The sequence below is a fragment of the Neolamprologus multifasciatus genome, chromosome 15 (assembly GCF_963576455.1).
Source record: "Neolamprologus multifasciatus chromosome 15, fNeoMul1.2, whole genome shotgun sequence".
NCBI lineage: Eukaryota > Metazoa > Chordata > Actinopteri > Cichliformes > Cichlidae > Neolamprologus > Neolamprologus multifasciatus.
The window spans coordinates 23971424-24094221 of NC_140453.1; the positions used below are offsets into that span (position 1 = coordinate 23971424).

Genomic DNA, 122798 nt, shown 5'->3' on the forward strand with positions numbered 1-122798 from the left:
CTCAGCCAGCTCCTGATCTGATAATGTGTAGCTTGCTCATCAGCTCAGAAAAGACCACAACGCAACCTCACACAGTGGTTGCGTGCTTTGCCCCACAGTGGCAAAGACTTGCACTTTCATATTCAATTCAGCTTCTCCGTCATGTAGTTTTCAGCTGTTTCATACAGGGTTCAGCATATTAGTTGTTTTCATAGGTGTGCGCTATATCTGAACCAAGACGACAGTCTTTCAAACAGGTCAAGTGCCTCTATACATGTAATTAGTTAAAATATTTACCTATTTTACTTCATATGTCATTGTACTGAATTTGAGCAACCCTAAGCTTAATGCAGATTACTTTCAACAATTATCCACCTCACATCATAACTGACTGAGGTGCCTCTTCATATTAATATTATTTCATCATTAACACCAGTTTACAGGTTGTTATCCTTTCTATTATTAGTATGAATACATTAAAGATAAGTTCTAATGTAATTTTGCCGTTCGTTTATTTTTCATTATTCAGTCGGGTCTGTTTCCAACCCTTTTTAAACTACTTTAAACTACTTTGATCTCCAGTTTTCACTTGATGAGGGATTATTATGTTCTTCCTGATATGGGTGAGTGTATAACGGGTGGTGCTGCAGATGCAGCTGCAGGAATGGGTGGTGGATTAATAAAAGGATTGCGAGGACTGCACAGTGTCTCGTCTGGTTTTATTAGACTGGCAGTTTAGTTCTGTTTTTCTGACTTCTTTCTCTTGTTTGTTTTTTTTCTTTTTGTTTTTGTCTCGCCTAACTGCTTCTTTTAAAGAGCTTCCTTCAGATGTGTTAATGCTGAGGGGCTGCATTTCCCTTCCCAAGTGGGACATTTCGTTTTCTTAGGATTTCTCCATGTATAAACACTAATTTGTCCGGCGCCTGGACATTTTTTCTCTAGCCACTGCTCGTCAGCAGTGAGTTTGGTGGGCTGATTACCCATTATCACACAACTGCAGAGCCGTCTCTGGCACGAGACGCGGGGGTGGTTGCTGACACGCCCTTCTACTTCGTGCTACTCACGAAGCGGTGTCAGTTTTATGGGATGAAACCCAACCTTTCCCCTTTGTCACCAGTACTTGAGCTCCTAACAGTAAATAAAAAGACAGTAACAATGGAAGTAGTTCAGCAACTTATTGTGCTGTAAAAAATCACTTACTTCTGACACACAGAAAACACAAACATTTACACACAGTCGCGCAGATCCTTATGGGGGATCACTCCTAAACCCTTACGGCGGGTGAGACCTTTAGCGTGTTTTACTTTACAATCCTTTCGGCGGATTAGTCCTATGAACCCTTACAGTGGGTCAACCTTATTACACGTATTTTTAGAAATCCGTACAGTGGATTAGACTGTCTAACCCTTTCGGCGGGTGAAACCTATTTTCGTTTTACGCGAGTGTGATTGAGTGGATTCTTTACCTTTCCAAGATCTCTCCGTCTATGTTTGAGGTCTTTCACTAGATCCCAGCACCGTGGACCGCTTAACCGGCCTGAACCCGAATTTTTTACATCCCAGGACTTTACTAGAGGAGGCTGTCGACAGTCTGTGGTGCGGGCTCCCCACGGCGACAGGATACAGGTAGATCTCTGGTTTGGAGTCACAACAATCGAGTTGCTTTTTCCAAATCCGGCTCGGAAAACCAAGAAATGTTAGGAGAAAAACCTCAGGAAAGCAAAGAATCACGGGCCCAGAGTTAATTCATGTACATGGACGATTCCTGTGCACGATCTGTCAACTACAGAGTCAGTGCAGGAATGCGCGCCGAGCATCTGCTCAAACTTTATTATATACTATCTTACTCACGTAACACTCATGGGTAGAGTACAGGATGCAGCCTTGCAAGACAAGGAGGAACAAGTTGATTAACGATCCTGTAGTGGGTTAAAACAATACATGTGGGTGTTGTCTAAACTCGAGCAACTTCTTCATGTGGTCACTTTGTTCCAGTTAAAGAAATGCTGACACGCTATGTACAGGCATTTCTGTGAAATTCAAATAAGCTAAACATAAACAATTATAAAGGTAAAATCTTTTAACACACACACACACACAGATATATAGAATAGGAAATCAGGAAGGGAGCAAACACTTTTCACACCATTGTATTTGGAAACTATAGGACTGAGGGATGGCTGTGACCAAATCAGCAGCTGTCCAAGTCTCCATGTGACTCTTGTTGTTATAGTAACAGCTGTGAAAGCTTTACCGATCGGGACTCTGTCAGGGTTCATGGTTCATCATGACAGGGTTCATCATGTCATGACATGACAGGGTTCATCATGTCAAACACGCTGATGCGTGTTTGACATGATGCGCCCGACACTCCAGGAGCCGTTGACCAGCAGCGCGATGTCGGCTTACGCTGTTGTATTACACTGAGCACATGCAAGAAGACAGTGGTGTTGGAAGGAGTCGAGGTTAGCGAGACACCTGATGCACGAGAGATACCTGGCATGAGGGCCTGTTTGGTCTTGTTTGGACTGTTTATGGCTGAGAAAAGTGAGAAAAAGTGAAAGGAAATGCATCAGGAGGAGAGATGAGTGAGGAGTAGGAGTACATCACAACAACTCGCCCACTCACAGGAAGTGTGAGAGTTGTGGTTCAGTAAGAAAGGATCTTTGTGTAGGAACCTCCACTTGTTTCCTGATTGGTGGGGAGTCAGTCACTGTATCTGCTTCCCACTAAAAAAGGAACATCTGCCAGGATCACCGCGTCATCAGGAGTCTGATGGGAAGCATAACATGAGTGTAAGTGTAAACAGAGCTCTTTGACACACTACAGTAAAGGGAAATATCTACTTTCGCATGACTAAAGACCCCTTTATCCAGCATCCAGCAAGATATCCCATATGGAAAAGAAATAGTAAAAACTTATAAAAGACTTGCATAAGATGTGGCCTACTTCATATAGTGAATCATATAGGGCTTATATGATTAACTCATGAAAGTGGCCACTTTCTCATTACTTTCATATATTGTTTTAGTAAGTATCCAAAACATACAAGTTTCATTTATATCATTTTTCAAGTGATCTTATATCTGTTTTCACTCTTGTATGCTTTTCATACAGGTTTCACACAAGACAGATACAAACTTTACAAGATTTATATATATGTTTTCCATATGGGATGCATTTATAGTGATACCAGTAAAGCTCAGTGCTGGCATGGCTGCTTCCAAATGGGGAATTATGTGACACATGAGTTAATCAGTTGGTCAATTTCTAGACGTTAGTGTCGACACTTCAGAACATTTTACTATGTTCTGCATGACACTCCAAATGACTCCAAATAAGAAGACAGAGGTGAGGGAACTCGAGCCATGCATTCCTAAATAATGTCTCCTAATCTAAGGAGCTTGGAGAGAAAGAGGCTGGACTTTATGTGAAAGCGTTTCTCCTCTCATCCCAGGGCCTTTTCAGTTCTGTCTTCTAATCATAATCATTTGCTCAAATTTTCTTCTTTTTCAAGATTAAAATGTCATTTATTTACACAGTATACACAGAATATTTTCCCACAATATTTCTTATTTTCCGCTGACCATAACTGAGGTAAGTGAGGCCTGCAGTTCTTTGGATTTTGTTCTTTGGATGTCGTCCCAGTTCAGCCTCCTTTCAAGTGGGAAGAGTCTCCACATGATCTGCTACTTAACGGGGCGAGAGGTGCTGCTCCTAGCTCTGCCTGCCCCAGGTCTTATGACATCCAGAGGTGGATGGACAAAAGAGTAGAAGTGGGAAGTTCTTGAAATTATAATGTTTTGAATTGGTTTGATGATTTGAAGGTAACATTTGTTTCATATTTTACTGCAATAACATTTTATTATACTCAAATTAAACTGTTATATTTCAAGACCATGGACAGCGAACGTGGTTTTCACTGTGATCTCGATAGTTGCTCCAACATGACTGTTTTTAAAGGTGGAACTACACAGTTTCAGCTACACTTTGACAATACATAATATGTCACGGAGATCGTGCATTGCACTTGTCAGATTAGGCTCATCACACTGAAATGAATTGACTGTGCTTTTTAAACACACCTGAAAAACTAACCACACCTCAACGCTATTGTGCGGATTGTGCTCACACACTAATTTAGTTGGAAACAGCAGCTCAGTTTTGTGGACTCACACATTTTACCTTTATCCACCAACAGTCAGCCATTCTACACACAAAGAGTCACAAACTGGTTTGTTGATCATGAGAGCCATGTTGTTTTTATTGATCCTCGGGTCAACATAGAGAGAGTACATGAAGTAACTGTAATGTAGTCACATTTATAAACAATTTGAGTCTAACTGAGCGCTCGCACCATGCAAACTCCACAAAGGAAGTAACCAGGAGCTGGAATCAGGAATCTTTTTGCTGTGAGACAGAAGTGTTAACCATGGTGGTGAAGCAGTTAGCACTGATCATGATGATCCTAAAAACACTGACACATATAAAGATATGAACACGCACACCGACACAGATGGAGTATTTTCAAGTGGCTGACTGGTTTTGGGGGAGTGGAAACGACTGAAGAAGAGGAGTTAAACTTTCTTCTGAATGATGCCCCCACAGCTCAAATGACACCTATCCATCTCCTGAAAGGAAGAGTTCAAAGATGAAGATAGAACTAGTTTGTCATGTACATGGTAACCTGAACACCAAACATAGTGTCCATGCACTAAATAAAATGATGAATTATTTTTGTTCTTTAATTTTGTACTAAGTTTTCTGTATAACCAACAGTACAGACTGTAGAAGAGGAAACACTCACGGGTGGTCTCGGTGCCCCTGAGAGGCTCACTGCTCCGCTCGCCAACCACAGCATAAACATTGATGATGTACTCAGTCAGAGGGTTTAGATTTTCCAGCACTACAGTGGTCACCGATCCTACGACTAAAAGCTGAAACGATAAAGCATTGGTTCTTATTCTGTTGACCAGTGAACGAGTTAATCACAGGTGGATTTGATCAAAGCCAAAGAATACTTCAAACCAACAGTTGGACTCACTTTTGGGATTTTGTGAGTGTCACAGTTCTGTGTCTTCAACACGGTTTTCAGTTCTGCATTAATTTTCTGTTTCTTATTGTGTGGCATTGGCCACTTTCTGGGCCAGGTTCTGTTCATAAGTTTCTGAAATGTAAAACTCTAGACTAAATGAGTCTTATGCAGCATTTTTATACACTGTTTATGCTCTGACGGGTGTATATTTTTATATTTGGGTTGTCACAAATAAATGAAATGAGAGTTTTGCCATCAGTATGAAGTACATGTATTCTGATGGTGGGAGCTAAAAGCCTCTGGTCTCTGGTTACAAAATAACATAAGGGGGAGAGCTCATCTCACCTCCTTGGGGAGTCCTCCGGCTGCTATCGAGTAAGTGACGCGAAACCTATCCACGGTGCCGTCAGGTGGAGTCCAGGTGGTGCGGAAGGAGCTCTGTTTCACCTCTGAGGTCACCAGGTTGGTTGGTGCCCCCAGTGGCTCATCGTCTGAATAAGAGACAGAGCACAGAGAATGGAATCCATCATGTTGACATCAAACAATGCAACATATCACATATCCTTTTATCATTCAGCTAAGCTAAGAGGATAATCTTCTGTTTTCAGTGCAGAACTGATTTGTGAATAACAAAAACAAAGTAATCTCTATTTCCCATGTGTGATGTGTCGTCAGTTTCATTGCTGAAACAGGGTAAATGCCGCTGTGCCAATAAGTGATTAACCCTTTAAAGCCTGAACCATGAAATAATTGTAAGAATTTTCCATTTCTTTTGAAAATACAGTTTTTTAAAGCCTCTGATGAATCGGACTGGACAGCCGGAGAAAAGCAGCCAATGAATGAAGAAAAACTTGGAAAGTCCTGAAGAACACATGGAAAACTATTGCTAAAACCACTTTAACAAATTATAAGAGTCAGGTTCCCTGGAAGAAAATCTAAAGGTATAAGAGTTGGCCCAAGACTTGCACAGTAACTGTATTAGTCTAATAGTCAGTATTAATTAGTAGATTTATCAGTGCTTTGCTCCACCGTCTTGTCTGAATATGGAAACCTCTGACTCAAAAACCAACACAGCGATAATCATTAAGCTAAAGTTGAGGGTTTCAAATTCACACGCCAGGGGGTGACGTGACAATGTTCATCTAGTGACCCGAGTGGCGGGCGGAAGTGACGGTCAAGGTAAGCGACTCATGTTGTAACTGACGTCAGACGCCGGAGATTTTGGCGGAAAATTAAAGCAAATGGTAGTTTAGATTTGAACAAATTTCTTTAAGCTTCAGTATTACCAAATACACTTATCAATTGTCTCATAACTAACAATATTTGTCTAAATAATCTCCAACACCCTGGAGAACAACGGGGAGAGTTTAGAGGCTCTCCAAGATTATATTGATCAGTGCTTTCAGGATCTCGTGATGAAGAAGGCCCAGAGTGCAGCTTCCCCGGCCAAATCTGAGACGCCGTCATCGAAAAGACAACGCCCGGCAGATTCCCCCGGCACAACATCGCCAGCTGGCAAAGATATTGCCGACATACTGGAGTCAATCGACAAGCGATTGTCCAGTTTCGACGCAAGGCTGTCCCTGGTGGAGATTCTTCACCGGGAATTTAAATGCTTGCGAGAATCCCTGGAGTTCAGCCAGCAGCAAGTGGAAACGCTCGCTGCTGAAAATGCCACGCTAAGGGAGTCGGTGAAATCTCTCACAGAAAATGTTACCCAGCTCAATAGAGAAAATAAAAAAATAAAAGAAACGGTTATTGATCTACAAGCTCGTAGCATGCGAGATAATCTAGTATTTTCTGGTATTCCAGAAGCCGCTGGAGAGGACGCGGAGACCACGGTAAAAAGCTTCATCAAAACCCACCTGAAGCTGCCGGAGGACACGGTGAAGAACATCGTCTTCGATAGGGTGCATCGCCTCGGCCCCATTCGGGCTACGGCCGGGAGACCACGTCCTATCGTGGCCAAATTCGGCCACTTCAAACAAAAGCAACATGTGAAAAGCCGCGGCAGGGAATTAAAAGGAACGGACTTCAGCGTGAACGATCAGTTCCCCAAAGAGATCCTGGAACGACGCAGGGTCCTCTTCCCAATTCGACGCGGCTTCATCCAGAAAGGCTCCCGCGCTGTCATCGCTGTGGACCGGCTGTACGTGGACGGACAGCTCCACCGCGACCCCAACATCACTCCGTGGCTGTATTAACTTCAGACCAGATAAGAATCCGCTACACCCTTTCCCTATCCACTCACACTAACTTGCATTAACATCTGTTTAACTTACCGGTATCAAATCGCATCTTAAGTGTGATTTCATAGCAGTATTAACACCGTCACTCTCCGTCAGTGATTTAACTGGAATGTTTACGTTTTCTTTTCTCTCTTCTCGTTTTTTTTCTCTCTTTTCCCCCTCTTGTTTTTATGCTGCTCACCCTCGTCCTTGGTTTCTTTCTTTATTTCTTTCACTGCTTCGATCACCTGCTTCCACACTCATCCACAAACAACATCATTTATTTCGACACTTACTCACTGCACGATCACGCACAGTCATGCGCTCAACGGCAGCACATTTACATCAGTCAGACAGCGCACACAGGATACACACACTTAAGCCAAGCATACTCATATTAGTAAATATGCAAACACATAGTCAGACTCAGGGAGCATCTCGCCACACATTTTTTCTCTCTCTCCCTCTCCTTATTTATGAACAAGTGATGTATTCTCTCCACCTGTCTAAGCGACACACACAGAGTACACCCCAAGTTATGTACAGACATCTATGGGTGCACTAAGATTCGTTACATGGAATGTAAATGGAGCTGGCTCCAGAGAAAAGAGGTTAAAAATATTTAACCAACTCAAAAAACTACAGGCAGATGTTGTCCTTTTACAAGAGACCCACAGACCTCTTAGAGGTTCGAATGAACTTAAAACACCTGAGTTTCCTAATGTGTTCTCAGCTTGTTATAATTCTAGACAAAGGGGAGTAGCAATTTTAATCCATAAAAAAATTAATTTCACAGTACTCGATACAGTTATAGATCCAGAGGGCAGATTCTTAATCATTAAACTATCTATACTTGATAAAAAGCTATGTATTGTAAGTGTATATGGTCCAAATGTTGATGATCCCTCATTCTTTCACGGTTTTTTCAGTGCACTCTCTGAACACTTAGATGGCACACTTGTGCTTGGAGGCGACCTCAACCTTGGACTGAATGAAGAAATGGATAGGCTCAATACAGCAGGAACTCAGCGTAATTGGCAGTCCACAAATATAATCAAACAGTGTATGAGCGACTTTGGTCTTTGCGATGCATGGCGCTCCCTTCACCCCACCAGTAAGGAATATACTTTTTTTTCACATGTTTATCACTCCTACTCTCGTCTAGATTATTTTTTGGTCAGCAGCTCACTGCTGAGTGACGTTTCAGACACTGAGATTCACCCTATAGCTGTCAGCGATCATGCTCCTGTATCTTTAACACTAATGCACAAGAATAATACTATGCCAAGTAAAAACTGGAGATTTAATACATCACTGCTTAAAGATGAAGACTTTATTAAATATTTTAAAAAAGAGTGGACTTCATATTTAGACTTTAATGACACTCCCGGAACATCAGCTTCTGTTTTATGGGAAGCAGGGAAAGCTGTGATGAGAGGTAAAATAATTTCTTTCTCATCACATAAAAAGAAAAAAGAAAACAAAAATATTCAGGAATTAGAAAAAAACATCAAATCACTAGAAGAAGCCTACGCGTCCCACCAAGATCAGGAAACATTGAACAAAATACGCAAAACAAAACTAGAATTAAATGAGATAATTGATAGAAAAACAAAATTCTTAGTACAAAGACTACGCTTACAAAATTATGAACATAGTAATAAATCCGGTCAATTTCTAGCAAACCAGCTAAAAATAAAGAAAGAAAAAACAACTATATGTGCTGTTCAAGATTCATCTGGGAACACAATATATGAACCGAAACAAATAAACAACATTTTCAGGGATTTCTATAAAACGTTGTATTCACCACAAATAAACCCATCTAAAAAGGAAATTGATCAATTTTTAGACAACATAACTCTCCCAAAATTATTAGACTCTCAAGCAATGGCACTGGATTCGCCACTGACATCAGGTGAACTCCAGGAAGCCCTGATAAGTATGTCCAATAATAAGGCTCCAGGTCCAGACGGCTTTCCTGCAGAATTCTACAAAGAATTCTGGACGATTCTAGCACCAGTTTTTTACAGAACGTTGTTAGAAATCAAAGAAAAGGGCAGACTTCCATCAAATATGAATTCTGCAAACATTAATCTCCTGCTAAAACCAGGCAAAGACCCTGTATATCCCTCAAGCTATCGTCCAATATCCCTTATTAATGTAGACCTCAAAATAATCTGCAAAGCTCTCTCGAAGAGACTAGAGAAAATAACCCCCCTCTTAATTCATCCTGACCAAACTGGTTTCATAAAAGGTAGGCACTCATCAACAAATACACGTAGATTACTTAATTTGATAGACTACTCATACAGTAAAAACCTTGAAACTACAATATTTTCCTTAGATGCAGAAAAAGCATTTGACAGAGTTAACTGGAAATTTCTATTTGCAACTTTACACAAATTTGGTTTTGGATCTTCTTTCATCAACTGGTTAAAAATATTATATAATTCCCCAACAGCTTGTGTCAGAACAAATGACCAGACATCCTCCAGCTTATGTCTCCTGAGGGGCACCAGGCAGGGATGTCCACTCTCCCCTTCACTGTTTGCAATTTTTATCGAACCACTAGCAGCAGCAATTAGACAGAATTCAGCAATTAAGGGCATAAAATGCAAGAACGTGGAACATAAAATCAGCCTTTATGCTGATGATGTGTTACTCTTTCTCCAAAATTCACAAACCAATATCTCTGGGGTGATTGAATTGATAAACTCTTTTGCAAGAATATCAGATTACTCAATTAACTGGTCAAAATCTACAGTCCTTCCTATTAATTGCTGCTTCCATAATTCCTCTTCTACTCCACTGCAATCGGGAAATATAAAATATTTAGGTATTAATATTTCTCCCAAGCTTGCAGATCTAACTAAATTAAACCATACACCACTTTTAAAGAAAGTAGAAGGTGATCTGGCTAGATGGAAATGTCTACCCATATCACTCATGGGAAGGGTTGCTGCTATAAAAATGATGGTATTACCAAAAATAAATTATTTATTCTCAATGATCCCAGCTAAACCGCCGCAAGATTGGTTCAGATCTCTAGATTCATATATGTCCAAATTCCTTTGGAAAAATAAGCCCCCACGTATAAGCTTAAAAACACTACAAAAGACCAAGGATAAAGGAGGATTAGAACTACCTAACTTTCAGCACTACTTCTTAGCCAACAGGCTTCAGTTTATCTCAGGATGGCTAAAACATAACCTTTTAGATGAACCTTGGCTAGATGTAGAACAAGCACTTTGCAATAATCTAGAGATTTCAGATCTACCATTTATCAGCTCAAACATCCAACGACATGAATGCTTCAAAAGCATCAACATCAGCTCTTCTCTGACAGCATGGTGGGAGTTTCTGAAGTTGACAGAGTCTTCATTAATCCCATGCAAACGTACACCTATCTGGAACAACCCTGACATATTACAAAACAATAATATGATAAACTTTTCAGATTGGAATGGTAAAGGAATCAAATATGTAGAACATATACTAGAAGGAACAGAATTTATTTCATTTGACAGACTAGTTACACAATATGGGATCAACAAGAAAAGATTTTTAGAATATCAACAAATTAAATCCATAATAAAAAAGAAATTTAAACCAGGTCAAGTTGAACTACAAACACCACCAAATTACTATCCAAAATATACAGAATGCTTTCTAAAACAGATGAATCAATATCACTTCCTATTGCAAAATGGGAAGCGGATTTATCAGTTAACTTAGACCAAAACTTCTGGTCTCAGATTTGCTTAAAAACCTTTCATCTAATCAGAAATCCCAGTCTTCAATTAATTCAATACAAAATACTACATAGAGTGCACTATACAGGTCATCGGATGTTCAAGATGGGCTTTGCATCTACCAACAACTGCTCACACTGCCAAACCAATTCACCGGACAATTATATCCATGCTCTTTGGTTCTGTCCACCAGTTCAGAAGTTTTGGCGCGAGATATGTGAAGACTTATCAAAGTGTCTGAAATGTAACATTCCAACTTCCCCCTTAGTGTGTTTGTTGGGCAGCTTAGATAATGTCACTTCAGAAAAGAATGTAGCCCATATGGTTTTCACTGCCCTATGCATAGCCAAGAAAACAGTCCTCATGAACTGGAAAAATAAAAACAATCTTAATTCTAACCAATATAGAAATTATCTATTAGATTACATTAGTCTTGATACAGCCTCTGCCACCACATCAGATCAATCGCTCTGGGCTCCTCTGATCAGCTCCATCACCTAGTGGGGGTGGGGGGTCATATTTTGGTCTCGCCTTCACTGTTGTGATTGGTGTGGGGGTAGGGTCGGGCTTAGGGCGTCGGGGGGTTCCCCGGGAGCATCTTCCTTGGGGGTTCAACCTGGGGTAGCGGTCATGGCCAATTAGGGGCTCTGTTGGCTCTTAGGTGACGGTTTCCTCGTGGCTACGTGCAGCAGGGCTAGGGGAGGGTCTGTGCTGACGGACGGGGGTTACTGACCTGGTAGCCTGGCTGCCCCTGGGAGGGTCCGGGACGGGCGTGAGGTTCTGGGGGCGCTCCAGCTCTGGCCTGGGGCCCTGGCCAGGCCTCGGGGGCCTGGGTCCTGGTTGGTGTGTTGCCAGGGTTGTGGGCCGGTGGGTATATGGGGGCCCACCACTGGCGCAGGGTGCCGCCGGTGCGCCGAGCCACCTGGGGGGCTCTTCAACTGGTGGGGGGGGGGGGGTTGTCACATCTTGCAGGAGCTTTCCTCTCTCAGGAACTCTCTCTGCAAGAGGGGGAGATACAGGAGAGGTGGAGGAAGATCTCAGCCTGGGCGTCTATTGTCTTATGTAGTCTGGAAGATGAGTGGATGATGGGGTGGGTGCAGTTTTCTCTGTGGTGGGGTTGGGTGGGCTGCCCCGGGCTCTGTGGGGCCGGGCGGCGCCGCTGCACTGGGCCCCGGTTCGGATGGGCCTGGGCCCCCCTTTCCTGGCGGGTCGCGGAGTATGGGGGTGCCTACTGGGGTCAGCGGGGGAGCTGGCCCCAGGGAGGGGTCACTTGCCCCTCCCTTCCTTCCCTCCCCATCTCCAGCTGCCTCCCTCTTCCCGCTCCACCACAACCACCCACACATGCAGGGCCTTGGAGTAGGGGTGTGTCACCAGGGTGCAGAGGAGGTAACCCCCCCCTCTGTCCCCTTCTGGCTGCCTCTGCCTCAATTTTATCCCGCAACTTAGACATTCACATTACTCACACTCTCATTACACATACATATAGGATCTTGGGGGTGGGCACGCTACACGGAATCCCAATTACCATCAGGGTGTACACCTCACCCCTGGCGTCGTTGCCCACCTCTCAATTTTAAATACACGTAGACATTGAGGGCTAGCAGGAGGGACTATGCGCTTACCTGCTGCTCTCTGGCAGGTAGCTCCATGCCCTCCTGGGTTTTAAATGCACCTTAGAACACACATACATCAACACTACAATGAGCGGGTGGAGGGAGGTTAGGAGTCTTCTCTCACCCTCGTTCTCTGCGGTCTGCTGGAGCAGGGGGGCTAGGAGGAGGAGTTGGCCGTCCGACTGGGGTCCGGAATGTGGGGCCTCCCTGCTGCTGCGGAGTCGGGGCGGTCTGCTTCTCCCCACCGCAGGGAAAAGGGTAACACAACCTGGGTCTGGGTGCAGTTCCCCCCTCCAGGGGCAAGGGTACCTAGACCCGGTTCGTAGAGTACGCTTGGGGAGTGTGATTGTGTGTACAGCGTCTCTTTATGTCTGTCTCCACATTGGTTGAGTGTGGAGTAAGTGCATATGAGAGCATGAGGGTGGGAATGGATGTTTGTATCTGTGTGTGCCTGTATGTCTGTGTCCATATGTCAGGTTGGGTATCAGACGCCACCTCTCTGAGGACAGCTCAGGCCCTCCAAGGTTTGGAGGCCTATCTCCCCCCACCACTTCCCCTGCCGGGGGCGGACTCCCTCAGACATCGGTGCGTTGGTGGTTCTTTGTGTCCGGGGGTGGGCGTCCGGGTACACACCGGCTCACTCCTTGGCGGCGGCTTATCGGGGCCTGGAGCCTGGGGCTCGCTTGGGCCACTTCGGAGGTGGGGTGCCCCCGGCCTCTCGGCCTGGGGCTCGGTCACTCAGGCACAGCTGGCTGCCGGCGGAGCTCACGGGCACGTCACTGCAACCCCCCCTGGCTTCTGCTCCGTGGCTGCTGGGTGACCCCTCATCTGGGACTCTCCTCAGCTCTTTCTGGGACAGTGGCACGGCTGCCCCTCTGTTGGTCTTCCTTGGTCTCTTGTGTTCTGGGGGCCTCTGGATGTCTGGAGTTTTGATCTCCTCCATACCTGCTTCATGCCCTGGAGGACGGGGCAGTGGCCCCCCACACCCTCTAGCAGATCATTACATGAGGGAACCTTTTAAGAAAACAAGCGCGTCCATGCTCACAGGTGTACACACGGGTGATCACACACACAAACTACACCCTTTTTGGCTCCTACCTCAATGCACACTGTGCTGTCGATCTTACGTGCTGCACAATAATGTTTAATATTTAGTATTTACTGTCATATTCCCATATATCATTGTGATGTTGTTTATTGTATTACTCTCGTTGTCTTCTGCTTGTTTTCTTTTTTCTTTCTCAACAGGTGATCCAGGTGATCGATATATGTATTTTTTTTTTTCTGCTTATTCTGTTGGTTTTTGTTTTTTGCCCTTCTCCCCCGTCCCTCTTTTCAACTGTTTTTCTTTCCCTTTCTTTCTCCCTTTTCTTTCCCCCAGTCAAGTCTGTCCCGTATTCAGCAAGTGAAAATAAAATAAAGAAGAAAAGGTGAATCAAATGGACCATTACGGCAAAGCTGGGATGGTCAATTTGGTAAAGAAAATCCGTTGGGCATCTTTCTTCGCCTTTAGACAATAATTCTGATGGCAAAAGAGCCAAACGGGACAGGCAAAAAAAAAAAAAAAAAAAAAAAAAAAAGACAGTGTTCATCTATCATAGATATATTTTTTACTAAATGTACACTTATTAAATCACTTCAAAATTTCAGGAGATTAAGTTATTCAAGCTATATCAAAGGTTTTCTACACAACATTAATAAACAATGCAGTTTGGGTACTCTTTTAAGAATCAGCTTGATCAGTTTCATAGTATATGTACACCTACAAGGAATTGGGCTCCAACTAATTTCCGACCTTTTGAAATCTTGACCAGTGCAAGATTTCATAAAAGTTATTGAGATGCTGGTCTTATAATTATCCAGTGTCTCCAACCTGAGCCCTTTAAGCTGTTGTACAAGTTGATTGTGAGGTCATTAACGATGTCCGGCAGGAACTTGAAGTCAGTGACGGAGTATACGTGACTCTCATCTGGATCAGAGGCAATGGACTTCAGCTCATTCTCATCAATATGAGCTATACCTACCAGAAAAATGCACGATCAGATTGAGAATTACACATTTAAACCGAGACTAAGAACAAAAATAATATCAGTGACTTCCATATGAATCAGTCAAGCTTCACTCCTGTTAGTGAAGAACAGGAAACTGACGCTAAAATTGGTCAGTGCAAGACTGGAAACTCCTGAGATCTCTCTTTCTACTGCAACATTTAAATGCTGAGATCAGAATTTGCATAAACAACATAAAAGTGTGGACCCATTTTGCCTTGTAAGAACACTTAAGGGTAATGGTGGGGGTATAAATGGTAGTGGGGCCCTTAGTACCACCTGAACCATCATTTAAATATCAAAGCATGAGTATTGTTGCTGGTCTTTTTCTTTTTTTAAAACAAAATCACAGTCTGTAGCTCATTGCTGCTTTCCTTGCATTTTTTCCCTATGTAAACAACCAAGCTCACTAACCAACAGCATAGAGCTCAATGCCACTGTCTCTGAGTTTCTGTGAGACTCGGATGACTTCATCCTGGGACCTTCCATCAGTGATCAGGATGCCAATTTTGCGGGAGTCTCCACGCATCCCCACATTAGGTTTGAAGTTGTTTTCAAGCATGTAGTTTAGAGCCAAGCCTACAACACAGCAGCAAAGATGTTTTACTAAGACTTCAGCTGGAAACATTGCGATGGGGGGAGCCTAGCAATGCTGTTACAAAGTCACCTGTCATGGTGTTTCCTCCTTTATATGGCAGGTTGGCAATGGCATGTAACAGGGATGCTTTGGTGGGGTGGGCGTTGAGGTGCCATTCAGTCCTTGGATCACCACTGTAGTGAGTCAGACCTGCAGAAAACACATTCAATAATGTAGAGCACCAAAGATAAACAAACTCTGATCCTCAGCTTTTTCACAAAATAGACAAAATGATAACAACTACAAATAAAGTGGGACAAACGAAGCAATCCATTCTGCTTTTCCTTATTTTCTGCCATCTATACACTGTTCCACCGGTGGATGTTCAATGTAAACAAAGATTTGAATAATGAGATTAGTGTACATACAAGTAATCCTTGTAAAGCCAGGCTTCAGACTACTCGAAATGTTTGGTACATGTTCAGCATAACGTAAAAGAAACCAGATATCCAGTCATCTCAGGCTAGAAGCCCCACCCACCTGCTGTTTAAATCATCTGCCTGTAATGAACAGCCAATCAGAGCAAAGCTGACTTAAAGTAGTGATTCTGAAACTTCTTCTCGTTTGCCCCACTTTTTAAATGAATCAAATCAACCTTTACCGATCTGGACACTTTCTGGGCCAATGTCAAACACACTGACCACACGAGCAATGAAGTTGCGGATGGTTTTGAAGTTTACGCGTCCAACACTCCAGGATCCATCAACCAGCAGTACGATGTCGGCTTTCGCTGTGGTGTTACACTGAGCATCTCCAGAGAGAGGTGGTGCTGTTGGGAGGAGGGGAAGTTAGTGAGACACCTGGTACACAACAAATACCCACCTCAGCTATTGAGTCCTATTTTAACTGTTTGTATGTGAGAGAAAAGTGAGAAAGAGTGAGATGAAATACATAAGGAGGAAAGAAGACAAAGGCACAGAAAAGACTGTCGATTCTTTTCTCTTCAGATAACCGGCCCTGTGGTCTCAGTAGTAAGTAGCCTCTCCCACACTGTGATTTATGGCGCCACCTGCTCCCACAATTATTTACATGTTCCTGATCCAGGAAAAGGCTGCTCAGCTGTTCAAAAGAACTTAGGAGACGTTTTAGCTCTTTTAAGGGACTGCAGTACTAAACACAGTAGTCTAAAGAGCAGCCTCCTATCTGGTTTTCCTAATCAGTTTTCCTCGACGTCAATGGAAATCCAAATGAGATCAAGAAAAGGTGCAAAGCAGATCATATAAAAAAAAAAAACACTGTTGAAAAATACAAGTTTAGTACAATATTTGAATTTTTAAATAGATAATAATAAAGTGAAGTAAAATTAATTTCACATTGAGGTGAGTTGGTCATTCTATCAGCTCTTATTTTCTCTCTCTACAATAGCGTTTGGGAATTCTCATTCCCGGCCATTTTCATTCTTTTGGTCACTACCCAAACATCATGACCATAGGTTAGGATAAGAATGTAAATCAGGTGGTAAATCAAAAACTTCACTTTTCTTCACTTCTCACTTCACCACAAACAGTGTTGGGGAGTAACGGAATACATGTACCGCCGTTACGTATTTAAAATACAAAATATGAGTAACTATTCCGTTACAGTTACTGTTTAAAAAGGTGGTATTTAGAATACAGTTACTTTGTTGAAATAAATGGATTACACGGCGGTACTTCCCTGTTTCATATTGTGGCGGGTCAGGACTGTTTGGGTTTTGTTTGACAGCTAGCTTCTGTAGTTGCAGGCGGCAGCGTTGCGGTTGCCATGGTTACAGGGTGACGTTCTCGCTCTGCGTGTTTCCTGGGTGAGAGAGGCCTTTTTGTTGTTGTGCTAAGCTAGTAGGCAGAATGCTACCGGTATAGCTCTAAAGAATGTAGCATCATGGGCGGTGTAGTCCGTGCTGCAGGGAGAATGGACTGCCATACCCGTTATGTGTCTGTGAGCGCGAGGTGGGAGAAAAAGGAGAGTCAAAAAGTACTAGTTGTCATCGAGCAAAAACGGGAGCTGGAAGCATGTAAATATAATAACAACCACTGCAGCCAAGAAGAGTGCCTGACGAGCCCAGTTGTAAGTAAGCTATTAAAACTCGACTGTATGCTTTGTTCGTGTTTTCCGTTCCGTTGGAGCAGCCTTTCAACGCCTCTCTCTGTCTCTGGCAAGAAGAGTTGACCCAGACAACAAAGTAAAGCTATTTTTCAGCTACGAGCCCAACACGGAACCGTATTAGTCAGCGGTCCCTTTACTACGGTTCGGAGCCGCGGACCTTCAGTAATAGTAATAAATCACACAGCAATAGTACATTCACGTAGTTGTAAAATGCATGATAATATGTTAAGTAATCCAAAGTATTCAGAATACGTTACTCTCATTGAGTAACGTAACGGAATACGTTACAGAATACATTTTAGGGCATGTATTCTGTATTCTGTAATGGAATACATTTTAAAAGTAACCTTCCCAACACTGACCACAAAAGATCAGAACAGTGTCCACACCACACCAACCCACGTGTAAATCTTTCACTCCACTTTGTCTTCCCTTGTGAGCAAGATAGAGATACTTGAAGTCTTCCACTCCACCCTTCTCCAGCTTAGAACATGGCCCCAGATTTGGGGTGCTATTTCTCATTCCAATGCACAATGACTGAAAATAGCACAACTAAAGAACAATGGGTTGTGAGGCCAGTTTTTTGATCATTAATATTCAAATTGTCATGACCATTGATAAACAGCCACTGATCAAAGACCATTGATCAATAACCAATGATCAGTGGCCATGAGTACCATTTACAGAGAGTTGGGGAATAGCTGTGATCACAGCATTGTAAGATGGTGAAAGGTGTACCCTATATGGCTATTTCTAACTCTAAATAATAGTACGAGCCATGAAAGTAAAGTCATAATTGCAATGTTGAACAATTAAAGGGCAATAGCCTTTATTAAATCACTAAAAAATGTGCCACTCTACACTTCCTAAAAGAGTTATACAACAGATATAATAATATGTATAAAGTCTTTTCAGCTTTGTAAAATGTTGAACAATGTATCTAAAGCTAACTGTGATGCTGGTCTAATGCTCCAGTTACTCATTACCAACCTGAGGCCTTTATGCTGTTGCACAAGTTGATTGTGACGTTGTCAACGATGTCCAGTAGAAACTGGAAGTTGCTAACTAGGTACGTGTGACTCTCGTCCGGATCAGAGGCAATGGACTTCAGCTCGTACTCATCATAATTTCCTATACCTGAGGGACAAATGATCAGGTTGAGAATTTCACTTCAAAATAGAGATTTCAAAACAAAAATAGCATATCAGTGTCTGCTAAATGAATCAATAAACCATCATTAAATAGGTACGCTTAATCAAAATAAAAATCTGAATTTAACAGGGAGCCAGTAAAGAGAAGCCAATATAGGAGAAAGATGCTCTCTCTTTCTAGCCCATTAGATATATATATATAATTCAAACTACTGCAGCACAGTACTTGTAATGCTTACAGCATCCTCTAATCACTATAATACATTATTATGGTCAACAGTATCAAACACTGCACTGAGGTCTAGCAGGACAAGCACAGACATCTGTGATGAGCTCTGAAACCTGACTGAAACTCTGGAATAAACCATTCCTCTGCAGGTGGTAATTTAGCTGTTTTAAAACTACCCTTAGCTTAGACAGCTGGGTGCTGAGAAATCTAGGATTGAGGGAGAGATTGAAGTTGCCCCGGCTTTCCTATCACATCTGAGAGGGTAAAAAGTCTTATCATCCAGCCTTTTATGTTTAAAATGATGCACGATATAACAGAGCTTTTCCATATTTTCTAACATCTTTATTCTTGATCAAAGATATGATCAAAACATACGTTTGATTAACATGTTGAACGGGAAATGTAGTTTCAGTAGTGAAAATTACATTAATGTCTGGATTTTGTGTGCATAGACATGATCCAGTTTTCACCTTGGAGAATCAGTGTCTGCATGTGGCTGCAGGAATGCGAGGAAGGTCTTCTGCTGGAATTTTCAACGGTACTTTTGCTACTAATTTTCTTAGGTACCATCTTATGAACTGTTCATCTCACAGAAGACAAAGGGAAGAACACGGTATCTCTTCTTCACTTAACATTTATACCTGTTTACCCTTTTCCCCCATTCTCTTACTTGACGTCACATCTTCTCAGATGACATCTGACATGTTGACAGGTTTTTGATATGGGCGACATGGGCGGTTGCCCAGGGCGGCATCGTGGTGGGGGCAGCATTACGAGCATCGGAAAAAAAAATTACTCCTGCCCCAACATCAAGTCACCGCATTTTGGGAATGGCATAGGCACTGATCGGTTTTCTATCGCCCATTTGCTGGGCGTAAGGGCGCCATCCGTTTGCGAGGTGCGCCTGCTGCTTGTTGGAGGAGAGGTCGGTGCGGCAGGGGATTCTCTGGCTGGCTGGAGCGGTATCTAATAACCAACTCGCAAAATAAAACAAAATAAAAACAAACCAACAAACACAAAAACCCCAGATATAATGATAAAGACTTATAATTTGCACTGATGTTTTTTCAAAATTCTATACGTGAAAAGTGAGCACGAGATCCCTCGATGTGCCTGCTTGCTGCTGTGCTGAAGTCAAAGTAAACTTTATTTATATCAGGAGTCAGCACAGAGACTACAAGCCCATTATCATCAATGGAGCTCCAGTGGAGAGGGTGCAGTCCTTCAAGTATCTCGGTGTCCACATCTCCTCAGACCTGACATGGTCTGCCCACATTCATGTCCAGACCAAAAAGGCTAGTCAGCGCCTGTGCCACCTATGACAACTGAGGAAGTTCAGGGTCTCTCCAGAGATCCTCAGGATTTTCTATACAGGCGCTGTGGAGAGCATCCTCACACAGAACACCACATCCTGGTTTGGGAACAGCTGTGTTAAGGACCAAAAAGCTCCTCAAAGAACACTGCTGCAGGATTGCTCTCCCCCACTTCAGGACATCTACACCAGGACTAGAGGAGCGCATATACTGAAGGACCTGTCCCATCCTGGCAACAAACTGTTCCAACTTCTGCAATCCGGTAGAAGGTTCCACATCATCCGGGCAAGGACAGAGAGACACACACATGCCCTCTCACATCATCCAAGGTTGTTTTATTGTCAGGGTTAGAATTAGGTTATGGTTAGGTTTGGGCTAAGGGTTAGGCACAAACATTCATTTTTGATAGTTAAGTTTAGGGTAAGTGGCAAGGGAAAGCATTATGTCAATTAGATGTCCTCATTAGGATATGAAAAAAAGTGTGCATGCGTGTGTGTGTGTGTGTGTGTGTGCGTGTGTGTGTGTTTTTATGTGTAGGTGTGTGTAGGTGTGTGTGCGTGCATCATGCGTGCGTGCATGCATCATGCATGCGTGCATCATGCGTGCGTGCGTGTTTGCTGGGCAAGAAACATTATACAATCATGTTAGAGTGGCACCCAACTACCCAGCACATTATGCCAGGCCCACAATCTGTGCAGGTGGTGGAGGCGTTGCCTTGTATGGTGGCTGAGCTAGCTACCACGAACCTAAGAGTAAGTGCATTTTGTTTCAAGTGGTACAAGTTGCAGCTCATCACTGCTAAGCTATTGTTACTTTTGTTTTCCCATTTAAACAATCAAGATCACTCACCAATAGCATAGAGCTTGATGCCTCTGTCTCTCAGGTTCTTTGACTTAAAGTAAACTTCATCTTGGGACTTTCCGTCAGTGATCAGGACACCAATTTTGCGGGACTCTTCTCGCATGCCCACACTGGGATTGAAGTTGTTGTTACAGATGTATCTTAGAGCCCAGCCTACAAAATAGCAACAAAGAAGTTTTACAAAGAGTTCAGCCAGAACAAGTACATGTCACAATGCAGGAACAGACTCAAGCGTTGGACCAAGAAAAAAGTTGAACAGTTTATTTACAAAAGTCACACCAAGTGATATATACAAAATGTGCAGGGGAAAAGAGGTCCAGACATCCTAGGGCCGGGAAGGGCAACAACAATCCTCTTCAGTCACACACACGAGAACGTTCTCTTCAGTCACACACGCCACTCGATACACTCGTCATAACTCCAACATACATACGTCAGAACTCCAATGGAAAACAGGCAGGGACACATCCAGGGAAATCTATGCACAAAAAGAGAATGAAGTCACAAACCAGGAAAATATATGAGGAACGAGATTAGTATGAGAGAGCCGGGCAACACTGACATGAATCATGCAACGATCTAGCGATGGGAAACACCAACCTGCCATCTTAAATAGTCGCCAGAGAGCCAAGGTAGTGAGCAGCAGGTCCTTGCTACATACATTGGTGCGCAACAGCACAGACTACGTAGCTCGCCAGGCATGATGGCACCTGGGGAGATGGTGGTGGTCCAAGGGTACCTCGAAGGGAGACAATCCGGTGGCTAAGTAGATTAAGCGTACTCAATCCAGGGAAGACAGTCACTCCATACGGACTGGTTGGTTGATGCCACATAACGGAGGGCTGATTCCTGTTCCTGGCTCATGCGTTCGGTTTGCCCATTGCTCTGCAGGTGGAAACCAGAGGATCAACTAACCCTAGAGGTCTTAGCAGAACAGAACACCTTCCAGACTCTTGAAGTGAACTACGGCCCTTGGTCGGAGATGATATCCTCTGGTATCCCATGGAGGTGGAAAACATGGGTAGTCAGGAGTGGGGCTGTTTCCAGGACCGTAGGAAGCTTGGGTAGCGTGAGAAAATGGGCAGCTTTAGAAAAATGATCAACAATGGTGAGGATGACTATATTACCTGCCAAGGGTGGAAGGCCGATGACAAAGAGGCAGACCCAATCTCCCAGGTGATGGCTCCCACTGTGCAGGATGGAGGTAGGATGGGTGAAGCTTCACAGGATTCTTCAGATGAAGCAAACTGCCAGGAAAGATGAGATGACTGAGATGTTTTGCAGTTTGTAGATAGGCCAGGTTCTTGAGATCTATCCAAACAATGAATGGTGCCCCCACTCCTCCAGGGCAAGCTTGATCGCCAGTAGCTCATGGTCTCCCACATCATAGTTTCGCTCTGCAGGTGATAACTGACGAGAAAGAAAAGCACATGGACGGAGCTTACTGGGAGAGGACAGCCCCAATTCCAGTGTCAGAGGCGCAGGTCTGTTTGAAGCCCAAGCAAACCACTGTTTGAGCTGGTTGAAAGCTGCCTGAGCAAACTGGTCCCACTGAAAGAAGCTCTTGGGAGACGTTGGACAGGTTAAAGATATGGCTTTTTTGCTGAAATCACAGATAAATCTATGGTAGAAAGTGAAAGAAAAAACAAGGAACCATTGTAATTGCTTTCGATTTCGTGTTCTGGCCAATCCAACACATCCTGTACCTTAACAGGGTCTGGTTTCAGGTTCCCCTGCTGGATGATGTAGGCCAAGAAACTGACCGCGTCAATGTGGAATTCCCATTCTTCACCTCTGACAAAAAGTCGGTTCTCCGGGAGACACTGGAGTACCTGCCTTACATGATTCTTGTGTTCTTCAAGCGATCTGGAAAAGATGAGGATATCATCTTGTGGTGGAGGTGTGGTCCCTGGCTCAGCTGCAGGGAAGGAGTGGTGCAGTGAGCTCAAAGGGGCGGTACTGGGAGGCAGGTGAGCCACAGGTGGTGGCGATTGACTGATGATGGTATTTCTTTCCGTTTCTCTATATAGTGAAGGCAGAGTCGAGTGGAGAGAGGAGAGAGCTGGACTGGAACAGACTGTTTTTATTGAGTGCCCAACTGTCAATAAAAAACAATAATAGTGAGCACAATCACCGTGTGGGTCATGTACATCTACAAGTGATGCCAAAACCCAGGAGTGGGGTGTCTGACCCACACAATGAACCACACGCCCAGTCTGTACAGTTGTTGACACAGTTGTTGGCACCAATGCTGGCGGAGATGGCAATGATGTGCCGAGACCGGGCGGTGGCCCAGCGGGAACACCTGATTAAACTGCAGGAACACTCAGACTGGCAGACCAGGTCCTGGAGTCGCTGGCGCCACCGAAACTATCTCCTCTGTCAGTAACAATGCACTGGATGGGGGACGGTGATGATGCCCAGGTCTTTTTGGAGGCATGGCAGAGGCGTGCCAGTGGTCACAGCAGAGTGGGCCCAGCAGCCGATTCCACTACTGTAGGGGGAGGCTCAAACAGCAGCCCTCAGCCTACCGCCAACCTTCTTAAGCCTCATTTACTGGCGGGCGCGATCTTTTGGCTTAGCGGGGCAAACAGCGATAATGTGGCCCTTACAGCCGCAATACAAGCACTCACCAGACGTAAGCCGCCGGTGCTGTTCAGCTAGAGTTATGTGGTGAGTTGATTGCAGGTGCGTTGGCCAAAGGCCAGAACCCCTGATGAGTTCTGCCTTGGCAGATGAGAGATAAAGCAGAGGAAAACAAAAACAAACAATGGAGTGTTTGATCCTTGAGTGACGCCGAGAAGGCACGGGGTCCACGTCAGTACAGTCATATGAGCAGATTACAAAGACTTGTTTTTTGTTTGTTTGTTTCTCTCTTGGTGTCAGCTTACTGTGATGGGGGTTTATAGTCCCAGGAGCTGTTTTGTTTTTAGCATGCAATTTACTCCTGGTAGGATGTCCCTACAAACAGATCCCAAGTAAGGGATCAAATTGAGGGGATTTAGAAAGCCTCTATAAACAGGAACTCCAGAGACCACATTACACTAATTGGGACAGGGTTCCATGGCCCTACTTGGAGGCAATACTGTGGATTGATTGGCAGCCAGCGGCAGAAGCTCTAGCGGTCTAACCCCCAATTGCCAGTGGCTACAAGGACATGGAACATCACCACTCTAGTGGTGATAGAGCCTAAGCTTGTGCATGAGGATGAAAGATCCTGTCTAGATATAGTCAGACTCACCTCAACACTCCACTTCTGGAACCAGCTTCCTTGTAGAGGTGGTGGAAAGGAGTTGTATCCCTTGCCATTTCGTGTCACTACACTTTTTTTTCTTAGGGAAAAAGAGATTCAACTCTGCAGCTGCATGTCTTGTACACTCAGGTAAAGACAGGAGCAGAGCTGTGAACTGATCACTTTTGATGGTGAGTTATAAAAATCATCATGCCCAGACATATAGTGTGGGTGCACTGCAAGTGTCTAGCAGAAGCCCCTGTACTGGAGATCTTCAACTTCCACCTATCCCAAGGAGGCTGGATACACTGAGTCAGAGATCACTCCATGAATCCACAGACAGCTGCCAAGTATAGCCCATTGTTATAGGCCTTTTGGAGACTATAGTGAGAGCTTCTTTTGCATTGCCAATAATAAGTCATACACCTGCGGGCTGGACTCCATCAGGATTACATTTGTCACAATTCTGTTCACATTTTTTATGGAAAGAATTTCTAGGCACAGCCAAGGAGACAAGGGTGTTGGGTTTGGTGGTCTCTCCTTTTGCAGACGTTGTGGTTCTATTGACTTCATCAAACAATGACATCCAGTTGTCACCAAGATGTCTTGCAGCCAAGTTTGAATCAGCTGGACGAGAATTGGCCAGTCAAAGTCTTAGACTCAGGTTCTCAGTCATAAAAAGTTGGAGTGCCCAATCAGGCTGTAACTGAGTAGCTGTCCCACATGTAGATGTTCAAGTATCTTGGGGGTATTGTTTGTAAGTCAGTGAAGGATGGTTGGTCTAGCATCTGTCATGCATATCCTATATCGGTAATTGTATTACTATTGCTATACACTATTGTGGTAAGTGTCCTAGTTGGACATTGACTAGCTGGACACGTCTAACTAGGACGAGGCCCCAGGGAACACTCAGGACGGTCTGGCATTGGCATTCAGTCAGTTTAAACGCAGGAAGGACAGGTCTGTTGTGCTATTTAAAAAAATACCTGTCATGGTGCTTCCTCCTTTATAAGGCAGGTTGGCGATGGCCTCCAGTAGGGATGCTTTGGAGGGGTGGGCATTCAGGTGCCATTCAGTCCTTGGGTCATCGCTGTACTGAACCAGACCTACAGAAAATACATCCAACAATGTAGCTAAACACCAAGGATACCCCATCCCTCACTCTCAGCTTCTTCACAAAATATACAAAGTGATGAGAATTAAAATAATCAAAAATGTGATAAGTAAAGGAAATATTGGAGCTGAAATTAGATTAGTGCTAATAAATTAGTTGGATATAATGAATATTTGTTTTTAATTTTGTATTGCTGTGCTGTCATTTATTATCTTACTAATAAAAACCAACTCAGTAATTTTAAATACTTGGATGGATGTATTTGCTGGATAATATCCTAAAAATCAACCTTTTAAGCCCAAGTGTTGATGTGGAAGTCTCAAAAGTCCTGATATCAGATTGGTACTCAGTATCAGCAAAGTACCACATCTGTATCAATTGGAACTGGAAAAGTTGCATCAGTGCACTTTGATCTTCTGTTTTTAAACGAGTCATATAAATAAACTGACATGGCTTATTCTTTAATAAATGATCAGAAGAAGTTTAAAGGGAGGAGGAGCTACAACAGCTTTTTTTTCAGAGGGGGCAGAACAAAGGCTCTGTATATGATAACATGATGCAGTATACAATAGTAGCAGCAGTGAAAGCTTTACCGATCTGGACTCTGTCAGGGCCAATGTCAAACACATTGGCGAGCGATGAAGCTGCGGATAGTTTTGAAGTTCATACGCCCAATGCTCCAGGAGCCGTCAAGCAGCAGCACGATGTCGGCCTTCGCTGTGGTCTTACACTGAGTGTCTGCACAGGCACAGTGGTGTGTGTGACATCTGGTACACAACAGATACTCACGACAAATGTCTGTTAAGTCTTATTGTGTGAGGGAAAATTGAGAAAGACAGACAGGAAATACATCAGGAGGAGAGAGGAGTACATCACAAAAACTCACTATCAGAAAGCAGATTTACATTACATAACACAAATGATCCACACTCCTAACCCACTGTGTAACTGGCGTCACTTTTTTAAAATTTTCATTTCATTTGTCTCAGAGTAGGATGTGATGCATAATAACGAACCTGATGTCTCACAGTGGTTAAAAAAAATCCTCACAATTATTCCAAATCCATTCTGAATGACTGTTGATCAGTCCTAAACCCCCTCAGTTTTGTTTATAGAGCAGCATTTCAGAGTAATTTTTCTGCAGCATGTTAAATATGCCTTACAGCAGCTCTGCCTGACCACATGGACCTGTCAAAAACACTGAATTAAATCCTGCTGTGGATCCAAGATCTTGGAGTTGGGAAATCAGTCACTGTATCTGCTTCCAATTACAACAGGAACTTCTGCTAAGGATCAGCATGTCCTTTGAGTCTGATGGAAAGCATTGCATGAGACTTTTTCATAGGAAAGATTCACATTGTAAATCTTAATAAACATGAAGCCACATTTAACTACACATTTAAGCTGCATTACTGCTCTCGGTAGGCTATATTTAGTGGTTTAAACGTCTTTAAAAAAATAAAAAGCTCCTCCCAGGAAATTCAAACTAGATTTAAGTTCTGATGGATTATCTGATCATCATAGGTGAGAGTTAAAACTTGAAGTTAAAGCAAAACACTTCACAGGCACACGTTTGCTTCAGTTATTATTTAAATGTAGACTAAAAGTGCAGTTACACACAGCAGGCAGAGGACAGACAGAGGTGAGAGGAGGTGGAGGAAGTCAGATGTGTTGGATCAAAGAGGAAGAGGAGGGGGAGGAGGAGCCACTTTACCTTGCTCCTGGGCCTGAGAGGAGGACAGCAGCAGTGCCAGGAGGGCCACAACTGTTGCCAGAGAGAGCCTGCTCTTCATCTTCAGCTCTACTGGTCTCAGCAGCGCATGAAGGAAGCTGCAAGAGGAACCAAGGAGGCGGTAAGGCTTCCTCGGGGCTTCACAAAACTGTTAATCCTCCCAGAACGTGAACCTCAGAGCTCATTAATGCACCTTTATTTTCATTTAAATCTACATTATGCTTAAAACAACAAAACAACGCAGCTTTGAAGAGAAAAATATGTCACATGAATATTACACGAGCAGATATAAGATCACATGACAACCTTTATTGTGTATAAAAGACTAAAGTTCAACAAATTCTACAAAATATTTAAGAAAATAATCTTTTTTTCTGTCTCTACAATATATTCTTTTTCTCTCATTTCTGTGGCTCAGATTATTTCCTCTCAGAGTAAAGACATGCATTTAATATTTCTGCATGATGAGAAATATTCACTCATGAGGACAAAGTCATCCCACTGTCTTGCGTAATGGAGGATCAAGCCGTGGCACTGTACGCAATTACGCACAGCAATGTTGAGATATAATCCATATAAAAAACGACAACAACAACAAAAAGTAATATTGCAGAATTTAAAAAGCACGCAGATTTTAAATAGGTGATAAATGAAAGCATGTGAATCGATCCCCCTTAAATTGCACCCAAACAGAAACCTTTAGGCGCTGACCTTCAGAGGAGACGGACACAAATGTCGTTTTCTTAAAGAAAAAGTCTTCGCTGTAGACTCCGGCCAGAGAAAAGTGGGAGTGAGGTGGTATGTCGCAGACTGCAGTCTTCTTCCAAGTGTGAAGAGTCTTCACACAATCTGCTACTTAACAGGGGGTGGGCTGCTCCCAGCTCTGCCGGCCCCGCCACAGTGAGCTCTTACGACATCCAGCCATGATGCTTCATTTATGGCACCGCTATTGTGTCCATTTGTGTAGCTGTTTGTCTACAGAAATGAGCTTTAAGCCAGTGCCAACCTGTTTCCGTGCAGTCTCCAAAGTTCTAACCGCAGTTTATTGGACATGGATAGCGCGGCCGAATGCTGATTGGTTCACAAGTGGGCAGGAACAGAGAAAGGACTGATGGTGGAGGAAAATTTGTCAAAAAAACCCCAAAACAATACAATGAGATATCCCAGATATCATATTTAACGTACACACGCTTGACCTATATTTATATATTTTTCCACCTGCATTTAGCAAGCTGCACCTGTCCTGTTAGTAAATTACCCAAAACTCATGTCTTAGTTTGTGATTAGGCGCTAAATTTCACTGCTCTTGTTAGATTATTTCTGTCATATTGAAATGAACTGACTGGGTTTCTGCTTAAAGAATAGCAATAGGGATTGTCCTCACACACGGTTTTACCCCATCTAGTAAATCTGGCCTTGAGTGGGAAAATGTGAAACATTTTTGTTGGCCTCCTACATTTCACTCATGTGGTGGCTGTAGCTCAGGACGTAGAGTGGGATTGGAGGTTGGCAGTTTGATCCCTGGCTGCTCCAGTCTGCATGCCAAATATACCTGGACAACATACTAACCCCAAGTTGCTCTCTGATGCATCCATTGGAGTATGACTGTGTGTGAATGTTAGATAGAAAGCACTTGAAAGCACAGAAGAAGGTGTTTGTATGAATGGGCGAATGAGGCTCTGAGTGCCCCGGGAGAGTAGCACAGCGCTATGTCCATTTACCATTTATTTACCTTTATACACCAACAGTCAGCCATTCTACACACAAAGAGCCACAAACTGGTTTGTTGATCATGAGAGCCATGTTGTATTTATTGATCCTCAGGTCAACAGAGAGAGAGTACAAGAATTGTAATGTGGTCACATTTATAAATGTGTTTTGAAATGCCACAACATGAAACACGTAGTCCAACACAGATGGAGTATTTTTAAGTGGCTGACTGGTTTGGGGGAACTGGGACCATACGGCTGAAGCAGAGGAGTTAAACTTCCTTCTGAATGACGCCTCGACCAGCTCAAATGGCACCTATCCATCTCCTGAAAGGAAGAGTTCAAAGATGAAGATTAAAATGTACTTTTTTGTGCGCGCTAATCTGAACACCAAACATAGTGTCCATGCACTAAATAAAATGATGCATTATTTGTTGTTCTTTAATTTTGTATTAAGTTTTCTGTATAACCAATATTACAGACTGTAACATGTCCATACACCCAGCAGCAGAGAAGCAGAAGAGGAAACATTCACGGGTGGTCTCGGTGCCCCTGAGAGGCTCACTGCTCTGCTTGCCAAACACAGCGTAAACACTGATGACGTACTCAGTCAGAGGGTTTCGATTTTCTAGCAATACAGTGCTCACCGATCCATTGACTTGCAGCTGAAACAATAAAGGATTAGTTCTTATTCTATGACCAGTGAACGAGTTAATGACCAAAACCAAAGAATACTTCAAACCAACAGCTGGACTCACCTTTGGGATGTCGAGAGGACTACAGCTCTCACCTTTTAATCATTAGATGATTATAGTTAGCTGAGCCTAAATCTGTTGTCCTGCATTCATGAGCTGGTGACAGTGTGCTTATTTGTGGACAGAGAAGTGCACGTGCTATGGACGAGCAGTCTGCCCTCTTAAACATTCAGGTCATTTTACACGTTTGGTTGGAGTCTTGCAACATGTTAATGCGCTGATGATGACATTTGCGTCACTTGGATAATGGATTATGTCACTGTTAAACATTGTCTTAGGCTGATTGATCCTTTCTAGCTACTGGACTTGGCTACAGAAGGATGAGCCAGTAGCAGTGTGAGTCTCTTCCACACTCCCACTTTCTGTACAGCACTTAAAGGTGTGAAGCTGGCACACTATTTGTTTTCATCCTCCCTCTACCGTGTAAGGTCCACAGTTACTGCTAAGTCCATCCCAGCCTCTTTTATTGTTTTTTATTCATTAATATTGATTTGATGACATCATTAGGCCAACAAACAGTGCCACCATCTATTTTTAATTGTCCTTGTCCAGCGATTGTTAATTAATTATTAAGAAATATTCCTGACACAGAGATCAAGTCAGTCAGGACCAAACAGAAACATCACACTTTGTACTTTTTTTCACCCCAGACAGGAGGCTGTCACAAAGAGTTGAAGTTTGAAGTCATTTGTTTCACTGCTTAATTCTGTAGCACCATCACAGCTGTTGAGACATTTAAACATTATTTTTAGTAGAACTCGATTAACGAGTTAAGTTTAACAATTCTCCTGGTGCAGCGTTAGAACAACCTACCAAAATAACTGATTTTGCACACGGGTTAGCGCATGGGTTGACGCTGTATATCCTCTGGGGTACATTTTCATATTTTGATTGTTAAAAATAAATTAAATAACAGCTTTATCATCAATATGAATTAAATTTATTGTGACAGTTGAAATCAGGAATGTCCGTTCTCTTGTTTCAAACTAACATGAAGGGGAGAGTTTAATCTCACCTTCTCAATGCGTTCCCCAGCTGTCATCATGTAAGTGACATGGTATTTCTCCACGGTGCCATTGGGTGGAGTCCAGGTGGCACAAAAGGAGCTCTGTGTCACCTCTGAGGTCACCAGATTGGTGGGCGCCTCAATAGTATGACCTAAAAAGGAACAAAAGCACAGCATGTTCAGTAGTTTCCTTTTTTAAACCCACTACCACTCTGCCGCCATAAACCTGCCCTTGCTATTCTCACTCTTCTGACAGCGAGACTCCTGACCATCTGCTTCACTTAAAAACTGGGTTGTGGTTACACTTCCATGTGACCTTCACCACCAGTGATGACTAAAATGTCTAAAAATGACAGAGGAGTATTTAAATATTGATTTGTATAAAAAGCTTTGAGCAGCTATTTACTTGTGAAAAATTGCAGTTTTAAACTTTAAAATCTTACATTTAAATCACACTGCTGTGAACTTTCTGCTTCATTTGTTTTAAATCCTGGATGAATATGTGTTTGCCAAGCATCGGCCTCTGCGTGTGAGGTGCCAAAAACTGCATTTCTACTAGTGTCCACTTGAGGCAGAGTCAAAAAGTGAGTCAGTTCCTATAGACTTCCATGATAAAATGTCCAACTTTACAGCAGAAATAAAGACAGACTGATATAAATATATATTAAAAAAAAAAAAAAAAAGATCAATCGACTTGGGATACGTCGATAACAACTGTTTGGATAAGTCACCCATTTGGACTTTGTTAAGGCTTAAAGTTAAGGATGTGGCCATTATGGCTAACGGGATGGTGCAGACACAAGCAGTCGTAGTTACTAGCTGTCTCCACTTGGCTTCACCTATGCCAATTCAAATCACTAAAGTAGACCTCTAGAACAGCTTTGTGCTGTTTGGTGCTTCTTGAAGCATTTTAATGAAATTATCTGCTGTGCGGTTAATTACAATAACAGACTGTCCCAGAAGTCTGTACTTCAGTTTTGTTGAGTTTGTTGTTCATAGCAAAACATAGTTTATGTTTAGGTCCATGGATGCACCTCGATAACCTTAAATAAATAAGATGACCTGATTATTCACATGTTTTATCTGTTAGTTAGCGCTCATTAGCAGGTATCTCTGCTTATGTTGTGAGCATGTACAGTTTATGGTTGCATCTTATTTGCATTAGCTGATAACTTCTCTCTCTTATCCAAATGTGGTCACTTCTAACTTCCATGACAAGCATGTAGGTAAAGTTGCCAAACCAATGACTGACATCTCTGAGACAACAATATTAATAAATCACTATTTGATTTAAGAAAATGTAAAATGTCTCAGATGTCTTGTCCAGATCAGATGCAGACTAGATTCTCTGAGCAGCCTTTTGAAACACTAGCCCATCTTTAAGATTGTTCTGACAATGCTGAAATTGCACCTTCCCTACCTGGGCCCTTAACACTGTTACACAGGTTGGATGAGTTCGTCAATGATGTCCACCAGGAACTGGAAGTCGTTGACGTTGTACATGTGAATGTCATCTGGGTCAGAGGCGATGGACCTGAGCTCATTCTCATCAGCGTTTTTTACACCTGTGAGAAAAATAAACCATGAGTTTGATGAAGGAAGATGACTAAAGTGGCTGCTGGTTGATTATTTTCAGCCCATTCTAGTAAAGTCAGGCACTTTTCCTGATTGCTGCATGCAGGTAGCACTCATCGAAAAGTTCAAATGTGTTTTCACTTACTTTTCTTGAAACCAGTGAAGCTCACTCACTGATAGCGTAGAGCTCGATGTCGCTGTCTCTCAGGTTCTGTGAAGCTAAGATGACTTCATCATGAGACTTTCCATCAGTGATCAGGATGCCGATTTTGTGGGAGTCTGGACGCAACCCCACGTTGGGTTTGAAGCTGTTCTTGAGGATATAGTTTAGAGCCATTCCTGTACCACAGTGAGGAAGAAGTTTCAGTTATGTGTGCAGATCCCAAAGCACTGCATGCTGCTTTTCTGTTGTTTAGCCCTTCTGAAACAAGCCTGACCCATCTGAGGGAAACAACAAGGAATGCTTCTCTGACACATTGCTCCACAAATGAGAGGAATAAATATGGCCCACGTCAATGTATTTTTACCTAAACTGAAAGCTTTAAATCTCCAAAAGTTGAATCTGTTCATCTGGACGTAGCGTTTTGTGGGAGAAACGTTTTGTCACTCATCCAAGTGACTTCTTCAGTCTCAGCTGACTGCAGGTTTCCACAATCTTATAAACAGTACATTTGCATAATGACTGAAACCAGCCCACTGAAGGAACAATGGGCTCAAACCAGCGTTCTTCCCTGTCCAGGATGTGTGCATCCTCATCCTTGAAAGAGTGTCCACTAGCCTGTAGGTGTAAATAGACTGCAGAGTCCTGGCCTGATGAGGTAGCTCTTCTGTGTTGTGCCATCCGCTTCGCCAGAGGTTGTTTGGTTTCCCCGATGTATAAATCCTGGCAATCCTCCTGGCACTTAACAGCGTACACCAGGGGCGATTCTAGGATCAGAGCTTTGGGGGTGCTGAGCACCCAGAGAGCTGCCCAGCCAGACAAGATAAACCTGTCTCTGTCAGTCCCTGCATCCTTAAATGTTGTCCCGAGTTCTCTCTGACTGTCACTTTGGTGCATTTAAACCCCTGTTCCTCCCTGTCCTCATCGTCTGTTGTCTTCGTCTCCGTTATCAGTCATCATAATTTTACCATCTCTGTGCAAGTCTGCAAATTTCTTTATTAAATCACAAGATTCTTAAATTCATCAAGTCTGTCTGTGCCTGGGTCACAAAACATGACATCACTGTTTTGTACATTTTAACACAATTTAATCCCCACACTGGTGAAAGAAAAGCAAAACACTTTTGTCTGTAACAAAACCATCAAATCTGATAAAGGTTATTTAAATGCTGCAAAAGAAGAATGGATTGGAATAGAAAAAAATCCTAACCTTAATTACTGGGGGAGAATAATGAATGATGCTCATAGTGAGTAAAAAGTAAACTGAGTGCATTTTTTGGACAGATATTCACTTTTAATGTGTATGTATAATATAATACAGATACATAAAAAAAACTCTCCCAAAACAGAATAAATTATTACAAAATATTAATAAAAACTATAAAAATGGAGGCAACTTTGCCTGTGGTAGAATGTATACAATGTATGAAAAAATCTTTATTGCAGATACTAATTTTACTAATTTAATAATAATAATTTTGTGTTGTAAGATTTATGACTTTCATGCTTTCATAGTGGTACTTAGGAGAGCTTGACATTTTTTATCAGGTGGTACACACTGTAAAAAGTTTGAGAAACACTGATAAGTGTATGTGTGCTTTTAGAAAACATTTAAAGCTGCAGTACAGAATTTTTGAAACAAGCTTAAAACTTTTTTAGAATATAAACAGAGCATCTGCTTCTCTTTACAGCTCCTCACTCCACCAGGGCACCGTTTGGCACTTTCTGATAGTGTGCAAATGTGATGTACGTACTGCGGCAGTCATACAGACAACTGGACGGTCCAAAAGTTGGCCTACCTATTACTGGCTGAGGTTTTAGTAGAGTTGTGGCTGAACCACATAAAAATATATCATTAATTTTAATCCATTATAATGTTATGTTGGAATGTTGTTAAAGAGGGTCAAAAATGTTTCAAACCAGTTTGTTTTGCAGATTCTGTATAGCAGCTTTAATATAGGGAGAACACAACTTCCAGATTATGTGAGTAAAATTAGTTTTTTTTTTCTTTGTCAGTTTAACAGTTTATGTTGTGCGTGTCACTGTTCCCAGTCTGTTTTTCTTACCTGGTTCTTCCTGATCTTGTACTTTCTCCTCACATTCCCCTCTTTCCTCTCTCCCTCTTCGGACTGACAATCATACACAAATAGATTGTATTAAATTAGATGAAATATTACATTAATATGAAAAAAATTCTAATAAGATCACTAATAAAAAAGTCCACTCTCAGTCTACTTTCAACCATAAGGCAAATAACCAAACCACATGAACATCTAATAAAATATATAAATATTGAAACACTGATCCAACATTATTCTTGATTGATGGATCATTTGATTTTACACTTTTACCTGAATGTGGCTCCTTTTTTTGAAAAAACTTCCTTATATCCATTATGAACCTGGCTGTCTCTCTGTACACACACACACGAGGAGATATAAGGTTAGTGGGCATTCAGTCAGTTAGCTAGTTAGTATCCATTTCAAACAGGACAGTGGTAACAACAGCAGGCTGCGGACAATTGAAAGTTTTAGATTTTAAATAGGCTGTATACATTTCAATGGGAGCAACAGGACGGTCAAATGTCGCTGAATTTTACTACAGAACAGGACGGATTGTAGGGTAGCAAACATCGTTGGAAAACACGTTTTCAACAGTGAGGGTTACCGGGTGTAATGTTTTTCAGCTAAAAAGAAACATGGTGTGACTACTACCTTAATATATAAAGAGTAACTGAAGGTTAAATGCAGCTAACATGTCCTGTTTTAAGCCAGACACTTACACCTCCGCTCTGCTGCGTCTCAGCCACCATCGCTCTGGCAGCAAGAGCGCTAGAGTCAGAGTAGGGGAGAGCTGGAACAAACCATTTTGGGATGGGGGGATTATCTATACTTTTGTTGTTAAAATGTTACGTCTCATACAAGTACAGTACAGTATGCTTTTTATATTTTTAGTAGTGTGTCACCCGAACAGAAAATATTGTCAAAAAAAAGTAAGAAATCTTTGGGGGTGGTCCAATGAAGGGAAGCCAGTAAAGGAGAAATCTGCTCTCTCTTTCTAGTCCCTGTCAGGACTCTTGCTGCAGCATTTTAGATCAACTGAAGACTTTTCAGGGAGTTTTTAGGACATCCTGATAATAATGAATTACAGTAGTCCAGCCTGGAAGTAATAAATGAATGAACTAGTTTTTCAGCACCACTCTGAGACAGGATATTTCTCATTTTAGAGATATTATACAAATGGAAGAAAGCAGTCTTACATATTTGTTTAATATCTTAATTGGAGGACATGTCCTGGTCAAAAATGACTCCAAGGTTCCTCACAGTGTTACTGGAGGCCAAGGTAATGCTATCCATTGTAAGTATCTGGTTAGATACCATATTTCTAATATTTTCAGGGCCGAGTACAATAACCTCAGTTTTATCTGAGGCAGAAAAGTAGAGGTCATCCAGGTCTTTATGTCTTTAAGACATTCATGTAATTTAACCAATTTAACTAACTGGTGTGTGTTATCTGGCTTCATGGATAGATAGAGTTGGGTCTCATCTGCATAGCAGTGAAAATGTTTGCTATGCCTTCTGATGATACTAAGGTCCTAGCACTGAACCCTGTGGAACTCCATCATTAACCTTCAGTTAATTAACCTCAGTGTCTGAAGAGGACTCTCCATTGACATGAACAAATTGGAGTCTATTACATATATAATTTAAACCACTGCAGCGCAGTACCTGTAATACCTACAGCATGCTCTAATTGCTCAGGATATTATAGTTGACAGCATCGAACGCTGCACTGAAGTCTAGCAGGACAAGCACAGAGATGAGTCCACTTCACTAAAGCTGTTTCTGTGCTTTGATGGGCTCCTGACTGAAACTCTTCAAATGAGACATACATTAGTATTTCCACCATGTTACTCGTTGAACTTCTACAAGTAACTGCGGTTTATGGGAAAGCTTCAGCCCTGGTTACCCACCAAACTATTCCCATTCACTTGTCCCTGTCTGGCAATCATGAATTCTTTGGGTTTGAATGTCCTTGTGCTGCTCTGACTCTTGGACATTCATGGCTGAAAGCCATAACATTGAGTAGGTTTACATCAAGGTCTGACAGAGGTGTTTAGAAAAGAATAAAATCTTTCACCTCACTGATTGTATGGATAAATAATCTGGGGCCTGGCCATTTAGTGCTCTGTATGTTAAAACAAGAATTTTGAAGCAAATTCTAAACTCTATTGGGAGCCAATGTAAAGAATATAAGATGGAAGTAATGTGAACACGCTTGGTAGAGCGAGTTAGTAGTCTGCCTGCTGCGTTTTGTATCGCCTGGAAGCGAGAGAGAGATGATTTATCCAAGCTAGTAAACAGGGAATTACAGTAATCTAAGCGTGATGACACAAATGCATGAATCAGTTTTTCCAGTTCAGCTGAAGAGACCATATGTCACAGTTTAGAGATTTTTCTTAAATGATAGAAACAGGAATGAGACAAAGATTTTACATGAGAGTCAAGGCCCAGAGAAGAGTCAAATATTACTCCAAGATTTCGAATATTTGACTTGACAGATGGACAGAAAGAGGCAAGAACCTGACTAATGTAGCTCAGGAGGAGCTATGATCATGGTCTCGGTCTTGTTAGTATTTAGAACGAGGTAGTTGCTTGAAAGCCAATCAGAAACCTCGGTTAAGCACTGGACTAGGGTGGACAGCCTATCCAGCTGATGAGGACATATGGAGCTGAATGTCATCAGCATAAAAATGATAAGACAGGTCGCTAAAAGACTGAATGATTCCAGCTAAAGGAAGCATATAAAAAGAAAATAATAATGGACCTAAAACTGAATCCTGTGGGACCCCTCAGGTCAGGGCAGCATTGACAGAGGTGAACCTGTCAGTCCTAACAGAAAATGTCCTGTCTGATAAATAGGAAGAAAACCAGTCTAGGGCAGAGTCAGATACACCAGCCAAAACCTTGAGCCTGTTAAGTAGGATTTTGTGGTCGATGGTGTCAAAGGCAGCGCTAAGATCAAGCAAAATGATCACAGAACAATTCCCTGCATCAGATGCCATTAACAGATCATTATAGACTTTTAAGAGAGCAGTCTCTGTAGAGTGCTGCTTCTGAAACCCAGACTGAAAAGGGTCAAGAATGTGTAATTTACATAATAGAGACCTGAACTGATTTTCAACAATTTTTATGGTATAATGGTGTTATACATCCATCTTCCTTTCCTCTTGGTGCTACTTTTTTCCTTGTGGCAAAAATGAATAATACACTACGGCATTTTATAGATTACTGTGGAAATATACCTAACACAACTCAGTTCCAAATTTTGAAACTACAACATTTTTCCAAACTGGATCTCCATAAGGTCTATCACCCACTCCACATAAGTTAAGTGGATGATTTTCTTAACAATTTCATCTTTTTCACCAATTACATTCTTAATATTTCCTATAAGTCGGAGGGAATCAGTCAACAGGTGAGGTTAGTCTTGCAAAGGCTCTTGGAGAACAGGCTGTATATGAGTCATTTGTGAGTATGTTGACCAAACATGTATTTAGTAATGAAAAAGTGCTCATTTCCCATTTTTATGGTGTGTCAAAGAACTGTTTACACTTAGACTTTTTTCCTATGAAAAAGATTCGTGTTGTGATTCTCATCAGACTCAGATGACACGCTGAACCTGGCAGAAGTTCCTGTACTTGCAGGAATCACACACAGGGACAGACTTCCTCGCTAACTAACCTGCAGCTCTCACACAGCAGGCTTTGATTCAGTTTTTTTGACAGGTCCAGAGCTACTTTAAGGCATCTTTAACACACTGCAGAAACATTATTTTCACTCTCTGTGAAATTTAAATGTTTTTAAATGTTGTTTTTTTAACAGAGCCGGAAAAACCTAACACTAAAATGTGGCCCTCATAAATATAGTACAGGAATACACATTCATTACCTCTGCCAACAAAAATTGCTTGTTCATTGGCAGGATTTATGGAGAAGTGGTAGCGGTGACCAAGAATGGTTTTAGAATATTTAGGATTTTTTTTCCTTCATATGAAAAACACAAAAAACTCTATTTAATAAAAGTGAGACATGTTAAGACAATGTGTCAAGCATGATTATAAATTTACTGTCCAATGTACCCTCTAGTGCACGCTTTACAAAATAGCAAACAAAGGCTAGAGGCTGAAGGCTTTCTATAATGTTTATTAACCGTGAGAAGCCAAAATTGCGACAGAGTGAGATTTAATTACTTGTGTAGGTATTAAGTTTAAAACTCTATAAAACTGAGACTAACGATGGGAAATCCTCACACTGGAGGAAAAAGGTTTAGTTTGCAGAGCCTCATGTTGCTTTACTAATAGTTTAAAGTTTAATTCCATTACTTTAGCAGCTTTTTACAGTTTATAACCATCAGAAAACTAAAAAAAAAGAGGCACAAGCAGGTTCTTGGTCATGAGAGGCATTTCTTTATTGATCCTCAGGTCACCAGAGACTACGAGAAATAAATAGTGATCCAATGAACACCAAAATAGAATCGCACCACGACATGAAACTCGGTCCGGCACAGACGGAGCATTTTCATCTTCTTACACAATATAGAACAGCTGGCCGGTTTTTGGAAAGTGGAAGTAAACAGCTGAAGCAGAGAAGTTATTTCTTCTGAGGGAAGGATGCCTTCACCAGCTCAAACAGCACATATCCAACACCTGGAAGGAAGAGCAAAAAGACGAAGATTAAAATGGATTTCAAAGTGCTTCACTAAGGATACAGTGTCCCATTATTTTCCAATGGATCTATATCCTCATATGTACTACTTCATGTTCTGTGGAAAGAACACCATTTGTTAATAGCAGTAGGAGTTCCCATTACTTAATCCCAGCAAGATTGTTTCTATTTGTTTATCTGAAAGGTATCAAATATCAACTACCATGGTACAAAACTTGTGTACCACCTGAGTTTAACTTATCAGGCTGGATTTTTCAATTTAAATAAAAAATACAGCAGCTCATGAGGTTCATAAAATAGCTCAGAGTTTAAAGCAGTTACAAAGATAGGTGTACTTACCCAGGACGGTGAGTGCCATTGTTGTCCTGTAGAGCAGGGCGTCGCCACTGCCTCCCTTTAAATGAACCGGCATACCGTTATCCTCCTGCAACAGAAGATGGAGGGGAACAATCGGGTTTGTAAGCCCTGCTTTAACCAGAACTCATCCAGACACCGACAAAAATTAAACACAGTGAAGAGCAGCAGCTGTTTGCATGAAAGCCTGCTGATGAGGTTCCTACTAAAATGGTGATTCGTTGTGATTGTTACAAAGTGAGCATCAAAAACAAAAGAACAACTTTTCAACATCTCTAAATATAAATAAATAACATTTTTACAATAAGGGTGTTTTATTCTATAAAAGTGATATCTGCTTCTATTCCGACATGGCACAAAGACTTTTGTTTTACACATTTTGGGGATTTGACTGATCTTTTTCCCCACTTCTAAATCAGCATACCAAAGTGACGTAACCTAACCATAATGTTCATGTCCATCAGGAAACTGGGCAAGTTAGAAATCTCAGCAAAAAATAAAATAAAATTTCTGGCACAACTTCACCTGCTTCCAAGGTGCATGGAGAGTAGGGATGGGTACCGGTATCCGGTGCCATGATGGCACCGGTTCTGACATAAACGGTAGTAACCAGACCGAAAAGCAGCGCACATTTCGGTGCTTTATTTCGGTGCTTTTTTTTCCTGAGATGTGATACACTTTGAATTCTAGCCAATCATTTTACGTTTCCGGGGATAGTAGGCGGGTCCAGGTACGTACGTTCTTTTAGAGCAGAGCTACAGATTAAAAATGCCCAAGGCGAAGCGGTCAAAAGTCTTGCTGTACTTCACAGCAAAAGATGCAAACTCAGCAGCCTGCAACAAGTGCTTTAAGGTGATACTGTGGAAAGGAGGTAACACCTGAAATCCGATGAAACACCTGGCGACGCATAGCGTTTTTTTTAAAAGCCGAAAAATGCGCCGTATTTGATAGCTTGCTGCGAGACCTCACACCGAGCGCATCTACTGCAGGTGTGGTGCCTGTTATCGGACGAAGAGTTAGCAACATCCCCCAAAAAGCTGAAGAGTAGAGTCCTGGCCCCTAGCCCTGCCAGTGTAGCAGAAATGATGAGGATGATGATGGCAGCAGCAGCCGTTCTTCTCTGCGTGAGTAGCTTAATGTTGTTCGTGTATAATTTACGTTGAGTAGGCTAACCACGTTATTACATTAATGTATGTAAGGTGAACTAGCAAACACCATCATAGCTACATGCGGCTGTCTTCTTGTTTGATGGCAGATACTCCCTTCACCCTGGCCAAAAAGGCAAAAATGACCAAATAAAAAGTGGGAAACAGTTAAACATGAGAGGTTTTTGGATAAAGTTTTTGTTTTTTCCATTGTTAAAGCACTGCTTCCAGCCAAGAGTGATACCATATATGCCCTATAGCTGCAGAAAAGGCTAACATTGTTATCTTTTTACTAAAAAAACAGCTGAACATGAGAGGTTTTTGGACCAATTTTGTGTTCTCCATTCTTTAAGCACCGGTTCGAGCACCGTTTAAGCACCGGCACCGTTTCAAAAGTACCGGTTTGGCACCGGTATCAGATAAAACCTAAACGATACCCATCCCTAATGGAGAGGATAAAAGAATTCACAAAGCAGGAACTCCAGCAACACTTGAGGAAGAAGAACAACTTTAATAATAGACCAACATGTTTCAAATTGTAGCCTTCATCAGGGTCAGGGATGACACTTCCTCAAGTGTTGTTGGAGTTCCTGCTTTGTAAGTTAGAAATCTGCATTTCATGTAAAAATGTTTTAGAAAAGAAACAAACAATTTTTGTTATAAAATAACCAAAAATAACAGAAGAATACTTTTTCCAAGAAAATATGAATTTATCAAGAAAAAGGTGGAATAAAGCCCTCGCTTTTTTAACCTTGTGTCAATAAATAAATCCACAAAGCAAAAATAATCGTTTTTAAAAAAGTTATGAAGCCAACAAAATTACCTCTGACACTTAAAAAAATAAAAATAAAATCTGTTACTCAGATCAAAGTTAACATTTAAAATAGATCCACTTTCTTTACAGTAAATCTTTAAGATATGTTAAAAAATATTAAATATATCTACTATCCAAAAAGTGCTGCGATAAAAATATATTCTTAAGACACAGGAGGACGTTTTAGGATATTCATTTTTATCACTGGTCTGAGTTACAGATTGAAAACGGACCTTTTGAAAGTTCAGGTCTAATTTTGTCCTCTTGTATTAAAGTATGCAATTATGTTTGCAGCTGTTTAATCATACAACACATAAGTAGCAGACTGGAGCAGCCAACAGCAGTGCAGGAGAACAAACCAGCTGGAAAACTAGTTTGTTTAGTCTGCAGCACACACTGGAAGCTGTTCAAATCATCTACATGTTCTTCATTTTCACACCGATGATCTGCTTCAGCACCAGCTCGTCCTTTTCCTGAAAGCTAAAAGAAACTACTGAAGCCCAGCTAGTGCTTCTGTTAGCGGCTGATTTACTGCAGGTTAAACATGCAGAATTAGTACTCCACTCAGTTCGGAGACTTATCTGTGGAGCTAAACTGACTGAGGCGTCCTCATTAGAAGACCCGCTGCTAAAGAAAAGAAAAAAAAAAAAAGCACCATTCACCACCACCAGGAACACATAAATAATAATCCATCTTTATGTAAACAGACTGGACACCAAAATCGAACTCTTTCAAAATTAAACACAAAGAAAACCAAGAAACTCGGATGGACGCTCATCTCCACACTGCTCAGAGACTACAAATACTGTTTTAATGTCTGATCTCTGCAATTTAAAAAAATAAAAATTTAAGAAAATTTCAAGAATCGTCTATGTTTTTTGCAATTACACAAATCTTAAACAAACATTTTATTCACTGAGGATTTCTGAAGCTCAAATTGAAGTATTTACTGAGTTTAAGGACGCCATCCAAAAGTGAAAGCAAAACCAACCAACTAAAAACAGTTCTGACATAAACATTTCCAGCAACTGCATTTTTCCCCGTTCTTGTCATCTACTTCTTCAGGGTTTCCTCCACTGTCCCATTTTATAGCTAAAGAATAAATAAGCTGAAAGAAAACCTTTTAGTTTATAGTAAAACTGCTTGTTCTTTCTTTAAAACATTGCTGCAGGCTGACTGGGCATGCAGAATTTACTCTACGACAATGTTTGAAGTTAAACTTACTCCTTATTTATGGCATTTATATTTATGATATTTATATAAAACAAATCTAATAAAAATTAGCAAACCAAGTAATTAAAGGCATTGCCTTCATATTAAATACTTTTTAATTCAAGCCAAATTAAGACCTTTTAAGAACATCTTAAGGATTTGTAAGCACTGAGAGGTGTCACAGGTTTTTAAAGTGGTATGTTTAGCTCATTTTTTGTTAAAGAAAAAAAAGCTATAGAATCTCATCTTAAGAGGTCTCAACTTGATTCAATTGCAGCGCCAGATTTTGGCCAGCAGAGGTCACCATTCAAGCTTACATTTAACACTGGATCAAGTCATTGCTATTTTTTTAAGAGCCCATTTAAACTTAAATTCAGACCATGACTGAAAACTTAGATATTGAAGGTTTTTGTTTTATTTATTTATTCTTCACTGTACTTCTGGCTCTAAAGCAAATCTGATATACAGAATTTACAAAATTGGTTAAAAAGAAACAGTTATACTGTTATAATGTTTTCATGGTCTGAATGTAAAGTTAAAACAAAAATAAAAGATCCAGATAATTGACTGCAGCTCTAAGGGGACCTTAGCTTCCCCAAGCTTTAAAAATGATTGATCCCAGATCACGTTAGGAGCCCCTGAAGGTTGACGTTCAGATAACTGAGTACACACCAAAACAGGAGTCCATGAGAACATCTTTCCTTTAAAATAAACACCTACTGAAGGGAGATAACAGAACTTTGGGTTTTTGTTGTTTTAAGTCAATGACACAAGTTAGGTAGGTGAATGTTGAGGGGCTTTGGTGTCCTCTGACTCCTTCCTTTGGTTGCTAAATTTAAAATGAACAGAGCAGATCTGTTGTCAGCAAGATGACTCCATGAAGGTCAGCAATCACTGTCTAAAGGCCATAAACACAACATAAAGATATGTGCATTTTGATTTCAGCTCCAAGGCCACCTCACACTGAAGGTGGATTGAGAAAATGTTTCTTAACACATTCACTTCTTAAAATGTTCATTAGGAATCATACATTGCTTTTGATAATTACATATAATTGACTCATTTTACAGAAAATATACTTAACTGTGATAAATATCTACAAATATGAACAGATGTGACACTGTAGTGCCCTTGGATAGCGACCCAAAAAATTAAATTAAAAACTTAAAGGACCTCCAACGTATATTATTCAGTGTGGATCCCTTGAACTAATAACAGAATGAACACATTAACACTTCTATCATCATTCATTCATATATCAGCTTATTACATAGAGACAGACAGACACACACACACACAGGAATTAACTCTTTGACATATTAGGATGTTTTCAATGCTCCTCGATCCTTTAAAATTTCCCAGCGCACTCCCAATACCAAGATATGAGGTTTGGATCACAGGTAAGAGCCTCAGATCAAATAATAATTAATATTATAGGTATACAGGAAGTAGGAAACGGTCGGATTCTTAATTTAAGGCCGACAACAGAGACACAAAGGAGGCCTTCGATGATGACACAGGGTTTTGTGGAACAGTTGGAAGTGCAGCGATCTGTCTGTGTGACCTTTACCTGGAACACCTTCTGTTTCTGGGGGACTTTGTTCTCAACCTGCCGCCGGACGGAGCTGGAGATGCTCCGCCGCGCTACCTGCTGAAGCGCCTGGAAAACAGCAGCACAAGGACACGGAGAAACACTCATTTAATGAAAATATAAGAACCCAGTCTTGAATACACCCAAAACAAACACCGAGACGCCGGACAACACCGCTAAATACAACTCCTCTGCAAAGCTAATGCTAACTCTTCCCGGTGATGACCCCTGCTAACCGTTCTAAGCTAAACGTAGCCGATTGTTTTTACCCCGGTGGCTCATCCATCGCATTTATCCAGTTCACTCGTTAAAAAACAACACCCAAGAGAAACTTCTACATAGAAAATAAACTTACATAAAATTGTCTGTACATGCTCATCGTCCGTCTACAGTCCGCTTTCTGTCACAAGGGCACAGGAAACCTTAACTTCCGTTTCCACTGAATTCTTCTTCGCTATCATTAACTGTGCTCATGCTGCGCGCTGCTGCCCCCTACATGAGCGTCAGATACCTACAGTCAAGAATGAGAGCAGATTTAATCAAACGAAATTATAGAATTTATAATGAACTGGTTCATATATTAATAAATATATGATGCATATTATATAATATATATATATATATATATATTAATATATATGTTAATATATTTTTATTTATATATATATATATATATATATATATATATATATATATATATATATATATATATATATTAGTAAATACATATATCCAATCCATTAACAATAAATTATGTCAAATATGAAACTTCATATTTGCTTTCTGTTAAAGTGTAAATGGCATTTTTATGTAACTTGTTTCATTACACATAAACTCAATGAGCTAAACATAAGAAATAAAAACAGAAAACTAAAAGATTAAAAAGAAATTATATACACACACAGTACAGTAAAAGTCCCCACGTGAGGTTGTCAAGACCACCAAATTCCTTCTTGTTCACTTGATGGAGAACCTCTTCTGGGCCCTCAACACCAGCTCCATAACTAAGAAAGCCCAACAGCGTCTCTAGTTTCTGCAGAAGCTGAGAAAAGCCCATCATCCATTCTCACCACCTCCTACAGTGGGACTAAAGAGAGCATCCTAAGCAGCTACATTACTGTCTGGTACAGTAACTGCACCATATCAGATTGCAATACCCTACAAAGGATAGTGAGAACAGCTGAGAAGATCATCGGAGCCTCTCTTCTCTCCATCACAGACACCTATCGCACCCGCTGCATCTTCAAAGCCACTGGCATTGTGGAGGACCCCACGCAGCCCTCACACACACACTTCTGTCAAGAGGTACCAGAGCATTGAGGCCCTCACTGCCTCACTGCCTTCCAATGTTTAAAGACGCCGCTGCTGCTGAACAAGCTGAAGCCAGTTTGAAGATGATCCATTCAAAATTTGTTGGTAATAAAAATATATTTTTACACATTTTTTTAACATTGAGTTTGACCTAGACCAGATTTTCACCAAACTAGAAACAGCTTGAGCCATTATCAGTGTTTACCATCACACAAAATCTGAAAATGAGATCTTGAAAACTGTGGATGCTAGAGTGCTAAGATACTGATTACACACTCCCTCCCTTTTGGATTGGAGAATAAAATGCAGTAAAAGTGTTTTATGACATAAAACTTATGAGAAAAATAAAAATATTTCCACACATCATTTCAAGCTGATGAATTAAAATGACTCATCTTTTTTTTTTAAATCACAAATTTATTCTTTTAAAGCAAAAAACAACAAAACACAGGTGAAGTATCAAAAACACAAAAGTCAAATCCAACCAGACACAAATGCAGGTAATAAATTCATTTCTATGTTAAAATAAAAAGCATAATATATCTCGGCACATCTGAACATGCAGCATCTATTTAACGAGCAGGTGGAAGCAGATGCAGCTCCTCGTAGTTTAAAAATGGCTGTAAAACGACATAAATTCACTCGTAGCACAGAAAACATTTAATCACATGTAGTGCTGAGTCATGCTGCGCTGTTGTTACTGCATGTAAACCACAGTGGATGAAACTACGCATCAGTGCACATTTCTCTGGATACTCACTCAAATTTAAACCTGTTTCAGACTGCAACCCTGAGGTCTCACGTGCAAATACTGGCTTTACTCTAGCAAGCAAACATCTCATAAAACTGTTCATGTAAATACAAAAAATAAACACTCTTTTTTTTAGCTGCAGTACTCTGTGTGTTCCCTTGAAATTGCTACAACACAGTTAAAGCGCAGTTAAAGATTTAGGACAACGACAAAAAGGAGGCAAAAAGACAAGCCACCCGTTCAATGCCGTACCAGAACCAACCAGGGGCAGAAAGAGACCGCGAGAGGGAGTCAAGTTAGACTAAAGTTAAAAAAATAGGCAGAAAAAATAATAATCACTAAACCAGAATATAGATTCAGTAATAACTTTAATACGGTTTAATACGAGGGCTTTTTTTTCACATTAATTTACGAGTTTGTCTCATAAAACCATCATTTTTTCCCTCACATTCGCTTTTTTTTCTCCCTGTAAATGTTTATGTTCATTTCCCACGTGTTCTCTCATAAATTTGGCTATTTATGTTTCTCACATTTCAACTTTTTTTCCCTCATAAAACTGATGTTATTTTCTCAAACTATCCAATTCTTACATTTTTTTTCTTGTAAACAAGTTTTTTTCATGTTAATTTGCTATTCTTTATCAAATCTGCCCGCTATTTTTTTTTAGTTTTTTTCCTTATATTAATTCTGTCATATTTGCACATTTTGTTTCTCATGAACTTGCCAAATTTCTTTTTTACATTTTCACATTTTGACAGTCTCATATGTTTTTACTATTAATTTTGCCACTTTTTCTGGTAAATTTACAACTGTAGCCACATTTTCTGCCTTCCGTTGACCTAACACACCATCATACACCCGAGCAGTGCGGTGATAACAACATCTCAGCAGCATGCAGCTCACACACTTATACTCCCGCTCACTTCCACTTCACCATCAGAGATCCTAAAGTGACGTAAAAAACTTTCCAGACTCATCCCTGTTAATTTTTTTTTTTTTTTTAAATATTTGAAGAGCCTGGCTGGGCTTTAGGTTGTTCTGCGTGCTGACTTGAATCTCTGACACAATCGTTTTTGTTAGACTTGTATAGTTAGGAGAGGAATGAGCACATTTCCAGCTGATTTCTTTAAGATTGGCATTTTAGTGTGACTTTAGAACATGAATTCTGCACTACAGCTGAAGATGAATCTACCATTGTCACCCGTTTCCTCAGATTCACCATCGCATCACATTTATGGCGGTGGAGGCGAGCTGGAGCGCAGCCGGCACCTCAGTTTGAGATGTTAGCGCTGTTGTTGCGGTTCCCGTATTTGTGGTGGATGACCAGTAGCACAACGCCCAGGAAGAAGCAGACGGAGCCCACGGTGATGTAGGCGATGCCCAAGAATGGGTTCTTGCCTCCCATCCAGGAGATGGTGCTCAGGATCATCCGCTTCCTGCCCTCAAAGCTGCGAACAGGGTAATCTGGTTTTATCAGGTTAAAGGTACGACAACCACTTATTTTTCTTTTAAACCTTCATTTAAATTTTATAAGAATCTGTTTTTTTCATGCAGTTTTGCTGTCACGACTTTCACGTTAAGGATACTGTAGTTCACCACTAAGGTGTAGTTTCCTCGGGGCAGCGTGGGGGCCATATTGTTCTTCTTTTGGATGATGCGGTAGAGTTTGCGGAAGGTGGGAAGAGCGGCAGTTCTCATCCACACGATGAAGTCCTCATTGATGAAGCCGTTGTTCTCCGGATCAGTGTCCAGCTCGTACACGGGCCGGTGCCAGTTCACCGGCTTCATTGTTCCTGAAGTGGAAGTAAAAAAAAAAACTAAAAAAAAACCCAGAATAGACGTTGGATGATTATCTTAAAAATGGTCAGAGTTTCTGATATTGTAGTATTACCAGTATTTACTAGTAATATTAGTAATAGAGGATTACTATTAAACAATCAATCAAATATATTAAATAATAAAAATCTATCTAATCTAACCACACAATAAAATATAAAAAGTGTGTTGTTAAATTATAAAAATACAAATATTAAAAACTAATTAATACAATCTAAAAAAAAAAAAGTTACTTAATAAAAAAAATGTCAAAAATAAAGGTAAATAAATGCAGAATTTATTTCTGTCAGTCATCAATATTTACTTCTAATCTTATTATGGTGCATGTTACTGCATATTCATTTATTTATTGAGCCACTTTTAGGTTTATGCTTTATTTCAGCTGTTTTATTTCCTGTGTTTATAACGCGGAAACAGTGCAGCTCTGTGCACAGGAGAACAAATCCTTTTTTAAGACTTGTCTGCAATAAGAAAAACAGACAGCCTCTCCCTCAGAGAGAGAGAGTGCAGCAGACGTCACTGACTGGCGATACCTTGAAAAACAGCCGTGAGGTTTGAGTTGGTGCCTACAGGGTTCCTGAACTTCACATGTTTGTCCGTCCACCAGGCAATTCCTGTGGACGTCAGCGGGATTGGGACACTTGTGCCGTTGGGGTCATTGTAAAACAGCTTCAAAGTGTCTGCAAAGAAACCAAAGACAGCCGATAAGAGAAAAGTGAGTCCTTCAAAGACACCTTCCCACAAACTGATCTGTGATGGCTGCTCTACGAGGCCACCATAATCATTTACTAATAGTAATTTTTTTTTATGTTTTCTTCATTCTCTCTTTGTTGTTAATCTGCAAGAAAAAAAATGGTCTCACCGTTAAACATGCTGTTGGCGATGGCCCCACACGGAGCAATTGGCTTATTATCAATGGAAGCATATGGTTCACACTCCTTGCTGGGCTTCTGTGAAAGACAGAGAAGGAATAGGTGACGAGAGAGAAGTGGCAGCACGTAGCGCAGCTTTTAGAGCTGTAAGCAAGGATATAACCCAGCAACAACCAAGTAGAACTTCCTCTAATGTTCACCGAGGCTGGCTCCAAATGTGACCCAGTCCCCACAGACTCCTATGTTAAAAAGTTCAGTTTTAAAGCAAAAATGAGCATGTTTACAGTCAAGATTTAAAAAGAATAATAAAAATAATGCATTTTGGCCTTTCTGGACACTTCATAAAAGTTTTACAGGATGACACCCCTGTAAAATTGGGGGCGTAGCTGCTTTGACTGATAGATGTGCTCACACAGGCAGCTTGAACAATGTGTTTGTGCTGCAGTCTGAAGCGTGTTTAATATTATCATCTGACAAATGTTATGTCATCCTCTCCCGTTAAATGTGCTAATGGACCAATGAGGCCCAAGTCTGGATTCCAGGTTTGGTTCTCCATACTTGTCTTCAAATGTTGAGATCACCACTATGTTTTGGTTTTGGTTTGTTTATTTATTTATTCACCTGTTGCTCTTCATTTCTTTGACTCATGCCTGAAAATTAGCGTATATATCAAAACTAAATATGTTTTTGAAAGTTTTAACTGCATTTAAACCCATTTTCCCTTGTTGTTTTCTTGGTTTGTGACCTAAAATATTTTGTCCTTGATATGAGTTCACCTTCTCTTTTTTCCTGCTTGCCATTGGAGAGGAAGCTCCTACCTTGAGGGAATCGATGTTTCCGTTCAGCTGGCTGTCATCTCTTGACTTCACGTAACGTCTGTGATTTTGGTAAAAGTTGGAGAGGCCGTAATACATGAAGACGTTGCTCTGTTTGATCAAGAGAAAGATGTGTAAAGGTTAGCTTAATCAAACTGGCTGCCGCTGGGCTGTAGTCCTGGATGCATCTTACCTCGTACGGCTGATCCAGCTGGAAGGGGATTGTGCAGGTGCAGGACTTCGTGTTGTTCCAGCTGAAGTTCTTTGCACAGTTGTAGCAGGGACTGGACGCGTCATCTCCGGTGTAATCGATCTGTAAGCACGAAGAAAATAAATATAATAAATAAACTCAGTTAGCTCAATATATTTCATGATACTGACAGTATGTCTGTGAAGGTTCTCAGTCATCCAGGTCATCGTAGTCAAAGGAGCTTGCAAAGAAAAGCATCTGGACTTCTTTAAGTTACTTGAAGACGTTTCACCTCTCATCCGAGAAGCTTCTTCAGTTCTAAGGTCAAATGGTGGAGAGTCCCAGATATAAACCTAGTGGGAGTGTCCCCCCACAGAGGGACAAAAGGACCCCCTGATGATCCTCTAATCTCCTGAGCCAAGGTGTGGAACTGGGTGTGGGTCCCAATCAGCCAGAGTTTCGGGTGAGTTCATTGTGAAACCTGGCCCCACCTTATCATGCGAATTCCTGAGGTCAGATGGCCCAGGGTGTGAGTGGGCGTTAAGGCGTCTGGGAAGGGATCTCAAAACTGGATTATAGATGGCAGAGAGTTGGTGTCGTAAACCACCGCCTCTGTTCAAAGATGGTCGCTCACAGTGGACATAGATGGCTTCTTTCACTCCTCTTTCAAACCATCTGTCCTCTCTGTCCAAAATGTGAACATTGGCATCCTCGAAAGAGTGTCCTTTATCTTTAAGATGCAGATGGACAGCTGAGTCTTGTCCTGTGGAGGTGGCTCTTCTGTGTTGTGCCATGCGCTTGTGAAGTGGCTGTTTAGTCTCTCCAATGTAGAGGTCTGGGCATTCCTCGCTGCACTGTACAGCATACACCACATTGTTAAGTCTGTGTTTTGCCGTTTTGTCTTTCGGGTGAACCAGTTTTTGTCTGAGTGTGTTGCTGGGTCTGAAGTACACCGGGATGTCATGCTTGGAGAAAACCCTCCTGAGTTTCTCTGATACACCGGCTACATAGGGGATGACAATGTTGTTGCGTCTGTCCTTCTTATCCTCCCTCGCTGGTGTCTGATCTTCTTTTCTGTGCCTCTTTGCTGACTTTAAGAATGCCCATTTAGGATAGCCGCATGTTTTGAGTGCTTCCTTTACATGTGTGTGTTCCTTCTTTTTCCCTTCAGGCTTAGAGGGAACATGTTCTGCCCGGTGGTGTAGGGTCACAACATCACTGTTTTACCAGCGGATAAGGGAAGATGCACCGTGGTCCTAAACACTACAGATTGCCATACAAAGATCACTACTCTCCTCAGTGACAACAATACCTACGAAGCCTTAAAGCGAGACCCCACAAGCAGCTACAAAAAGAAAGTTATAGCTTGCCTTCAAGACTTGGAAAAGGACAAAATCATTGACCGCCTTACTTATCACCGCCTTTACCCAGGGGATGCCATACCCTGCATTTACGGACTTCCAAAAATCCACAAGGAAGCTGTCCCACTCAGACCCATAGTCAGTAGCATAAACTCAGCCACTTATAACATTGCAAAACACCTTGCTACCATCCTTGCTCCTCTCGTGGGGAACACCCCACACCACATCAAGAACTCCACCGACTTCACTGACAAGGTCCAGAAACTTACCCTGGATCCAGATGAAACCATGGTGTCCTTTGATGTAGTCTCTCTCTTCACGTGCATACCCACCACGGAGGCAGTGGAGACTGTCAGAAAACGACTACAAGAAGACAACTCCTTGGAGGACAGGACCAACTTCACACCCGATCAGATTTGCACACTGTTAGACCTCTGCCTCACCACTACATATTTCAAATACAACGAAGGCTATTACAGACAAAAACATGGCTGTGCCATGGGCTCCCCCGTGTCACCTATTGTAGCCAACCTTTACATGGAGGAAGTGGAAAGGAAGGCTCTTGGCTCTTTCAAAGGAAGAGTACCCAGCCACTGGTACAGATATGTAGACGACACTTGGGTCAAAATCAAGACACAAGAAGTGGAATCCTTCACTGCGCACATCAGTGAAGGATACATCCCGGTGTACTTCAGACCCAGCAACACACTCAGACAAAAACTGGTTCACCCGAAAGACAAAACGGCAAAACACAGACTTAACAATGTGGTGTATGCTGTACAGTGCAGCGAGGAATGCCCAGACCTCTACATTGGAGAGACTAAACAGCCACTTCACAAGCACATGGCACAACACAGAAGAGCCACCTCCACAGGACAAGACTCAGCTGTCCATCTGCATCTTAAAGATAAAGGACACTCTTTCGAGGATGCCAATGTTCACATTTTGGACAGAGAGGACAGATGGTTTGAAAGAGGAGTGAAAGAAGCCATCTATGTCCACTGTGAGCGACCATCTTTGAACAGAGGCGGTGGTTTACGACACCAACTCTCTGCCATCTATAATCCAGTTTTGAGATCCCTTCCCAGACGCCTTAACGCCCACTCACACCCTGGGCCATCTGACCTCAGGAATTCGCATGATAAGGTGGGGCCAGGTTTCACAATGAACTCACCCGAAACTCTGGCTGATTGGGACCCACACCCAGTTCCACACCTTGGCTCAGGCGATTAGAGGATCATCAGGGGGTCCTTTTGTCCCTCTGTGGGGGGACACTCCCACTAGGTTTATATCTGGGACTCTCCACCATTTGACCTTAGAACTGAAGAAGCTTCTCGGATGAGAGGTGAAACGTCTTCAAGTAACTTAAAGAAGTCCAGACGCTTTTCTTTGCAAGCTCCTTTGACTATGATACTGACAGCTTTATTTATTTAAGATATGTGAATGAAGAGATATTCAAGATACAATTATATCATGAATATGAGCGTTTTGGAGAAAATGTCAGTATTAACAGAATCATTTAGCTCAATAAAATGTTAAAGCCTGTTTTGGAAGAGCTTTACCAGATAATGATCAAATTGTGTTTGTGCCATTTGATGGGAATTACACTATGTGGACAAATACAATATTAATACAATACTCGTGACACAGAAAAATCAGCTCAGTTTACCTCAAACTCCTTGATGTTGTTAGACGTCACGTACAGGCCGATGCCGATGGGGATGAAGATGAGCCCTATGATGAAGAAGGCCGGGAGGACAGTGCCCGCGGTGAGGATGGGCTGCCACGCGGGGAGCCTCTGCTGCTTAAAGGCGGTGTTTTCGGGCTTCTTGTTCCGCAGAGTCCCGCCACCGGGTCCAGACACGGTGATGTGACCGTCCTCGTCTTTGGCGCTGTAACTGGACGCCATCATAACTTCGGATCTGTGATTTATGCAGCTGACCTTAGCAGGCTAACGGGGCTAGCTTCTCGACGACAGTTGTTTTTAAAAGGCGCCGGTCTTAAACGGCGTCGTCATTAGCTTGTTGCTAATTTGAGTGTTATTTATGCTAATCAAAGTTCTGTTTGTTCATCTCTAAACCACGGAGAGGCTAGCTAAAAACGGCTAGCACTTCCTTTCCCGGAAGTGTACAAACAGGTTTGTCAACAACACCCAGTGACGTAACTCTTGTGGTGGTTACTGCTGCATTCAGTGACCGCTGCGGAAACAAAAGATTCAGCCAATGCTGTATTGAAAGGACACGTGGACTGGTGTAACATAAGAAGATGGAAATCTGTTTAGTATCTAATTACAATTATTTTGTGCTACGAGTGATACAGCAATGGTTTTATTATTTCTCGCTGGAACGGCAAAGAATTGGTTTCAATTTCCAAAGATGAGATTAAGATGTACGTGAATCACTTAAAGGCATCGTTATTAGTCATACAACGTCCAAAATCAGAAATAAATAAGTTTCATTTCACTGCTGGTAGAATTTTATTGACAGATTTAATTCTATCAACATGAAGAAGTTCTTCACTGAGAATATCCGTGTGTGTGAATAAAGTCTCAGAAAGCCATCACGTAGGCTTCAAACAGCATACATCATGTATATTGAAAAAGAATAACAAAAAGCGAGATGTTCAAGGATTCGAATTGAAATTTCCAAGCACTGTATGCATATATTCACATCCACATAAATAATATGGCAAATAAACCATCAGAGACACTGTATGTCATTCATTATCTTCATGTCCAACTGCAGGATATTCAGCAACTTCAAAACAGGTTTGTTTGTTTTGTTGTTTTTTTTATTTCATTTTATATATGTTTTAAAACTGATTTAGCAAAAAAAAAAAAAAGAAAAAAACTTATTCTTCTTTCCACTGTTTCCTTTAAGGGTCGCCTCAGTGGATTACCACAGTGCCTCTACATCATCCCATCTCATCCATACCAATCCTCTGTATGTCCTTTTTCACTACATCCATAAATCTTCTCTGAAACCTTCCTCTGCTCCTGCCTGGCAATACAGACTAAAATTGTTAACGATTTGATGCCTAATAAAACAGCGTGCCAGTACACCTCACTGGGTTGAGCAGATACAAATAAGCCACAAGGCAGTTGCCAAGCCCCACATCTGAATTAACTGAGTGTTTTCCTACTCCTCTCTCTCCTGGCTTCCCTGTTATAATAAAGGATAAAAAGCCCCCAAATAATAATAATTCCATTTTATGGTGTTAATTTATTCCACTAATGGAAGGTGTTTGTTTGTGAACACAAAGGGGGGGATGGGAATCATTAGAAGTGGGAGGTGTGACTGTTTGCATCATGTACTGAAGCTTCTGATTTTTTTTTTCTTCTTGTTTTTGTTGTTAAAAGTCTCCCATCATCTTCACCATTCTTCATGGCTCAGCGGCGCCAATTTACTGTGCCAGCATCCATCAGTGAACCTGTGGTGGAAAACACAAAGACAAGAAAACCTTCATTTGAGTCATCACGCTCCCCTTAGACAGCTCATCGACTTTAGAGCAGTAGCCAGTTTCATATGTATAAAAGATTTTAGAAATGAAACAGAGATTTGCTTTTGTCCGAGCTCTACCTCTAACTTGTTTTAAACATACAACTTACATAAATGAAACCCTTTACTTGCTGTTCGACTTGTAACTTAATGAAGATAAAGGAAGTGATTATTTTGTAGTTATAATGACAGTTATTATATTCACTGTTCACTGTGTCTCTTTGTCTTCTACAGCTATATGTTTAGCCCCCATCAGCAGATGCAGCTCTCTGTGTGTTTTCTGTGTATTTTTTTATCTATTATCGTTTGGTTTTGTCAATTTTGTCTTTTGTCAGCATCAGTTGCTTGTAAATGTGCTTCATAAATAAAGTTGTGTTGAGTTACTGAATACTTCACATGTGCACAGGGTGTGAGAAGATCAATCGGTAGAAGCAAATGCAGGAAGAGAAATATCTGAAAAATGATCACAGCACAATATCCATGAGTGCATCTCTATCTCCGTCTCAGGTAAAAACATCGAAAATGCGTCCTGCTCTCTTTGGCATGAAAATATTGTCACCTTGATCTAAAGTCTGGAAAAACAGTAAACATTCCTCATCTGCACTAAAGCGGTGCAGTGACTTTGCTGCAGGTTATAATAGCACACATCAGAGTGACTGAAACACACTTTATAACAGGAGGCCAGACTCTTGTCCCACCCTGCTTTCTGGGTTACTGAGGAATGCAACAAATCAGCTGCATGGGTGCTTACTTGCATAAATAGAAGTGCACAAATTGCACCTACACTGGGCCTTTAAAGGGGCTACCTGTTAGACTCTGGATTGGTTTTAAAAGCCGCTGTACTGTTTCAGACTAGCGCTCACTCTTTTTCAATTCTTGACAATTTTATTTGTATCATCCTATTATGATAATAAGTCTGTTAATCAGGAATGGCTGTGGCTCAGCAGGTGATCTACTGAAGGTTGGTTGTTGAATCCCTGGTATCCTTGGGCACGATACTGAACTCTCAGTTCCTCCTGATGTGCTCATCAGAGTGTGAATATGTGTGAAAGGGTGTGAAAGATGTATAAAGGGCTCCAAGTGCTCAAATAGAGTAAATAAAGCACTTTATAAAAACCAGTCCATTAAATCAAGTGACAATATATATACTGAGGAATCTGTCAATTTTTTATCTGTTTTATTCGAGTGTAACCTGGATATAGTAGGATATATTATATAAATCTAGTTATAAATGAGTAAAAGAAGACACAATCAGATGAGTCCGAGCTGTAAATGATTGTTAGTTGTTAGACACTGTAATGGCCGGCCCACTCCCAGCAGTTTTTCAGCTCTGCAGCTGGACTGCAGCAGAAAAGTTTTCTCTGAGGAGTGTGCCCGGCTCAGCCCAGCTATGATTTTCATAATCCTGTTCAGCCTCTGATGTTGTTCCCAGAAAGGACTTGATCCCCCCCCCCCCCCCCCCCAAATCTCTAAGCAGCAGGCTCTGTGATTGATCATGTTTACCCTTCTGTTTTCCAGCTGCAGTCTTTAATATCCTGCCATCTTCCTCTTTCCTCCTTACATCAGCATATCTCACACTCTCCATCTTCCTGAATCACTCTAATTAAGTGGTAGCACAGTTGCTTGTTCAGATCACCGCATCTCTCCACATCTCCTGACAGATTACACAATCAGCAGGTAATTGTGTTGGCTGTTTTGTTCAGCCTGCGGTGAGACAATCATTAGAGGAAGCGTGAGGCTGCTGCTGCCTCATTGAGGCAGTTTAGAGATGTCAGATTTCTAAATGTGATCAGTTTTTTGCTGAAGTGAATCTCAACTCAGTCTGTTTATGTGCACTTGTCCACAAGAGGGAGGTGAACGCTCACAATGTGGACTAACGCTCACAGGAGGTCTGTGTGGAAACCATTCTGAATAATGGCCAGCAGGGGGCGACTCCTGTGATTAGAAAAAGAATGGGCCGACTTCACCCAGGTGAACACTTTCCTGATGAGTTTATGATCTCAGCTGCTATTTATATATGATGCTCATTTAGTAAATGATCCCATTAGAGCCAAATTGACTCACTGGTCGCCAACTCATGATGTACCTTGTCCCTCTGTTTCCACGGTACCAGTATTTACATCATACAACTCGATAAATCCCTTTACAGGTAACTTTAATTATCTTTAGTGTCTAAACTTTATTCTTGTTTTTCTTTACTTCTCAGGCTGAGGTCCACATCCATCTGTCCAACTGCTCACATTCTCAAATGCACTTTAGTTGAAACCGAAATAAGAAACCATTACTCTGCACACCTGTGATGAAGGCAAAATCCAGGCTACTTAAAGGTGAGGAGTACAAATATCTTACATGAAATGCATTTTTACTTCTATACAGGATGTGGAATCAAGTTCAGAGAATTAGTTTTCATGGTGTCCCGGGAGTGTTCTGGGAAGCAGCACGGGCACCACGCAGTCACAAAGATGGAAGTTACGAAGCAAAGCCGTACTTGGTTCAGAGATAAATAGCTTTATTTTGGTGCGTGTCACAAACAATTCACAGTCAGCGCCTCGGTCACCAGAAACCTCCATGAGCTGCGGTGAAATAAACACATGCTATAAAAATATGATGATGGCATTAAAAATCTGAACCATCTATGAAGGAGCGGCAAGATGGAGTTAATGAAATCAGCAAAGCTTTCTCGTGCAATTAACCGGCCGTTCAAATGACATGAATATTATCTGAAAACATGAGTGGTAGCGCATTAAATGATGTTTGTAAAGCTAAGCTGTGGTAAAAGGCGACATCACACACAGTTCCATGGTGAATGCACACAGATGTGTTCTGCGTCTCTATTCTGGCAGCAGATTTGGGGATTTGGTGGTGAACCGGCACTCAGCTCTTTCCTGCTGCCGCAGAGGCCAAGCCACACACGGTCGGCTTCCTCAGCTCGATTTTCATCGCGTGGCTCTCGGCCTGTGAGTCTAACCTTGTCACCATGGACACGCCCAGGACCGCTTTGCTGCTTGGTTTCATACCTTTTGACACAGGGATCCGTGTGGCGGTGCTCCGACTATACTGCACATCTGCACTGGGCTAGAAAAGGAAGAAGAAGAAGGAAAAAAAAAAAAGACAAAAACCATGAGACAGAGACAAGGATCTTTTAATCGTTTTATTAACTGTGTCACTGAAGCAGGGAGGGTGAGAATGTGAACTCCCCAGTAAGCATGCTTTTGGTGGCCCTGATACACGATCAGTGGATTGAGTGACGGTGGGTCATTTCGGGGGGGAGAAACTCCTAACGACTAGGTACATAAAGGGTTGAGGGTTGTATTTTTTGGACCATAAGGCGCACCGGATTATAAGGCGCAACAAGCAAAACAAAACAGTCAGATAAATCAAACTTTACTCAACTCATTCTTCTTGCTTAAGTCCGTTTACAGCATCCTGCCACGAGATTGCATTTGTCGCCAACCATCGGGAACCCTCACGTTAACTTTTATCCAGTGGAAAAAAGTTAGCGTTCATTCTCCAGCTTCCCTGCGTTTATGTTATGCTAACGTAGCTAGTGATCACGTAGCACATCATTATATACCAGCTAGCTCAACTTCAGTAACCATACAACTGTTACTGCTGTTTAGTTTTCTGTCTTTATTTATGTCGGAAGTGATAGCAGAGCTGTACGTTTTAATTTTTTCAGAAATCTCTCAGTCAAGACATGGTATATCATGTTTAGGTGGAAACTAGCGAGCTAACCTCCTGCCAACTTCTAACGCCATTAAATTTAATAAATTCTGTTTTTATGGATGCCTGGATGTTAAACTTCATTGTTACACCTGTTAAAGAAGCAACGCTGATCATTTTATCAAAGATGAAAGAATTTAGACAGTTTTTAAATCTCAGTGATGCCACTGTGTTTGTTTGACTTTGCGACCTGAAACAGATGGAGTTTTGGACCCAGAGTACTCCCTGAGGCTCCTGACTACGGTAGCCATAATGCTCTGACAATCCATCAAGCTTACCAAAGATGTACTAAAACATTCGAGGTCAGTAAGCGCACACAGAATTCATACATAAGGCGTACCGGATTATAAGGTGGACTGTTGATTTTTGAGAAAATTTTTAAAAAATTAAATACACCTTATCGTGCGGAAAACACAGTACACTGAATTTTGTATTGCTTTGTGATAACTTTTCCATTTCTGTTATATTATGAAATTATGTAGTTCACTGCAGCTGGTGTTCATCATTGTGCACCTCTGGGCCGAAAAAAAATCAAGCCAAAGTACCGGAAAACTGCAGTTCCTGTAGTGACCACTTGAGGCTGGCTCTAACGGTGAGTCACTCAAACTCAAAGTTTAAAATAACAACTACTAACACACCCATTTAAACTGTCCAAAGGTTTAATTATGCATATTTAAGGGAGTGGTTTGGTTGTACTTAAATACACTTTTAGGAATCAGCTGTTTAGTTTTTAGCATCATTAAATATTAGTTTATTTCTTTGTCCATCAGTCATCGGGATCTTCTTTGTGTCTCAGTTGTACAGATGTACTGTTTTCTTACCAATTCTTTACTGTATAAATCCTCATTTAAACATTTATTGATATCTTTTCAGGTAAAATTGTTTAGCAGTTTAACCTGAATGTCCACAAAACCTGATTTTCACCTGAATGTATTGATTTGACCAAATCAGCGACCTTTTCACACCAGTTTGTTGGGGTTATGTTGAGGTGACTTTGGTAAATGTAAATCTTAAGTGCTCAAAAGTCAAACACCTTCAGTGCTCAGTAGCTGCTTTAACTTAGTTTGAAAAAGTGAACTTATCAGTTTGTAAATTTATGCTTGTGTAGGAAAAACCTCTCTACAGTGTTGAGCAGTTCTGAGTAAAGCATTCTGGAGTTAGTTCAGATTATATATTCACAAATTCAGTGTTTAATACCTGGACAGAGTGCTATCTAGGAAGCACAGACCACCTGTTTTCATTTTGAAACATTTCAGAAGCAACTGAAACGTAAAAAATTAGAAACATTTCAGACATTGCTGGAAACAAAGAGGAAGATATTCATGCCTCTAGGTTTGTATTCAGGGAGAGAGACAGATGGAGGTCATTAGAGCTAATGATCTCACCACTGACTGCGTTGGCCTGGAGGCGGCCGAGGTGATAGGCGTGATCGTTATGCTGCTTGTCATTTTGCTCGGAGTGGTTTTCCCCGCCGAGGCTTGGCGTGGAGAGCGGAGAACTGTTCCCGTTTCTCTGCTTTCTGAACTCAGGCCAGTTGGCCTGAGTGTCAGCACAGGACTGCTGCAGGCCTCAGACGGCCTCTTAAACTGTGGACCCAGGTGGATGTGGATCTTGTTGTCCTCCGTTGTGATGATGTTGCTGTTGTATTTCCTGACAGGTGTAGTTCCAGGCTGCTTCTCTGGGGTCACCTTGACTACTGTGCGGCCTGTGGAAACTTCGTGAGGCTCAGATAAAGCACACGCTTCAGCCACAGGGGTGGTGCTGACGGTGATGATGGACACTGGTGACTGATGGCTGCTCCCGCCATTCCTCTCTGGACTCTTTGCTCTGGAGATGGTGGTGATTGTGACAGGAGATTTGGCTCGACTGAGACCTTCCATTCCGTCACAGGTTTTGGTCTTTGAGGTCACGGTCGTGGGTTTAGGGACGATTGTGATGCGGGGTTTCTGAAGACCGAGAGTCGGGATGATGGTGGTGCTGGAGAAGAAATCTTCAGCTCGAGGGCTGGTGATCTCCAAGGTGGCAGTGCTGTTCCCGTGATCCGGGGTCACTCTGATATGAAGTGGCTGACCCGGTTTTTGGGACATGGTTGCCTCCGGTGGATGAAGCAAAGAGACCCCGTGGATCTTCTCAGGAGTGGTCTGAGTGATTGTGATGGCCTCCTTCTTTTTCATCCAGGGTATCCAAGATTTTTTGGCTCCAAGTTCAGCTGAAGCTGGAGGGTATCGTTCAAGAACTGTTGGCTTCTTGAGACTGTGTTGCCTGAGGTTACTCATCAAGTGGTTCTCCTCAAGAACTGATTTCCGGATAAAGCCCGCTGCCGTCTCGTCCTCTGCAGGCTCGCTGGCCATCACATCTGTCTGAACGGCTGTGGAGGTAACCGGGACATCCACCATCCTCCTGCCATTCATGCTTGGCCTCAAGGCACGACTGTACCGCTTGGCAGCTTCAAGCTCCTTGTTGAGGTTCTGCATTTCTTGGCTCATGCTCTTATTCCTCTCTTCCTCCTCCATAAATCTCTGCTGGAGGACAGAGAAGTCAACCTGCAGCTGGGAGAGCTGGTCTTCTTTGTTCATCAGCTCGTGGATTTTCTCCTTTAAAGCCAGAACATCTGCCTGCAGATCTTTGGTTTTGGCCTCCTCCATCTTGCAGCGAATTCTCAGCTCAGCCTCAGGACTCATGACTTCTCCTTTCTCTATGGCTTTGTTTCGGGCAATCTGACTTTTCATCTCTTCCAGAAGCTTTGATAGAGCGTTTGCTTTATCCTGCTCTGTCCTGAATTTCTTTTCAAGCAGATCATACTCATCTTCGGTTTTCATCAAATCGCCCTCAACCACCTCAAGATGTTTGAGCCGGCTCTTCAGTCTTTCGATTTCTAGCGTGAGCTCTATTACTTTGTTATCTTCTTCTTCTGGATTTTGGTTATTTTCCTTGCTGGCCCGCTTTCTCTGCATTTCCCTCTCTGTTTCCTCAAGTCTGTCTATCGTCATCTTCATCCCACTCAGCTTGCCATTTAGCTCCCTACACTTTTCCTCTTCACCTGCCAGTTTATTCTTTAACTCATCTCTCTCTTTGGTAAGCGTCGTCACCTGGATCTCCATCTCCGATTTGTATTTCAGAACTTTTTTGCTCTCCTCTATCAGCTTCTCTGTGACCTCTGTCACCTTCCCCTGCTCTGCTTTGAACATCTTACTTAAATCATCACTTTTCAGCTCTTCCTGTTTGAGTCTTTCTGCCATGTTTTTGCGTTCATCTACCAGAATAACTGTGAAGGACTTCAGCTTCACGAGCTCATCTTTAAGGGCCATTTCTACTTTTTCAAACTTTGACTCTGAGGACTCGAGTTCCTTCATCCGGGTTTTCACCATCTCCAGCTCACCGGCCAAATCCTTCACGACACGTCTCTCTTTTTCCAGGTTTGCATGAAGCTGTGAGCACTCCGTTTTGCTCCTGTTAAAGATTGCCTCCAGTTTCTCCAATTCAGCCATTCTCTTCTGGAGTTTCTCAACTTCCAACTTCAGCTCCTTGCTGTGGTTCTCCTCTTCCTGCAGCTTCTTCCTCAACTCCCTGCACTGAGTCTCTGTTTTGGTAATCTCCTCATCTTTGCCCTCCATCTCCAACACTTTCTTACGCAGATTCTCCAGCTCGGCCATGAGTGAAGAGTTCCCACACTCTCCTTTGCTGATCTTCTCCCTCAGCTCCTGCAGGTCTTCCTCTGATTTCTGCAGGACCTTGTTGCTCTCTTCCAGCTCTTCAATCTTGCGTGTCAGTCCAGCCAGCTTCAGCCTCAGCTGCCGGCTCTGGGACTCCTGATTCGCCAGCTTGGTGGTCATCTCCTCATGCTCCTGTGTGAACTTTGCTGCTCTCTGCTCTAGCTCGGCCTCCAGCTTTAGGACCTTCTGGCTGCTTTCCTTGGCAGTGTCGCTGACAGACGCCAGTCGCTGCTCTTTTTCCTGAAGCTTCTGAGTGAGGTCCTGGATCTTCTGGCTCTGCTGGTCGATCTGCTCAATGTGCAGCTGCCGCTCGTCTACCAACATCAGGGCAAAGGACTTGAGCTTCACCAGCTCTGCTCTGACCTTCTCTAGTCTTCTGCTGTGCTCCTTGTCCTTACGAGCCTGGTAAGCCTTCTCCTGCTCCAAAAGCCTTTTGAGTCTGAAAAACAAAGACAGTGAAAGATCTTAGTTAATCTCTGCTAAAAAACAAAACAAACAAAAAAAAAATGTTTGGAGCACTTGCTTTCATGGACCAAATGTGAATTTTGTTTGTAGAGTAAAAAAAAAGCCAATTCAATTGTAATATTCTTGGGATGGTAGTCCAAAAAGATCCAAGTGCATGAACGCCAGCTATGAGATGGCAGTTTAATTTTTGCCAATTTAATTTTTCAGTAAGTTACTACATTGGGTTTACACTTTTTAATTGTAGTTTGTATTTGCTTCCTTAAAAACAAACAATAATTATTATTATTATTACTGTTATTGTTATTATTATTATCATCATCATCATCATCTCAAATGTGTACACATGTAAACACATCTATGGGCAATATATAAGATGTTCTTAAGAGGCATTATAAAACACACTCACAGACATCCCCGTCATACGGACATGCAAGTCTCAAGCATCATCTGCATCTCCTAAAGCTCGTATTTCTGATCAAATAGATAATTTGTCATTTGTATATTGTACTTTAGTTTTGTAAGTGCACAATATTGTTTTTAGTTACGTTTTTTGATTCTCAAAAGTGAGAAAAATATGTTTTTTAAGTCTACTTTTAGTTATGAATTCCTTTTTTCATGTCATTTTATTCCAGGATTGTTTTAACTCTGCGAGTTTGTAAAGTAGATCAAATTGAGTAGAACTTTTCCTTTTGATAACAACATTTTCCATTCTGTGTGGATACATTTTCACCTCATCGCCTCTAAAAATTACAAACTAATAGTTGCCTTTAATTTTTTTTTGAACACAGTTTGCAAAGACGGGAAGGTAAATGGAGCAATTTCACAGATTTAAAAAATGGCATCAGCACAGCAGCACAGCGGCCAACAAAACTGAGAACTGAGATTTTGTTTGTAGATGTTTAACTGATCTCTGCAGGAGTCCCTGCAGGTCTGAGAAAGACGCTTTACAGCAGTTACATAAGACACTGGGATACATCAGCTGAGCTCTGGATCAAAAAAAAAACAAACCTCCAACCTCTACGCATACACCTTCACAGCCTTATCCTCCAGGGTCAAAAACTTCTTCCCCTCCAAACTGAACTTACCCACCAGCTGGGCTGCAGTACTTGCTGATCCATCTCTGAGGGTGTTTTTAAAAGTAGCAGCCAGACTGCAGCTCAGCGTCTCCTGGGGGGGTCAGAGAGGGAAGGGAAGGAAGGAGGGGCCCCAACCCCACTGGAAATTAGGCATCACATTCCAAACAGCTCATTGGAGGACAATGAGAAAGGTGGATGCCGTGCTAAACAGCACTGCTCTGCTGGATGGTGATGTCATCCATCCATCCATATATGGACACAGATGCCCTGCCCTTGTTTGGACACCAAAGTGGGGGAGGAGGAAAGGCTCAAATCTTCTTCACTGTTTTGCTTTCCCTCTGGGGAAGGAGGCACGACTAGACAGCAGGTGACATGACTCACGTAACGTGTCCACTTTCAAGTTCAGATTTCTTTTTCCTCATCTTTACTTTGGCTCCAGTTTTAACCCTCTGCTACCCACCATGCAGCCCTGCAGCATTTCCACAGAAACAAGACAACAATGCAAGGCGGGAGTTTTTGTTTGGGAGAGGACAATGCCAGAGTTGCACAGCCTTTCTCATTATAATCCCCTGGTATCGTGCAAAGCGAAAGGACATGGATATAATAATATATTTCTCCATAGTGGCTAAAGGGTGGGTGTGGGTGTGTGTGTGTTCCAGACAGAAAAGGCCTGTGGTTTGCACTGCAGAGGCTGCTAAATGAGCCAAATATGAGCAGTGCAAAGAGCTTACAGATGCTTACAGCTCTTCATTATTCCAAATGCATGTGATACATAAATACCACAGGAACAAGAAGCCACACTGTACAGTAACTGCCTGTGTTTTGTGGCTTCAATACTTACACTTTTGTTGGATGTTTGTAATTTAGAGATCTGGGAAATTGCTTTCTCAGCTTTGTATTTTAAATGAATAAAAACCATGAATGTCTTTCTTTTTAAGTTCAGAAAAAGCAAATGCCTATCCTGCCGTTCAGTGTAGGAAATACTGGAGGAAAATGTGATTAGGGATTAATATCACCAAGGACTTTTTAATAAGTTCTGCTCAAAGATCTGATGCGTTATCAATTTCTCACCCAGATGTCCCTCAGCCAGCTGAGAGATACAGTCTCTCTGGTCACTGCCACCAGGCCCCATCCCAACTCGACATGCCTAAAATACCTCACCTGGGAGGTGTCCCGGTCAGATGCTGAACCACCTCCACGGGTACCTTAAAGTAGAGTAGGAGCTCTACTCTCAGCTTCTGACCCGGTGTCTAAGGAGGAGTCCAGACATCCTTGACAGGAAGCGCGCTCACATCCACAGTCTCGTTCTTACAGTCACTGGAAACGTTCAATAACCAGTAAAAACCAAAGCTTCACCTTCAACGCAGAATTCGCATCACTACAGACTCTGCACCAATCCCTCAAATCCAAACATCTGGCAAGCAAATGTTTATTATTAAGGTTTAATTCTTTTTAAAATTCGCTTTTTTAAATAAATCTTGGTAAAATACAAAATCACATTTTGTAAGATTAAGAAAAACTGAGCCCATAAAGTTTTTACTGAAGGCCACGGACTAAGAGCTCAAGTCTTTTTACAACGTCTGCCTAGTTCAAGACACTTCTACCTTCACTTTTCACCTCCATCTTTTTCACCATCTGTGGTTAGCGAGCATAGCAATCCTGCTGCCAATGTTAGCTAAGAGCTCCACTCAGGTTTGAAGTGTCACTTCACCTGCTGTACCGCAGTATATGAAAAGCCCTGGTTTTAACCATCTTGGGAGTTTCCACTGCTTTGAACATCCATTTAGATATCAACCATCTATCCTGAGCCTACATGAGAAAAGCTCTGAGGCTTTTACACCATTCAGACTAAAAACAAATTTGTTTCAGATTGAAATCGTACCAAGTGCAGCTTTTGAATGCGTATTTGCACATTAAAATTCTTCCCTTCCTCCCAAATTTTACTCCGATTGCTCCCCCGTGCTCGCAGGACACAGTATCTGTCATTGCTGCCTTGTTGGCAGATGATGGCTCTGCAGAAAGCCTCTCTCTGTGTTTGGGTCTATTCATAGCCTCAGCACTAACCGAAGCCTGTCACAGAGAAGGAAGAGAGCCCCAAACAACCATAAACCAGAGCAGGGCTGAGCCCACAGCAAACATCGGGCCAGGAGATGCTGATCTCAAGCTAATAATAGTTGCAGTAATTACCATTAACGTGCTGAACAGACGCGTCAACGGGAGCACTTTGATACAGAGGAGGCACAGTTCATGTTCAGACACAAACTGGAAAATCTCCACCACTGTGAAATTACAGAGAATCAAACCTACATTTTTCTAAAGACAAGCCTGATTTATCGGTCAAAACGTCGATGTCTCAAACCACATTAACCCATAACCACACTGGGCTCAGGGCCCTCTGGGTGGTCATGGCGAAAACTGACAAATCCATGTTGCCGAGACTGTTGGATTCCCCCATCAGCAATCGATGTGGATCGACGATATTATATGGATAACAGTTTTCCCCTTCATCAAAGCCACTGAAATTTTTATTTCTATAGTATATACCAGTCATGATGACAAGTCGTTTCCATAGATACATTTTAAAAAATAAATGAAAATCATCCAGCAGGCAACAGAGCTGGAGCTTGGATTCTGTGAGGTAAAGTTAATTTTTACATCACAACCTTTTGGACATTTCTTCCTTCATCAGTTAATAAACATTTGGTTGGTTGCAGCCCTGGTTTGTTTTATTTTAGCCAAATGAATTAAATTTATTGCTTAGATCAAGTCTAGAAGTCTCTAAATGGCAGGTTTTTCAGCAAAACGCTCAGCCGTAGCTCAAAGTAAATGGATGTAAACCCTGCTGGTGCACTGTGGTGGACATGTTTTCATTGAAGGATCTTAGCTCGTTTTTGGTGGGGGCCTTCCAGAGTCAACAGATTCATAAGCTCGTCTCTCGACACTTATTTTGTGTAGCTGTAGTGGTCTGTGACCGTTGTTACGCAAACAGAGCCTTGTAATCGGCCAGCGGGATCTCTGCTGGGAATGACATCATCAGGGTCAACATGTTGGTGATGCGAATCCACACGCTTACTGCAGCCAGCAGGAATGTGTTATCAGAGCAAGCGGAGAGGTGAGATCAGGGCGACGTTAGAGACAGAGTCTGAAAACTTCCTAACGACTATGAAACTGAACCAACAGCTCTCTAAAAAAGTTGAATACACCTGAACATCTTCACTGTTATGCTTCAGGTCTGTCCTTCAACCTGCAGACCACTGAGCAGGCACCACTGCTTCAGAGTTTAATTCATTTAGATGGTCTTTTCTCTTTTTTTGAGCCATATTCTGTTTACTGGAATGTTAATTTGCAGCAACATTCACTCTCTTTTAACTCTTGTTTAGGTCTCCTCCTCCACCATTTTCTGAGAAAACCAACAGTTAAATGAGTTTATCAGCTACAAACCTAAGTGAATCAGGTTTTTATGACTTTTCCTTTAACCTGCTGCATCTTAAGGAAGCTGATGAGAAAAAAGTGAATGAGGAAAAAAAAAAGGAATGGAAAGGCCCCACAATAATGAAGACAGCCAGTATCACACAGATTTATGATTCTTAAACCATCACTGAAAATATGAAAGCAAGCAGAAAGATGCTGCTATGAGCCATGCAGACAGATCTGAGACTCGGTGAAGCATTTCTCCACATTCAGGCTGTTAAGAGTTTTTATGGAGCATGAGGAGCAGCTGCAGATCTTCTTATGCAATCTCTCACATTTGGGCTGTTTTGATGTTGGATAATGGAGGTCAGTCACTGGAGCCATCAGCACGCCTCAAAGAAAGACCTTATCAGATCACTGCACACGTTTTCTGATGCTCAGTTTGGGAGGCCAGAGTTCAACTTTCCAAACCAAACAAGCTCACGAGTGACAACCATTTTCCACCATGTATAAAACCTACTGTATCATCATAAATTCTGCTTTTATTTGGAGCATTCATAACCATAAGCAGCCCAGACGTGAATTACAATGTGCAAAATGTCATAAAGTCGGAATTTGAACCTTTTCAGTCATCATTTCCTTGTTTTTTTAAATAGTTTTACACAAGCTATTTAGTTGGATTTAGTGATTGTTGCAAACTAAAATAAAAAAAAAAAAAAATTTTCCATTTTGTAAAAGAACAAAAAAAAAAAAAAACATGTTCTTATTGTACAGATAAGGCCTCCGATCAGACTATAAAGGATGGATGGAAAGACACCACAGTGCCACCCATTGCTTGATTTTATAACCAAAGGGTCCATCCGCCTCCCACACCATTTTCCAAGAAAGAAAAACAGCAAATGTTGTTTATCAGCTACACTTACCTGCTGCATCTAAAAGCAAAGCTAATGAGAACCAAGCGAATGAGGAAGACATTAATTTGGACATTTTAAAAACTGGGAGATTATGGGGATTAACTCACTTTTGCAGTTTTATGTCAGAAGCAAAGTTGCTGCTTTAACAGTATTTAAAGGAATGCAGCACATCAGTTCACATCAGTCGCTGCTGTGTGTTCTGTTTTTGCGATGACTCTGTAAGGCATATTTCACCACCTTGCCTATCAGACAGCATCTAAAACCCCGGTTTTATCTGACCTGGCCAAATAAACGTGCATCTGCAGAACACACGTTCTTTCAAGAACAACTCATCTCTCATCATCTTTTAAGAAACGTATCCCTAGAGTCTGCAAATCTTACTAATCCCACGGAGTGAAAGATCACAGCTTGGTGGACTTCTAAAAATACAAACATTACAGATAACATCAAGTGATTTCAGCATCTGGCAGTGTTTGGTGTAATCGCATTACTTTTGCCATGATAGCTTGATTTCAAAATGTTTTAAAAATCCATGTGGGAGATGGAACAAAAAGGAGTGATGAGCACTTCTAGTTTGAGGAGTGTGGCTGGAAGCTGAAGCTGTTCAGCACAGCAAACTGAGCACACTGAGGTCAGGATGAAATTGAAGTTTTTCTATTAAAAAGTTTGGGATTTTCTTTAGCAGAGCTGAGCAGCTTCAGCTCATGAAAACAATTTTTCTGAGAAACATCTGTGATGCAGATCCTTCCATTTGCTCTTTGTTTTTTTGCAGAATACTTTAAAAACGTGTGTGTGTGTCCATACGCACTTGCATCACCAACTTCAGGGTGAACTTCAACTGAACTTCAGGGCTTTTTCTGTAAGCCACATGACATCAAAGCTCAATAGAAAGCAACGCTGACCCTCTCTGAGCAGTTTAGCTTTCATTTTCAGCAGGTAACCAAGGCAGATATGGACAGGCTTGTAAGCCTGATGATGCAGTCCCAGCTTTACTGCTTTCTACAGTAGAATCTCAACATTTTTCTGCTCCGTGGCCTCGTTTTCACCCACTTTACTATCAGCTTTGTCCCAATACTAAAAACTACTGAAAGAAAAACCCTCATTATGAGGCGAGGGATTTGTGCAGATTCAGCTAGCTAATGAAAGCAGAAAACCTTAATTTAAAAATCAACAAAGATCCAAACACCACACTGGGGACAAAGTTAACAGCAACACAGTTGATCAAACAAAGACAGAGAGGACGAGAGCAGCTAGGAAACAAGACACAGGTGGAAACAGTTAAGGTGGAGCAAACAATCAGAAACACAGGATGAAAAACCAACAGAAACTGAATGTATATGAAAAACATAATCATAGTCACCCCTTAATTAGTTAAGTCACGTCATGAAGTCTTGAGCTGAGCGTTTTCCCCACCACCATCTAGGTGTTTTGAAACAGGATTTGACATGCAGAGAGGCGGATCTGACTAGAAACTGAGGTTACTGCGTGCTCATTGGATAAGAGCTTGTGATTTTCAAGTCATTAGCCAATGAGCATAACCCTCTGTCACTCTAAGGTAAAAATTATGTTGTATTTAAATCACACAGGCCTAGAGATTGGTTTGCGACCACCTGGCAACCCACTGGTTGCTAGGGGAAAAGCGAGTAATCAAGTGGTTGCCAGGGAGATTGCAGAGTGGTTTGTAGGCCTGTGTAACCAAAGCCATTAACTCATCAGCATCGCTGAGCATTGTGTTCCCATGAGAGCCCGTTCTCACTCCCGAGGCGTAACATGCTGACGTTTTGTCACGTCCCGGGGCGTTCCTGAGGAATGCAAAAGGAGACCTTCGGCGTTCTTATGGTACGCGGCGGGTTATGGCCGAAATCCAGTGCAATGACACTCCCGCGGTAATAGACGTTCCAGCCCTGTATTCCAGCCCTAAACCTAACCTTATCCCTAGCCCTAACCATAACCTTTTTCCTGAGGTTAACCAGGACTTTAATGATGTTAAATAGCGTGTTTCTAAGTGATTTGAAGAAAAAGAGCGAACATGTGTAGATTGAGTCCATATGATTCTCATATTTCCTCATTTTTCCGAGGTCGTCATTTAGGAACGTGGTGGGAAGCCGAAAACGTAATATGTTGACGATTTGTCACCTAGCGTAAAATGTTACGCTTTGGGAGTGAGAACGTGTTGCCCATGAATAACTGGAGTTCCGATGAGCTGCCCCCTGCTGGTCATTTGATAGAATGCAGCAGCGTCTGAGAGCAGATGGCCTGGATCAACTTTAACAGCGGGGTGCTTATTTTTTAAATAAGAGATTAATGCGCCACCTTCACAATACACAGCAAATTTTGGCATAAACAACCCATCTGAAACCACACCATGAACGCTTACAGCGAGTTTGTAGGTTTTAATTGAGCTGAATCCAGAACTGAAGTCAGAATCCTGCTCCTCACATACAAGGTCTTAAATAATCAGGCAACATCTTATCTTAATGACCTTGTAGTACCATATCACCCCATAAGAGCACTTCACTCTCACACTGCAACTTACTTGTTGTACCTAGAGTATTTAAAAGTAGAATGGGAGGGACAGCCTTCAGTTTTCCGGCCCCTCTTCTGTGGAACCAGCTTCCAGTTTAGATTCAGGAGGCAGACACTATCTCTACTTTTAAAATTAGTCTTAAAACTTTAAAACCTTACTTTTTGCTAAAGCATGTAGTTAGGGCTGGATCAGGTGACCCCGAATCCTCCCTTAGTTATGCTGCAATAAGTGTAGGCTGCTGGGGGATTCCCATGATGCATTGAGTGTTTCTTCTTCACTAACTATGTGTTAATAGACCTCTTTGCAGTGAATCATACTTGTTATTAATCTCTGGCTCTCTTCCACAGCATGCCTTTTATCCTGTCTTCCTTTTCTCTCCCCAACTGGTCGCAGCAGATGGCTTCCTCACCCTGAGCCTGGTTCTGGCGGAGGTTAAAGGGAAGTTTTTCATTCCCACTGTCACCAAAGTGCTTGCTCATAGGGGGTCATATGATTGTTGGGTTTTCTCATATTCTATTATTGTAGGGTCTACCTTGGAATATAAAGCATTTTGAGGCGACTTTTGTTGTGATTTGGCGCTATATAAATAAAATTCAATTGAAAATTGAATTGAATTGGTTTGTGCGCTCTTGGCATCTTGGTACAGATGTTCCAAGCTGCTATAACTAACATGGGCTTAGTTGTTAGTCCAATAATTTACAATAATCAGCAATGTGGGCATTTTATTAGCATTTTCATTAGCAGCTGACGAGGCACAAAAGCGAACCTTCAAAATAAAACAGGAAATAACCTGAAGAAAGATCACAAAGGCAGAAGGGGACGCAAAGAGGCACAAAAGTTACAATGGGGCCGTGGAATAATGCAAAACTAATACAAGCAGAGAAATATGAGTAATGCATCACTTTAAAAAGCAATAAAGATTCAGTTGTTATAGATTATGTTTTTGGCTCACAAGACCACAAAATGTTGATTAAACCGCTGCTAAAAATAGTTCACAGCAGCTTATAAAAGGTGCAGTAATCCACCTCCAGCTTCATTTTAAACGTCATAGTTTGAGCTGATTTTAAACGTTTTCTTTTATCTTCTTCAGAGACCACATGGCTTTGAGTTTGGTGCCTCAGGCGGACAAAAGTGTGAAAATGTTTAGAGATGGACTCATTTTGTTGGTTTTGGCAGACTAACTTTTTTCTTCAATATTTGAGACTGTTGAGCTTTTTTCATGCCAAAGTAAGCAATCTAAAAGAAAACAGGTACTTTTGTCCAGCCAGCCTGAACTCACCTCTCTCTCTCCTGCTCCAGCAGGTTGGTGAAGTCGTCACTCTTGTTGATGAAGTCCGCGTGCTTTTGCTTCTCGTTGTCCAGCTCCATGACAGTGCGGCGGTGGCATTTCTCAGCCAGCAGCAGCTGCTCCAGCATCCGTCTGTACGTCTCCTTCTGTTTGTCCTCCAGACGGTCCAACTAAGGGCGAAACACGTCAACACTCATTATGGACAACAACCCGCTCTCTAACATCGCATCTGCCAGCACAATATCACAAACCATTAGCCATGGTTACGGTGAGATTGTACTTGTGGGAGAGACTCTGCACACAATTCAAAACTTGTCACGCTTACTGCACATTTGTTCAGCCTTTCTTCCTCCACTGCACCTGCAGATTTCACTGAGCATGGAAAATTAGGTTTTGCTGCCATTCTGCTCACCAGAGAATCACTTTAGGATCTAATTTCAATCTTTATTTTTTTCAAGAACTCCAAACCAAAGTTTTACAAGAACTGTTTTATAGCTGGATATAAGCTGAATTTACTCTGTGTGTGTCTGACTGAGCACAGTGAGGACATTATTTCAAGCTGTGGTTACTCCACCTTCCTCTATAAATCATGTGTCGTCTCTGTATTCAACAGTCAAAGCTTCGACGTTTCCTTTTTAGTTTAGGTTCAGTTCACAGTCTCATTTACAACAGTGTATCATCAAATAATTGTTTTTATTATTATTATTTATTCCTAAAATAGCTCGGTACCTTTGAGATTAATGTACTTTTTTTGCCACTGTGTGCTCTGATCCAGTGTAAAAAACTTGTCATTTCCTTTTAAATGATGAAATGAAAGTTATCAGTGTGTGTATCTCTCACTGACCTCAGCCATGGGCTTCTCGTACACATCGTCTGTGCTGCTGCCACTGTGGGTGAGCAGGGCATCTCTCTGCAGGGCCTGCAGGGGTTTGGTGGGCACAGCGGAGCCGTAGTGGGCCTCCAGAGTCTCAGGACGGGTTCTCTCCGACTTCAGCAGCCCGATGATGTCCTCTCTGGCCTGAGGAGACACAACAACGAAGGCGTATTGCATACATCCACCTCATTCATATATTATACTGTGAATATTTCTTTTCAGAGGTTTGGTCAGCACTTCATGACAGAGAGAGAGAGAGCGCTGAGACACTCGAATGAGACAAAGCTGACTCCAAATACAACAGCATACAAAAAGCTTTGCGTCAAAAAAAGCTGGAATGATGCAATAAAAATACAGATTATAAAACATATCACGTGATTTGATCATTTTAATCTAAAATAAGCTCTCCAATAAAATAATAATGGATTGCATTTATATAGTGCTTTACAATTCCACCATTCATTCACACACTGGTGCAGGCAAATCACAGTTGTAGCCACAGCTGCCCTGGGGTAGACTGACAGAAGCGAGGCTGCCATATCGTGCCATCGGCCCCTCTGGCCAACACCAGTAGGGTGTAGGGTACAGTGTCTTGCCCAAGGACACAACAGAGAGAGCTGGAGGATCGAACCAGCAACCTTCAAGTTACAGATGAGCTTCCCAACCCTCTGAACCACGGTCGCCCCAAATGCTAGCGTAAAAAATAAAACATCATCAACTGCCATCAGCTTCAGCAACAAACATTATAATATCATGTTTACTTGCTTACACTTTGCAGCTTTGCATGATGCACAGTTCAGAATAATCGTTCTTTATTTTATACCGAGCCTTGGTGCAGCTCCTCTAGTCATCATTTGTTTAAAATAAAATGTCTTAACTCCTCCCCTTTTAAGCTAACGTTTCTCTGATAGGCTGACCTTGTAAACAAAAGGTTTAAACAGCAAATGGGAGGAGCTTCTGTCAGTAGAAGGCAAAACTGGTCTCCATGACATGTATAAATAGAAAAACCCTGCAGGAATTATTTGCACATACACTGACATCATTATTTGAAACTTTGGGCATGTTTAATACGAGCAGCCACTGTTTGAACAGCATCCGTTTGACAGGAACTAAGAGGCAGAGCAGATGCCCTTCTAGTTTTATGTGCAGTCTCATCCCTTACCTTCCAGGTTTGTGCCAGCAGAGAGCGCTGTTTCCTTCATGCAGCATTTCATTTCACAGATCTACAGCTATGACGCCAAGTCCTGAAAGCTGCTTGGTTTATTCAAAGCATCACAATCAAATCTATTTTCACAGCACTGGAAATATACATTGATTTAAAAAGCTGTTTTTACGTTACAGCCATTTAAAACATCCGCACACCTTCACCAAAGAGTGTTCAGTAGTCTGCTGCTCCACCGTCTCAGTGTGTGCTGTGACATCTAATTCAGAGCCCGTGTTCTTACTTTGTATATCTCATACAGCTGTTATCGCAGCCAGCCATGGATCCTAAAGATTATAGTTGTGATCTCATAGAAAGCATCAAATCTCTGTCCTGTTATTTTCTGTCTTTACCCTACATGTCACTAGTGAGCTATTTAGACCAACACATGGTGGTGCTGAGATGAGCAGGATAAATGTGCATAATAGAAGTCCAGAAACTAAGCAAGAGATGAACTAAATTAAAGGAGAAAGCAACAAGATCAAAAAGACAAGGAATGGCTGAAAAAATGCAGATAGGTTCACAAACTGACAAACAGTGAGGAAAAGCACAAAAGCACAGCAGAAGGACAGAATGTCAAACTGCAGCGTGTGCAGCTGAAAACAGCCCGCCAAAAACTGCATTTACCCACATGTCCACTGAAGACTGACGCTAAAAGTGAGTTACAGCTTTTGGGGCTGCAGATGTCGGGAGGAGTGTCCTCCTGTCAATCAAAGTAGCTACGCCCTGAACTTTAAGTAATGACATAAACCAGGTGGATACGTTTAAAAAAAATTGACCTCCAGAAAAATTAACTTTTGATAGAGACCACATGCAGCAGGCTTATTCATGTAAATATGTTTATTTCTGCTGTAAAGTTAAACATCCCAACATGGACGTCTATGGGGACTGCCTCACAGTTGAAGCCGACCTCTAGTGATCATTGGAGGAACTGCACTTTAACATCGGCTTGGTTTTTCAGCTCCCGGAGTTGCTGCTCAGTTAAAAATCGATATAACTCGGGATTCTGTTGCGGCTTGAAAGTTGACATGTGGCCACTCGATTGGTGTCCTAGCTGTAGCTGCTAGCTGTCTGCTGGGCTTCACCCCAGCTAAACTGGACCTCTGGGCTGTGTTTGTTCTGTCAGTGACTTTAAGAGCATTTTTAATTTCAGTCTTAAATTCTCAGAGATTAGAAATCAGTGGATGGCATCATAGTGGCTGCACCAATCTTTTATTTACAGTCTATGGTTGAAATGCATAAATTAGACTTTATTTAAAAGGATGCTCTTGTCATGGTTAAAATGTGCTTATTTTGCTTGAATCTAAAGCAAACCCTGACCCTAAATAGGTCACCAGTAACCTGGCAACGTTCCTTTCTCAAACAGGAAGAAAAGAGTGTGTATGATGGGGAGTATTTTCAGCAGCGGTTAATCCACATTTGATACTCATGTGAGGTTGTATGTGGGTCTGGTTTAAATAAACTGCAGTGTGTGTGTTCATAGTGATGAAGTATCATATCACCCGAGGGAAGAGTGCGGCTCACTGATGTGTTTTTAATAGTTCTTGGACGATAACGGAGCTCAGAGGAATAAGATATATAAAGGTTTAATCCACAGTAGTGGCATGTGATCAGCGTTAGTTTAGGTATATTTATGAGATTTGTCGATGTGGAGAAAACACATGATGATGTTTGTTGTATTTCTGGCTCTGTCATGCTGCAGCAAACTCTCCTTTTGTGTCAAAAATCTTGATCCGTTTTCTATTCCTGAGCACCTGACACGTGAAACAAAGCAGAAGAAAAGCAGCTCTTCCTGTGCGAGACGTTGCTCTGTGCTGATTATTTCTCTGCCTGATGGAAAATATTCAACACGCCCAAACAGATGAGCAGGATGGAAACAGAGGGCGAGGCAGCAGCATCCTGCCTCTCCGGAGAGAGCTTTATAAATGTGCCTCCATTAGAAAATCATTATCAGAGTGGAACCCAGAAGCAGCTGGTGGGCTGTTTCCACACAAATCTCACCCATCACATGCTGTGAAACATCAATATGTCTCAGCGATGATGAAAAACTCCACTGCATTTATGGCTTTCACATCCCCAAACAGCTTCAGGCAAAGAAAAAGAAAGGAAATAATCAACACTTCAGCTTAAACGACATTTGAGCTGTCAAATAAACACTACTGCACCATCTCAACCAATACAATTAATTATTAAGACAACTGATCCTACTGTAATCAAACTGTGACCAAGTCAGCTGATTCAGTCAGGTGTCCAGCATGTTCTTAGAGGTGCTGCAGGTATAACGCCACAGCCATGGCTGACATTATTACTGTCTGATGGTATGATGGCTAAACCCGTACATGAACAGATGTTGACACTGTTTCCATGCACGATTGAAGTTCAGTCAGACATAGACACACTAGGATTACCAGAGCATATGCTTTTAAATATAATGAACACTTTTCAAGCTATGTGCATATTTACATTACATTACAGATGAGAGGAAAACAGCTGTCCAATGGCTAAAAGAAGCAGCAGAAAGAGTCTCCTGCTGGTTGTGGTATAAGCGATAAAAAAGCCCGGAGGAGATGGGCAGTAACCACTCTGGGAAGGCTTCACCTGGTGACCTCTCCTCCACCTCAGGGCTAGATCCATTTAAACCAAATGGAGTAATGAGGTGTCTTTGATGTAATGAAACCCCACCGTTAATAGAATGCTTTTCTAACCAATCAGACAACTCAAAGAGCTTTAGACTATGAGCCACATTTAACTATACATTCATGCAACGCTGCACTCTTTAAGCACTTGATCTACTTCACGTCCACAACCAATAAAGAATCATCACTTAACCTGGCATGCATGTCGTTGGACCTGTAAACAAGATTAAATAAATAAATGTACTTTATTGATCCCCGTGGGGAAATTCCTCTCTGCATTTAACCCATTCACCCTGTGAAGCAGTGGGCAGCCATTGGGCGCCCGGGGAGCAGTGTGTAGGGATGGTGCGTTGCTCAGGGGTACCTCAGGGTAGCCGTTCAGTGGAACCCCCGACCTTCCAATCATGGGGCCACCACTCTACCTACTGAGCTATCCCTGCCCAAAGCAGGTTCAAAGTGACCACTCAGTCTTCGCTGTCTGTATTAATGAGCCACACCAGCGGCTTTGACAAACTAATTTTTGCCCCGTGAATGAGAACGAGTCAAAGGTTTGGTTGAAAATACACTTTCGTTTAGGGAACATGGTTAAATATGAATAACCAAATCGAGTTACTGAGCTTTGTCATTAAATAAGGACATTTCTTTGACCTTTAACCAGCCACCATCTGAATACACGTATTCACTCTCAGATGTAGTTGGCAGCGCTCAAGCCATCAGTTCATTAGAGATTTGCATGAAGTCGGTTGCCAGACACAGAAATGTGTACAGATGGTGTGCAATAATATGCATGTGAACATACGTATGAACATGTGATCACTGTGCAGTATGGAAATTTCATGACCACAAATGTGCAGTTAAATTAAATCAAATCAAACTGGAAAAAAGGGGGAAAGGGTGATTTTTCAATGCAACTGCTGCAAGGTGCAAACAAAAAGGGGCAAATTTACAAAAATATGTCACATGACCATGCTTTGATGTCATTCATACCTGAACTTCTCCCTCCATGACTCCTAGCAGGTGAAGCAGGTCCTTCTCGGACAGATCTGGTGTTGCTGGCTTCTGGCTCTCTGCAGCTTTCTGAGGTTTCTTCACTGAGCCCGACACCCCCGTCCTCCCATCCTTCTCCTCTCTGTGAACTTTCATCTTCCTCTTCGTCAGCTCCGACATGTTTTCATCTTCCTGCTTGATGAAACCTTTACTGGGCTGGATGTGTCCATCATCTGGACCTTTCATGGTGCAGGTCCTGGATCGCATGTTTTTACCTGTGGGAAAGGAAAAAAATGGAGACCATTAAGTTAAAAAAAGACCCAAGAAAGCCAGATGTTTGTCTTTTTATATCAGTGTTGGGTTTCAGCTTGTAAAGATTTACTTGGCTTGAAGGTTTGCTTTGGACACCTATGACATTAACAGGATCATTGTATTTGCAGCTCAGCCTCAAATTTCAACTGTATGCACAACAAAGACATTAGCAAGTGATGAAAGCATGACAACAAAATAAAGGCAGTAAAATATTAACCATGATGGATTACCCAGCTCCCCTTTCAGAATTTCAACCTCTGCAAAGATGATTTTCATAGTATTCAAACCAACTGGCAGCGATGCAGCAGCTGCCTGGAAAGTCCAAACCACTAACTGCATATAAAAGATGATCATGGCTACCAGACTACAGATCACCCAGTGGCTTGTCAAACAACATTTGGAAGGCTTCTCAAGTTTGACGTTTTGGCCGTCACTATATAGCGCACGCCTTTAGTGATGCACAGCGTTGGTGATACAATAAAAACAGGTGACTCATATAAATATTTACTCATTATCTAAGCTTCAGACGTCCAAATGTTTCTGCAGCAGGCTGTAAAAATGTTCATTTCTGCTGTAAAGTTGAACATTTTAACATGAGAGTCTATGGGAATTGTCTATGGGAATTGGCTTTGGGAGCCAGCCTCTAGTGGCCATTATAGGAACTACAGCTGAGTTGAGCTGGTCAGAACTAAGGTTCATATCTTCATCATATTGGTTTCATATTGCAATCATGCAAACATCCCAAAGAGCATAATGTGACATTCTCACATATGTAAAGCGCTTTGAGTGCTCAGATGAGTAGAAAAGCGCTATATAAGAACCAGTCCATTTACCATTTACCATTTACCATGCGGCTTGCATTACCCTGTATTTGACAGTGATTGGTTTGTAGGTGGAACTGTGCAAATGATGTTGCTCAGTCATCGATTAGACATTGAATGAACCAAGAAAAACGATTCACATTCTTCTCAGGACTTTTTATATGACTCATGAGAAAAAGAAAAACGAGATATAATACAATGAATTAACAATTTAGAAAGATTTAAACACTTTTTCAAACAGTTTGTTTTTTGTGACCCTCATAGACAATGAGGTCATTTAAGTATCCTAAGTAGGAGGAAGAAGTCACATTCATGCCTCAATTTATGAAACTGCATCCTGTAACCAGGTTTCTTAAACCCATTAATGGAAAGATCTTGGAGAAGCTCACGGCTCTTTGACGGTAAATTGATACACCTGATGACCAGTGATGGTCCATCCATATTAAGTGACCATATTAAGTTAACTTTAAAAAACAGTTTAAAAAAATATTCCCATTCCAAAATGTTATGGGACAATCCCATTGGCTTACAGAGTGATGATGTCACAAGGACAAAAGGGGAGTGAGACGCAGCATTTTTAGTTGATTTGTTCACAGCAGTTGTGTTCGCAGCCTTCAAACGTTCAATCAGAGATACATTTGGAAACCTTCTCAGAGTTGCTGTGTACAGAGCGCAAATTCAAAGGCATGGAGGGAGAAAACAAAGTGCTGAAAGTCAGGCTTGATCAAACATTGTGAAACAATGAAGAGCTTCTTCAAGAAAAAGAGCAACAGAAGAAAAGACGGGAAGAAGAAAAACTTATTCTCCAGGACTTTGAGAGGAAAAACCTACAACTGCAACAATTATGTGATGAAATGAAGGACAAAACAACTGAACTGAAAGGAGAAAAGGAGAAAAGGAAAAACTGGAAAAACAATGCTCAGAGATGCAACGTAGGATCAATGGAATAGCGAGAAACAACTCAGAGCTCATTAAGGGGATGTTGATGAATTTCAGTGACTTCAAGCGTGAAAACACAGAAATGCAGGCACAAAAGCAACAACAAGAGAAAACAAATGACGACCTGCAGCGTTCGCTTCAAGAAATCCAAAGAAGAAATGAGCAGTTAGAAGACATGCACAACAAAGCACAAAAGAGAAATACAGACATGCACAAGATGACTCTAATGCACGAGGCAACATCCAAAGAACTGAGAGAAAAGCTTGAAGACACACAAGCAACATTAGAAGATGTGCAGCAAATATACCAGAAACCCGAGAAGCAAAATGCTGAAACAACTGATGAGTTGAGAATCCTCATCCTGGAGAAAAAAGCGCTTGTGGAAAAGTGCCTGAAAAAGAAGGAAAAACGCTTCCACTTGTTCCAGAGGAGGGACATCTCATCCCCAAGCAGTCCCGACAGTTGGCTTTGTGCATTTTCAATGGGGGAAAGCTTTGGAGAGCCGGACCTTCCCATGTTTGAGCAAATCTCCTCTACGACGAAAGCCAGGTTAAACTATTGTGCCAGTCACTGTGAAAGTGAAAGGTAGCTTCAGCATCACATCACTGGAAGATAAATGCAGTCATCTGGCTGTGACTTCTACATTCATTCATACTCATAATAAAAAAAAGTTATAGCCAATTGAATCTGAATGAGGCCAACGTTCATGATGTCTGGATGAAAGCAGGTCGTGACTAAGCCAGAGAGACTCCTGGCAGGCCCGAGGTAGCAACCACGTTACCGATACCCGTTATTAATAGTTGTTTCAGGGTAGATGCCAAAATTTCCCATGTGTCAAAACCACAGAGCTGAAAAGAAAAGGCTCAACCGGAGGGGTCAAAATCTAAGCCAAGACAAGCTCATCTCAGCAGCTGGAGGTCCAGGCGTCAGATGGTGAACATTTCGACAAGTTCAGGGAAAGAATCTGATCTTAAATCCATTCAGATTATATCCACTGCCCCAAATTTGAATTTAATCAACATATCATGGATATGGTGTCACTCCACATTAAAAAGTGTGCCTTGAATCCGGAGTCAGTCCGTATGATTTATTCTTTTTCTACCCTTCATCTGGAGTCAGTTTATATCATAAAATTAAATACTGAATTTGGATTAAAAATGAAGAGTTCAACACTCAAAATGTGCAGTCAATCCATAGGATGAATTCTGATGTGATTCTGGAGTCAGTTCATAGGATGAATTCTCTATCGTGAATCTGGAGTTAATCTGTATCACAAGTTCTTTAATCTGAATCTAAAGCTGGTTCATTTACGTGACTGAAGCATGTAGCTCATGTTTAAGAAACCAAACAGCAGTTCACAGTTTTAACAGTTACTCTTATGTTTGTCGTTGAGAGTAAAACAACTATTGCACCACAAGACCATAAAAACAAGCTAAATTCTAGTTATGCTAGTAAGAAGTTGAGATAATAAAATTCAAATTTGAAGCATATATTCAGTGCCAAATTTTAACCTGTAGAGTTTTATTTTGTTAATTGCTTATTCTGCCAGTCTGCATTGAAAAACTGTCCCAGGAGGTACTGCTTGAGCAGCGTTGATGGTACTGTACATAGACACAACATTAAAACACCAACACAATCTCTCCCACTTTTTCCTATTTTAGTTCAGATATGACACTAAATGTCCAATACGAGTGCGTCCTGACTCACAAAGGATCCACAGGCAGATCACCACCAAGAAAAACACATTATTTCTAATTTTTGTGTACTCTTGGCAACAAACAGACCATAAATTTAACCAATAGCATAAAATCGTTGGCAGTCAGAAAGTTTTTGTCCACAAGGTTTAATTTCAATCCTAACTCTGAAACCTGCACTGATATCAAGCTCACAGGACAATGAAGCTCCTGGGACATGTTGCTGACGTTTAGCAGGCCTTTCACTGGAAGCTGTGTACGGCGTCTGTAAGCAGAGATGCTCTGTTTACAGGTCATGTTGTTTTCATTTCTGTTGCTATGTGTCATATCAAAGACTTTTACAGGCTTCTGATGGACTCTCACTCGTCAGATACCGACACACTGTTGCACTGAGTCTCAGATAAGTAAACCCATCCCTATAAACAGTTTACCTCCCCAGAAGGAGCTCTGAGTCATGATTTCACTGTGACCTTATCAGCATCACATCCTGATGAAGCACCGATGAAAAGCTCTACTCAGAGTTTTCCATCACTGAACGTCTTCAGCACAGAAAAACAGATTTATTTCTCGAGTATTATTAGAAACCTCTTCCTCTTTAATGTCGTCTGCAGGGTGTCGTCCACCATCTGTAACTTTCCAGAACCGGTGATCTCACTTCCACATACACTTCACAGAGCAGTCATGCAGAGAGGGGCGAGGCACGGTGCTTGATTAAAGCTCCTCATTTTCTTACGTTATCAGTGTCTCCCATTCCACCCTTTTTTCAACAGAGTTACATTGTGGTTATAAAAACATTTCATTTTTTTCACATGTGGCCCTGGATGAAGTCATGAATGACTGCACAACACCTCTGACATGTAAGCAGACATACATAACTTTACTAGAACTTTACTAAAGCATAGGGCCAAGGATGTACTCCAATGGAAGCAACCACTTCGATGAGAAAGTCCTCGACTATACACTACAAACGTAAATAAATCAGACAAAACTGGGTCCTGAATAAACAGTGTTTCCGATTTTCAGTCCTCTGTTGTGAGCCATATTTCTGGACACATGATGAGTCTAAGATGGTCTCTGATTTACAGGACGGTGTGGATAAAACCTCTGACAGCTGTGGACTGACACATGAGACTGTGTGGATGAGTGGAAGCACGGTGCTTAAGAAGATCATCCAATAATGACAAGGTCACAGCATTGACCCTGTGATTGACAACTGTTTCCAAAGCATTTTCGGAGATAATCTTTAATGTGAGCACTTCTGATGTGTTATTAAATAATAACCCTACATTTAATGTAAAAGTCCAGATTTAAAACCTTTTGTGTCACATAAGAACCCCAAACATAAAGTCAGGTGGGAGACACTCACTAATGTTGCCAACAGGGTCCGACAGGGGTTAGCGTGGGATAGCTTGGAAAAAGGCACTAACTCGCCTGCATTGAAAAATTGAAGTTTTTAAGTCTGTTGATGCTGCACGAATGCAGCGCTCTCTGATCGGGGGCAGGTGTAACTTAATCTGAGGCCTGATATGTCACTCATGTGCTATGCAGCCCGCTAACAGTGTAAATACAGCTAATGGGCGTCCTTGCAGCAGTCTCACCTGTTTGTTTGGTGAAACTTAAAGAGGTATTTTTAGGGTGTCCCCACTCATGTCCAGGGTCCAACAAGGGGAGACTCCGGGGCTATCACTTTATGAGCCATCAGCAATTTCAGAGATGCCTGAACCTCAACTTCGCTTCACAGCTGCAGCTCTCGCACACATCCACAACAGCATTTGTTGTAAACAAAGTACCCGTTAAACGGGCGAGCTTGAAGTGCCTCCAAGTTAGCAGAGGTCACATTTGGATGAAAACACCAGAGCAGTTAGCAAACAGCCACCGGCTCGGGTTCCATATTGTAAAGATGTGTCCGGGAGTAAATATAGATCATACTGACAACATGCATGTTGTCTCTTGGTCATTAAATGGATTAGAAACAAAAACCACAAGTGCTGTCATGCAAACACAAACATGACAAAGTTGGGAGACTGTGATTTACAAATGATTTGCAAACCTCAGAAACCAAAAAGACCATAGAAAACATATCAAATGTTTAAATGTACCATTTTGAAAAAAATATTTTGAATTTTGAATTTTAAGGCAGCAACACATCTCAAAAACATTTCCAACTGTGCAGCATCCTGTCTTATTTTAACATTATACTGTAAACCTCTGTGAGCTGAGGAGAGTAGCTGTTGACTTTAACAGAGGAACGTTGCCCCGTTCTGGTCTGAGGAGGATTCAAGCTGCTCAGCAGTCCTGTCTCTGCTTTGTCCTATTGTGGGTTTCATGATGCTCCAGATGTTCTCAGCTGGTTGAAGGTGTGGACCTCCTGCAGACCAGCTCAGCACCCGGACTTTTCTCCTACAAAGCCGTGCCGCTGGAATAGATGCAGTCTGTGGTTTAGCACAGAAATGTGCAGGCCTCCCTAAAATCGCACATCATCTGGATAGGAGCATGTGTTGCTCTAAAACCAGTATATACCTCTCAACACTGATGCACCCCCACCATAGCATCAGAGATGCAGGATTTTGAACTGTGCACTGATAACGAGCTGGATGATCCCTCTACTCTTTAGTTTGGAGGACCTGGTGTCTTTTTTGGGATCCTCTTGGGATCCTCTTTGCCTCAGTCCATTTTAACAAGCTTTGGTCCACAGGAGCCGGTGCTGTTTCTCCATCACAGTCACAGTCAGTCTGGCTTCTTCACTGCATGATGGAGCTTTAACCTGCGTGTGTGTGAGCACCACGCTGAGCAGTTCTCAGACGGTGATTCCTGAAGTGTTCCTGAGCCTGTACACTGATCTCCTTCCAGAGTCATGTTTTTAATGCAGCGCTGCCTGAGGACCAAAGATCATGAATATCTATTATTGATTCTCAGTCTTGTTCTTCATGCACAGAGCTTTAACCCGCCCTAACCCCCACCTACTGCAGTTTTCTCGGCTGATTCCGAAAAGACTTTTTGTAGATTTTGAATTGGTTTATGGACAGTGCATCTGCATATGTGTTGGTCATTAGGCAAATGTACTGAAACCTGCAGTCAGCTGAGACTGAAGAAGCCACTTGGATGGATGATGAAATGTTCCTCCCACTGAAAACGTGACATCCAGATGAACTGAATCAACTTTCTGGGGTATCCTCACCTGGATGATGGAGCATGCATCAAGACACTACTGGACAGGAGTGAAGCTGTTTTTGTGTGAACACTGCGTAAAATGTTTATGTGTAATATTTAAGTTTCCTTCTCTTCCACTCTAGCTCTAATTTTGGTTTCTTTAGTTTTGTGTGTTGCAGGGTGGATTAAGAATATAACAGTAACGACAAGAACAAGTCTTTGTTTATGTGTGAAGCGCAGAGTATAATTTCTTCTTAGCTAAACTTCAAGAATAGATTAATAATTCCAAATGCTGATGAACCAGGAAATCACATGAATCTTTTTGTGAATAAATTTGAATGCAGTCTTTCAAAGGCTGTTTGACCTGTTTGTGAAGCTCAGACTGCTAAACATAATATTTGTGTAGCTAATAATCACAGAGGTGACTGCTGATATTTCATCAGAAGCTAACTTTCTCGTCCACTGGCAGCAGTAGCCGTTGCCTCACAGATCTCTCACCACTTGCTCTGTTTTACGAGCTCAGCTGTGAAGAAATAATCCTGCGAAAAGTCCGTGGCTTCCTGCCAGCTGAGCTCACAAACCTCTGGATTCCCAATAAAACTCCATCCTTTACTATGTGGGATTGGGCTCATACTGAAGAGGCAAAGAAGTGTTTATTTGTGTAAGGCCTATCAATAATGCAAGGCCATTCACAGCACTTTATACAAGACATAAAAAGGATGTCATTAAAAGATGTATGGTTCTGGTCTCCTTTATAGAGAAAGATAAGTTATGATGAAATGAACACTGGAGCAGTATCATAAAAATCACTGAGGTGAGCTGCAGTTCCTCTGATGTCCACTAGAGGTTGGCCAGACAGGGAGTCGGTCTTCAAAGACGATATGTTAAAAATATCAAATAACATATTTTTAACATATTTTTAACATATTATTAACATATTTTTAACATATTAAAAATATGTTAAAATGTCCAACTTTATACAAATAAACACGTGAATGTGAATTATTGTGTGACTCATCCAGGGAAGGTTTTAAATTAGAGGTGTGTAATTTGTGAGACGATGTGACAACGATCCACACAGAAAGGTTTCTGCAACACAGCGTTAACGTCACAGAAACCACGCAGACATTAAGTGTTTTACTAACATTACTAAAACAATATATCACACATGGGGTGATAGTATAACTTTGTATTACTTTTATTTGTTTTGTAATATTGTTATAATGGGGTCTTACCTGTTCATGTTAGTCTTACATCATCTGACATGTTTACTGAAAATTTCCTGAAAATTTTATTACTATTATTTTTGTTTTTGTTTTGACTGTTTTTATCCGTTTGTTCATTTTACCCAGTGTGGTAAAGCCTTTGATCTCTTGTATCTCTCTTGACCCCCTTTTCCATTAGTACCAACTTGGATCGACTCGCCATGTCAACAGCGTAATAAATGACTCACCTTTGTTACTTTGTCTGCGTGTGAGCCCTGGATTTGTTTCCTGTCCATCACGCTTAATGACACAAAATTTGCTTGTAGGGTCTCAAAAATGTTTGCAGTGTTGGTGGTGCATTAATGGTAGTCATTAATATTTTAATGAAGTTCTTTGATTTCATTCTTCTCTTGGCATTGAAATGTTAGCGACTGACGTCACAGTGGCTACATCCACCTCTTATACACAGTCTGTGGTATGAACCCACTTTTCCCTGTGGGGAAATTTCCTGCACTGCAGACTTGGCTCATGTTAGCCAGTCAAGTCGGGTGGGGCCACATGCACTCAAATGACCTCACAGTGACTCTGCTCCAATCAAAGTGCACTTTCTCTAATTTGCTGTCACGCATACAATAATCCCCACACAAATTGACCGTGTAACACAAAAATCAAAGCACTAACTCAGCGTGTCATTCTCCGCTTCAGTCCATGGAAAATCACTGAGCTCTGCAGGCTGGGATAAAATGCTTGACTAATATCAGCCCATCAAGCTCTTGTGCTTATAATAGTGACACTTACAGTTGGTTTCAGCGCTGCTGCAGGCTCATATTACCTCCTTATTACCAGGCAGTCAAAGCCACATCAGAAATAGAACAATTATAAGCAGCACTCGACAGCCAGCACATGCCCTTACAACCACATCCTTAATGCTGTTTCTGTACCTTCCACATATCTGCTTAAATTAGCAACTTTCTTGCCTTGACCTTGTCCTGAGTGTCCGTTAAAGTCACAGATGTGACAAGCAAACGAGCAGCCAAGGTGAACTCATCTTAATGTTCATGGTTTTTTGACACAGCCATTATTCAGCCTTAGTTCACTTTATTAATCAGCATCCCATCATTTTAATCAGTGGGTGATTTTAAAAATAATCTGTTGGACAAACTCTGATAAGGTTTTCTTGAGATGCCATATGGATGAATCTGACAGCATGAAGGGTCATTTTTTTACACTTAACACAGCAAATAAAAGACACAATAATCCAAACCTGCTCCAACATGGGAACAGCTATTCATGGATAACTTGGACTATGACAGAATACATGCACATCTGGGCAGATCACTGAGGTCACAGATGTTGCTGTTATGAAGGAACATTAATTCACTATGAATGCAAACTGTATCCATACTTAATTTAAATTACAAGAACTTGTAGGTTTTTATAACATTTTAAAGATTATTTTATTAACTGTTCACTGAGGGGTACAGCTTCATACACTTGTTTTATTTAATAATTTATACCTGGTTTTTCTAAGTTCAGACACGTTTGCATTTGCAAACGCAAAGATGCTTTGCAAATCTCAGCTTGCATAAAGTGAATCTTAAGTGTGTGGCTATACTGTCAAGTTCAGGTGACTGATCCTTCTTAAAACAGCACACTCAAACAGTGTGAGTAAAACTTATATTAACTTATATTTTTTCTTATGTAAGTATTTCAGTGTTTGAGTCGGTATAAAAAGAAGGATATTTGTTACCTATTTTACTTGTTTTTATTGAAAGTATACTTATTTTCATACTTCAAGCCTGAAAAATTATTAACCAATGTTTCCTACACTTCTAAATTCCTACATACACCCAGAGAATCCTACACAAATCTGCAGAAAAGGAGACACGTCTGTGAATTGTGGGATAAATAACATACAAACAGATGGGGGAAAAGTAATTTTGTCTAAAGTATGCACTGTAAATACCGAAAGGCTAACCTTTGGTTTCATCCCAGAATGACTAAACAGATTACGAAATAAGGTGTGTAAACAGACAGCTCCACCCAAATACATTGAACACATTCACTGTTTTTGTGTGTTATTGAACAAAATATGGCCTTTTTAAATCACTAAATCTATCCTACCCTCATTTTTCCAGCTGAAAAATAAAGTAAATGTTCAGTTTTTACACCCAGCAGAACAGAGTAAAAGGTAAGGTTTCTTAGATCGTCATGTTTTATCCATCCTCTCCATCGCTGCCTGCTGCCTTACATGGAGACTTAAGGCCGCTCTGATAAGTGAGCAGCAGAGCCGCAAAGAAGCTGCTACAAAAATAGAAATCGTAAATGCAGCCCAGTTTAACCTGCTCGCTCCAGCCTGCTCGCCCATCTAGGTGAGGCAGGAGCCACAGGCATCCTCTACACATGCCTGCCTCTGGCTTTAGTAATTCATCCATTCAGTTACAGCTGACAGCCCTCATCAGCAGTTCGGTTATCACAGAGCACCCATGACTTACTTTTATCTTTTATCCAGAAGCAGAAGCATACTGTGTATTATGGAATATTATGAACGCAAAGGAAGGATTTCACTAACATGTCTGCACAAGGTGTTTTGCAGAGGCAGGCTCATGGACTTTTTACAACATTATATTCTGCACCTGAAGACTTTCACTAATGTCCACTCTACATGACGCAGACGTGTTCCTGAATCAAATCCAATATGTAAATTCTTTTTTTCTATTTTCACTTTTTGTAAAAAGATCATGAAATGTTGTTGGCTCTCTGAGCAACAGAAACTTCAAACATGAGGTTATCCTTGGGTTTTGAGCTTTGTTGAGTTTGTGGGTTTTGTAAATGTTTTTTTAATTTGTTTCTGGATCCTTGGGTTTCTTTTCTTATTTATGACTGTGTCCTTTACATCGTTACGTTTGGTTTGCCTAGTTTACTCTTTCTGTCTCTCTGGTATTAGTTTGATATTGAAGTTGTTTTCTCTCTGTTAAATTCTTGTTCCTGTTAGACATTATTAGTTTCCTGTTTGACTTTGATAGCTCTTTGTCACTGGTATCTTGTGTTTAGTATTAATTCATCTCCCGTATCACTGTCTTGATTGTTGTCACTGGTAACTTATCATCCAGCTGTTTACAGTCTGTCTCTGGATCTATGTTTTGGGACTTTCTTTGTTTTTTAACTCTGCTTTGCGTTTGGGTCCAAATGTCCTACATGCTATCCGGTCGTTAAGTGATGATGTGACGAATCCTACTTCTGGGCCTCTGCGTTTAATATGGCTTTTGTGTTGTTAATATGTTTAATGTTATGTATTTTCTTCTATTTAATCTCAAAAAGCTCCTAAAACAGTCAGTGATCACTGTTGACCTCCCTTGGCTTTTATTACCGCTAATCATTTATTTAAGCTCAGTTTTTAAAACCTTAGGATGTAACTACAGCCCAGCCCATGCAGCAGTATATGAATGACTAACCTCGTATTGTGGATGGATTATCCAGCATCCTGCCATGTGATTACATTTGTTCCTGACCACCGAGAACACTCACGTTAACTTTTATCGAGTGGGAAAAAAGTTAGCTTGTTTATATTATGCTAACATAGCTGTGTCGCTAGCGGTCACGTAGCACATCATTATATACCAGCTAGCCAAACTTCAGTAACCCTACAAATGTCACTGCTGTTTAGTTTTCTGTCTTCATTTATGTTGGAAGTGATAACAGAGCTGTACGTTTTAATTTGTTTCCAAAACCCCACAGTCAGGACATGCTATATTGTATTTAGATAGAAGCTAGCGAGCTAACTTCCTGCTAACTTCTAACTCCGTTAAATGTCATAAATTCCGTTTTCATGGATGCCTGGATGTTAAACTCAATTGTTACACCTGGTAGAGCAGAACGCTGATCATTTTATTAAAGATGAAAGACTTTAGACAGTTTTTCAACTCTCAGTAATGCCATAGTGATCGTTTGATATATGGACCTGCAGCGGAGTTTAAGCCCAGACACGGCTAGTGATGTCAGACTTAACGACCGGATAGCATATAACATGATGTGTAAACATGGTTAAAGGATTTACCATCTAAAAAAAATGTATACGTTATTCAATGAGTAAACAGACACGCTGGCCCAAAGGACTCCAGGACTAGGAGCTCTAAGTTGGTCATCAGCTGATGTGTTCAGTTTTCACTCCCCAAACCTCCTTCCCTACAATTACTATATAATGTGCTACTGCTTTATAACGGCAAAGCTTTGTAATGTCAGCTGATAAAGGTGAGGAAGAATTGAAATTCTATTAACAACATGTCCAAGTGAAATCACGTAACCTTAGATAATTACGGTGGCCTTGCAGAGTCAGTTGTGAAATTAACAGACTACCGTTCTGATCATCTTGTGAGTTGAAGCAGCAGTTCATGAAAGGAGGAAATGATTGCACTGAACATAATCAAGGTAGTTATTCTTTTTAAACATATTTGTCAGAACCCTTTAATTATAATTAAAATGTTATGGTTTTGGGACAGCAGAATGGATAAAAAAAACATTTTGTTACCTAACAAATCCTCTCAGTCAGTTTCACTTTCCTCCTCCTCTTTTCCTCCTCTCTGGAAGCTTTTATCCACTTAATAATTCTGCTCAAGCTTAAATAGCTGAGATGCTCTCAGCTTCATGGAGAATTTAGTTTGTTTGCTGTCGTTTTACCATAAATGATCATACTGAAATCTAATCTCTTGTTGCTTCTACCATAAAACTCCTAAATTAAGAGGTTTTAACCATCCAAATCCTGGTGCATTCCCGGACCTCGTCAGTCATTGAGGCTAAAATTCTTCGGGTTTATATGAGGCAGGTTTCCTCCCAGGAGTTTGTGCGTGAGCTCTAATCAGTGGTGACCAGTCCAGAGAGCTGACATCATCCCAACATGCAGTAGGCCAGCAGCCAAGTCCCACATGCCTTTCAAATGGACTGAGTATGAAGTCACTTGACTCATAAACTCTGAGAGGAGGAGGAGGGGGAGGGTGGGGGTGAAGTGAGAGCGAGGCAGGATATCACGAGGGTTTGAACGCTGCTCATTTTACGTCACTTTAAATTTTTACAAGCTGTTTAGCCCCTGAGCGTTGACCAATCTCAAGTGGTTGGTGGTCAGCCCACCACATGCATGACTGGAGAAATGAGTCATGAGAGAGGAATAAGTTTGGACCGTATCATAAGACTCCCACCGCATCACAAACAGCCATACTAACTAAAGGGGACAGAAATTTATTAAGTATGCGTAAGGCTTCTCACATCAATGAAGAAGATCTACATTCAAATAGAAAATCTGGGATAGGAGAACCTGAATAACTAAATCAACATTTAATGAGAGCCTTGAATCACTGATACCTGTTATCAGTCATTATCAGTTTTTTGCCAGCATGTGGCTTCTTCAGCCAACAAGGAGGCCGTTATCGCTTCATTCACTGGTAAGTGCAGAGCACAGAGTTACACACCATGGCTCATCCACTGGTTAGTGAAGTCCTGTTGTGAAGCCTTAAGCTGACGTTTCTTGCATCATTTTGTGTTTATTTTGAAACCAAATGTGATGAACAGCAGTCCATCTCACTGTGAAACCCTTGACAATGAGCACAACCACAGTAATCCTCCAGTTTAACTTGAATAAAGACCCTTATTTACAAAAATAACCTCGTGTTTTATTCAGAAGCCTGGAAACTAGCAGGAAAGTGTTTACTGAGGTAAACATGAGGGAGCACTGGGTCATTTTCCCACAGACTTCCACGATTTAAGCAGAGGTTTTTTATGCAAGTACTGGAGTCACCTCCTACTGGCCCCTAGAAAGAATGAAGATTTCAGTTGTTTGCAAATTAGTTTCAGACCCAGAAGTTACATCCATCTTTGTATGTTGCAAAGCCAATCTACAGCATGTGTTGATTTTACAGTGCTGAAACTGGCTGCAGTTGCGGAGCAAAGCTGTCCTCAAGGAGCTAAACAGTTAAAATCATAAATTATACCTGCTTCAAGAAAAAAGAAGTTTGAGTTTAGTTTTCACAAATACGTGTTTTTTTCTATGTGATACCAGTCATGTTTTTCTTCTTATTTCCCAGTGCTTGACCTTTGGGCTTGTTTGGACTGTTTTCTACACTAGCTGATCTCCTGTGTAATGTCCCTGCTGTTCATCACACCGCTGTGTTACAGCATGTATAGAAAACCGATGCCCTGTAGATGAGAATGGACTGGGTTTTCCAGTACCATCCAAGTGGGAGGAAACCCTGGAGACAAACTATCTCATCTGGCCTGAGAATGGGTGGATGGGTGCATGGACGACTAGATGGATGGAGGAACAGATGGATGGATGGATGGATGGATGGGGGGATTCTGATTACTTTTAACTTATTTTAGGGTACTCATCAGTTTTCTTTGGTTCTGCTGTTTTTAGGACTAATCTATTGAAGCAATCACTGTGTAAGGTGAATGAGGGGAACAAACCTGCTGGATTTAAGCACCCAAAGGAGTCTCAAAGAGGGGAATTTTACAGTGTGACAACCTGGGTTATAAGGAAGACTTTTCAGTATGTATTAAGGTTCAGATCACACATCAAATGCATCAAACAGACAAAGTCTCAGTCCAGATATTGGAGGACATTATGTCCCTACTTCAGGGTTTCTGAAAGAGTAAAAATAAATATGATTCAAACTTGGATAAGAGTGCAGTATGTCTAGCTTGTAATATGATGGCAAATTCAAGGCTGAGCTCAGACAGCTTGCCACAACATCAACATCCCATCTTTCCCAGCGTGATCCATCTTGATGTTATCAGCTGTTTGATATGCCCTCCTCATTGCTACAGAAAAGTGTAGCCAAACAAATGCAGTGCTCGCCTCTGCTCCCTGTTATGCTGTCATGGGAACAGCAGTTGTTGTTATGAAACCAAACATGACGGCAGACGCTGGTCCCACACAGATTAGTGAGCTGAATTAGCAGAATGATCTCATGGTTCCTGTCTTATCAGTTGGCCTTGGGTTGCAAATGGAAGTTACGGTCACACTGTTACAAGCTGAAGCTGAGAATTTAAAGGCTAATGTGACCAGAATCTGCAACGGTTTTAGAAATCAGTTATAGCTTTTCCTCATTTTTCTTTCTTGAATGCAAATTCAAATCAAACATTTGATCAAGTTTTCACAACCACCAGGAGGGTATTTTAAAACAGCCAAAAAGAAATGAGGAATTAATCTTTTGATTTAATTGTGTTTGCTTTGGATCTGCAAAGCAATTTTCACCTCTGATGTCCAGCTATAAATGTACTGGAAACATTGGAGCTATTCCTAGAAGCAAATTTTTTCCATTATCTAGATACATTTGCTGAGTCAAACTTGGAAACATCAAGTTTTATTCACTTCACTTATCCAGATAAGCTCCGTGCCATAGGGTAGGATTACTCCTACCCTATGGCACGGAGCCCAGGCAGTAAGGATTTTGGGTACAAGTTTCTGATCTATCAAAGGATTATAATGGAGAACTACAAGATCTAATAATGCTTAGGGACTGATTAATAAGATACACTAAAGGCATGACAGAAGTAGCAAAAATTTGTAATTTTTAGCTCTTTAAATCATTAAGGAGATACCTATAATCGACTGTTTGACCAGTTCTGAAAAATACTCCATTTATAAACTTCTTATTAACATATACAACTACTTTATTTGTCATTCAGCTGCATTTATAAATGCTTTGCACTGCTTAGAAACATAGCTTCATGCAAACTCTCACATCCCACCTCATCTTCAGTGTATCAGTCCATGTTTGCTTGTGGTGTACCTCAAAACTCTTTTAGTCTTTTTTTTTTACCTCTTGGTGAAATCTTCCAGAAGCATCAAACGTATGTACCACTTTTATGTAAGAAACTAAGATCTAATTTGCAACACAAAGCACAATACCCCTGAAACAGAAGTCAAAAACATGATTTTTCAAAACTTTTTTCTGACTAGTTACTTTTTGGTTTTGCACCAGATTATGACTGAGGAATCGCAGAAGAACCACCGCTTCTGAAACCCAAAGATTCCAGTTATTGGGAAATTAAAAGGAAAGAGACACAGAAGATGATGAAATAACACAATAAGAAGAAACTCTTGAGTTGTGAAAGCTGGGTTGAGATGAGATCTTTTTTATGAATTGCATGGTTCGAATGTTTGTTGGGATCCTGATCATCATCAGCGCTGCGTTCACAAATCGTTACACCCAAACACATCCGCTCTTTCATCATAACAGTTTAGAGGAGACATATGTTGACCCATTTAATATCCTGTTAGGATTTGAAACAACTGGTGCAAATCAAACATCTGGATCGCTACCAAACTCTAATCAGTGGTTTCATGTTGCAGATTATGTTTGATAATTTTGAAAAATAACATGCTGACGGACGGGTCAAGCAAACAATTTCCACATTCAAAAATTTAATTGTGCTGCTTTTTATTTCCATCCATTGGTTATTGTTTGTTTTTTTGTTTTTTTTGCTGCCTGTATGCACACCCAGAAAAAAGACAATGTTTTAAAATAGCTAGCAAAGCAAAGGGAAGGTCCCAGGAGATCTGGGCAGGGTTGGAGTATGCTGGATACAACAACAGAGAGGAGGTCGAGTTAAAGACCTTCTCTGTTTAATGTTCAGCTCTGAAACACATAAAAGTGGGAACATTTTTAAATAGAAGAAGTCTGATGTATAGTTCAATCCTCAAAGCAAAATCAGAACCAAAGCAAAACCATGAAATAAATCCAAAGGAAACGTGAAGGTTTGTAGCCTGTGTCAGGGCCGGCTGTGCCCCGAGGAGTCCAGTGCACAAACATTAAGGAGTAAAGGAACAATATGTAAGCTTCCTATATAGTGCACATCGGTCCAAATTTCACAAATATGCAGACTTCATCTGATAATCTGATAATTAAAATATTTTCAGATGGTTTCCACTCTTCATTTTTTTATGTGCAGAAAATTTTTTTAAAATACAGTACAATGTAAGATTTTAAAATGAAGGAATTTTTTGTATTCATTTTTTACTTTTTTCTGTTTTTTAATTTTGTTTTACCTGGAATTTTTTGTTATGGTTATTTTATTTTTTTTCACATTTTTGTTAGCCACCAGAAAGAGTAAGATGAGCACCTTTTTCTTTCTGTTGTTAAGGTTTTACTAAACAAATACATTTTTGAGATTAAAACTCTCTTTTACGACAGTGTGCTGGGTCCAGGCAGTTCCACATAACCCACCATGTTTTATGCTACTGTGGGTTTTTTTTCCTAAGAAGGTGCTACAGAAAACCTGTTTTCTTCCATTCAACCATTTTTCAAAACTGTTCATCCAGCGTGTCCTGGGTCTGCTCCAGGAGGAGGCCCCGAGGCAGACCCAGGACACGCTGGAGAGATTATATCTCTCGGCTGGCCTGGGAACGCCTTGGTGTTCCCCCAGATAAGCTGGAGGAGGTGGCTGGGGAGAGGGAGGTCTGGGCCTCTCTGCTTAGGCTGCTGCCCCCGCGACCTGGCCTCGGATAAAACGGATGAAGATGGATGGATGGATGTTCATCCAGCTTAGAGTCATTGAGGGTCATCTGTCAGCGCAAGGCTAACACAGACAAAACGTTCACACCAGCAGCAAATTTAGAATCACTGGTTAAAATAATGTGGGAGGGGGAGGAAGCACCCATAGAGAGCCCGTGTGTGTGCAGAGAGAACACTAACTCCACACAGCTGACTGAGCACTTTTGGCCACTCCTTTATTTTCCAAGGGGTCGCCACAGGGATGGATCCACATGTGTGATCTGGCACAGATTACACCAATACAGGACTGCCCTTCCTTCCTCCCTCTATCCTGGTTTGATACTGCCAAGTGTACCGTGGTTTCTTTCTCCCACTAACTTATGTTCACTACTACACTACGGAATTGCGAAAATGCATCTTTTTCTCTCCGTTTTGACCTCCCGTCCACACTGAGACGCAGTTTTTTGTAAAGGAAAACGCAGCGTTTTGAAAACGCTCTCCAAAGCGGATACATTTGAAAACGCCGTTTTCGCATCGTAGTGTGGACAGCAAACCTGGAGCCTTTTCGAAAACAATGACATTGACGGAGGGCATTATACAGCAGTTGTTTTGTTTGCTCTCAATTTTGACAGCCCTATTAAATATTAATATCTCTTTGTACATGCTCCAGATAGCTTTTCTTCAAATTCTTTAATTCTCACTTGCTTTTGCAACTTTGTACTTTTGTGTTACTCGCAGCAACAACTCCACCTCATTGTTAGTCCATTTAAAAAACTCGGTGCTTTTCCTCGACATTTTGCCGCGAAGTTTCAAAGAGCCGGAAGGTAAATAAACGGCAGACAGAAATGAGGCAGGTCGAATCGTCTTGCGTTGCACGCATGCGCAGTACTGGAGCATAAGCGTTTTCGGCCGTTTCAATGTCCGAAAACGCTTACACAAACTCCTAAACACAAACTTAGCAATGTAGTGTGTGCTGTACAGTGTAGCAAGGAATGCCCAGACCTCTACATTGGAGAGACCAAACAGCCACTTCACAAGCGCATGGTACAACATAGAAGAGCCACCTCCACCGGACAAGACTCAGCGGTCCTTGCAGGACAAAGGTCACTCTTTCGAGGATGCCAATGTTCACATTTTGGACAGAGAAGACAGATGGTTTGGCTTAAGACACCAACTGTCTGCCATCTATAATCCAGTTTAGAGATCCCATCCCAGACGCCTTAACCCCCACTCACATCCCGGGCCATCTGACCTCAGGAAATCACATGATAGGGTGGGGCTAGGTTTCACCATGAGCTCACCCGAAACCTTGGCTGATTGTGACCTACTCATGTGATTAGGTAGAGGATCATTAGGGGGTTGATTGTCCCTCTTGATGGGACACTCCCACAGGGCTTAAATCTGGGACTATCCACCATTTGACCCTAGAACTGAAGAAGCTTCTTGGATGAGAGGTGAAATGTCTTCAAGCCACTTAAAGAAGTCCAGACGCTTTTCTTTCCAAGCTCCTTAGACTGCGATGACCTGGATGACTGAGAGCCTTCACAGACATCTGCTGTTTTGTGCTCTAGTTTTGGAAAGTAAAATTCCAGGATTTTCTCTCAATGTCATCCGGATGTGCTGGTGTGTTGTGTATGTACAGTTTATGGGTCAGCTTAAATACGAGTCCCTTTTTGTTTCACAAACCAACATGGAGGTGTCACACTACTGGGTCTGTGTAATTCTGGGTTAAGTTATATTATTTGATTTGTTGTTTTTCATGGGTTTAGTTCTCTTTAATTTTTTTCTGTGTGTGTTATATTTATAGTTCCTAGTTTCTAGTTTTCTGTCTCTATGCCTTCCCTGTGTTCCACATTTAGTTACTCTAGTCTCTTTCATGTTCCTAGTCAGTCGTGTCTCCATGTCACAGTGTCAAGTCTGCGTCTTTGTGAAGATTTCCTGTTTATTTTGATAGTTCCTTGTCCCGTGTTCAGTGCATTTGGTTTTGCTTCCTCCACGTCTTGTTATGACAGATTCGTCCAAGCTCGGTTTTCCTCCTGTTTCCTATTCCCTTGTTACTCCATTGTGTATTTAAGCCCTGTGTTTTCCTCTGTCTGTTGTTGTAATACCCTATGTGCTGTAAGTTTCTCCAGGTTTCTGGTTTCTATTATTCTTAGTTCCCTGCACCTTGTTTTCAAGTTTTAAGTTCTTAGTTTCCATGTTCAGGGTTTTGGTTTTTGTAAGTTATTTTATGGAGGATTTTTCCCAACGAAAAAAGCTGCTGCTTTGAGTTTACATTCCACGTATAAGTCCTGCATTTGGGTCCTTCATCCTGCCTACTGCACATGACAGGATGCAACCAGAATCCAAAAACGCTGAAGCTACACAATAAGGGGTACTACACCAATGAGTGACATCACTATCGCTATGTGCATCTTTTATACAGTCAGTGCCAGTCAGACCAACAAGCCTGCACCACTGCTAAACTTCTCACTGACTCTCAATAATTAAGTCAAAGTGTTTAAACAGACCAAATTACAGGAGACCATAGGGGTGGATGAGCAGGGTGCAGCACAAAGATCCTGGGCAGGCTTGAACCAACCTGTCACGGCTGGGGCAGCAGTCGTGTGGAGGTGAGGAAGGAGGATCCAAAAGCAGACAGTGGCGGAGGTGCAAGTGGGTTTTATTTACAGTGCACAAATAACCAAGGTGTGGGCAGAACTGAACATAAACCTAAACTGGAAAAGCTAATACAAAAGGAGGACATGGAGCGAGGGGCAGAGAGACGCGGAGCAGATACACAAATGAACACAGACGACGCGACGAGAAACACAGGCAGACACCAACTATAAATACACACACCAGGTAATCAGGAAATGGCACACAGGAGGGCAACACAGCTGGGAGGAATCAGGGCTGACGGGACAGGGGAAATGTAAACTGAACATACTCACATCAGACAGAGACCTTCACAATAAAACAGGAAACTCAGACACGAGGAACCAAACAAGACACAGAACTAAACAGACAGCTTCACAAACAGGCGGGGTGACACGATAGACAGACAGAGACACAGACGCAGACTCAAAGGCAGACCGAATATAACACATAGAACTCAAACAGTAATAATCAACAACATCATAATAAACTAGAAAATGATAATAAACTGAAAGCGCTGGGTCACCGACCCAGGACCATGACAGTACCCCCCCCCCCCCCCCTCAAGGGCTGGCTCCAGACAGCCCAGCAGAAACACAAAAACCGACCAAAACAAAACAGAAAACAACCCGACCAGGGTGGGCGGAGGGGGTCCAGGACGGAGGGACAGAGACCAAAAGGCCCAGATGGCCAAGTGTAGGGGGCCGACAGCGCAGGAGGCCAAAACAGTTCAGTTCCGGAGGCCGACCATGCGAATGGCAGTGGCAGTGGGGCAGGTCCGGAGGCCGGCCACGCAGACGGCGACGGCGGCGAGGAAGCAGTTCTGGGGGCCGACCGTGCGGACGGCGACGGCGGCGGGAATGCACGTCCGGGGGCCGGCCACAGTGACAAAGCTGCCGACCGTGCGGACGGTGACGGCGGCGGGAAAGCAAGTCCGGGGGCCGGCCACGGTGACAAAGCTGCCGACCGTGCGGACGGTGACGGCGGCGTGAAAGCAAGTCCGGAGGCCGGCCACGGTGACAAAGATGCCCAACATGCGGCCTGGCAGATGACCGACGGTGTTGAGGCGGCAGTTGGGGACCTGAAGGCTGCGTGGCCTTCGCAGCACCAGACGAGACGGAAGCTGAGGCAGAGGCTGGACCAGACGAGACGGAAGCTGAGGCAGAGGCTGGACCAGACGAGACGGAAGCTGAGGCAGAGGCTGGACCAGGCGACGGCGTGGGTGGAGACACTGACGCTGGACCAGGCGACGGCGTGGGTGGAGACCCTGACGCTGGACCAGGCGACGCCGTGGGTGGAGACCCTGACGCTGGACCAGGCGACGCCGTGGGTGGAGACCCTGACGCTGGACCAGGCGACGCCGTGGGTGGAGCTGAGACCGGACCAGACAAAGGCGAAGGCGGAGCTGAGGCAGGACCAGACGAAGGCGAAGGCGGACCAGGACCAGACGAAGGCGGAGCAGGACCAGGACCAGACGAAGGCGGAGCAGGACCAGGACCAGACGAAGGCGGAGTAGGACCAGGACCTGGACCAGACGAAGGCGGAGCTGGAGCTGGACCAGACGAAGGCGGAGCTGGACCAGACGAAGGCGGAGCTGGACCAGACGAAGGCGGAGCTGGACCAGGACCAGACGAAGACGAAGACGGAGCTGGACCAGACGAAGGTGGAGCTGGACCAGGACCAGACGAAGCAGATGAGGCAGAGGCCGGACCAGGCGACGGCGAAGTTGATGGTGGTGAAGCCGGACCAGGCGACGGCGAAGTTGATGGTGGTGAAGCCGGACCAGGCGACGGCGAAGTTGATGGTGGTGAAGCCGGACCAGGCGACGGCGAAGTTGATGGTGGTGAAGCCGGACCAGGCGACGGCGAAGTTGATGGTGGTGAAGCCGGACCAGGCGACGGCGTGGATGATGGTGGTGGAGACTCCGAGGCTGCAGCTGGCGTGGGTGGAGACTCCGAGGCTGCAGCTGGCGTGGGTGGAGACTCCGAGGCTGCAGCTGGCGTGGGTGGAGACTCCGAGGCTGCAGCTGGCGGCAGCGTGGAAGCCGGAGACGGAGGCGCTGCAGCAGGCGGCGGCGTGGACGAAACAGTGGATGCGGCTGCTGCTGCAGGCGTGGTTGCGGCCGCTGGTGGTGCAGCTGGTGGCTGGACGGGCTCCTCGGGCCCCCCAGCTGGCGAAGCAGGAGGCCGGACGGGCTCCTCGGGCCCCCCAGCTGGCGAAGCAGGAGGCCGGACGGGCTCCTCGGGCCCTCCAGCTGGCGAAGCAGGAGGCCGGACGGGCTCCTCGGGCCCTCCAGCTGGCGAAGCAGGAAGCTGGCTAGGTTCTCCTGAACCTCCAGCTGACGAGTCTTGGGGCTGGACGGGCTCCTCGGGCCCTCCAGCTGACGAGTCTTGGGACTGGACGGGCTCCTCGGGCCCCCCAGCGAAAACAGTCTCAGAACCAGTGGGCACTGGAGCCCCTGGCACACACAGGACAGAACCAGCAGGTGCGGGGACCTCTGGCAGAGACAGAACAGAACCAGCAGGTGCGGGGACCCCTGGCAGGGACAGAACAGAACCAGCAGGTGCGGGGACCCCTGGCAGGGACAGAACAGAACCAGCAGGTGCGGAGACCTCTGGCAGAGACAGAACAGAACCAGCAGGTGCGGGGACCTCTGGCGGGCGCAGAACAGAACCAGCAGGTGCGGGGACCTCTGGCGGGCACAGAACAGAACCAGCAGGTGCGGAGACCTCTGGCGGGGACAGAACAGAACCAGCAGGTGCGGGGACCTCTGGCAGAGACGGAACAGAACCAGCAGGTGCGGGGACCTCTGGCAGAGACGGAACAGAACCAGCAGGTGCAGGGACCTCTGGCGGGCGCAGAACAGAACCAGCAGGTGCGGGGACCTCTGGCAGAGACAGAACAGAACCAGCAGGTGCGGAGACCTCTGGCAGAGACAGAACAGAACCAGCAGGCACACAGGCCTCTGGTGGGCACAGAACAGAACCAGTAGGTGCGGGGACCTCTGGCGGGCACAGAACAGACTGCAGCTGCGCGGAGCACCGACCCTGCTCAGGCAGCGACAGCCGGGAGCAGTCCTCAGCTGGGTTCTTAGCCTCCAGGGGTCCAGAGTCTGCTGGGGGCCGAAACCCAGCCTCTGGGGAGGCCCTGGGGCAAATAACAGTCTCTAGATTAGCCAGTTTCTGAGAAACTAGAGTGGTTTTATTGGGTTTGTCTCTCCGCTTAAAATGGGTGCTAGGAACGGGATTCAAAATGGGTGGCACAGACACAGCCTCCAGTATGGAGGGAGCGGGTGACCGGGCTAATGGAATAGATGCAGGCTGGGCTAATGAACTGGCTAAAGGCTGATGTACTGTTTGAGGTGAGACTGGAGTTGGTAGTGGAGTGGATGAAACCCAGTCAGTTACTGTTTTGGATGTTTTGAAAATGCCAACTTGTGAGAGGTCAGTTACCACGAAGGTAGGTAAGCGCCGTGAACTGTCTCTACTCTCCCCATGAACAGCCCCAGAAAACACAGTCCCAGAAGCACCAGCGTCCTTAAAACTCACCACAGCTGGTCGCACAGGGGTCCCTGAATCCGGCTGTGGGGTGAAGCGCCGGTGGCGCGAATGTTTCCTTCCCACCGCTGACGGCTCCGACAGGCAGGGAAAAACCCCTGGGGGGTCGGGCCGTGAAACCTCCGGTGGGTGAATCTGAGACGGCTGCTTTGTGGCGGTCGTTGTCCGTTGTTGCGGGGCAGAATCTTCCGAAGCTTGCACCGCTTCCCGGGCTTTATGCAGATCAGCGATTAAGTCAGTAAATCCCCGGACCTGGTGGAGATAGGGATTTCCGGCCAGGATAGCCTCAATGGCATTTATCCCCACAACCTTCGCTCGTGCATTGGAGGTGTGGGTTACCCAGTCCACCAGGCGCAGGGCGCGTGTGAGGTCGCTCTCCCCGGACAAAGCTGCTGGATCCATCTTGTGGTCGCGTCATACTGTCACGGCTGGGGCGGCAGTCGTGTGGAGGTGAGGAAGGAGGATCCAAAAGCAGACAGTGGCGGAGGTGCAAGTGGGTTTTATTTACAGTGCACAAATAACCAAGGTGTGGGCAGAACTGAACATAAACCTAAACTGGAAAAGCTAATACAAAAGGAGGACATGGAGCGAGGGGCAGAGAGACGCGGAGCAGATACACAAATGAACACAGACGACGCGACGAGAAACACAGGCAGACACCAACTATAAATACACACACCAGGTAATCAGGAAATGGCACACAGGAGGGCAACACAGCTGGGAGGAATCAGGGCTGACGGGACAGGGGAAATGTAAACTGAACATACTCACATCAGACAGAGACCTTCACAATAAAACAGGAAACTCAGACACGAGGAACCAAACAAGACACAGAACTAAACAGACAGCTTCACAAACAGGCGGGGTGACACGATAGACAGACAGAGACACAGACGCAGACTCAAAGGCAGACCGAATATAACACATAGAACTCAAACAGTAATAATCAACAACATCATAATAAACTAGAAAATGATAATAAACTGAAAGCGCTGGGTCACCGACCCAGGACCATGACACAACCCAGCGGGGCTTTTCCCTCCACCAGAAGTAACATGCTATAATTCAAAAAACTTTTTACAATTACGTTCCCCTCATAATGATCCCATTACGTCTCTGGAATACCATAAAACCATAATACAGTACATCTTTACTACTATTAGCTTAACACAAGTTTTCTTTCATTCAGGGAAACTAATGGCACTTGACTGCAGAGCATACTTGCACAAACGTTCATGTTTTCCATTCATTAGCTGCTTATAGATATTTCAGTCTGGACACAACTTGTGTGACTGAAAATTGTTTTCCTGCTGCAGCATCTCCTCCCAGCTGCTGTAGAAACTGTGTCGGAAAGAGCAGAGCTTGTCTCTCAGCTGAGCGGCGCTTAAGCACTCTGGTAAAACATCTATTAAATTAATGCCTCCTGATGTACTGCTTCCTGAAACCAGCCTTTACTGGGCTGTGAATAAGGGAGTCATAACTCACTGATTCACTGAGCGAGTGTCTCACAGACGATCCTTTCATGACTCAGTAACGACACACTCAGCGTGGCTCAGTGGGTGTCGCTTCATTCCAGTCACTCATTATTGAAGCTGTCACTATACATCTAAATGACGCCTGAAAGCGTTTAACTCACTTACACTTTAGTTCTGAAGTTATTATTTTGGCCCCACTTCAGCCTTATTTAAAAGGTTGATAATTTCTCGTTTACACACAGCATTTACACAAAGCTGAGCCGAGTCTGCTTTTCCTTATTCTCTGTCATGTATCTCTTGCTCCAAATGAAGAAGTCAGCGTACAGCATGTTCAAGAAATCCCTGCAATCCCCTATGATGCCACAGGAAGTGGATATCCCTGATAATCCCATCTTAAATCCTTCTGTTTGCAAGAGTCAGCCAATCAGAATCAAGTTGTCTCAAAGGGGGAAGAGCTAAAATGGCTTGTTTCAGAAACGACATGAAATGAGAGGTTGTACTGAGGCCCAGTATGAAATAAATAAGGATTATTTTGAACTGTGAATCTTGCAAAGCTGTTCTAATAGATCCCAAGTGTAACAGCGGGACCTGGAAAGGAGATGATTAAGGTCACTTCGCTTTTGTTGCATTTAAGATAAATTTTGGCTGTTTAATCTGTCAACCAATCAAATTCAAGAATTCGGGAGAGTTGAAGAAGCCCTGAGTCTTTTCAGTTTTAAAAACTCAGCTGACTAGCAAGGGGTGCCTCAGAACCTTACGGACAATACGTGTCAGTGTAGCCCAGTCATTAACCAAACCCTGCTTTTTTAACTCAAGTGGGACCAAAAGGCACAAACTGAAAATCCTCCTGCACTTAGTAAGACTTGAAACTAGAGATGGAGACCATAAACTCATCAGGAAAGTGTTTACTAAGCTCACACAGAAAGGACAGATTTCTTTTTGCCATCAGAGGAGTCACCCCCTGCTGGCCTTTAAAAACCATGCAGGTTTATGCAGATTGTTGGCTTCATGCTGCAGAACCAGAAGTATGTTGGCATACTTTGGCATGCAGAGAGGAGCAGCCAGGGATCGAACCACCAACTTTCCAGTTAGCGGATGGCCTGCTCCTCCTCCTAATTGTTGACCATCAAATCACTATGTTGCAGGATTTTAGCTCCTCCCTGTGTTTAGGTGGAGATAACAGTCTTGTATTAAAGACGTACCAAGCCCATTTTAGAAGGTTAAAAGCATGGGGGCAGTATTAACCTGCAGGTTTCTCAGCCAAACAGCCAAACATCTGTTTTGGAGATTTTTGTTTTCTACTTTTTTTCCCCTGACTTGCCATTTGACTTCTTTGCTACAACGTTAGGTTTAAAGAAGGTGGTGGTTTGAGTTAACATGCACCTCTTCACAACATTAACCCTGCACGAAAACCTAAGAGTTAGGATCAATGATTGTGCCAGTCTTACTAATCCCATCCCTGAGTTTATAACATAGTGAGGCCCTGGTGTTTGCTATGAAGACTATGGTTTCAGTCAGTGACACTACAGAGAGGACTCAGTCTGTTTCCTAGACTTTTTAAATACTCGAACACTTGTCCACCCAAGATTTAGTCACATCGCCATCTGTCATTTTTCTTTTCACTCTTTTCCTCTTTCAGTTCTCCATGGTGGACCATCAGGTATCATGGGTCATCCAGATGTTTTTGATCTCAATCTTTGTCTAGCAGCATGGTCATCCTTTTGTCCATTAAATACCTGAATTGCGTGGTTGGTTTGCAGTAGGTGTTTAGGTCCTACACAATCATTTTCATAACAGTTCTGTCTCAACTGTTGATGGTGCAAATCTACTACACTGTTTCTCTGTGCACACATCTGTCCCCTCTACTGTTCGGCCAGATTTCCCATCAGAGTCGAGGGTTGGGGGATGCAGGGTGTGGTATGCTGCACAAACTGAACTCGGAATGTTATTTGTGACACTTGAGCCTTTCTGTGTCTCTGTTTTGTAACTCCACACGCTTTCTATTTTTGCCATCTACTGCATCATCTGCTTCTGTCATATTTTCCATTTCTAGGTTAAAGAATGTTGTTTGTTGAAGAGATTGTGCAGACAAATGTATGATTTGGGGTTTATATTAATAAATCTATTAGAAAAACCTGGCATGGGATAAGAGTACAGTTTTTCTTTGGACATTTATTAAAGTGATCCGTGTGGGAAACCAGAGCATGGCCTCCCACTCTCCTTTTAGAGTCTAGAATTTGCATCATGAATGTGCAGTATGTGATGAAATAATCAAGTTTGGAAAGGAAGGCCTTTAAACCCATTAAATTATAAACAAAAAATGTTTTACCGCTTTCAGTAATTCTGAGTAAGTTTAATCATTCATCATGAATTATTTGGATATGCTTTAATTGATAAAAAATTTACAGGTGAGGTAAAAGGTTCATGAAGAGGTTTATTAGCCTGTGAGCTCAAACCTGACCCCAACCTCATAAAAATGTGCTTCATATTTTTGTCTCTGAGGTCTTAAAGTAGTTGGAAATCCTGTTGATTTTTCAGTATTAAAAAAGTCACAAAGCAGCAAATGTTAATTTGTGACCATTTTAACTGGATTTACAGCAATGACCTTAAAATATTTTTGCCTAATAATAACTAATAATGTTATAATTTCTAAACTGAATGCACACACATCACACTTAACTTAGATCATGTTTTTCACTCCATTACAGATCAAATCCACCATCATGAGTCAGGCTTCCATAAATAGCTTGGTTTGAGTCACTGCTGATGTTTTGTTGACCCGTCCATCCACCCTGACCTCCTCCCTCAGCTGACTTTTTGGTTCTGCAACGTCATTTGTATGACTGATGTTGCTGTGCATCGACAAGACACATTTTAAATATAACATTTCCACACTTCTGATTATTAGTATTTTTGATTATTTAGTGAATGAAGTTACAAGGAAGCAGAACACCAAGCTCGTCTGATTTTTTTCTGATGAAAAAACAGGAAATAATTCAGCTGCCAATAATATGGAACAACACCTCAAAACTACCTTAAGTAATTAGCTGATATAAACTACTGTAACAAATCTTTATTTTAAACTGCTTTATTTATTGAAATATCCTGATTTCTTTATTTTTAATCATTATATTTGGATTCTGGATATTTATTTTTTGTGGAGTTTTTTTAATTTCAAATAAACATTTTGATAACTTCTCATACTGTTTACTTGGTGATATAAAACCTATATTTATGTCAGTTTTTCTGTTAGCTGACATTTAATTTAGTTCAGATGATCTTGTCTGGATTTTTTTTTTTCTTTAATAGTAGTTGTGATTCACCAACTCTTTATACAGATCTTTGGATCTTTGCATTTCTGAATATTTGAGGGAAAAGTATGTTTTTATATGAGTGTCCTGTTTTTTGTATAATAACTGCAAACAATAAATAAATGAATAAATAAATAAATGTGCAAAAAATTATAAATACTGTTTTGTTTCCATCAGTAATGGTATACGCCAATATATTTTCAAAATATCGGTCTATAATATTGGCATATTCGCAAATATGATGGCACATAACCATTTCAGTAGTGGTCAGATGTTTTTCTAGATTTCTTTGTGGCAAATCAAAACAAATATATCAAAACAAGCCAGAAATCAGAGTTACTCACCTGGTAGCTCTTAGTGTCACAGCTGTTCGGTCCCAAAATGACTCCGGTCCTTATTAATACTTCACTTCTTCTCCAGCACTCACCACACCAGCGTGTCTGTCTTCTTTCCTTTAAATCTTAAATCCAGCCTTCACTGTGTCTCCTTTTCTGCCAAAGTTGGAGCATGGTGAAGCTTTGTCCTCTCCAAGTTTGGGCTGTATGCTCACTGGCCGAGAGAGTATGAGTGAGAACTGAAGACAGAGAGAGAGGAGGGGATTGTGCGAGGGCAGAGATGAGAATAAACAGACTCGTTCTCTGAGCTGAAATAAAATAAGTTCTCTTTTTGCCGCAGGATGTTCAGCCTCTCTCTTTACGCCTGCTTGTTCCCGGTCATCAGCACTGAGGCTCTGCTCTATATTTAACCCGTGCTCTCACTCTGTGTTAGCAGCTCAACTGACTGACGGACTGACTGAGGCTCGTCCAAACCCCCAACAGCTGACCTATCAGCCCTGACCACACCTTCTCCTCCTCTCACAGCCAAAGGACTAGGTTTGGGTGCGTTTGGCTTGAGTTTTGGTTTGTTTTGTTTCACTCTGAAATATTTTTATTCTTAACAGCATGAAACCCAGATGTTCCTGCCCCTCTGTTAATGTGACATCACTGTACTTGAGTTGATCACTCAAAATTAAGTGGATTCAACTTGAATAAACAAGACCAGTAAACTTCTGGTATTCATGGTGAACATATTTTCATGTTTTTACCTTAAATAGTCAGTTTGTCTCATTCACTTCTTCCAAGCACTCCCATCTTCTTTATTTCCTAATCCTAACCCTAATCCTAAACTTGAACACACCATCTTCTCACTTTTCCCTAACCCTAACGACTGTCTTTGACAATCATTTCTTTGACCTTCTCACCCCTTCTCTAACCTCAGTTTTATTCCCAACCTTTCTAATCCTCACATTTTTACTAAACTTGACCTCTTTTTTAATAATTTATGTAACGTTTAGCTTCTTTAGTCTCTTCTAATCTGACTCCTAATCTTAATCCTGACCCCCTGAAATGTATCCACAATCACTGACCCTAACCCCCATGAATCTAACCCCTGTTGTGGAAGTTTTCCACTTAAATAAAGCCTGCAGACGAGCGGGGAGCGGTAGCTAACATTCTTTAATTCAAGCACACAACATACAAACAAGCTTGTGGAGCCCCCATGGCCGCGGGACAGACGGTCAGCAGAGTCTCCCTGAGCCTAGCATGGCTCTCAGTTAAATACCTTCTCCAGGAACAAAGGCAGTACACAGCTGTTTCACACCTTAAGGTTCACACTCCCTTGCTACTTCCCAGAGTCCTCAAGAGACAAAAGACTGGTCCTCTGGAGTTCCTGTTTCCCCCCCAACATCCTTGCTACACCCCCTACCATTTGTCTTACAGTATGAGTGTCAGACATGTTAATACAATAAATAATGTCATTAATATCTAGGTGAAAGAAATTCCTATACAATCCCACCCTCCATCCATCCATCTTCATCCGCTTTATCCGGGGCCGGGTCGCGGGGGCAGCAGCCTAAGCAAAGAGGCCCAGACCTCCCTCTCCCCAGCCACCTCCTCCAGCTCATCCGGGGGAACACCAAGGCGTTCCCAGGCCAGCCGAGAGATATAATCTCTCCAGCGTGTCCTGGGTCTGCCCCGGGGCCTCCTCCCGGTGGGACATGCCTGGAACACCTCACCCAGGAGGCGCCCAGGGGGCATCCTTGTCAGATGCCCAAACCACCTCACCCTTTGATTCTAAAATCAAGAATCACATTAAAACCAGAATTTCTTTCCTGACATTCTGTATATCACATCAACATTATTGTACACTTAAAGGAGTTTCACACTGTGTATCCTCACTTCACTGTTCTCCCACCACCCTTTGTTCATCTTTAATCTTCCCCACAATCTAAGCTCTCACATGCAAATGGAAACAACAATGATACAGAGGAAAGGTCTTCTCCAGGGTGTCAAAGTACTTTGCATGGCAAAGTGAAACAGCATTAGGTGGTCATTCTCTGTCACAGTCATGGCTCCTGGTGTCTGTGCCATTTACAGAGTCATAATTCCAACGCTGATCTTCCTTGCGCTGTCACTTTTGGAGCTTGGCACGCTCTCTCCATCCCTCGATTTCTGTTCCAACGCGGCTGTAGATTTAAGGCAGAGCACGTCGTACACCTTAGTTGTCTTCCTCAGCGTCAACGGCGAAACTCTTTCATTTTATTTTTAAGATTTTGCTGTTCAAAATCTCCTCATGACAATCCTTTGGAAGCCCAGTGGTGCAGCCCACTGTTGTTTGGCTGTTGTCCTGCAGATGGTCCCTGCTTCTCACTGGTCCTCTTGAAGCGTTCTCTCCTAGTCATAGTTTGCATCTGCGCCTCAGTCAATCCTTCCATATCCCTCATGTCACGGTTCCTGCAATTTAAAAATGAAAACTTCCCCGGAAAACCCTCTTTTGCCCTATGTTAGCTTAGCACAATTAGACATGCACAATAAAGTTGTGCATTGTCTCTTAAAAATTCTCAGGGCTTCTCCCCTAGAGTAGCTTCACTCCAGGCCCTGTTGTAAGAAAAAACATTAGCCAGTGGTGTGTCCTGCTTAGACTTGTAGTCAAGACCGCCTAATCCGAGACCAAGACAAGACCAAGACCAGAGGGTATCGAGACCAAGACAAGACCAAGACCAGAGGGTATCGAGACCAAGACAAGACCAAGACCAGAGGGTATCGAGACCAAGACAAGACCAAGACCAAGACCGAGACGAGACGAGACGAGACCAAGACCAAGACCGAGACAAAAAAAAAGTCTTTAAACTGCAGCCAGATGCTACTTCGTTTACGGGTCTCGGGCATATTTATGTGTTTTTGCTTTCGCACAGCCCTCCTCACCACTGTCTACTGTCTCACTCACTCACTGAAAGGACTGACGCATGCTCCACTTGACTGTTGCGTCTCTCACCCTCTCTGTTTTTCACATAATGATATTATCCTATATCCTCGCATGTGATTGGCCACAATATGGAGGGATTGGAGCGTAGCTGAGCCACTGTGTGAGAGCTGAGCAGCCAAAGGAAATTAAGTGGGGGTAGAAATGACTGAAAGATTATTAGGCTCTGTTTTGAGCTTTGTTCAAAAAAGAATGACTTTATATACAGTGGGGCAAAAAAGTATTTAGTCAGCCGCCGATTGTGCAAGTTCCCCCACTTAAAATGATGACAGAGGTCAGTAATTTGCACCAGAGGTACACTTCAACTGTGAGAGACAGAATGTGAAAAAAAAATCCATGAATTCACATGGTAGGATTTGTAAAGAATTTATTCGTAAATCAGGGTGGAAAATAAGTATTTGGTCAATAACAAAAATACAACTCAATACTTTGTAACATAACCTTTGTTGGCAATAACAGAGGTCAAACGTTTACTATAGGTCTTTACCAGGTTTGCACACACAGTAGCTGGTATTTTGGCCCATTCCTCCATGCAGATCTTCTCAAGAGCAGCGATGTTTTGGGGCTGTCGCCGAGCAACACAGACTTTCAACTCCCGCCACAGATTTTCTATGGGGTTGAGGTCTGGAGACTGGCTAGGCCACTCCAGGACTTTCAAATGCTTCTTACGGAGCCACTCCTTTGTTGCCCGGGCGGTGTGTTTTGGATCATTGTCATGTTGGAAGACCCAGCCTCGTTTCATCTTCAAAGTTCTCACTGATGGAAGGAGGTTTTGGCTCAAAATCTCACGATACTTGGCCCCATTCATTCTGTCCTTAACACGGATCAGTCGTCCTGTCCCCTTGGCAGAAAAACAGCCCCATAGCATGATGTTTCCACCCCCATGCTTCACAGTAGGTATGGTGTTCTTGGGATGCAACTCAGTATTCTTCTTCCTCCAAACACGACGAGTTGAGTTTATACCAAAAAGTTCTACTTTGGTTTCATCTGACCACATGACATTCTCCCAATCCTCTGCTGTATCATCCATGTGCTCTCTGGCAAACTTCAGACGGGCCTGGACATGCACTGGCTTCAGCAGCGGAACACGTCTGGCACTGCGGGATTTGATTCCCTGCCGTTGTAGTGTGTTACTGATGGTGACCTTTGTTACTTTGGTCCCAGCTCTCTGCAGGTCATTCACCAGGTCCCCCCGTGTGGTTCTGGGATCTTTGCTCACCGTTCTCATGATCATTTTGACCCCACGGGATGAGATCTTGCGTGGAGCCCCAGATCGAGGGAGATTATCAGTGGTCTTGTATGTCTTCCATTTTCTGATGATTGCTCCCACAGTTGATTTTTTCACACCAAGCTGCTTGCCTATTGTAGATTCACTCTTCCCAGTCTGGTGCAGGTCTACAATTCTTTTCCTGGTGTCCTTCGAAAGCTCTTTGGTCTTGGCCATGGCGGAGTTTGGAGTCTGACTGGTTGAGGCTGTGGACAGGTGTCTTTTATACAGATGATGAGGTCAAACAGGTGCCATTCATACAGGTAACGAGTGGGGGACAGAAAAGCTTCTTACAGAAGACGTTACAGGTCTGTGAGAGCCAGGGATTTTCCTTGTTTGAGGTGACCAAATACTTATTTTCCACCCTGATTTACGAATAAATTCTTTACAAATCCTACCATGTGAATTCATGGATTTTTTTTCACATTCTGTCTCTCACAGTTGAAGTGTACCTCTGGTGCAAATTACTGACCTCTGTCATCATTTTAAGTGGGGGAACTTGCACAATCGGTGGCTGACTAAATACTTTTTTGCCCCACTGTATATATATATATATATATATATATATATATATATATATATATATAGTTTTTTAATTAAGCAGCAAGGCAGAACAAAGTCAGGCCTGTATCAAGACACAGGGACTAAACCCCAATTCAACCAGACCCAGAACTGATCCAGAATTAAAACAGGACTACAACAGTAACCAAGACAGAACCAGAATCAGAACTAGATGATAGCAGCACTAAAAATCATCTTAGACCTGCACTACACTTATTTTTTAATTCTACCAAAGTACACTATTTAGATTCTGAAAAGTTTATATAATTATTTAGCCTTGTTGAGCAAACAAGCCTGCATAACTTAATAAATATAGAATTTTAAAAGTAACAAACGCTATCTAAAAAGATACAATAGGTACGAGATACATGTTCTGATGAGTTTTTGGCAAACAACCATTTGACTAACATGTGTGTCTCACCTGCTCTTGTTCCATCTCTGTTCTGTCGTCATTTTCATCGTCTCTCCCTCTCTGTTCCTCTCTCTCCCTCTTTGTGCTGACAATCAAACCAAACACAAATATACAGTGGAAACCAGATATTTACATACTCTTCAGATAAAAACACAAACACTTTTTAATTGTAACATCAAATCAGACTAAATGTTTATTTTTTTAGATTGATAAATATAAAAAACATATTTGTTAACTTTAAGAGTAAAGAGAGAAACTGTCTGTATTTCTTAATTGTAAATGGCACCAAATTGTATTCAAAATTGAGCCACACTTATGGAGCTCCACAATTCTTTTCCAGAATTATTTTCCAGGTGTTTTGGTTGACATCTCTTGATTTTTCAAAGAAACTTTCCCATTTCAAAGAAACAGGCTCTGTGTTTTGCCTTATATGCATCCACAGCTGTGCCACCAATTTACCCACATGGACTCTACTAACCAATCAGAAGCTTCTTAAGCTCAGAATGGAATCATCTGGAGTTTTCTTAATTAATCTTAATTAACAATAAACTTAGTGTATATGTACTCCTACATTTGATGAAAGTGATTAAAATAGACAGCTCCCTCTTTTTATTCTGACATTTAACTAATTCAAAAGACATTGCAACATTTATTTATCTAAAACAAAAGTTTACTCTAAATTGATGTTTAACAGTAAAAAAAAGGTTTTATGTTTTCTCCCTAAAGTGTATGTAAATATCTGGTTTCAACTGTGAATATACTGCTGTGTATTGAAATTCCTCTTGTTTTGCATAGATATACTGAACATACAACAACAACATACAAAGCATAATATATAAAATAACATCTACCTGAGTTTTTTCTTTGAAAGAAGCTCCTTATGTCCATTGTTGTGTTCATCAGTACACAACTGAAACCGATTTAGAGAGTTTGTTTAGCCGTGGAGGGTAACAACTGAAAATATGAGATGTAAGCTAAGACTCTCTAAAAAAATCAGCATTGTCGTTCGGCTTTTTATTTATCCATTTGTTGATTCACTCGAAGAGTAAGTAACGCAACCAAGTGATCAGTTTGATATCAATCTTTTGTGATACACCGTCATATTTACATTATTAGTTCAGTACGAATGATTTCCGTTGGTACCTGGTCAAACTTAAGCTCTCCTCTGCAGCAAACTCGCAGGCAGCAGCTTCTCCCCCCTCGCTCACATGGGTGCTGTGCTCAGTCGCCTAGTGCCAAAGCTCGGATCATACCAAAATCAGGGGGAATTTACGACGGTGCGCTCTGTGCTTCGTGTGTTGTTTTTGTTTTATACAGTTGTCAGTCAGGCATCTAACAAACAAATTACACTCCAAAAAACCCCATGCTTCTGAAAAAATGACCCGGGCTTAAGCCCAGTAAGACACCCCCCGCTCCGCTGATGGTTGACTCCAAATCTCCCGAACACTATGTCGATTTGAGAGCGCAAGACCGAGACAGCGAGACCAAAACCGAGACCAAGACAAAAGTCCGTCGAGACCAAGACCGAGACCAAGACAAAAGTCCGTCGAGACCAAGACCGAGACCAAGACAAAAGTCCGTCGAGACCAAGAGGAGACCAAGACCACGTAAAAGTGGTCTCGAGACCGGTCTCGAGACCAAGACCGGTCTCGAGACATCCAACTCTAGTCCTGCTGTAAATCATGTGATTAGATCATATGATTAACCCTTTGCTGTGGAAAAAGTGATATAGATGTTAGCGCAGCGTGTCTGTATGCACACTTTCTCACAGTGACCTCTGCACTGTAAACAATACAAGGTCATGAATAACACACCGCTGGTAAATTCACAAAGACACAGAAAGTGGCAATTAAAAGGTTAAGTCAGCACGGCTCAAAAGCCCATGCAACCCAGGATGTTGCTGTCACCTTTCTGCTCCTGTAAAAAGAAACATACATACATCCACCCTTTTGTTAGGTCAAGGTGGAGGTGCAATCTTGCATAGTCAGTTCCCATTTTTATTTGCTGACAGTAGAACCTCTCGTGACGCAATAAGTTTCTACTGCCAGCAATGACGTCAGTTCAAAAAATAAAAAAGATTTTAGACTGGATTACCTCGCTGAATCCCTTTTGCCAGGGACTTGTTTTCTGATTGTCCCAAATAAGTGGCTTTCTCCCGAGCCCATTTTAATTTTGGAGAAGCTCACTTGCGATTGATCAACATGTTGTGTAGCGCTTTCGATTCCGATCTTGCAGGCCTGCTTGAAAAAGAGAAAATTGCCAAACAAAAATCTCAGTGCACTGTTAAAAATCAAAAAATATGAAGGCCTCTTTTAGAAGTTGTCTAAGCATACTCCCTTAGAATGATAGATCAAAACAACTAATTGGCAGGTTCAAAGTGGTACCAAAAGAAAAAGCATCAGCCAAGTAAATCCCCAAAACTTTCATCCACCAGTCACACACCTCACACAACAGCAATATTCTATTAGAAAATGAGTTTTTGTTTTCCCCATGTACCCAGATGTGTGTCATGATAAGACCTCCCTCACACATCAGAAACAAGAAACTCAATAATCTATTAGTCCCCACTCATCTGACCCTCCCGCAGCATTCTGTTCACCGCTGATTCAATCATCCTTCCCCAAAAATAATACTAGTTCACTAGTCTATGTATCACTTCTTAACCTACTAAGCTAACCGGACAAGATGATGGTAACAGAAATGCTTAAAATGCTATTTGGTCTTCATGAGCTTCATTGCATGTGTGTTTGTGTTAGTAGGATTAATGCATTTTTCTGTTTGTGTAATTTTTGTGTACCTCTCCTCTTTGCGGTGCTCCAGACACTTTTCAATTCTCCACGCAAGGCAGTCGTTTTTTCCTTCCCAGTTTCCTAAACCCAAATTTTATTCCCACACTACAACAGCCTTCCTCCATGTTGTCCCCTGCTCCTTTCACTGTGGTCTCATCTCATCTCTCCTCCTTGCAGCAGTCCAGTGAGAGTCAGTTGTCTTTCAGCTTTGTCCTGTGTTTTCCACTGTCTCATTTTGCCATTTTTGCGCCAAAAGTGGCAAATGTCCAACTCAAGCAGTCTTTTCAAAAGTCCATTCACACAGTGAAGTTGCAGCTCCTTGGAAATGCACATCCATCCATCCAGTCATGATGATGCCATTTTTCTCCTTGCTGTCGCTGTCTTGCACAGCTGTTGCTGCTGGACCTTTCTTCACTGCTCAGGATACTGCCGTGAGCTCTTGAAATCCATCTCGTTGTTCTGGAACTGCATTTCTAGTCTTCAGGGAGAGATTCTTGGAGCTTGTGTTCTCAGGGTGACAAACACATGGAAGTTAAGCTGTAAAACAATTCAGCCAAAACTTGGCTTGAGTGTTTCTAATGGTGTTAACCTATAATTTTCTTCCGACTGCTGCACGTGGAAAATTGATCCAGGTCTGCTCTTCACCTGCAAGTGACACACTGAGACATTAATATCATTCTTCTCATTGCTTAAAACAACACGTCTCCCCTCTCTGGTTCTGAATTCCCCTTTCTTAAAAACCCCAGAGAGATTGTAGTTGTTCTACGTTGAAAAACACCAAACCCTCTTCCTATTTTTTTTGTTTATTTTGTCAACAATTCTGCTAAAAATAATTTTTCGTGTGTGTCCACCCTAGGGGAGCTGGTGGCCTGCAGTACCACCCTCTCCCACTAGTTGGAAACAACTTTTACACACATTTCTACACTCCTCTCTAATTTTTTTTTTCTTGTTTTTGTTCCCCATTTTCAACATTTTGAAACCCCATTTCTCACTGTTTTTACACACACATCAACTTTTCCCACACAACCTGTCACGGCTGGCGGGGTGAGCCGTGTGGTGTGGAGGAAACGGAGGACCCAAAATGCAGACAGCCGATATGATGATGAGAGTGAGGGTTTTATTTACAGTGCACAAATAATACAACTGAGGGCAGGACAGAACATAAACCTAAACTGGGTGAGCTAAACAACAAACCAGAGATCATATGAACGGGGTGAGTGGCAGAGAGACGCAGACGAGGAACAGGACACCATGAAACACAGACGAGCCGACAACGAACACAGACCGACACCCACTATAAATACACACATCAGGTAATCAGGAAATGGCACACAGGAGGGGACACAGCTGGAACTAATGGACATAACGAGACACAACCCTACAAAGTAAAACAGGAAACACACAGACTGTTTTACATAACAACACGAGGACATGAACAGAGCACCGAGGGAGACGCAGGTAGGGAAGATAAACACTACAAACCCCAACGACCAATACAAAACAGAATAAACTAGAAAATACTAATAACAAACTCAAAACGCTGGGTCACCGACCCAGGACCATGACAGTACCCCCCCCTCAAGGGCTGGCTCCAGACAGCCCAACAGAAACACAAACCCCCCCCCCCCCCCCCCCCCCAAACCCAAAAAACGGAAAACGACCCGACCAGGGCGGGCGGCGGGGGTCCAGGACGGAGGGACAGAGTCCAAAAAGGCCCAGACGGACAAGTTCAGGGGTCCGACCCGGAGGCCGACAGCGCCGGAGGCCAAAACAGTGCAGTTCCGGGGGCCGACCGTGCGGAAGGCAGTGGCAACGACGGGTAAACAGTTCAGGGGGCCGACCGTGCGGACGGCGGCGGCGGCGAGAAAACAGTTCCGGAGGCCGGCCGCGGCGGCGAAGATGCCCAACATGCGGCCCGGCAGATGACCGACGATGTTGAGGCGGCAGTTGGGAACCTGAAGGCTGCGTGGCCTTCGCTGGACCAGACGAGGCAGGAGCTGAGGCCGGACCAGGCGAAGCGGGCGAAGCTGAGGCAGAAGCTGGACCAGACGAAGCTGAGGCTGGACCAGACGAAGCGGAAGCAGAGGCTGGACCAGACGAAGCGGAAGCAGAGGCTGGACCAGACGAAGCTGAGGCAGAGGCTGGACCAGACGAAGCTGAGGCAGAGGCTGGACCAGACGAAGCTGAGGCAGAGGCTGGACCAGACGAAGCTGAGGCAGAGGCTGGACCAGACGAAGCTGAGGCAGAGGCTGGACCAGACGAAGCTGAGGCAGAGGCTGGACCAGACGAAGCTGATGCAGAGGCTGGACCAGACGAAGCTGATGCAGAGGCTGGACCAGGTGAGGCGGATGCAGAGGCTGGACCAGGCGACGATGACGCCGGAGCTGGACCAGGCGACGGCGTGGGTGAAGCCGGAGCTGGACCAGGCGACGGCGTGGGTGAAGCCGGAGCTGGACCAGGCGACGGCGTGGGTGAAGCCAAGGCTGCAGCTGGCGAGGATGAAGACACGGAGGCTGCAGCTGGCGAGGATGAAGACACGGAGGCTGCAGCTGGCGAGGATGAAGACACGGAGGCTGCAGCTGGCGAGGATGAAGACACGGAGGCTGCCGGCGGCGAGGATGAAGACACGGAGGCTGCCGGCGGCGAGGATGAAGACACGGAGGCTGCCGGCGGCGAAGATGAAGACACGGAGGCTGCAGCTGGCGAGGATGAAGACACGGAGGCTGCAGCTGGCGAGGATGAAGCCGCTGCTGCTGCCGGCGGTGTAGATGAAGCCGCTGTTGCTGCCGGCGGCGTGGATGGAGCGGCAGCCGGCGAGGATGATGATGAGGCTGCAGCTGGCGGCTGGACGGGCTCCTCGGGCCCTCCAGCTGACGAGGCAGAAGACTGGACGGGCTCCTCGGGCCCTCCAGCTGACGAGGCAGAAGACTGGACGGGCTCCTCGGGCCCTCCAGCTGACGAGGCAGGAAGCAGGCTGGGTTCTCCTGAACCTCCAGCTGACGAGTCTTGGGGCTGGACGGGCTCCTCGGGCCCTCCAGCGGACGAGTCTTGGGGCTGGACGGGCTCCTCGGGCCCTCCAGCGGACGAGTCTTGGGGCTGGATGGGCTCCTCGGGCCCTCCAGCGGACGAGTCTTGGGGCTGGACGGGCTCCTCGGGCCCTCCAGCGGACGAGTCTTGAGGCTGGACGGGCTCCTCGGGCCCTCCAGCGGACGAGGCAGGCGGCTGGACGGGCTCCTCGGGCCCTCCAGCGGACGAGACAGGAGGCTGGACGGGCTCCTCGGGCCCTCCAGCGGACGGAACAGGCGGCTGGACGGGCTCCTCGGGCCCTCCAGCGGACGAGACAGGCGGCTGGACGGGCTCCTCGGGCCCTCCAGCGAGAATAGTCTCAGGACCAGCGGGCACAGGGGCCCCTGGCGGGCGCAGAACAGAACCAGCAGGCGCGGAGACCTCTGGCAGGCGCAGAACAGAACCAGCAGGCGCGGAGACCTCTGGCGGGCGCAGAACAGAACCAGCAGGCGCGGGGGCCTCTGGCAGGAACGGATCAGAACCAGCAGGCGCACGGGCCTCTGGCAGGGACAAATCAGAACCAGCAGGCGCACGGGCCTCTGGCAGGGACAAATCAGAACCAGCAGGCGCACGGGCCTCTGGCAGGAACAGATCAGAACCAGCAGGCGCACGGGCCTCTGGCAAACACAAGGCTGACTGCAGCTGCACCGAGCATTGACTCAGCTCAGGCAGCGACAGCCGGGTGCAGTCCTCAGCTGGCTTCTTTACCTCCAGGGGTCCAGAGTCTGCTGGGGGCTGAAACCCAGCCTCTGGGGAGGCCCTGGAGTGCATCTCAGAACTGGCCAGCTCTTGAGGAGTGTTTTCAGGATTGTGTGGTTTGTCTCTCTGCAAAAAATACTTAGAAAAAGAGTCCAAAACGGGAGGCAGAGATGCAGCCTCCTGTACAGAGGGAGTCGGTGAAGATGGCATAGATGACTGGGCTAGTGGGGATACCGGGGGCCGAGCTGAATGCTGCTGTGCAGCTAAACGAGCTTGCGGCTGTGCAGCTAAACGAGCTTGCAGCTGTGCAGCTAAACGAGCTTGCGGCTGTGCAGCTAGCTCAAAAAACACAGCCCCGGTACAAACAGTCACAGGTTCAGGCGAAACAGAAAGAGTGCCTTTTCCACTCACCACAGCCGGCAACTCAGAACTCTCGGGGCCCGGCTGTGGCGATGGGCGTCGGCGGCGTGAACGTCGCTTCTTTCTTGAGGATAGCTCCGACCGGCCAGGTAATTCCACATCCGGCGGGCCGGGCCGCAGATTCCCCGGCGGGCAGTGCAACACATTCACCGCCGGGCTGGGTCGGGAAGCGGTAGCAGCTGGAGGGTGAAGGTGAAGTTCGTGCAGAATGAAGTCCTGTGCGAGCGGGTGAAGTGAGTCCAGTAGCCAGTGGTGAGCAGAAATAAGCTGCTGTAGCCTGGCTTCTACAGCGCGGTGAAATTCCTCCCCCTCATGCTCAAGCCATAGGTTAACTAACCTCGAAACGGAGTCAATCACCCCCTCCCGAAACTCCTGGGAGGGTGCGGATGCTGCTGGGTCCATGTTTGGTCGGCTCGTACTGTCACGGCTGGCGGGGTGAGCCGTGTGGTGTGGAGGAAACGGACGACCCAAAATGCAGACAGCGATAAGATGATGAGAGTGAGGGTTTATTTACAGTATACAAATAACAGAACTGAGGGCAGGACAGAACATAAACCTAAACTGGGTGAGCTAAACAACAAACCAGAGATCATATGAACGGGGTGAGTGGCAGAGAGACACAGACGAGGAACAGACACCATGAAACACAGACAAGCCGACAACGAACACAGACCGACACCCACTATAAATACACACATCAGGTAATCAGGAAATGGCACACAGGCGGGGACACAGCTGGAACTAATGGACATAACGAGACACAACCCTACAAAGTAAAACAGGAAACACACAGACTGTTTTACATAACAACACGAGGACATGAACAGAGCACCGAGGGAGACGCAGGTAGGGAAGATAAACACTACAAACCCCAACCACCAATACAAAAACAGAATAAACTAGAAAATACTAATAACAAACTCAAAACGCTGGGTCACCGACCCAGGACCATGACACAACCAGTCTCTGCAATCTTACACGCTACACATTTACTCAATTCTTACCATACAGTCACGTATTGAGTTTTGTCTCTGGCCGCCTGGTGGAACGTCTGCCGATCTACTGGATCTAGATCCCATTTTACTACACGAGGCGTCCCCCGCGAGGTCCTTGCCTTCTACGGACCAAGGAACGAACACCGCCACTCCGTGCACCATAGTACACAGAAATGGATTCCGACAGTGTACCCGAACCGCCGTTCCTGTGGCGTACTTGGACCGAACACAGGTCTGGGCCGGCTTCTCCCCAACAACGTGCAAGGACAGCCACTGTCCTTGTGATGAGCCATACCCAACACAAGCCTGGGGCCTCAAACCACCAGGTTTTCCTCCCGGAGACTCGAACTCCGGAGTCGGCCAGCGTTCCCCCCCTCGGCCAGACAAAAAACTCCTCATAACTGTATACAAAGTTAGCTACAACTCACCCATCTGCAGAAGTCCCCTCAAAATCGATGCGCCATTTTGTTGTGGAAGTTTTCCACTTAAATAAAGCCTGCAGACGAGCGGTGAGCGGTAGCTAACATTCTTTAATTCAAGCACACAACATACAAACAAGCTTGTGGAGCCCCCATGGCCGCGGGACAGACGGTCAGCAGAGTCTCCCTGAGCCTAGCATGGCTCTCAGTTAAATACCTTCTCCAGGAACAAAGGCAGTACACAGCTGTTTCACACCTTAAGGTTCACACTCCCTTGCTACTTCCCAGAGTCCTCAAGAGACAAAAGACTGGTCCTCTGGAGTTCCTGTTTCCCCCCCAACATCCTTGCTACACCCCCTACCATTTGTCTTACAGTATGAGTGTCAGACATGTTAATACAATAAATAATGTCATTAATATCTAGGTGAAAGAAATTCCTATACACCCCTAAACCTAGATCCAGCATCTTTAATTCTAACCCCGACCTGTAACTGCAATCCATAAATTTACCCTTAACCCATTAGCCTTTCAATGCCTAATGTGCCATATTTGACTTTTACATCCCCCTTCTTTCCCCCCCTGAATAACTTCAAAAAATTGCACAATACATTTTTAAGTAGTAAATTGCAAAATAAGACAGATGTAGCAAACATAATATAATTGAAAATTCATATATGCCACATGTGTCAAAGTCAAGGCCCGCGCGACGATATGAGGCGCTAATAATATACAAACTACAGATCCCATAATACAGCGCTGCAGGCTCCTTGCTGAATGCTAGGCTAACTGGGAACATTCCTGCGTCAATCAAGTCAAACTTGAAGCTAGCCGCTCACAATGGTGGAGAGAAAAGTTGATTCTGAAAGCAGAGCCTTTCAGCGCCAGTGGATGACTGAATATATGTTTACATACATTGCTGGTGAACCCATGTGTCTTATTAGTGGAGCTAATGTGGCTGTAATGAAGGAATTTAATTTAAGACAGCACTACGAGACAAAACGTCAGGATAAGCTGAAAAACCTAAATGCAGAGCAGAAACTACAGAAAGTAGAAAAGAGTAGAATCTGACATTTCAGCAGACTTTTTCCACCAGAGCAAAATCACAAAGTGAAGCTGTTGTGAAAGCAAATTTTATTGTAGCAGAGGAGACAGCCAAATCAGCCCGGTACCACTCTGAAGAGCTGCATGATGAAGGTAAGCGACGTCTTGTGTCCAGACAAAACGCAGATTTTGGCAAATGTGAGCCTGAGGAGAAATACGATTGCTGATCGGGTTTGTGAGATGGCCACTGATTTAAGAACACAGTTGTGTGAAAGAAGCAAAAACTTTATTGCATACTCTCTTGCTGTGGGTGAAAGTATAGACATGATGGCCATTGCACAGCTGACCATCACAGGTGCTGAACTGCACCTGTGCAGATTCAGATGGAGGTGCAGTGTAATGATACACTCAAAGTGAGCAAGTCCTCAGGTAAACAAGAGTAACTACCAATAAGAGTGGAGGATGTTGTTGATGCATTAGAGGGTTACCTAGGCAACCAGTGCCTGAACGTCTGCAAAGTCTTTACCCCTAATCTTTAATCCGAATCTGTGTGTTTTAGGCTTTTCGTTCAGGTTCTATGTCCATGTGTAGGAAAAGTTGCTCTAATTTATAATACTGTTCCCGTGCTTTTAAGCTGTGTTTCCATGTACCTCTAAATCAATGCATATCCAATCTGTGGGCACGTATATGTTTATTTATACTACTTAATATTCTCATTGGTTACACAACTTAATCCCTAAGTAACCCCTGAACCTTAATGCTGAACACAAGCCCTACCCGGTAACCTTAAACTAACTCTAAGTTCTCAGAAAATGTGATTTTTCACAGTTTGAAATTTGCCCTTGAGAATCTTGTTAATAGGGTTACAAAAATTAGACCTTCTAACTAGCACACATAAAAAACTATTAACATTTTTCCACCACATATCCCTTTGTTCCCTTAAAGCTATGGGATATGACCAACATTAACGTAAGCACACAAAACTTTAAAGGTCTGAGAATTTCTAAGAATCAATTTAAGACCTTTAACAGCCTTTTAAAGATGTGCATATGGAAAATATTTGAGTTCATGTATTTGAAATATGACTCAATTCAAACAGGAAAACAAACACTTTTTGGACCGACTGCTTTGTAATAGTGTTATTAATCATGTTGTGGTTTATTGTAGTCAGCAATGAGCTTGTAAATGTTATTTTTTCAGTGATCTTCGGCTCAGCTTGAGTCTGGCTTAGCTGTGTACAACAATGGGCGTGTTTGCGTGCTAATTTCTCGTCATTGATTGTTTTCAGATGTAAAGTAAAATCACTCGGAGCGGCTCTCCCGACTGTTTCAACAGCCGTCCTGAGGCTGGATCAGACCAGGCTTTTCAAACACGACGTGATTTATTCAGGGCTTTGAACGCAGCAACATTTGTTCCTAATAAAGCAGCTCTGAGTTTGGCTTTATCAATGAGGAAGAGTGAGAACCGGAGCTGCTTGTTGTTGCAAAGTTTGACAACGAGCTTCAGCAGACACAACACAGCTGAGTTTGTGCTTTTAAGAAAAGTGATTTTCTTATCAGGGAGTGATCTCTCTGAGATGTTTTCATGAACAAACATCGTTAAAGGAGCTTTTGTTTTATCCTTCAACATGTTGAATTGTGTCAGCGCCTGAAAGATAAACACATCATTTCATAAAAGCGAAGCCAAAACGGCTTGCATTACACACACACACACACACACGTTCATGTTCTGGAG

General features: G+C 42.8%; 4 protein-coding genes, 1 long non-coding RNA gene and 1 pseudogene across 8 annotated transcripts; all 6 read right to left on the minus strand.

The window, feature by feature from the left end:
* Positions 1-4213: 4213 nt before the first annotated feature.
* Positions 4214-27852, minus strand: LOC146502138 (collagen alpha-1(XII) chain-like; annotated as a pseudogene). Its single transcript, XR_014869460.1, has 13 exons — positions 27723-27852; positions 26994-27109; positions 25873-26017; positions 25152-25271; positions 20922-21086; positions 18370-18516; positions 15896-16063; positions 15325-15444; positions 15072-15236; positions 14483-14629; positions 5359-5504; positions 4786-4915; positions 4214-4609 (listed from the first exon to the last, which is right to left on the minus strand). The product of XR_014869460.1 is annotated as a collagen alpha-1(XII) chain-like (transcript).
* Positions 27853-28033: 181 nt separating this feature from the next.
* LOC146502139 (collagen alpha-1(XII) chain-like) lies at positions 28034-32393 on the minus strand. Its single transcript, XM_085133326.1, is given in 5 exon segments — positions 28034-29385; positions 30491-30633; positions 31902-31930; positions 31932-32046; positions 32231-32393. Coding segments are annotated over 5 exon segments (663 nt in total). The 3' UTR covers positions 28034-29172.
* A 727-nt stretch (positions 32394-33120) lies between these two features.
* Positions 33121-35219, minus strand: LOC146502140 (uncharacterized). The gene is made up of 2 exons (XR_014869461.1): positions 34567-35219; positions 33121-34344 (listed from the first exon to the last, which is right to left on the minus strand). It is a non-coding gene; the product is annotated as an uncharacterized LOC146502140 (long non-coding RNA).
* Positions 35220-38660: 3441 nt separating this feature from the next.
* On the minus strand, positions 38661-44547 carry cox7a2b (cytochrome c oxidase subunit 7A2b). Its single transcript, XM_085133932.1, has 4 exons — positions 44414-44547; positions 44038-44127; positions 39282-39366; positions 38661-38923 (listed from the first exon to the last, which is right to left on the minus strand). Exons 1-4 carry the CDS (start codon positions 44435-44437, stop codon positions 38868-38870), a joined length of 255 nt encoding a protein of 84 aa, XP_084990058.1. The 5' UTR covers positions 44438-44547; the 3' UTR covers positions 38661-38867.
* Positions 44548-45765: 1218 nt separating this feature from the next.
* LOC146502142 (cell cycle control protein 50A-like) lies at positions 45766-53352 on the minus strand. The gene is made up of 7 exons (XM_085132632.1): positions 52864-53352; positions 49837-49956; positions 49647-49754; positions 48819-48906; positions 48490-48636; positions 47707-47913; positions 45766-47584 (listed from the first exon to the last, which is right to left on the minus strand). Exons 1-7 carry the CDS (start codon positions 53104-53106, stop codon positions 47391-47393), a joined length of 1107 nt encoding a protein of 368 aa, XP_084988758.1. The 5' UTR covers positions 53107-53352; the 3' UTR covers positions 45766-47390.
* A 311-nt stretch (positions 53353-53663) lies between these two features.
* On the minus strand, positions 53664-106909 carry filip1b (filamin A interacting protein 1b). 3 transcript variants are annotated; one of them, XM_085132630.1, is made up of 8 exons: positions 106440-106909; positions 77507-77781; positions 72653-72826; positions 71800-71978; positions 59800-62566; positions 59612-59676; positions 57709-57766; positions 53664-54623 (listed from the first exon to the last, which is right to left on the minus strand). In XM_085132630.1, the coding sequence occupies exons 2-8, from the start codon at positions 77771-77773 to the stop codon at positions 54615-54617; spliced, it is 3519 nt and encodes a 1172-aa protein (XP_084988756.1). In that variant the 5' UTR covers positions 77774-77781; positions 106440-106909; the 3' UTR covers positions 53664-54614. The 3 variants fall into 3 exon arrangements, with proteins under 3 accessions (XP_084988756.1, XP_084988757.1, XP_084988755.1); XM_085132631.1 differs by lacking the exon at positions 59612-59676 and having other exon boundaries at positions 106440-106907; XM_085132629.1 differs by lacking the exons at positions 53664-54623; positions 59612-59676 and having other exon boundaries at positions 57184-57766; positions 106440-106907.
* Positions 106910-122798: the final 15889 nt, after the last annotated feature.

Excerpts from the sequence above, each read along its gene's own strand:
- cox7a2b (XM_085133932.1), bottom strand. The coding sequence starts at position 44,437 with ATGAGCATGTACAGACAATTTTAT. Across the intron at positions 39,367-44,037 it reads AGAAACAGAAGGTGTTCCAG|GAGGATAACGGTATGCCGGT; the intron begins GTAAAGGTCACA and ends CTTCTGTTGCAG. Across the intron at positions 38,924-39,281 it reads AATGGCACTCACCGTCCTGG|GTGTTGGATATGTGCTGTTT; the intron begins GTAAGTACACCT and ends TCTTCCTTCCAG.
- filip1b (XM_085132629.1), bottom strand. The coding sequence starts at position 77,773 with ATGCGATCCAGGACCTGCACCATGAAAGGTCCAGATGATGGACACATC. Across the intron at positions 72,827-77,506 it reads TCATGGAGGGAGAAGTTCAG|GCCAGAGAGGACATCATCGG; the intron begins GTATGAATGACA and ends GTGTCTCCTCAG. Across the intron at positions 57,767-59,799 it reads CCAGGCCAACGCAGTCAGTG|CCCAGTGCAGATGTGCAGTA; the intron begins GTGAGATCATTA and ends TTCCTTTTCTAG.
- LOC146502142 (XM_085132632.1), bottom strand. The coding sequence starts at position 53,106 with ATGATGGCGTCCAGTTACAGCGCCAAAGACGAGGACGGTCACATCACC. Across the intron at positions 48,637-48,818 it reads CGCCAACAGCATGTTTAACG|ACACTTTGAAGCTGTTTTAC; the intron begins GTGAGACCATTT and ends GTTTCTTTGCAG. Across the intron at positions 47,914-48,489 it reads CCTCACGGCTGTTTTTCAAG|GAACAATGAAGCCGGTGAAC; the intron begins GTATCGCCAGTC and ends CTTCCACTTCAG.